This window comes from Takifugu rubripes, chromosome 13 (genome assembly GCF_901000725.2).
Source record: "Takifugu rubripes chromosome 13, fTakRub1.2, whole genome shotgun sequence".
NCBI lineage: Eukaryota > Metazoa > Chordata > Actinopteri > Tetraodontiformes > Tetraodontidae > Takifugu > Takifugu rubripes.
The window spans coordinates 3,662,647-3,786,362 of record NC_042297.1 but is presented as its reverse complement, the minus strand read 5'-3'; the positions used below and the strand labels follow the sequence as shown (position 1 = coordinate 3,786,362).

Genomic DNA, 123,716 nt, shown 5'->3' with positions numbered 1-123,716 from the left:
TTCCTAGAACCAATTTGGATTAAATAAAGACAAACTGAATTCATTATCTTTTGACCTGGAGCTGCATTAGCAAAAATAATTGTTAATTAATTTAAACAGATGCACAACACTGAAAAGCAGAGTTTACAGCTGCCCACACCACCTTTCCCATTTAGAGAAAAAGAACAAAAAAAACTTCACACTTTCGGATTTAGACCTGCTCCTCTGGAGGATAACTGCTTATTCTAAACATCTTTCCATATGCTCGATCAACATGGGAAATTAGAAAAACTCTCAGTGAAGCAGGCACCTGGAGAGAGAGAGATCCGAGTTGTCTTCCTGTAATGGAGGCTCTTCAACTATGACCAGTGCCAGTACTGTAGTATATACTGGTAAAAGGTAGTAGTAATACAAGGGTACATAAAATATAGTAGGATGCTTATGATCAAAGTCTCTTGCCTTCGAGCTTTGGAAAATCAAATGGTTTTCTGGAATTCAGAACATCACCAAAATGTAATCATCTGTTCCTTCACCCAAAATAACCTGAACATTTAATCAAATTCCAATCAAAACTTTTCATTATTTTGCTAAGACAGACAGACAAGACTAAAAAAAAAAACCCCACCGCTGAAGACAACAATTCTAAAAACTGAAATCAATTATATTAACATGATTTCCGAGCGGTCAGAGCTGCAGCTGAACCAACGTAGTCTTTGTTGTATTACAAGGTGCATGTTAGACAGGGTTGAAAAGTGCCATCTGTTAAATATGCAACATGTGGTGTAAAACAGGCCGTCTAAAGTCAGTATCAAAAGTCATCCCAGCCTCATGTTTATGGTAATCATAGCAGAGTTTCCACGGCTTCCTTTCAGATGCAGACTAGAACAGATGATGCGCTTCCCTTTGTTCCTCCACACAAGCGGAAAAAAAAAATCGTTGGTCAATTCCATTTGGTATTTTATTAATAGAAGCAAAGTACACGTGTGTTGTAATTAACAAAAACCTCTAGAATAAAAGATAGCACAGTAACATGACTAAAGTCAACACAACCATTAAGAATGTTGAATATATCTGATGATCATAGCTATTTAAAAGGCAAAGACTTGATGAACATTGCGTCTCTTTAAATGCCCATTCGGCTTCATGGGTCATCGGAACAAACAACATAAATGCACGTCTGCTGCAAAACACAATCTATTAAATGTCTCCACAAGAAACAGGCGGCCACTTCAAGTTAAGAGGGAACAAGTATAAAATGAAAATCAGAGCTCCCATCACAGGAGGCCTTCATGGAATAAAAATTGATTAAGCTGCCACACTTGCCACTTTAAAAAGTAGGTATGGTAGGATGCACAGAGAGAGTAAAACAGAGAGAGAGAAGCAAAAATCTTACCACAGTCTTCTCTAAATTAAAGTATGTTCAAGTATTCAGAGCAGTCCTTGAAGATATGCACTGAACAGATGAAATATTTAAGTATAGGTAACTACTTATATGTGCCACACTGTTGCTGCGGTGATTTATTGGTGCAATTATGTTTCCTGTGGGTGTAGCGTGATAAGAGAAATGGAAGAGAAGCACTGCTTCTGCAGCTGCTTTCGTCTGAAGTACTGCCTGTGTGAAATTCTAAAAACTTCCCTGCGTCCCTGAAACATCACGTTCTATCGTGCTGTGAAATCAAGGAAAGCCTCGACTGGTTTTAGGCATTCTGAGGAGGGGGCTGTTACACAGTGTCTTTGTGAATTTGTGGCTGTGTGGGCCATAATTGCATCCGTGACCCGTGGACCTCATTTGTCGCTTCTGACCCGTGGTCATCTGCTAAGGTCAAATGTCATCCTACAGTAAATGATGAGAGCGTGAAGATGCGAAATGATGTTGACCCAACTCAAACGCGGGGCTGCGGAAAGACAAAGGCTTGGATTACGAAGCAAATGTAGATGTGCACATTAGAAACAAGCGCACACAATAACAATAACTCGCTTGCCTCATGCAGATCGCACATTAAAGAAGACTTTTCAGCCATTTAATCAGGCTTCGGTGGTGACAGGCAAGTGAAAAACACACGATTGCTTCTGAGGATAATCCCGCAGTATAAGCTGCAGGGACTAACATTTACCATCTAAATAGAAGATGATGAGATGATGAGAAAGCCCTCCTCATCTTCCTCAGTTAAGGCCGATGCGTTTGTTCCTAACAAACAGCAGCTGAGTGGGGGACGCGGGAGACCAACGTCTATCAGCTTAAATAAGATTATTGCTTAAAATGCACACTGATCAGATGAAACTGGTTTGCGAGGGAGACCGTCGAACAGACTAAAACAGCTTGAGCTGTGAAAGAATCCCACCTTACACCTGTAGATATAAACAGCATCATTTACTTTTTCACTTAAAATAGCATAAAAGCAACCTTTTGCAAAACATTTGGGAAAAGGAATAATAGGCATAGAAATCAGGATCCCATTTCTCCGACTTTAATTGCGCTGACATATCAAATATGAACCCTGCAACCGAGCAGACGAACAAACGAGTCGAACAACCAGGGGTGAGTAATAAAGGGGAGCCTGAACATTCAGTCATCTGTGTAGTTTAGATGAAGAATAAAAATATCGGCGCTACGCAGGGACGGCTGTGCAGGCTCATGCTGTGGCACCTGCCCCCAAAAGAACAACAGCTTCCAGGCAGACTGTCGGCACAAACCTCCTCACACTGATCTTGCGCAGCAGCTTTAGTCGCTTCTTTTTGTGATCTGGACTGGTATTTTTGTTTGTAGTGGGCCTTTTTATCTTTTCCTCGGCCAAATCCTATTTACTTGCCACGGCAAATAATGAAACACCTATACAATCCCCTTATAGCCGTGTGATGTTGGCCGTGCTTTAACATTGTTCATCTGTGTGGGCTGTGTGGGAGTGAGACACAGCAGGAAAGACGGTCAGGAGCCATTGCCTGTCCTCTGACCTGAATATAATGTAGACTCTGAGGGGCGCAGATTTAGAAATTGCCACAGTGTACAGGAACATAAACACATTTGGACACATCTATGGCTACACACATACACACACACACACACACATCCACCCGCTCTAAATCTGTCACAGCTCTTAAACACTGTTACCAGTCTATAAATGTCTGACCTTAAATTCTCTAATTGTGCGTATTAAAACGGCTTTGTGGTTTGATGTTGAAGTTTATTCACATTGTTAAATGGTTAGTTCTTTTCACGCACAAGAGTGTGTGTGTGTGTGTGTGTGTGTGTGTGTGTGAGGAAACCAACAGATTAGGAGGAGAAAATGCCCCTTTCCCATCAAAATTAGCAGACAAAGGCACGCACATTTGAAGTCAGCATTTGGGGACATTCACATTGCCCGATGGGGTGCGTAGCGTGTGACGTCATGACATGTGATCTCATAAGAAGCCCCACAACAGACAGCGAACCTCAACGTTTTGTCGATATTGCATCTTAAAAAGAGGAAATGATTGCAATAGCAATGAAAGAAGCCCCTGTTGGACAAGCTGAATCCACCTGAAGTCATCTTTTCTGCTCAGTTACAGACCAGTTTGTTATTTGACCGCCATCAGGATTCCATGACGTAGAGCCAACGGCGCTCTCGTCACTGGGGAAATTAGGCGGTGCGCTGCATGCCGATCGGAGCCGATACCGTAATAGCCTAAATGCTAATTTTTTTCTCTGTTCCCATTGTCCTGAAATGCCGATAACATCCAGTTTAAACCAGGTTTTGGCCAATGTGAAAGAGGTTTATTTGTCTTAATTGCCAGTTACTTGAAGGTAAGTAGAATAAAATGACCCATAAATATTCATCCCTCAGCCTTGTCAATGCACCCAGGGAAGACAATAAACAAGACCGAAAAAGTTGATTAAACTCAAAAAGAAGCCATGTTGAGCTTCTTTATTCTTTATTATTCTTAGTATGAAAGCAAACCAGTAGGATTGACAAAGCCAAACCTGAGAAACCCGTTTCAGCCTGTTTTTTCCATAAAGAATCTTCTAGTGATGAAAGTATTCCTGCATTTGTCTCAGCGGCTCACTGATCACTGACTCCACCTGATTCCTCTCATCTAACCTCTCGTCTCCCATTTTCCTATTTGGATCAAAATTCATTGTGCTGGGAGGAGGAGGAGGAGGAGGAGGAGGGCAGGCTGGCATGACTTTTATTAGAATAGTAGCTATAAATATCTGTTTGGAAAGAAGAAAAATAAGAATTGGATGGAGAGGGAGTGAAAATAAAAATAGACTAAACTGTCAATTGTACAAATATGTGGGAAACATTTGGTCTAAAGGAAATCAAAGACAAAGTGGAGAAGAGTGACGGAAGGTTGACGGAGCTCTGCTGAATGAAGAGCAGAGGCCACATTTGATCAATTGTTTACACAAAGACAAACATATAGCATAGCTCAATAACGGCCAGATGAACTCGAACCTTGTGTGTGTACAGAGGCTAAAAGAGGTTTGCTACGACCTGCAGTGGATCCTCCAGTCTGCATTCATATTAAAGAGATTCAAGATTCAGCCTCTTCAGAAGGCACAATGTAAATTCCCCCAGTCCTCTTGAATTCCGCATGACCCGCCGATTTTATTTCAGTTCCGTTACGGTGACATTTCTGGAATTTTGATTCATAACTTCAACTCAAAACATCACAACAAACTGAAGAGCTCGGCGGTGTCACGTGCCACTGTGAAAGAATGTAACCACTGTAATAAGATGCCTCGTAAAATTTTATCCCTGCTGGATATTCTACAGCCGACGGCCACCCTGAGCACTTGGATCTTCACCCTTTTTCAGGTAACTGGTGCAGAACCCCCACTCCTGCCCTTTATTGCTCGGAACACTCTTGTGGTTTGGGGAAGGGGGCAGGTTTATAACAGTACATGCGTGTTTCTCTGAACACTTGGCCTACAGAAGCCAGAGCTGCTACCAGCTTAGGAGGAAAGATTCCCTGTCATTATTTTTTCTGTTTTGCAAAAAAGATCACTGATACAACCTTTAGGTCTTTACCAGCCACAATGATCTGAGACACGAGCCAGAAGACCAAACCACAAAGCTGGGTCAGTGACTGCTTCTATGCTTTGTTGATTCCATAGCGAGACGAGTCTGGCGGATATTGTGAGGACGTTAATTGCCTGACTGCATTGTGTCAAATTAAAAATTTGGTAGAGGGGAAAGAGGATTTCAGGGCCGGGCCCGACACCAGTCCAGCCAGTACCGCCAGTGAAAGTCTATGGTAACGCTTCGGCAAACTGAAACATTTTAGAGGGATAATATTATTCTAACTTTGGGGCTTATATGGAGAGATCTGACACACAAGGCCAAAGGGCTGTAAGAATCATGGTTTCATGAGTTCAACTGGTGACTGGCGTGCACCGGGAGATTGAAGCCTGTCCAAGGGACACAGAAACACTCAAAAATCTTGTGGGAAGCCTTCTAGGAAGAGCGGAAGGCACGATAGCAACAGTATAAAAAAGACGCCAATTTGAATCCATGTCATGAGAGCCTGTTGATATGATGGTTTTACATCCAAAAATGTTTGTCCATATAATTTAAAATACATTCTGTCAGCAGTCACCATGTTTTTGGTGTTGCATGTTATAAATGTAAACGTTTTATTCATTAATAGAATTAAAAAACTAGACTAGAGGCTTAAAAATGCTCTTTTAGCATTTTCATTGTGAGAAAAAAACCTTAATTTTATTACCTGAATGCTAAAAACACAAAGACATTAGAAGAGTGTCAAATATGAGAGAACGTTTTAAATGTGAGGTGTTTTGCTCTTGGTCGATCAACTGGTATGTTTACAGGGGTAGGATCAAAACCAACAGTTAAAGTCTCGTCTAACTGTTCAACCCACTTGTCACCATTGGTCATTTGTGGTCTTAAATATGACTGCTGGCCTTCAGATGGGAGTACACTGCTGGTTTATACTGGGAAAAAAAACATGAAGAGGTTTTTGAAGGGGAGAAACTAAAGACTGTATGAGAACTGGTCAATAAATGTCATGTTTTTGAGACAAAACAGGAGATTTCACATGTGTTCTGGGTGACATTTGGAACTATAACCCTATTTCCAACAATAGAATACAATTTCTAAGAAACAATAACACACCACACACCACACGCACACACGCCACACACCACACACACACACACACACGCACACACACACACACACCACACACACACACCAATCAGTATGCACAGGAAATCTCTGCCCTGACCCCTTCAGCTATCTTATCTTCATCTCTGAGGCCAGATAATCCACATTGGTCCTTCAGGCAAACCACACACACACACACACACACACACACTTATGTTATGTTATTTTAAATGGATTGCTTATCAATCACCATGGCTGTGAGCAGGAAAACACTCCTACCTTAGCTGTCGCCTGGAAAATAATCTCCCCATTGAGCATTTTCAAACTAGATCTCGCTGAATGAAGCCAGTTAGGAATGTTATTTTCATGCATGTGAAAACGCCTACAATCATATTAAATTAAGAGCTTGGAAAAGAAATGAGTTATTTCTGCCTTTTATATACCGTACGTCTTATTAAGTTGATACTTAAAAAACAACAAATAAAATGTCACAGACTGAAATACATCGTTTTACATCATTACACTCAGAGACAGCCTCGAGCATTTCACTGCAAGTACAGTCATTTCATAGCCAGTTAAGGAGCAAATCCACTCCTTGTGTGTGCTCTAGTAAAAACTTTGGAGTCCTCATAGAATCCTCATAAACGACAGTAAATTGTTTCAAAAGCATGTCAACCTTGACTAACACCGTTTGGTTTAAAGACACATCTTAATAGCTGCGGCTTCATTAACCAGGCAGAAGACTTAACAGTATGTGGTGGAGGAGGGAGAAGTGCGTGATAATGGCCCTACCTGCCACTCGTGTTGCGCAAGACTGCCAGGGCATCTGGGAAGCCGTCCAGGTTGTAGTCTCCGAAGTGCAATGCCAGGGGCTGGCTGGGTTTTCCAGGGATAAAGCTCCAAATTTCATGCCTGCTCTGAAAGTCCGAGAGCACTGGTACCCACTGCAATAAGTAGCATATGTTGCATCAACAACTACAAAACTGCAATATATACAGTATACTGTATATAGATACAGATATATACACACACAGACTGTTATTTCAGGGATTTCTCACACATGGGAGAGATACTAAGACTGATGAAATCACTCAAGGTAAGAGACAATAATCTGCACATCGGTGTGGTGACACTGTGAGAAATCATACTAAAATAGAAACACGACATCAAAACACGTTGGAAACGACCCAAAAAGAAACCGATATGGATTGTAGTAGCAGTTTTATGTGGTGTGACACACACCTCTGCGTTTAATTCCATTCTTCTGACACATCAGAGACAGGCTACACATAAAGAAAACTCTCCATTCTCCAGCCTACTGTGAAATTCTGATTTCAAGGTAATAGTTCCCATCAGGAGCACGTGCTCTAAAAATACAACTCATAAAGAAACCATCAAACAACACTTATCTAGCGGACTGCATGTAAACATCTTACCTCTGGAAACTATCTTTGCATAATTCCGTATCAGTTACGTAGCACAGTAGCAATGTTTTATATCTGCATGGTTTAACAACTGCCTTCCCACAAATTGTTGACCAATGAAAGACAGAAAATGACTTTTTCACAAGAAATAATTAGCACATGCGTCGGCATACTGACAGTTAATTTATTTTTTTATTCCAAGCAGGGATAGGGACGTGATCCCATCACTTTTATTCGTGTCTTCACAATTAATTGGCAGTGAATAACATACAAAGACAACAAAGGGTGTGTGGGAGAGTGATGTTACAAGGATGGGAGAAAGAGAAGTATTATCAGCCCTAATCCTCACCTCAGTGGACTTAATAGAAAGGCATGAATAGCCTGTATCTGTATTTGTTCAGTTCAATACAGTAATTGCTCTGACTAATGCGCCATAAAAAAATCAGCCACAGTCAATATTACTGAAGGTATTGTCTTTAAAACACATAGGAGCAATTCCAGGCCACATTTAAACTGTTTCAGTCTGCAATTACATCCTAAAAGTTACTCGTTTTAGAATTTGAGGTAATTTTCTAAAGACTGACTGGCTGAAGTTTATGGAGGCGAAACAGATGAAGCCACAGCAGAAATGAAAGTTTTGTTTCACAGAATTTTAATTAAAAAAAAGGAGGCAGTGGCTGCAAAAGCAGGAACGCAGCTTTGCTTTGACCTTGGACTTATTTAGCACTTTAGTGGCCACATTTCGAAGAGAATTAAAAGCATTTCCTGGCCAAGAGGATATCTTACTGCTCTCCTTTTTATACAATTACTAGGACTGAATGTTCCCCTTTAAATTGACCTGATGGCAAATTCCAAATGCAGATGTGAATGCAGATAAACTGCATAGATTCTAGAGATAAATCCAATGTTTAAAGCGGGAGGGTGACTTTGTGAAACTGCACTTGAAAAACAGGAAAAAACAAAGCAGAAAGGTGCTGTGTTATCAGAGAGAGCCCAAGTCCATCTTTCATCGTCTCAAAAATTGGTTAACACTCTTTTCTTCAACACCAGTTCATCATTTCTAATGGGACTTTGATATTTTGGAAATAATCAGATCGATACTCTGACCTTTACGGTAATTCCAGATTCCATGGTTGCTTTGTCTTCTCTCTGTCCATATCACCCAGCTTTTTCAGTATGCACGTACACACCTTCGCTCATCTATTCAAACTCTTCGATTGAGCCAGAATAAGTCAACCACAAAACACGCTCAGTTGTTAAGACGCTTGTACATTTAGATGTAAAGTGGATAGAATCTCTATTCCTGCTCAACGCACTACAATATATGTTCGACCCCAAAGCTGAACATCATGACTATTTATGCGGACTTTGACCTATTGATCTTATAATGAGGAGTAAAGTGTCCTCTCACTCTAAAAGTAATGAGGGACAACAGGGGAGTGGGAAAACAGCTTCAATGGTATTGGGCAATGGTATAGTGAGAACTGGACCTGGTGATGATATTGTTAAGAACTGGAAAAAAGTTCACATCATCATATAAAACCATAAAAAAGACAAAGGAAATTGAAAATACGCTTATGGTCGCTTTCTCTCAGAGGACGTCAGGCCTTATCAGGAGAGCACGAAGCTGCTGTTGGAATGGCAATCAGCGGACGCTCTGTTGTTTCTTGACTACTGCTGATTGGAAGAGGTGTGAGGAATTACCCAGAGAATACCGAGAGAATCTAATCCTTTCTTCAGCACGCTGACACAAAAATTGAGCTCAACAGATTCGGCGTTAACCTTTTTAAGGCCAGATAATGTTGACGGATAAACCCTGAGATGGCTTTTCACGTACTCTTTTTATTGCTTGGAGATTGATGAAAAAGTAAAAATATTCTCCAGAGGAATATGCATGGAGATGAGAGCATGACAATTCAAACATGTATGCTTAGGTGCACTTAATCAGTCACAGCAGAGTGAAGTTCAATCAAGAAAAAAGATTAAGCTCACCATCATCATCATCGCATTAATTAAATACCGGTTCTAATAAACTTAAAAGATGTATCAACAAGCTTTGGCTGCTGTCATTTTGTACATATTGTTCCCTGACAAATAGCCTGATTTCAGCCCTCCAACATTACCGCAAGACACTGATATGTGATGAGGGTCTTGTGAGAACATATGGCAGAGCAGAAGCCGATGAATGAAACAAGAGAGTAATGGTGCCAAATTAGCAGGTAACATTCACAATCCCTAACAGCTGAAGTGGAAGTCATAAGATCAGTGCAATTTGCATTTTCAACATGCCATGATGAGGTATTTTTCCCCTCATGAGTCTATTGTTCAGCTGTAATATGTGATTAATGTGGGCGATATCATAGGAACCCCAGCTGTGATATTTCTAATCTCCTCTTTATTAGGACAAGCCAGAATGAATGGAAATTAAGGGCAGGACCTAAAAAGGAAGCAGTTTGCTTCGCCTTTGCTGAAGTGGTTTTTACATTTTACCTCTAAAAATAAAGATTGTACAGTCAAACGTGCTTATTTGTAATATAATGTGTAGACTAACGATTTTCGCAGTCAAAGGAATGAATACTTATTCCCTGGCATAATTTTTTACACCAAACTGAGTGTGTTTGTGGGTGTGTTCACACCTGAGACCCAATGACCTAAATAAGAAGGATGGGGTTTGCCCCTGTGAGGTAATATGACACCTTTAAGGGAGGGAAATGAAGGGAAGGATCATTAGAAATAGCTTTACATTAAAAAAGCCAACCCTGCAATATACTTTGCATTCAAACATGCACTTGAAGCATGTAAGCATGTAAATATAAACATAAAAACCGGCACAAAAACAGACAGAGAGATGAGCAAAGTCACCCTTGTGGCTTTGCTGATGATTAAAGTTAATTGCAGAGTCCCATTGATTCTACTTGGCAGAGAGGAGAGAGCTCACGCTTCATTAGGCCAAGAAATTAAAATCTGGGCGGCCTGTAGTGGAGATGCAGCAATGGGGTTTATGTCAGGAGGGGCTTCGATGTGGCCAGACAAGGAGTGTCCACAGCAATTATATAAAAAAGCAATAAGAAAACAAAACAGGGTGTAATGAAGCAATGGCTTTCATGACCCCCGTGGAAAAAGGAAGTGACGTAATGTTGTGCTCAAACAGAGGTTGAAGGTAGATCTTGGGTTGCGGCAGGAAAAACAAGGAAGTAAAAAGCAGCAATGTTGACGTTGGCCGTAGATTCTTTCAATCCTGCTCTGGTGAATGAATAAAATCTATTTCCACTACCACTCAGTTTCAAACCTCAGGACTTTTGTTAAATGTTTTTTTACTTTTTAGACTAATTATGTTGTTGGTGATCACGGCGTCACGTTACCTCCAAGACAAACAACGGTAAACGGGCCTCAGTGAGCCGGAAACAACACATTTGTAAAAGTCCAAGACATAAACTGTGCCTGAAATATTGGCAGTGCAGTGAGGACAGGGTTCCTCCCTGACGGTCGGTCAGAGCCAGAGATGGAGCGAGGCCATATGTCCCCGTGTCAGCTCAGCCCAGCGGAGACGCTGCTACCTGCTGCCAGTGTCATCGTTTGGACCACTGACCAACCAGCTGACTTGGAAGAGGCCGTCAAACTCACTCTGGCTGCCCTCGGACTGTCTGGTCAACAACAGCAGGCAGCTGGCTCGGGTACGTGTGTGTTCCTCTTTCATGTGTCCGTGTGTCAAAATCAAAGAAATGTCGAAATGTTCATGCATGAATATGAGGTGCACCGTGTCAACGGTCCAACGGTCTTGTAGCCCTCGCTGCATCTGCGTCCACTCACTGTCCACGTTCAAAAATCCAGGCTTCTCTCTCTTTTAATTCACAACATCATTATATACACCTTCAACAAAAAAGACAGAAAACTTAGCATAATCCTCTTACGGTCTTACTACCGCTGTGTGTTGCAGACATTCATCATGACATTATGTATTAAACAAGCATAAATTGCCTCTCATTTGCATTCATTATAGATATTATCAGTATCACTAAGATTCACCATTAAGGGTGCATAGGGGTACTTTTTTTCACTGTATTGGTGAAGGAGAGATATGGTTACTTTTCCTTACCAGCTTCCATAAAGGCCATAATAATAATTTAGGATTGATTAAAAATATTCAGTAAAATGCTCGGAAATTAGCAATATACGCAAGCCTGTTGCATATATTGCAGTAAAAAAAATCCCTCCCAAACATCCCCTCTCTCTCATCTGTCCCTCTTTCCTCAAGAACATGATTTAATCCTGATAGAATGACTCCCACACAGACCGAGACCCGTTCGTCCATGTCCTGGTGTTCAGCTCGCCAGTGCAATCTTACTTTAACATGCACCAAATGTTGACTTGGCCAGTCCCAGCGTTTGTGCTCTTTCATATATAGATGTAGTTTTTGTAGCATCTCTGAGGACTTTAGATTGATACTGTGGTTTCAGGTAAACAGCTGCCCCGTGTCAACGGTCCAACCAATTAGCTCTGGTCTTTTTATTATCTTAGTCTGTCTGTAAACAAGGAGGAAACATCTGGTAGCCGAACTTGGTTGTCAGTCAGTTTAAATGTTTCACCTCCTTAAAGAGACAGACTGAATCATTTTACTCTAATTCAGTCTAACAAACCTTAGTCTACCCTAACTCGCTACAAAATAACTGCTGTTTAGTCAACAGAGTGGATTTTAAAAGCACTTTAGAAATCAAAATTGACCCGACTAATTGTAAGGTACTTGACTGGTAAACAATAGAAGAACAACGGCACCAGTGTTGTTTTTGGCAGCCATTTTAGTCTCACTCCTTTGGACTAAAATGCTAGTTTTAGTCCCAATTTAGTTGTTTTGTTGTGACAGTTTTAGTCAGTTCTAGTCAATGAAAACTCAAAAAGGTTTTAGTTTTAATCAGTTATAGTAAAAAAAACAACCCATAGTACCGGTAACAGTATTGGAGACTGCTGTTTGGCAGAAACCTTTGACCTCCATATTTCAACCTGAGCTTTCATGAATTGATGCACTACTTCATCAGACAAGAGGGTCTCACCTGAGTCGATTTACAAGTTCCACTCTTGGCAACACATTGTGAGCCTATAGATTGGCTATTTTCACTAATAATAAAGTAGTGGTTTTAGGCATACGAGGTTTCACCCAAGACCAAATACTCAAATACAATTATGCTTTCCACTTTCCACTTATGCTTTTAAGTGGTGGAATCGATGCTTAAAACTCCCCAAAAAAAAAAAATTCTTACTTTGGCAATTGTGGCTCTATTTCTGAACATTTTCTTAAGGGCAATGGACAAACCCTTGCCCAATATATGACCAATGGTTGAGGAACACGTATTTGGTAACCGGTCTGAAAACTTTACATTTTCCTCCATGTTTAAGTCATTCATGCAAAACATGGGTTATCCCAGGCATGGGCAAACTAAGGCCCGGGGGCCACACGCGGCCCGTTAAACGTTTTAATCCGGCCCGCCAAACTTGAAAAATTAAATGAATAAACCTTGTTAATGTAAAATTTTCACTGCAATTCTGGTGTTTTCCCACTAGAAAAAAGACAGTCAGGAGGAGAGTGATGGTGATATTCTGAAGGATAACAGAACTTTCAGTTCTTTAAAATAGAAATGGTTATTAATTTTTTTTTTAAAAGGCACATTTTATTCATTTGATTTTAAGTGTTTTAAGACTCATTCCAAAGTCAGATATTTTGTTGTAATGCTTCTCTTCATTTTCATTTGAAATTAAAGCACATGTTTTCTCCATATCCCAAGATGTGTATTTTTTCTCCAATGAGGTGAGGTTACCAAAGCACTCCATCCATCCATCTGCTCCTGGTCCGGCCCCTTTGTCAAATGTTAGAACCCATTGTGGCCCACGAATCAAAATGTTTGCCCACCCCTGGGTTATCCTCAGTGCATGGCAAAAAATACCTGCACGCTCCATGAATTCAGTAACACACACATAGTCAAGTGACGTTCACTTACCAAGCTAACTTTAGCCTGAAGTAATTTGCACCAGGTTTATGTGGAAAACTTACTATAGCTTAGGATGAAATGTATCACGAGTCGATTGTCAAGCAACATTGTATGTATGTGATATTGGGGAAGGATTGCATTTATGATTGTATGTATATGACAACAGATCTTGCAATTTATCTTTTAAAAATATCAGCGTGTCGAGTCAAGCGGTGGGCGTGGCCAAACAGGTATAGGACTTAGCAGCCTTTCAGGTAAAAAGCAGAAAATCCAATCTCACACACCTCATTAAAGAGCCAAATTAGCTGGTCACCGTCTCGTTATCGGGATGAAACAAAAGGGGTGTTAACAAAATAATTTATTTATCATTGAAAGCAACACTGAACTGCACGACTGCCAGCATTAATGTTCGGGTGGCTCAGAATATGCCACAAAAGAAGGAGGTCCAACGAGCCTGAAACATAATGAGTGTGATCAGGGGGAGTGCAGAGAAGGAAACAGACAGTCAGCCGTTTGCCCCCCCGTGGTCTCTCCAATATGGTGCAGTAAAGGCCTGGAGCTTTTGCTGAAACAGTAGGAAAGACTGAATTGATGTTTGGAGACAAAGTATAGACAGTGTAGTTTCTTCTCAGTGGGACTTCCATGCACACCCTAGGGCATCTCATCTCGCTCTGTTGTGTGTACGTAGCACTTTTCCGCTTCTCCCAGATTCATTTCCTTCCCCGGGATGTTTCGCTCAAACAACAGCAACACATTTCTTCCGACACATTTCTGTTCTTTTGCAAGCTGTTGCCACCTGTCTGCTGCGACAAACTCGGGTGTTAACTTCGTTAATATCCCTATCTGCCCTGATTCACACTGCAAATACTGGGGACAAAAGTTGCACTGCACAATTAACGTGATTCAGATACGCCGAACATGAAATTTAATCATGATTAGCAAGTTATCACCGACAGCCCTACATTGAGATAATGCATTTAATAGCGGTACGGCAACACCCCAGACATCTCAAATAGATTTGGAAAAGCACTGCTCATCAAACATAATTACATAATTGAAAGAGATTGACAATTTAACAGCTGAAGGAATTGTTCTATCCCTCTAGCAGCTCCTGCTTCCTCCTCTTGGATCTTCCTTTATATTGCTTTCATGTTTAAAAGGCAGGGTAGATCTCTTTGCTGCGGTTTTAACAGAACAGTGACGATAAACATAGCTATGCTTTATATGATCCTAGCATACCACGACCAGCCCAAGTATTATGGTTGAGTGAATTATGATTTCGTCATTACATTTTTGTGTATTTTTAGTAAGTACCATCTCTGTTTCTGATGTTTCTGTGCTGCGACCTGAGGCTCCTCTTGACCAGACTATTGAACAACTGGGGCGGTAAGTACCGTAGTTATCTCCTATAGCCACCATCTATGAACTTTAAAGAAAATACTGTCTACTGTATTTGGGAGTCATATGTTAGTCATATGTACCAGAATTATAGCTGTTGATGAATGTTATAAATCTGTAACCACATAAAAAGCAGACCTCTAAAAGCCAAACTCTGTGTGCACAGAAGCTAATTGCATCTTCATGAGTGGGTACAGCTCTACCAAAATAAATGAAACACGTCCTTGACCGAAGCAAAACAACACCAACGCAAACCCACGTGACTGATGTCCTGCATCCATAAATGCAATTAGAGCTAAACTACACCGAGAAAGTGACATTTGTGGAGTCACTCCAAAGTGAGTTGCAATTTCAGACAGTCAGGCTTCAAAAGTTAGGTTTAAATCAATATACATCATTAATTACATGGGTATTATCATTACATACACACCAGACTTTACTGAATGATCTGGAAATTACTCCATAAATACAAAATATCCCAGATTCCACAATACCAATACTCAATCATCCTTCATGTAAGAGTTATTATATTGAAAATTGAAATAATTGCCAATAAATGATCTGACTGGTATTGGGGAGACTGCAGTAACCAGAAAGACAGGCAGAACTCCACAGCCGTGACAACGACGGTTTATTTCAGACATGAAATATTTGGTAGGACATAAAAAAAAGAACTATCCTGAACATCTAAAAAAAAAAAATACAGAAATACTCTTCCTGGGTAGAGCGATATGATGTGTTTGTGTAGAGCTGTTCTCTAGAGAACTTAGCAACCGCTGTGTCTACCTGCAGGACACACACACATGCACACGCCCAGTCAGTCAGTTACACAGATTAAAGCGCACACACATATGATCTTTATGGCTGTTGCTTTGCTGGGGCTTATTTCACGAGATCAACACAGCAATGCAGCTAGTAACACACAAACACAGCACATCATCACCACTGAGTGAGCACATAAAAGCTTAGAAAGCATGTAGGTTCTAATCGAGCCCACATTTCACTTGTTCTGACAGTGATGAACACAATGCGGAGTGTGTGTGTGTGTGTGTGGAGTGGTACACATTTCCCTGCTTCCTAACCCAATGATTCAACAGTCCTCTGTTTACCCAATATACGAGTTTGTCACAGTCAGGCGAACAACAGAACGCGTGTCCAAGGGGAATGTGGATCTGGTGTTGTGCATGTGTGCATGTGCATTCCTTGTGTGTGCGTGTGTGGGGGCGGTCATGGAAATAAGCTTGTAACATTTCTATTTTGGACAACAAAAAAAGTGCAATTGAGATCTCTGACAGGAGAGGATAGAAGGAACCAGAGTGGTGCTTCTTGCTAGAAGGTAGAAAGAGACTGAGAAATGACGGCGTGATGGTGTGTAGGTGGTGCTGGGGTACGTCTTTATGTCACGTCTGTTTACATACATTCTTTTCCGTGTGTATACCGTCACTGAATGCTGTGGGGCTGATAAATGGCCACTACAGGCTCAGGTGCAGAGCGAGACGTGCAAAATCTCTCTTTATTTCAAACAACCACTGCTGCTCGATGTGCCACAAACCTCACATGACTTCAGCAGTGTGAGGATGAGGAGGAAGCTGCATTTTCTACATAGGATCATGTGACAACAAGTCCTATGAAGAAGGCGTTAGAGTAGTCCAGAAGTGTAGGACACTTTTCCCTTATTGTGGGACAGAAACATTCTGATTATGTGATTTACTCACTCAAAGATCACAAAATTCTTCACAGCAGGGCCAATGACAACCATGTAAACCTGAAGGTGTATGCAGACCAGTGGAAATGTGCTATAAAATGCCTGACTGAAGAACAAAACTGGAAGCACTGAGCAGTGCTTACATGAAAAATCGATGAAACAATGAACGCCACCTTTACAGCTGCATTTGTTTCAACGGTCTGATAATATTCTGAACAGAAACGTCAACTTCACTGTTTGAATAAAGTAAAGTCATCTGATTAAAAGCTGCATTTGCGTGCATCATTTAGAATAAATTCATTTTCTGTCGTCATTCATCCTCTGATTGAAATGGATATACATTGTTTGCTGCGAATGTGACATTTGTTTCTGGGTTTTCCCTTTAATTACGCTGCTGACACAGCAGTTTAGGCTTCTCCTCTGAGGGGGGGGGGGTCTCACATAACTGGACCCTCAACAGTAAATTTTGTGTTTCCTTTACCACCCCTCTGAATTAATTAATAATTTACCTGGATCTTGATTGGTCAGACATTTATTTCCTAATGAGTTTGTTCCGATTAAAGTTTTCCAGATCAACATGTTTATATGATGCAGTTTTAGACAGATCGGAATTCATTTCTGCTTCATTGTGACCGTGTCGATGTCAACTACTGAGTCAAAGTCGGTTACTGTAACACAATTAGTTATAAATCCCGATAATAAAATCTCTGAACACCCCCCCAGAGACATTTTCTCTCAGCTTAACCAAATGTTCTTATACCGCTAATCTAATATGCTGAAACAAAATTAAATCTCACATGCACTCTACGTAAGCACTTCCCCTTGCTGAGAAAGGATTTCTAAGAATGACTGATAAAAAAAAAAAGAAAGTTACACAACAGCCTGTCAGATTTCTCAGCCTCTCTGACAGGTTTATGAGAATATATAAGTGGTGATATTGCATTTTACTGGATGCTTCACGAGTCCACTTATTAGACTGTTTATTCATAAAACCATCCTGGCATATAATTAACTATATATGCTTGGAAATCTGATTTATGCGCTAACTGGCCATGTAATAACATTGTGCTGAGATGTGGAGACAGAAATCGGAAAAAGATAATGGTAAATAACAGCTTGTTGGTGTCACATTTGAAAGGAGAGTAAAAGAGGAGGAGACACACGGAAAACAAGACGTAACATGTCACCAAATTCATAATGCACACATCAAGTACCTCTGCTGAGCCTGACTTGGAAAGATAGATGGCACTGCGTTGACAGGCATCATCTTCGCACACAGGGAGGAGGTGCTCCTGGACGCCATCGCCATCTGCCAGAGTAACACCGAAGACACAGAGGATTAGACGGAACGCTGGAAGTAAAGCAGCGGGGCGCGCGGTCTCTTTTTTTTTTAAGTGTGCCACTTTATTGGCTTGACTCCATCAAACTGCCGCTGATTTCTGGATCACTTTTAGCGCTGCACAAAAAAAATGATCGCTCTTCTTTGTTTTGAGCTGATCAGCTGAACCAGGAAACAGCTGCATATACATTCATATTTTACAATCTCTAATCTATTAATGATTAGAGTCATCGCCACGCGTAGGGCTGAAGACAAACTAAGGTAGAAGGCCGTCTGGTCCCTAAATAAAACGGCGTCCAAACTCTTGAGGCAGGAACAAAGGAACCCAACAAGGACTGACATGAAACAGTCCTAGAAACAAGCAAGGAGGAAAAGAAGCAAGCATAACAACAATAATAATAAATATAATATAATCCACTGTGGTCTGGGCTGCAGCAGTGTGTGAATTTTGTTAAAACCAGTCTATACTTCAATATAAACCATATACGTGTCGAAAGAGACTGAAAACTGTGCACAGCTGATGAGATTGAAAATGACAGTGGACACTCTGTTGTTGGCACACACATGATGAACTGACAACAGAAGTAAAGAGGTGAAACTGCTCCCAGTCTTTTCATTTGGTTGAATCCCTTTAACAGGACATGTGCAACACTTCCAAACAGATGTTGCAGCATGTGGAAGGAGAGCGCTGAATGACACTGATGATGAATGACTGCAAATCAGGGGAGGAGGAGGAGAAACTAAACGCTGCCATCAGGGGCAACAGAGCAAGAACCACAAAGGGGGAAGAAAATGGGAATCTGATTTGGAGCTAAGCTGGGAAATCTCAAAAGTAAAATCAGTAACAGAAGAACGTGACAAGGAAACCCAGAGATAAAATCCTACTGTAGCTATTTAAATATCAAAGGTTACTATTGTGTGTTTTGTTTTCCAGCCAGACATTTTATAAGAAATACTGTAGAATTTAGTTCAGTAGCGAGTCATTCAATAAAAATATAATTATTATGACAACAGTGTTCTCAGATATTTTAATTTATGCCTGTGGCAAAATGCGTTTCAATACGATGTATCTAAGTGGTGCATAACCATTATTGTTAAGACATTATATGCACTCCATCCCATAGACTAGTCAGTTTAACAGGGAGAAAATACAACATAAATATCACTGCAGAACAATGTAACATAAAACAGATGACGTTACTAAATTAAATGCTGCATTTAAGTGCTGTCAGACATTTCATCAACAGGAAAATGTGAAAATCAATTTGGAAGACGGCTGGCTAATGTGAGAAGAATTATTGTTGTTGTGATTGTTACAATTATCGTTTAAATGCTATGATGAGTAGATTTAGAGTGTTTAAGGAATGTTGTTGGAAGAGAGGAACATGTGAATGTTTGACAAAAGTGTTGCTTACAACCGAAACCAGCACTCGGATGTAACCTGTTCCTGAAAGATAAGAGGAGTTGTAAGGATAAAGGAAGTTGTAAAGATGGGAGAAGTAGATAGAAGACAAGGAACCGTGAGGTGCACCAAATAATCTTGTGTGCACCAAAATAAAGAGGCGAGCGAGCAGCAGACGAGCAGAGTTGACAGAGGAAGCCTGAACTGCTGCTCAGCTCTCCCTTGCAAGGACTCCAGTTGTTTGCGTGGCTTGTCTGAGTCTTAACATAAGAACAGCACGGGTGACAAACTTCACCCTCACACTAAATTGATATCCTATCTATCACGAGTTGGACAATCTAAAATAGCAAAATAACTGCAGACAAATCATCAGTAAAAAATATGCAGCAGCCCTTTCTTGCTTTTCCAACAACAATGGGAGGATGACATCAGGAACAGATGATCTACAGTGATCTCTCTGATACAGTCCAAAACATGTTTGTAGTTATTGTCCTAGATGATGGGATGTAGCCCACAGGACTAATCAAGGCTTTCATAGAAACAGGCTGCTCAGAAACCTGCAAACATGCAAGATAGCAGAATATTAAAGTGCAATATATGATGTTGGGAAAGTCTTAAATTGAGAATCTTTTTATCAGCAGACTCTCTCACAAGATCATGGGCCTCAGAGTTTGACTGGGATGTTCTGTCTGTCTGGGCTTTGGCATCAAGTATCCATTGGTACATAATGCAAACAAGAATATTCTAAGAACAAATATTTAATGAGATTACCATGTAGTCAAAAGAAAACGCTTAAAAATCTAGGCAAATGCATCGTTAAGACACAAGATATATTCCAAGTGCCGCTTCACCACTAAGAGCCATCAACAGGGATTAAAGATAAGATTTTAATTCTTAAAAAAAGTGAGATGAAATCAAAAAAAGTGAGGTTTTGTGAAATGGCAGAGAAAATCTTCACATTGTGGCCAAACAGATGGCTGTCTGCCATGCAGGCCATGAAAATAAAACAATAATTATCTTTTTGAATTGAAATAAATGCAGGCTTATCCAGAGCTGCGTCGCGGCAGTCTCTGAAGTCTGGATCAGCTTTGTTGCTCTCAGGGTTTGGTTTGTACTCTGATATGCATCATTGGCTGGGGGACCTCGTGCGGGCAGCTGTGTGTTTCCAAATCACATCCAATCAACTGAATTAACCACAAATGGACTCCAATTAAAGATGTCTCAAAGATGATTAAGAGAAAGGTCAAAGGATCTGAATACTTATGCCAAAGCAATAATTAAGTCTTTCAATTTACAAGTCTGTAAATTCTACAGTCTGTGACATAAATGGCCCGTTTTAGCCTAATAAGCAATTTTGTTGCCTTAATGTCAAATGTTACACAATCAAAAAACATTCCACTGTGCACTTTGTGTGTGTATGCCCAAATACACACTTATGCCACCTGTCCTTTCCTCCATGAAAAGCTTTCATCTTCCTCTTCGTCTCCTTCTCTTTTATCTTCTTCTCTCACCTCCTATCTCACCCTCAGCCCCTCCCTTCCTGCTCACTTCTCCATCAGTCACACTTCCCCTCCTCCGCATTAATGCCTGTTTCTGTCCTCCTTCCCTCCCACTAAAGAAGCATGGTGTGATGGAGATTGCCTGAGTTTCACACAGGGAGAAGTGGTTTGTGCCAAACTGGCTGGAGATTTGGCAGGTGGAGAGACCGTAAATGACCAATGAAATAGATGCAAGGAAGACAAAATAAAAGCGTTTCCAATGATGTGTCACACTGGAGAATAAATGCCTTGGTAACACTGTATGTGCATGATGGGATGCTGCCAACCTTGTGACCATCTGTTATCACTGTCGCCACAGTAAATAGACAAAAACTTTACATGACGACAGAATTATTTTGGAGTGTTATATATAAAGCACATCTATGAATCTCATATATGCATATGTAATTCAAATGTTAGCAATGATTTATTATTAATAAAAAATCTAAGCAATGGATCAGCATGAAGGAATAACAAGAACGACTGTGAGCCGCAGAGTTGCTGTATGTTCCTGTTAATAACGCTGTGGGGGGGTGTGGTAAAGGTACAAACAGACTGGGAGTGTGAGAGCGTGAACACGCATCATTTGATGTTCAAACATTCAATTTTAGAACAGAAATGCATGGTGCATTTAAATAGAAATTCCCAGACTTTCAGACTTAAGGAGAAACCAACACTAATTTGAAAAATAAAATGGTAACTAATGTGCAATGTACATGGTATTGGGTGTGTCCTTAATGATAAAGCTATTACTGTGCAGCAGGCGGTGTAAATTAGAAAAAAGAGAAAAGATTTGCCTCCTCTACCTTTTATGAAGGACATTTATTTCAGATGTACTTTCTGTAATCTGCATCACATTGCATATTCAAATGTGCAAATTACTTTCTGAAGTTAGAAACTTAAACCCAGGAGACTGGAACATTTGCATATCAACTGGAATATTTGTGAATGCCAGTGATACTGGAAAATGACGGCTGAACTGATTTTATGATGTTCCTCTGGCTGCATTTTTGGTTAGTTATAAAACAAATGGTGAGGTAATATCTCCCATGCTAATGGAGAAAAATGTGAGGCTGCTGGTCTGATGCTGATGTCAGGATGCCAGTGTTTAACAGCTACACACCAGTCTGAGACAACAAGAAGAAGAAGAAGAGACACAAAATCACCAGTGAGAGGAAAAAGGTGGTGATGGTGGGGAAGGGAGGGAGGGTCTAACACATCACAAGAAGAGAGAGAACACTGGTGCAGGGAGAAGAAGAAAAAGTCGAAGGTTGTTCTATTAACTTGCTGAATAACCTGCAGGCACGCGCTAATTTCAATATCAATTCCAAACACACCCTCATCTTGCTGCCTTCAAAATATCCATATCCTCGTGTCCCGCTGGTCTCAGAGCAACCACCTCAACCTTTTTATGCTACCTGCAGAGCAGCCCACTGACACACTTGGCTGCGGGACTTCGATGCGCTTTATCTAATAATGAATTATGCATCCGCTGCTGTCACTTTGAAAAATGCAATTACCTCAGTGATAAGGCAGATGGGCCGGTTTTGTCTGGCATATGCTGTGCATCCATTAAGTCCAGTGTGAGGTGAAAAACACTTAGTTACACACACAAGCAGGGCATGTGGAAATGTCTCTGTATCAACAGTCAGGAAGAGGCAGAATCCCTGAGGTCATTATAAATAGCGCCCATTTGCCGTCAAGATCGGCTGATTTTGACTGTGTACGGATTGCGTAATGTAAATCAGTGTAAGTCAGTGGCAGAAGGAGCAAACAATAGCTAATCAAGTGGGGAGAGAGAGAATTAAAGTCACAGTTGCCAGCGCGATGTGTGATTAAAGTTATTCAAACTCCAGATCATGGCTGTTCTTCACTCTCCCAACCCTCCATCATTCTTTTCACTCCCATTTTCTTTACATCAGCCACCTCGGCATATCCTTATGATCTCCCCTCTACTCCATCTTGCGTCATATCAACTATGGAATGATCCACTACAGCCTTTCAATTATTCTTCTCCTCCTCTCTCCTCTCCTTAATTTGGCCTCTCTGTGGTCATTCACTCAAGGATTTTCTGCAGAGCAAAGAGCTTTCGATGGGCTTATTTGGCCATTTGCACAAAAACAGAGAGAGAATAAGAGAAAAGAAGAAAAAGTGTGGAGGTGGACAGACACATAAATATAGCACAGTATCATTAGCAGGGGACACACACAATGTCGGACGAGATAAATACTATTAAACTGTCACTTCTGGAGCGGCTCAATGAGAAAGAGCCATTAAAACCTAAAATTTAAAAGCTGATTTTTAATGGAATATTGTTAGCTTTTGGTTGCAATTGGGGGAAAAAAGGACCAAGGAAGTCTGATGAAAACTAATGCTATCAACAAACCCAAAGTAATCAGTGCAATGTAAGGGAAAAAACACCAATAACCTTGAATTCTTCAGGCAATTCTGACAGAACCGTTTTAGAGGGGATTCTTCAGGAGTTACCAGTAAATAGGATTTTAGACAGATCCACAGGGAATGGAGTGCCCTGGACTTACGGAATCAAACCAAAGCAAAATCATCATCTGCTGCGGGGATGTGTCAGGACCCATGGCAGAGTTAACGTCTCTGAAGACACAATCAAGGCTGAAAAGAAGCAATAAGCTGTGTCACACATACCCACCCTCATCTCTGGAATGTGGGTAGCTATTCAATCAAGGACAGCCACATTCAGCATGCAGGTGATGGACTCATCTGTCTGCAGTCCACAATAATTCTGACTAAACAATACCCAGGTTGCTGAGCCCTCTAAGTTATAACCAAAGCACTGACTAAATAAGAAATACCTCAAGGTTTCATATGTATTTCAGTGCATTCGAGTCTTCCTCTAGAAACTGTAATGACAAAGACACCAAAAATGTCTTCACAATAAAGTGAGCCATAGAGAGCAGAAAGTGATTAGATCAAGAGAAATCAAGACGGGCAGGGACAGCTGAAGAGGGACCGACTGGGAGAAGCAAAATGGAACCACAATTGGAGACATTACATCCTGCGAGGCAATTTGTCTCACAGCAAATGTTATGACCCTCCAAAACTTCAATCTCAGGCTAAGGAGGGCAACACCTTGAAGCTATGTTTCCAAATAATGGGGCAAATGAAACAGCTTAAAGAAATGAAAGAAATGTGTTGAGATAAGCTCAAGATTTAAAGAAAAAAAAGGCTTCTGCCTGGAGATGATGAATTATAGACACATACAGACTCTCAGGCAAAGTATAAAAGTATATCAACACACGCACGCGCGTGCACAGGCGCAAGTGTAGCTTGAGAGAGAGACAGAGAGACATAGGTCATTTCCCCTCTGGCTCAAACATTATTGCCAATTTGGAAAGGGGAAGTTTGTTAACTAAATATTTGATGGACACACCCAGCTGCATGAGATTAACAGATTAATCTTGCCAATAAGGAAGTCTTATCTGTTTAAAGCACTGTGCACGAGTATGGCGGGAGTCCTGGAGTTAATTAAAAGCAGAGAGAATTTTTGTAAATAAATAAAAAAATGGATTAATTATAAACTGTAAGTATTAAAACCCTACAGGTACCCAAGCTATCTTCTTTAGCGCTTGTTTTATTTGGTCATTTGTCATATTCAAACTAGAAATTAAAAGCTAAATTCATGACATAAAACCCTTTTGGCCTGTTGAAACCAAATGTTTCCAACAGTGTTAATGATCAAGTCAAAATCATAAGAATCTCCAGTAAACTAAATCCTTAAAGAGGTGACCAAATGATCAGTGCAGTCACATTAGCGCTTTACTGCCTTTACTGCAGCCATTAAACCTCCACACAGTATGTGACAGAAGCATAAATAACTATCTCCTACTGATTGGAGATGGACTTTTCTATGTTTGGCCCTGTTCCCTTCATTTTAAACAAAAATACCTTCAAAAAGGGCAGCTCTTGCAGATGCTGACTGAGGGTAGATTTTCAATGAATATGTTAAACAAAATGTAATTTTTTTTTCTTTCTATTTTTTTCCCCCTACAGACCAGTCAAGAGACACCCACAAATCTGTCCCTCTTCCGGCTTAGGTGGAAGCTCCAACAACAGTGACCAGAGGCCACTTTGTGGTGCACAGGCTGCAGCCGGGAGATTAGACAGCTGCCAGAGATTTGCAGGGGATAAACATAAAGCTGAGCGGAACAATAAATACTAGCGGCCAAGATTGTTTAAGGGGACAAGCTCTTCAGGAAAATCTGTCTCTGTGCTGTATTGAAAGTGTGCAACAATGTTGTGCTGCATGGAAGCATGCAAGGATGTGTCCAAGTGTGATATTAGCCTGTCTGGGAAGGAGTGAGCATTCCTGGTGTGTGTGTGTGTGTGTGTGTAAGACTAAGCAAGTTACATGATGGCATAAGAGAGGATTTCACCTCAGCTTTAAACAGTAAATAGCAGGTTTTAAAGCCCATTTTCTGTCTTTCAGTCCACAAAATACAGAATTCTCACCAAAGTCCACAAAAGAAGACTGTCCTATTATCTTGACCGATGGTGGGTCTGCAGGCATGACTTCAGCTCGGGTGAAGTTTCCATCCTGAAAGAGGACCAGAACAACAGTGAGAACATGATAACAATTTCAGCAATGCTCACATATACTGTAATGGGTGTAGATTGGGTAATTCTCTTCTCTCAGAGCCAGAAAAAAAGTCAATTATTGTTTGAATAAATGCCTCAGAGCCATTAGAATCGGTGTGCAACACACCTACACACAGAAAACCCAAAACAAAGCACACATATGGAAAAAGAAGAGGTGTAGGATGTGACAAACAACAACAACTCAGAAAAACAGCAAAAGCAATCAAAAGAGAGATCCTATCGCTTGTAGAATTTAAAGGCACAGATGTGTGTTTAGCATGTCTGACACCAAAATCAAAACTGCTAAAAAGGCCACCAAAGACCACAAATAAGAGACAAATAAGAGAAGGGCACAGGAGCAGGAGTTGGCATCCTCTGCACATTTAAATCAGCTTGCTACAACAGAGAAGGATTGAGATGGGAAACTGAGGAAGTGTCACGTAGTGCCAGGCTTTTCTATCACATCTAAAACATTGGCGAAGCTGTGGGTCAGCTGCTCCTTTCCAAAAGAACTATTTAGAACTCATTTCCCTCACATCCGCAGGGATACCGGGAAACTGAGGACTTCATGCAGAGGCAATATCATTTTTGAATGACATTCTGACGAATACTAATGCTTTGATAATCCATGACACGAGTTCCCTTTTATTCAGATATATCCGCCTAAAACCATTTGGTTTGGGGGAGGGCTCCCATTGAAGCTTCACGAATATAAATAACATAGGCTACATCACAATAGCTACATGTAGGCAAATGGGATTATAGCATTGTTTCACGTTTGAGCATATTTTAACAGCCAAGGCCTCCCTTCTAAAAGCATGTGCAGTTTGCAAGATCATTCTTGATATGCCACCTTTGACCTCCATACTTTCACCATCCATGCTACACACCTTACAATGGAACCATGATAAGTGTAAGCACTAAAGTTAAAGCTTTACCAAGTTACAGGATATGTATTAATCTCAGTGGCATTATCAACTGCATTAAAATGAAATATGAAGAGATAAATGATGGTGCTGATAGATCACAACATAAAATTACAGCTATGAGTGTTTTGAAACAGCCTGGATGCCACCAGTGACTGATGCCCTTTGCAGAGGTCAATGAAAAAGGCAGAGGAGGGTAGTTGATGTAATTCTGTGCAGTGGGAAACGGCTGCATGCTGATATCAACATTAGTGATTTATGAGAAGGAGAGGGAGACACAATGACGGAGCCAGAGAGAACAACAGATGCATGATGGATATACTATACTGCACATGGCTGTGTGGTCCACTGTATTATTCAACTTTGCCATATGGATTTATCATATTCGCTGTAAGTGATTACTTTTTTGTGAGAAGTGGGTGAACAAACACACCCCCAGACAAGTATTTCCCCTGTACACTGCACACTGGTTGAAGTTATTACACCTTTATCAACATTCTTATTAGAATAAAAATCTAAAAAAAAATACCTTGAGCCAAAGCATAGGAAGTGAAAATGAAGAAGTGGAGCTCAAACAAAGAGGAAAGATTTCAAATGGGCAAATAAGTTGATTGATAGTTACCTATTGACTCCATGCTAATTATATGATAACTGACTGTAGATTAGCTTTGTACATTCCCACAGCACAGAAGCATCAGGAAACATGACAACTTGTCATGCGATACAGAAAACTGTGACATAACTGACAACCCCCTGTTGGTGAGTCTAAAATAGGCCACCCACACCATTAACAGGCAGGAGAGCTGCCTCTTCAACCCACACATGTGGGAGGCTTTAGAGCTCTACAGAGCTGCAGGTAGAAAGGTTCAACAGCCAGTCATGAGTTACCATGAAAAAAAGCTGGAAAAATGATCAATGTTTTCTACACCTGTGTAAAAAGCCTTTTAACAACCAGTTCATCAAATGTCTCAGTCTTCTTTCAATTTTCTTTCAATCACTTCGATGCTGTTAGATTTCTGTTGATTCAATAGTGGGCGGCTTTTTAAATTTCTTCTACAACAGGGCAGGGTTGTGCTGCAAAAGTGATTTTAAAATTTAGCTTTGTCCTTGCAGATACTGAAAATAAAATGAAGCTAAGTGGGACCCAGCCCTCGGGAACTGTGGGAGATCCGTGGTTTTTTCTGCTGCAACATGTACAATTCTAAAGTTAAACTTTTCAAACTCTCTGGAGGAGTTGCAATTCTAATTCATATGCACATATTGTCCCGTTGGTCATTTTAATGGCTATGGCATACCCATAAGAATACCCATAATCCCCCACTACACCCTGAGACATAAAGATCGGGAGACTGATTATCAGTGCTCCAGAAGATTTATGATGGTGAGGCCTGGAGTTCTCTTTAGTTCAGCTCATTTGACAATATTGTGACATCCGCGCCAGGCTCAAGCGTAAATCCTCAGTTGTGTCACAAGATTCTAAAAGTCACAAGTTGTTTTATTGGTGTGGAAAACCTCTGTAGAACATCTAGACAAAGGTCCCTGGAAGAGATACTGTTGGTTCTTACTGAAGGGATTTTTCACAGTGCAAAGCAATAGAATATTCTTTTTACTGAGGGGATCAGTCGCCTACACGTAGCCACAACAGAGCTGTAAAGGCCTCACAAAGTATCTGTTAAGGTCAATTGACAACTGCCACTATGCCCTAAATGTGTGTCTTTGGAATGTGGAGAAAGCTGGAGGACCCCTGAACTCAATATGTCCTGTAAACACTTCTAATATCAGCTGAAACCAGAGGAATAATTAGTGTAAGGCGCACACACACATTATCCCGAAGGCTTACTGTCCAATACACTCCAATCCGTTTTCTCGACGCATGTACGTTCAACTGACCTACACAACGCACTCTGAAGCCGCTCTCTTCAAAATGAGAGTCAACACATGTCAATAACATGTGCACACACAGCAGGCGGGTGTTAACTCTGTGTGCATTGAAGATGAGATCTCCACCGTGCGCGGCCTGCTGGTCGCCTGATTTCAAGTTGACACGATTAAAAGTGTGTGTGCCAGTTTGAGAGCAGTTGATTGATGTGTGAAGATGAAAGGATTACAACTCTTATTATCCTTCCTCCCTCTGTTCAAATCATTCTTAATAAACATGAACCCACACACACGTTTTCATACAGTGTAGTGGAAATACAAATGTACATGTGGTAAATTATACAGAACTATATAATAACACGACCGACTGCTGACCGAGGGCAGACAACGGCAAGATGTAATTCGTGACATTTGTATGAAGCCAAAGCAACATTCTTTCCCCCCCCCAAAAAAAAAAAACAAGAAGTAAAAAACAGTAGAATCAATTTCTAAGTACTTACAGATGATTCAGCTGCTTTTTAGATATTCAACTTGGATTAGGTTATATTGTCCATGATTATGGAACATAATGTATTACTGCGCAGGTGACTGCGTCATGCAACATTTATCGTACTGGTTTTACTTCCTCATCTATGAATAAAATCAATTAAAAAAAACACATGTTCAAGGACAAACAAGTAACAGAGATAGTGTCATGAATTTAAATGACAGTGCTGAGAAGCACTGGAACGTGAGGATTCGCTGGCTGTCAGTTTTAAACATCTTCAATGTGATGTGCTGATGTACCATATATGACATGCAAAATAACCTAAAATCTAGAAAATGACAGCAGGCAATGTGAAGCAAATTTCCTATTTAGCACCTCTACTAAAAAAGACACATTCAATATATTGACGTCAAAGATAATTTTCCCCTTTGTGCCCTTTAAACTGTCGGCTGTAATAAAGCAAAACCTCACAGGACGATGGGGACTCTTAATGACACGAGAAGGACTGCGTTGGTTCTATCGGCGTGATCCTTTCATGGAAAGTTACTGATTTGTTAGCCATTAAGATAATTAACCTGTCCGGCCTGTATGCTGATTATCTCAACATGTGTGTACCCTAAAAGGCAGAGGATAATAAATGGTTGCATGCAGGATCTGAAAAGACAAAGGACACTGATTGATTTGTTTGTGTTAGCGTACATTTTTGTCATCGGTGCTGCATTTCATTTTGGGATTTGGACAGTCAACAACAATAAAATAATAGAAATTAGAACAGAAAGTACAGTACAAGGAAGATATCGTCTGTTTTCCACATATTCCAAAACAAACTGCTATCATATAGTGTCTAATAAGAATTTTTGTTTCTGTAGACCATTTGACATCTCTAATGCCAAGACTTCAGTGCAGATTATGTTGTCTTTGTTCATAAAAATATGCGGAATGAACTAAAAATAAAGCGTCCAGAAGACAGCGGCTAAAACGCATAATTCTAATTAATACATATCGTATGACATCGGGTATTTCAAAGCTTTCTACTAATTCAATGAATTAATTCAAATCAAGTACCTGAGATAATTATCAGTCACACAATAATACCCTTACCTACTTGGTAAGACCTGCCATGCAATAAGAGCAGCACCTCTGTAACCCCCGCCTTTTTTTGTGTTTTCTCTTGTGCAACAAGAAAATAAAGGAATGAGGATGGAGGGGGGGGGGGCAGAGAAAAGTAATTAAAATGGAGTGCTGCAGAAAGAGGAGTGTGTTGCCTTGTGACCACGAGATGCAGCTGCACTGAACCAGTGACGGCCATGGGATTAACAGGGGTTTAATGCTCCGAAGATGTTGGGAAAAACTGGTCTTCTGCGTGTGTGCGTGTGTGTGTGTGTGTGTGTGGCATCTCTCAGAGAGACTGCAGATAACAGTCTGAGTAAACGGTCTTATCACATCATAACTCTGCTCACATTCAGTGTTGTAATTTTTCCAAATTATTGGCCATCTCACTCGTGATGTCCTCCAAACAGAGCGCACAACAGTTACCACAAGGAGTGAACCGGCAGATTTTAGGAGAATCTACAGAAAAAGGTCTGCTTTGGTTCCTTGGCTATTGGCTGAAAACAAGTTTTTTGTCACAGACTTGTGTCTATAGGATTAACGCAGCAGATTTACAAAAACACATTTTAAATTAACATTAACAGACTGATTTTTTCCCTCCACCAATTGATTTTCATAGTTGGATTGCAAGTGACATTACTACTACTAATACTACTACTACTGCTACTACCGCTACTACAACTAATACTACTACTACTGCTACTACCACTACTACTGCTACTACTGCTACTACCACTACTACTGCTACTACAACTAATACTACTACTACTGCTACTACCACTACTACTGCTACTACTGCTACTACCACTACTACTGCTACTACAACTAATACTACTACTACTGCTACTACCACTACTACTGCTACTACCACTGCTGTTACTACTACTGCGACTACTACTACTGCTGCTGCTACTACTACTGCTGCTGCTGTTACTACTACTGCCGCTACTACTGATACTACCACTACTACTACTACTACTACTGCTGCTGCTACTACTGCTACTACCACCACTACTACTACTGCTACTACTACTACTACTGCTGCTGCTGTTACTACTACCACTACTACTACTACTACTGCTACTACTACTGCTGCTGCTGTTGTTACTACTACTACTACTACTACTACTACTACTGCTGCTGCTACTACTGCTACTACCACTACTACTACTGCTACTACTACTACTACTGCTGCTGCTGCTGCTGTTACTACTACTGCTACTACTGCTGCTACTACTGCTGCTACTGCTACTACTGCTGCTACTACTGCTGCTGCTACTACTGCTGCTGCTACTACTGCTACTACTACTACTACTACTACTGCTACTACTACTACTGCTGCTACTGCTACTACTGCTGCTGCTGCTACTGCTGCTACTACTGCTGCTGCCACTACTGCTACTACTGCTGCTGCTACTACTACTGCTGCTGCTACTACTGCTGCTACCACTACTACTACTACTACTACTACTACTAATACTGTGGCAATATTAAAAATCAATAAGTGTGCTAAAAATATTTGAATTCTCACATTTGTGTGTGATTCTTTTGTGTGTATTTTGGGCAGAACACTTTATTTCTTCTGTGTTTTGCTCACATACCTTCCGTTATTTGCCAATTCCTTGAATCTCTTACATTTCTCACTTCTTCCCTAACACACTCTCCTCCTGTGATAACAGACTACTGTTCGTCTGGTGCCTCAACCTGCTGAATTTCAAACAGGCCTCTTCGACAAGACCCAAAGCCACGGTCTCCCTCTATCTCCCTTCACCCTGAATATTAACTAATCTTGCAGCAGTGCCATCAATTGTGCATCCTCCCCACCAACCACAGCCTGGAGGATTTCTTTTGGAAAATGAATAGAGGTGTGCTTATTCTCCCCATAGTAAGAAAATACCTTGGAATTGTTCTAAACAGGCAGAAACATGTTTAGAAAAATTAGGAACTACTCACATGAATACACAACTATTACAACAAGACTGCATTAAACAAAGGAAATGCATCATTTGAAAGAAATGTGCTATTATTTAAGGATAGCAAATAATAATATCTTGACTCTAAAGATTGTAATGAGGTTAGTTTTCTAAACATGAAGAGTTTAATGTAGTTTTCAGTCACATTAGACACTATAATCCTTACAATGTGTTAATGGGATAAATCTAACAATGTATGATTAAAGATATATATAATATACATATATGTATAAAGAACATAAATGCAAGCTGAACCTCATCCATCTATCCTTCCTTCCATGCATCATGAGATCAGAGGCAGAACCAACGATTGTGGCTTAGGACAGTGTTTGACCTCTGTGCCCGAATGTACTCCCTACAACATATGGGCATAGTCCTGATGAGACGGCAGATGGCCTCCTATAAGGGATTCCCTCTTAGACCTGGATTAGAGCATCAGTCAACTCCAGGCCAGTCGATGTTACGACTTGGTGGCCGTGAATGCAATGACGTATAATGTTCCAGAGGTGCTCATTTGGAGGAATACAGCTGCAAACGGACCATATTACCAGAATGATCCAAGGGCCCACGGCAGCAGCATATGGTCTGACAATAGATCTGAGGACTCTGGTGCCTAACAGCCGTCAGGATACCGCTGTGCGGCCATTCGGAATTATGCGCTTCCTTAATCACAGACATACCACCAAACCAATCAGAAGGATCTTCCAGGCAACAGAAAGTTCTCCACAGCAAGTCCAGACTCTCATATCCGTTTCGTGCTCAGTGTGAACCCGCTCTCATACCACGGACGGCGGTCATGCTGCTGGTATGTTGCCCTCCTGTGGCCACCTCCACCTTCCCTAGTGTACCAGCCAGTCTCTTGGTATCTCCTACATGCTCTTCAGAGCCAGAGTAAGCACTCGCCCCATGGTGTGCCACTTTGGAGGAGCTGCTCTGCCTGAGTAACTTTTGTTGGATGTAGCTGCGTGGTGCTACTACTAGTGTGAGAGTCGAGTGAAACAAACTACAAAACTGGACAAAAATCATTCCAAAATGATGAGATGGAGGGAAATGGCCTGAAGCCACCACAGCATTTCATAATAAGGGTTATCTTGATCAATGCCTCTTCGCTTGCCTCTTCCATTTGCACAACAGCAGGTAAAATTGATTCACAATCTTTTTTTTTTTAGTCCTTCAAGGGCTTTTTGTGATTGGTGCAGACAAAATGCTTGGGGTTGAGAATTTTGAAACTATAGCTTTAAATCAGCACGCACACAAAGAAACAGAAGGTAAGTTATGCAACCCTTGTTTAGAGAAGGAATTAGCCAAAGCCAAAAGGCTTTCCTAATTCTATCTGCATGGCGTCATCATTTTGAGGTGAGTGACTCAATTTTGGTGTGTAACCACAACGGAAGCTTGGTCATGTTCTTACAACTGTGCACAACTGCTCCTGAACAGACACGAGCGCAGGCTTTATTACCTTGCTGATCCAGGTCTCAAATTTAGGCCCTTCAGTGGTCAAGAACAAATCTGCAGAAGAAAGAACAAGAAAGAAGTCAGGCACGTCTGAGGTCGTGAAGTGATCCACTGGCTCATCAGGCAACCCCACAATCAAACATCGATCTATAGAGCATAAAATGTGGTAAATTAGTGGGGAAGACGGCATAAAAAAATGATCACCGTGCTCCAGCTATATAACCTTTTCACCTTCACAGATAAAGCAACAACAGATCAATGTCAGTAATTACTCTGATTGGTTATGTTAACTGATTTACAACAGAGCAGTAATCTATATTACAAATGAAAATAGCATTGACTCTCGACAGCAAACAGTTGTGATGGAAGCTAAAGCATAAAATTGAATATGTATTTGGCACTGCGATGACTGAAAACATTGATTTTCAATTTAAAGGGACAGTGTAGGTAATGATGGGCAGCGATAAACGGAGGGATTAAACACACGCACGCACACACACACACACACAGAGCAACACACAAGCATGTCAAGCAGGGGAAAAAAGACTGCAGATATGTATCAACTGGGTTTCCATCAGCTTTTAGGAGGATTCACCCTCTGGTGCTGCCTGTAGCCCTCTCTGTTGGAAACCTATATAACCTGTGCGTGCCGTCATTTCCCTTGCTCATGACGCTTATCCTGCAGGCTGCACCTCTAATACGGTTTCTGTATGCCCATTTCTGAGGGGACGTTTACTTTCAAAGCTGCTGCATCGGGCTGCCTCCATGTCCCAGTAACTGGACATGAAATAAATATTGGCATTGATCTGCCTTAAGGCTATGTTTCTCTGCCTTTCTGTGCTCTGCATGGTAAAATCTGAGTTATAATGCAGGAGGTGAATCAAGACGAGACAAGCAAAGAGGCAGAAAGGAAGACACAACAGTCAGAAATGATTCAAGTTATCTGCTGTTGTGGACACTCAGCTTTGAAGAGCAAGTCAGCGAAATATGTTCAAGAAGCCTTTGTTTGGTTGGGTCATCCCTACAATCCTGGGTTCAACCTGTTCCGACCTGAAGGGCATTCGGATCATGATGTTTGTCTAACGTCTGGACAGGACAAGTGTAGAGAAAAACTGCTCTGTCCTGTCACATCTTGGATTGATATTTATTTACTATAGAGGACATGACCAGCTGTGCCATTCAAAGATGCTATGTTGCTGTAATGTGAAAAAAAATGAACTGAAATCACATTTCAAAGAGATAAAAACAGGATGAGGTCAAATAAATAAAGACTGTCATCAGAAAGAGTTAAAGCATTGGCAATGTACAACATGGACATTGTACAGCAAGTATTGTGTGTGCATGTCAGTTGATGGTTTCACAGGTTGGTGGGGGCCCTCAGGAAACAGCTGTCTCGCAGCCCGTTTCTTCTGGTGCTAACGGCTTACCAGAGAGTGATACTTCAGACGGGCAGGGACCGTGGCGTGTAAAGTGCCCAACTGTTCTATCTGATCTCTGTATTTGTCAAGTTTTGATAGCAAGTAATATCTATTAAGCCCTTTTTTAAAGGACAAAAGCTATGTTCTCTGCAATTTAGCACCTTAAAAATGTCTTTAATGGACAGACTGTGAACCTGGCCTCCATTTGTCTTTGTGCTCAGCTGCTATTATATAAATCAAATGTAGGTATTAGTCAAAAATACATGAATTTGGAGTCTGGAGATTAATCAGCCTTTTTAATATACTGTACACACAGGTGAGACTCTTGATTTTAGGTCATAATTTATATTACAGAATAAGATTGTAGCTATTTGACCAGTCGTCCCAAAGATTGTACTTTCCTTCACTGTATCTTTTAAGAACATAACCAAAATGTATTCAGACCAACGATTGAATACCAAAGTTTCATAAACAACATTAACCAATGAGAGCTGGAACCTCTGAAGAAATGTTTGCAGCACCCAGAACTAATTCAAAAAGTAAATGTATGTGTATATTATGAACACACACCCACACTGTATAGGATTTGCTCAATAACTGTGTATGTGCTCGCCCTTGTCTGTGCTGTCACACTGGGTGGTGTGCTGATGAGCATGGCTAATTAGTCAATCAGGCCTCTCAGACACAATCCAGCCCTGATTGGCTGATTAGGTGTGATGTGATGACTGGCAAGGGGTAGATGGAGGTGTAGAGAGAATCGTGAAGAATCTTCATCTTGTCACTCTTGTAGGGGTATTTCAGTGCTTTACACATCATCTTGCATATTTTGGCTTATTTATAATATCGACTTCCCAAATGTCAAACACTTTCCTCCACCGATGCTCCTTCTCTCTCTTTGGTGGCTAAATGCCAACCCAAATAAATGCTAATGTGACTCAGGTGTCACAGAAAATATGAAGAAATGCTGGAATTTCCATTGAGTATACTCGACAATCAGGTAATTTTAATGAAAGCTTTCTGACAGAAGTCCAGTATAATGCGAGTGTATAATCCTTTACTCTTCCTCTCCATTGGTGGGCTGGCAGACAACTATATCTTCCGATATATTGCATACTCTGCTAACTACAAATAACTTTATACATTATTGGGGACAGATCTGATATTGGACAGAAATATTGGCTCCATCCGTGCATTTTTGAGCATGCTTCTCTTACGGGGCCACAGGGGAGCTGGAGCCTATCCCAGAGGTAGGACACATCCCGGACAATTTGCCAGCTATCTGCAGGGCAACATACACAGACAGACAACATTCACACTCACATTCACCTGAGGTCAGTTTAAAGTCACCAATCGACCTAAACCCAAGTGCTTGAGTTTAGACAGTGAGAGGAAGCCAGAATACCTGAAGACCGTCAAAAGTACACGGAGGGGATTCATGCACACACACAAATGGCAACACAACTAATGTGGCACTATAATCCATGAGTGCATGCATACATTCATAGCATAATCTAATAAAGCTCTCAAATGCCACCACTCTGGAAAGATGCATACATAATTGAAGCTTGTAAATGTGCTCATGTGTGGGCGGGTGGCACTGAATAAAAGCAACAGCGATTCAGAGCTCTAAGTGTTCTAGCATGTTGGTGGATCATTAAAAACATATTAACTGCAAATACAAGCACAATGGATAAGCATGGCATAACCGTACACCCAGCAAAACCCCACAGAAAGATGGGCTATAGAGGCTGATACCAGCTAATAAGAACATCCTCTTGTCAAGGTCCTTCTCAATAAAAAGCACAAGCAAACAAAAGCATGTCAATCTTTTAATTAGAGGCCAAGCAATCCATATTCACTTGATTAATTTGCCCGGGTGCCTCTGCTCCTGCAGGTTCTCCCACTCAAAGGCCTTTGTTTTATTCTGTTAAACAGTCTCTTCCCAATAAATGACACTTCAGAAAGAACACTGTGTGAGGAACGCTGTGTTAACATGACGAAGCCCCGCTAAACATCCAGGCACCTGCCTACACAGGGCACAGGGGACGTTAGTACATTATTTAAATAGATGTGTTTGCCTGTATGTGACTCTTATCACTGTCGGTTTGTGAAGAGGTAATCATTCCCAATAATCACGGTTTTGTACTTTAATACAATGATTGCCAGTATCTTGCTATGTATGGTTATTCGTCTTACAGAGCTGACATGAAGCCTCACTTAAATGCGAAGCGTCACTACTTTCAGATCCTGCTTTTCCATCTGGATACTACATTTCTGGATTCATTCCTGGAAACAAGCAGCGTCTGACGGATCCCAATAGCTGTGATTGGTCTGCTTGTTCAGTGGAATTTTCATGACTGACTTTTCGACGCGGCTACCTGTTGACTGGTGTGACAGAAAGAGCTGTACACACACGCTGACAGCAGGAATGCTGCCACGGCCCACAACCACGGTCGTAGAATAGCTGTACGTGGGGGAGTGAAGGCACTTAACACTGTTCTACAATGTGCAAATCAGAGGGGAAAAAAGAGATTACAAAAGAGAGTTAAAGTTCATTTTTGTACTAAAGTAGTTATTATTTATAATTGCTCCAGTTAAAATTGAAGCCTTAGAGCTGTTCTGCTGCCGAGACTATAAAAAGAAAAAGAAAAAATCTTCAGACTTTTAAAGTTCAGATTTTTTTAAAACTTCAGTAATTGATATTAAGATTTTTTTATCCTTTGAGGTTGCCGAGGCGGCAAGTTGGAGATGTGTTGTTGCCACAGCAGACTAAAAATGGATGTGTATTCTGGTAAATCAGTGCTGTCAACAATTCTAACACATTTTACACTTTACAGAAGGGGCGTTTTCACAGGTGCAGGGACAAAACCACCGGCCAAGAAGTATATTTTAGACAATATTTCAAACATTACCGGCAGTTTCGATTCAGTGGCCAGATTAATCATTGTGGTGATTAAGAAGAGAAGAGAAGAGAAGAGAAGAGAAGAGAAGAGAAGAGAAGAGAAGAGAAGAGAAGCGAAGAGAAGCGAAGAGAAGAGAAGAGAAGCGAAGCGTGGGGAGATCAGCGGTCCTTGAGTTATTCATAGCCTCTCCATCAGATTTGTTAAGGGGATTGGAAGCAATTTAAAGGCCTCTGCTGACTGTTTGACTTGAGCAGCATTATGTCTCTCTATTCCATTATGTTGAGCTGCAGTGCAGGGATAAAGACCGGGCTTCCTATTAGCCTCTGTATAAACAGATCGGGTGATGCGAGGCGGGCTCGAGGTCGCATCAGAGAGGGAGAACCGTGACAGTGAGGAAAACAGAGAGCAGCAGGCTTCGTTATCGCCCTGCTCTGTTTCACCATCACCTATCATTTATCTGTTTCTCCTTGCACACACGCGCCACCTTATCGACAGCGCCCTGTTTTAAAGGATATTACATATCTGGAAGATGGTGATCTGAGGGCGTCAACGCTCTATAACAACTAATACGTGCATGACAAACACACACACACACACACACACACACACACACACACACACACACACACACACACACAACATAAATACTTACTTGCAAAACTACTTTTTATATTTCGGAGTAATTACAAGTGTCAGCCAACCTATCTGCGTGTGTGGGGGGTCCCTTATAGGTTTTAGAAAATGAACCATTTATTTAGAATGAACATGTCATTTTCACAGCCCATTTTCATTTTGCAAAATGAAGAATAGGAAAGAAAAATATATTCTGGAGGAAAATCTGATTAAAGATAAAGAGCAGGGACCAACGGGGGAGAGAATTGATGTGTAGAAATGTAGCTAATTACTCTGTACACAGCAGGCCATTGCTCATGACAATATAGCACTTGCACGCAGTTTTCTCCTGCCAAACTCAACTTTTATGCTGCCAATTAGCATCTAATTAAAGGCACTGGTGTATCTCAAAGGACCTGGATTATTTAGGCATCATTCCTGCTTACAAGGACAGATGTGTCATCGAGCTGCATATTCCATACTACAGTGAATACGACAACATTACACACCTGAATAAAGCATGTTAGACGGGGAGAACATGACACGTAGTGGAGCGAGCTACGTTTATTGATTCCACACGGTGCCTGGAACAGTGATATCATAAGTGAACTCTCTCTATCTTCACTCTGCTATGGTGTCTGACTGCGGTAAGGGCAGCAGGTGGTCATTGCTGCTGGTTCTGTTGCTCATGGAGTAAACTTCTCTGGATGGATAAAGTGACAGATTCACAAAGTTTACACCTACATATTTTCCATGCTTCATTTTTCTCTGTTGCAGTTTGGAGCTATCCTGTGTATTCACAGGAACCCAGCGGTGACTAAAATTGCTCTCCGCGTTTCCCGCAGATTTGGAAGATTTAAGCAGCAATATTTATGTCAGGGGTAAAAAAACATTTTTCCTGCTTTTTCAAAATAATGGAAAATTGTAACATTCATTATTTAGTTTCAGGATGAAAACAACTCCAGTTGCCTTGTTATGAACTTCCACTCACTCCTTCTGTCCTTATTCCCCCAGAAAGATTTTATCTTGGAGCTACATCACAGTCCAATATCCACTCTCTGTCAGCTTTTGTTAGTGGGGAAGGGCCATGTGAGGCCAACAACAACAGTAACAGCAGCCAGATCAGGCATACCATGCCGCCTTGTACCTGTAAAAGGCCTTGCAGCTGAAGCAGCGGCGGTTTAGTCGGACTGCAGGGCTGAGTGGAACTGACAGCCGGCAGTGCGGATGCTGCATTAGTGTCTGATATGCTGTGTGTTTGTGCGTGTGTACTGTCACCTTGCTCAACATCACCCTGACATGAGCCTCTGCAGTGAATTTGTATTTGTTGTGCATGTGAACATTTGTGATGATGCCAGTCTGCCCCTGAACGACAGCTCTGTCTGTAATGTTGCCGAGCAGGTTACCCAGAGGCCACGATTTTGGATTCCTAATTTTAAAACATCTTTCCATTGGAGTGGGTCACTCGCCAAACACTGTGGAACACACATGACTAACATGACCTTGCAAGTCAGCATGGCTGAATGTATCTCTAAATGAATAATCACGCCAGATCCATCACTAATTTAAAAATGGCCTTGAGTATGCTTTAAGATAATGGGCTGCACAAGCAGAAAAAAATGCATATAAATGCACATTTGGAATCTTCACCTTACTGGTAATGTCTGAGGCCCTGAATCATCTTTTGTTCTTTTTCTTTTTTTAAAACTATATCCCAAAATGTAATTTATTATTGTGGCATCAGAAAGAGAAATACTGCAGTAAGGCATGCAATAAATTTAGACCTAGTTAGCTGATAGTGTTAGCTCACAAAAAACAGTCATGTTGGTCACGAATTAGTCAACATTCCCAGTGTAAATGCTGTGAATGTTGACAGTCAGTTTTACCCCCAAGAACTCTTCTGAGAGGGGCTGTTGAGAGGATTCAAGTGAAAGAGAAAGTGACTTTCAAACATTCCTACCAGAGGCTACAACAAGGCATGCTGGGTAACTTGTCAATGAAGTGAATGAGTGTTGTCTTGCCCGTCATTATGGTAAAGTTAGTACCACAAGCACACACAGCTCCTCATAGTCCCACACTCAGCTCAGACGTATGCATATAAGCTGTTGCTGTCCATGTACACACGCACACGCACAAATGCAGAATCCAGGCCAGGAACAAAGTGAAAAGCTGCAAAATAAATCCGTCTCTAAGCCAATATGTAGCCCTACTCCACGCTGTGTGACTTCCACCCCGATCTATCAAAACGGCTCATTCACAAACATGGCAAAACACACCCGCACAGAATGGAGCAATGCTATTCCCAGAGGAAATAATCTCCTAAAACCATTACAAGGAACAACAAGGTACGGTAGCTATGGGGAGGATTATGACCAAACCCTATCTCACTTTGTCTCTCTCTATCTGCCCCCCCTCCCTCTCTCACATGCACGCGCATACACACAATCACTCCCAAACCTGACCAAACCTAAAACATGACATACGCACTGCACAAGCAATCAGTGAGATGGAATTTAACATATAAAATCCATATATTCCATGGTAACATACAGAGAAGAGAATAGAAACACACAGAATGAATCCAGATTCCTTATTTGAATAACTATATTTATTTTTGATACTACGGAAAACATATACCAGCACAAAGAAAACTATGTTCTAACCCTGTCCTTGGGGAGTGCAGTCCAGAGACTCCTGCATCAATGCTTATGTGCAAGGTCAAGAACGCGGGTTAAATTTAGCTTCAATGACGTAAAGAAAACATCAGAAACATATTGGATCTCCTCAGGAGACTTCTTGTATGAATTGTTCCCTCCTTGATTCCCAAGGCCTCTATTCCGACTGAATAGTGATTGTATGTGAATGAACTGGTGACACTGAACTTCCATTTCTCATGGGGACACTCGTTATCATTGAAAATTACAGCTATGTTTTCAGCGTGCACTGCCACCAACGGCACCACACTGAATTTTCCTGCCCAAAATCCATAATCTACAATACCAACTACTCAGCGTCTCAAATACCCACGTTCCTTTACATCCATTTAAAACTGACTAGGAAACGCTCATCTACGCTTCTGAAAATTATTCATTTATCTACAAAAACACCTGCGTTTACCAAAATAAACACAAGAGCTCTTTTGCCCATCTGATGCTGCGCCAGCTTTCCTGGAGGCGGAGATGCCGCAAATGACCGTATCTCAAAGAGATGGCGCACTGCACCAGGTGCTCTTAACGTGCCTGTGAACGCGTTCCAAATCTCCAAAAAAGTGGAGAAACTATAAACCAAATGACAACAGTGACCGTAACTAATAGAGTAGTTTGGGACTCCCCATGCTACATGACCTGACATCTTCTTCCAGGTTAACCTAAAATGCCCGTGTGGCTTAATCTCCGTCGATGGGGGACTTTTCAAAAACGCTGGCTCCGAACACAACAGATTTCTTCGCAATTCAGATACAAATACACATCTATAAAATGAACATGTAAGTGAATATGCAAAAACAAGAACATGACAATTACTCACATCAATGTAGAAATGATTTGTTTGCACAGCTCATAAATAAAGTAGTTGACCCTACTGTGCATCGGGGGGTCATACAAATAAAAATCCTGAAATGTGTGACATAATGAGCAGAGCTGTTATGAATGCGTCACTTTAGACACACTGGCTGCAGGAGGATGATAGCAACAAAAGAGATTATGAGCCCTATTCAGCATGTTAGCACCAGGATGGCTGGAAAGTCCAATAAACGACCTAAATGAGGCCTTGACACCAGCCAGAAACAATTTCAGACCTTTTTTTGGTTGCTGGCGGAGCAGATTTAGTGAGGTCAGCCAGTACACTACCGTGAGACTGTTTACAGCTATGACACTGCGCTGAGATTGGAGTCGTGACATGACGCTGAAACACCATTCATCCTCCCAGGACTGCGTTAACCAGAGCCCAGTGCATTAAAGCACTGCCGCAGAGGGGAGGACACCGAACATTTCAATGCAGCATTAATAATGTTTTTCATCAAGTAGATTACGTTTCCAGGAATTCAAGAGAAAAAAACTTTAGCAACAGATCAACAATTTTCCAGTTATTTCAACACATTGGGTGTATGAAACAAATTACCAACATTCTTAAAAAAGACCTATATGACAACATCCAAAATATATGCAAATCATCAATATTTAATATTTGTGATGATAAATAACACCAGGATTTCATTAAACATGTTTACCGAGCTTAAGAAAAGCTGCGTTTAGAAAAGCTTTTGTTCATAGCAGAGACGTCGCAGCACTCATCCGCTGTGTCCTTCTTTCTTCTTTTATTTCACCCCACATAGTTTCTCCGAAGCAATCGGCTGATCTTCCATCCCCTCCTGCTCTGCCATCTTCTGATAAAATAACTATCATTTGTTTGGAATGCATTTTTCTATTGTATCTTATTTTGAATCTGGGGTACTTAAAAAAATGTAAATATGGACATCAGCAGAAGAGCAGTCCTGCAGTCCCCCCCCCCCCCCCCCCGCTCTCTCTCCCCTATGGAGACAAATTGACCTGCTCTTAATGATCTAACTCTCTACCAAGTAGCTCAAAGTATTTGGCATTAAGGTCATTCTTATAACCCTTAAACATACCAAATATACATTTGAATTTGCTTTGGTTGGACCCTAACAGTGGACAAACAGCAGAGACACCTGTAATGAGTACAGCAAAGCTTAATTCTCTGTAATTAGCCTCAAAATGAGGATTGCTTTCCACAGGGGAACAAAAATCCTCCCTAAGTCTAAATGACAGCGTTGCACTCCAAAACCGGAGAGCAACGTTGTAAATCAAGACAGAGGTGATTTCTCCATTCACTGGTGAAGAAAATGGCTATTTCATTCTCTTTTAGTCAACTTGAAAATTGCTGCTTCCACGTCTCCTTCCTCCTGAGAAAACACTGCGATGCATTCAAAAAGCAAAGCGTGGTTGAATCCAAAAGCACAACATTAATTATTTTCCAAATGCTATATTTTTTGTACAGTACAGCACTGACCCCGAAAAATGTATCCAGCAGGAACCAAGTAGGATGTGATCATAATTGCTTGGATAACACCCATGAATTAACAATTTAATGTTTTAAAACAGAATATTCTTGGTTTCACAATTCTGAAGGTTCTGATAGGTTCTGGTGAAAGAAGAGTAGATTTGCCCAGAAAAATAACATTATTATATTAGTAATAGACCCTTTTTTATGCTTTTAAAGGTGGTTTGTTGTAAATTTGTTTGATAAAAATTTTAAATATAATGAAGGAAGAACAAAAATAACATGAAATTTTCTGGTGTAGCAAATCCATCATAATGCTTCAGGTTTGAAAGACAAGACCCAAAACACGGAGCTCAGATTTGCTGCACCCAGTTAAAAAAAAAAACAACACACACCCATGTTTCACCCAAATTCTGCAAAAATATTGTTGACTCACCAGCAGTAAAGTCCTTGTTGAGGTCAATGAAAGCATTGGAATGAGGAATACGCATCTTGACAGAGGAACTCAGCGCGTTCTGACATTTCTGAATCCTAAAGACAAACAACCAGAGAGGCAAAACTGGAGTTTAATGAATCAAAATAGGAGCACGTAACCAAACAAACACAAGAAGAATGAATAACTCACCTGTCAGTGAGGTAACACACTCTGGTCATAGGGGAAGTGGTGACTCCAAAGATGTCTGGGATCATGTCTCCATTGAAACTGTTAATACATTTTATACTATATTATCGCAGTTCATGAGATACGTGTTGACACGATAAAATAAATATAACAGTCAATTGAACTAATAAGCGCTTTCCTTTATGGCCAATGTCATGGGACGAGCAATACAGCATTAATGCTTCGGCGGCAATACAGTTGCTAATGATGTGAATAGATTAAAGGAGAGTAATTATTGGGACCAAAAATAAAGCATTCAGCTACTTACTCCATAACAAGAGGCTGATCTGTAAAGGTCTCGTTCAGTAAAAGCCACCCACTCAGATCTGCGGGAAACAACAAGCCGGTACAAGGTCATGCTAAGCAAAGTGAACAGACATGAATTAACAGTGACAACAGCTACGATGGCTGTATGCTAATTATGCTAGAACATATAGCTTACAGAATAAAAAGCTGAATAACAGATGAACGTGTAGACGTGCGATCCCCTCCAACAGAGGACAGGCAGCTAAAACAGCTTTACTGAAATAACATTTACAAATATTTAACTTAGGTGTCTTAATAAGCCTTGGCATTTTGACAGCAAGGCAGCATGAGTGGTACCAAACTCAAACATGTGAAAGAAATTAAGCCTTGGGCATATCACAATTCCCCTATTTGACATTTTTTTGCTCCTTTCTTTGAAACAGAAGTTGACACTTAGTCCCAAAGCCTTTATTTGTGTCCAAAAATAGTATTTCTGAGGAGGGATAATACACAAGAGCAGTCTCTAATGTTCGCTTACTGGCTAATTAAAATACGGAGCTGCAGCTGATCGGAATGATCTGTCAGTTTGTACTTTAAAAAGTCATTTATGTTGGTTTCTGTGAAACATGTAACAACACTGTCTTGATTCTTCCTGTGGTGTTAAGGTTTCAAGCATTGATGAAATGCTAGATGCACTTTATAAGCTTTCCTCCACATGGTTTTTGAAATCAATTATATATATAAATTAGAATTGATTGTATGATGTTGCTGCCATCATGAATAGCTCCCTCAATCTCAATCTGTTGCCGTTTTAACAAATATAGCTATTATAAATGAAAGGACTCACCAAATCCAACAACTTAATGAGGAGAATTGTGGCAACACATGGTGTGTTTGTTCATGAGATAACGGAGCAAATAAGTTTAGACTAGATTGAGACTGAAGGATTGATTTTTTTTTTTTTGATCCCTTCAGTTCACTAATGCAAGTATAAAAACATGGAAAGATCAGACGCCCCTTCAGTGCTACTATCCATGTGCCGCTCTCCACTATAAGAAACTGGCATTTAAGTCTACCCTGTTGTCAGACAATGGATTTATAGACTGGCAAACCTGTAAGGTATATCTGAGAGGTCAGATTATCTCTAGTGCAAACATGAAAAGGAAAACCTCTAAAGTGAGAACAGAATTGACCAAATAAATCAAAGACGTTGATCTATAATATGCTTAAGTCAGTGACCTGGCCCTTTACAAAAAAGGAATGGAAATGCAAACTAGGTATGATGTTCTATCCAGATACCAGAATTGAACAAGAGCAGATTATATATACATGGCAACATCTTAATTGGTTGGGCAATTAAGAGAAACCAAAGCCACTTGACGTACTGCAGGATTAGAAGATGGCAGAACAACCCAAGATTTCCCCAAAATCAATGACCACATGGCACAATTGTAGAGCCCATAACAAAAAATGAAAGAACAACAGCTATCTCCTGCATTGAGGAAAGTCCTCTAGATGCTTCCTGCTACGTTTGCTTAAAATCATTTTCCTCATTATTTTCACCTCAACTATGTCTTTACTTTTCTTTCTTCATGATGGTTTTATAATTATTGCATGTTATGTTTGACTGTACTAAACAACATGCTTGACAATTCAATAAAAAGATTAAAATGAGATTTAGAAGGACTGGCAAGCTGATTGACTGCATCAGAGCATCATATTAAAGGAAAAAAATGTACAGCGAAGAAAAAGAACAAACAATAATATATCACATTAGGGAATAGAAAACAATATTGCATCTCTATGCAGTTAGAGACCATGATGTAGATATATAACAAGTGTTGAGTATAGTTTTTGTCTTGCAAAAGGACAGAAACAACTGGCTAAACTTAAAATCTGTCACAAAATGACAAGTTTCTTTCTGAAAATAACCCACACATATGGTGCATAGGCTAGCTGTGGTCTGCAAAGACAAAAGCTAAATTGATAATAAAATAAAATCCTTCAACTGTCCTCTATTCAGGTGTACCTAATGTCTGGTTGTGGCCCCAGAAGATGAAAATGCTTATTCTGGAGTTACTCTGAGCAGTCAGCAGAACATCCATCTGAGAATCTCCATCATAATCTCCAGGAACCACACTGGTGATGACGGTGCCCCTAAACAGAGCAAGTATAAAGTATTGAGCTCAAGTTTCAATCAGCATCCATTACAGAAATTAAACGTCTGAGAGCTGATGACAAATCTGAAGATACTGTCAATAAAGTGGTTTGAATGGCATACTTACTTTGGTAGAATGTCTTTAGTGATGTTAACCTTGGGTTTGAAGTACGGTTTGACTGAATCAGCCAGGAATATCACCACTTCAGAGTCTACAACAGTTAAAACAGTATTATTAAACGACCTTCTAACTTATTCTCAAAGTAATACATAGTCTGTACGTACGTCCATATGTTCTACAAAGCATTTCGAAGTAATTGTGAAATCGGATAAAACAAAATTACAGATGAGTCAAATTCGTGTGATAAAACCCCCCAATTATTTAAAATACGCTTGCAAACGTCAACAAGAAGCAATAAGAATAGGAAGAATTGCCTGGAATTAGCTTACTTTCTCTGATGATGAATATGTCTGACTGTTTATCGGCATCAAAATCTCCAAACGCTGCCATCGTTCCATAATTTTCAGAACCGAATAGGTCGACAGTTACATCCTGGAGGGCAAAAGTGTTGTACTGCCCACCAAAAAGACATAAAAAAGCCACAACATTAAACATAAATATCCGCATCCTTGTTTAAGTGCAGGCACTGGCCACAACACGAACTGTAATACGGCAGACAGGTGTACGGCACAATATAATTGCAGGTTATTTAAAGTAAATGGCACACAATCAGAATATTTCACTGTAAAAGTCCCAGATTTGGTTAAATATTTAACTTTTATCATAACAATGTTGAGCTAACGCGCAAAATGAGCGGAATTCGTTTTGCTAGAAGAGCCCAAGCATTTACGCCACTGTCGTGCTTTCTGTTTTTGACAGCTGATCCAAATTCAAGTTGTGCAGCGTTAGCCAAAGCTAAATCGGAAGTAGCGACAGCTTGCCGTCAAAATAAATGTACAGTATTCATTATGGTAAATATATCAAATAAGGATGCATTGTGGCATCCAACATATCGTTGTTATTAATATTTTTTCTTCATTCAAGCAGTGTTGGTCTATATTTACTTTTATAGTGGTGTTTATCGGTCGGTGGCGCTCGTGCTACTATTTAAGTTGAAGGGTGATACCGGATATACCTATAAGAAACTTGGAAATATTATCAGTGGAAACATGGCGACTCTAGCAGACGTTGGCTGGAAACTCCTGGAATTCAAAGCTCGATCAAAAAGATCAGGTATTCCATTGCTACGGATGATCTGCGTACGGACTCCGTTTTTTAGGTTGTGCTTGCGTGTGTACGAGCCTGTCTTTTTGTGAAAACCACCTAACTCGGCCGAATTTGACATGTTCTGTCCATTAAAAGTGTGTACACGAGCATGAAAGGTCAGAGGTGTAACTCTGCAGAACTCCTGGGTTATTTTAAGAGCTCCCCATCGCATCTCCTTTTGCTGTTCCATATCACTTCTCTTAATTGTAAACAGTGTTTGTTCTGCAGTCTGAGAGAACAGGGCCCATGCAAGGTGATAGTCCGTACTTACACCTGTTGTAGGTCTGCTGTTCAAGGGAAAGTTATCCTACTTTAAAAAAAAAAAGGTCGCAGTGACATCACACTGCACATCTATAGTTTTTGTCCACCGGTAATTACACAAAAACGGAGGAAAAAGAAAATTTCCAAAAGTCACTTTCTTTTAGATATCACCGACGGTCTGATAATGCATGTGAGAGTCATTGTGGCTATTTTGCCTGTGGCTCAAGTCTCCAGTGATAATTTGATAGTGTTGTTTGTAGATTTGATTATCATCCACAATCTGGGGGTCATAATAACAATTTAAATGTCTTAACATCGAATGATATCTTGCAAAGATGGTGGAAATAATTAACATCAGAAATATGTTAAGATATCAGGTCATTCATTACTCCATTAGTTGTCATTTGACATCAGTATTAATCTATCTGAATCATTCATTCAAATCAGTTAAGTTCATTCTCTTAATTTAGATTTGTAGTGCTTTTGAGGTTATATGTATCAAGTGTCTGCATCGTCCATAGGTTACGTGTTGCACTCATTGTAATTTGACGCATGTTATCCATGATCATTTCCACACTGGTGTACTTCATTGTTGATTCATGCATGTTAAAAATCTAACTCTCTGCTACTAACTCCTTCCTGTGAGCCGCTGTAGATTTGTGATTTAGCTGGGAGAGAACCAATCTGCCTTAATTTCACCTCTTGAGAATGGCCGGTTCAATGGCTGCGAAGGCCGGACGTCGCCCGAAAGTTGACAGACTCGGTAAGTGAAGTGGCAGCAGCTGACGCAAGGAAAACCCTGCAGTCAGCCAGAGAAGACACGGGTAGGAGGACAAGTTCACAAGGAACAGTGGACAATCAAAGGAAAAGTACTTAATAATCATAGGAAATTTTGGCTTCATGTAATAACAAGAAAATCAGAAATATGCTATCTATATCTAATACCTCACCTTTATTATTTTGGATCAGGAAATTATAAATCTGAGGATATTCATGTTTATTCACAACAAGACAGACAAAAATGAGACACATTATTAGTGATGTGATGCATCTCTAATGGAAATTGGACACCTTCACTGCTCACACCATTTATAATATTTGAACAATGAGTACCTCATTCATGATTTTGTTGACATTTAAATCTCAGATATTGGATATTATCTATGCCCCTTTTAAAGTATTATTATTAAACAGAAGCAAACTGGCTTGTTTGCAACATTTAACATGAAGGTAATGCTAATTTCTGCCACAATGTGAGTTTTTTAGCTGTGTTGCTGACCCTGGGTCAAACCTATTAAAATGCAAATCTCTCCAAAGTTAAAAAGCTTGAAAACAGAAAGCACCTAACAGAGGATTTTTTTGCTTCTTAACCTGTCTCCCAGCTCGAAAGGAAGGTGTTTGAGTGTATTTGTTGGCAAAGTGCACTACTATTTGAATGTTTCCAAGTATGCTTTATTTTTTTGTTGCTAGGCATTTTGCTGTTGTGAAAATAGACTGATTGCATGTGTCCTTTAAGAAACCCTGTATTCTCTCATATTCAGTTCGAATTATCTTTATTTATATAGCAACAAAATTGTCTCAAGGCGCTTTACAAATCCCAGGCCCTGACTCCCAACAAGCAAGAGTTTCAAGAAACAGGAGGAAACATTGAGCAGGACGGGCTCATATGGGGAGAACCTCCTGCTGATGGCTGGTTGGGTAGAGAGAGAGGAGAAGGGGGGAGGACAGATAAAAGAGAGAATAGACATAAATTATTTAAATACATTAATTACAACAAGCTATCAGCTAAATGTTAATAAAATCATTACTGGCCGGAGAGGAGAGGAGAGGAGAGGAGAGGAGAGGAGAGGAGAGGAGAGGAGAGGAGAGGAGAGGAGAGGAGAGGAGGAAGGAGGAGGAGGAGGAGAGGAGAGGAGAGGAGAGGAGGAGGAGGAGGGGGCGAGGGGAGAGGAGAGGAGGAGGAGAGGAGAGGGGAGATGAGGAGAGGAGAGGGGGGGAGGGGAGGGAGAAGGAGAAAGAGAAGGAGAAGGACAACAATAAATGTAACTACAGAATTACTGATGATCAGCTTTTTCAAAGAGGAAGGTTTTAGGTCTTAGAGAGGAATTCAGCCTCCTGTATCTGGACAGGGAGCTGGTTTCATAGCAGGGGGGTCTGATGGCTCTCTACTTTTAAAGATTCTGGGGCCCACAATTAAACTACCATTCTGAGAACAGATGGATGTAAACACTTTGTTAACAAAAAAGAAAATCCCAAACATTTGTTTTTATCCTATTATTTCTGAGGATGTGAAACTAATTAAAAGAGTGAGGTTGTTACTTCAACCTTGAACAAATGTGTTCTTCTTCAGGTTCCATCTATGAGCCTCTAAAACTGTCTATACTCCAGAGGGATGATGAGCCCCTTTGGGAAAAGCTGGACCGCTACTACAGAGCCGGTAAGTTCACATATTGATTATATGTATATGTAGATATATGTATATGTAAATGCACCAGTGGCTGAAAACTGACAAGGCTGAGAGTGCTGCACTCCCCCAGTACATGCTGCAATGATTATAATCCAAATTGTTTTAAATTTTGTTTCCTTTTAAACCAGAATGAATAGAAATTTAATAATAAAAAGAATTCAACCAGCACGTGGCGGTAAATAACACAGTGTTATGGGCCAGTCATGGTAATGGTTGTGTGTATAACAAGTAATAAACGCACATTGGCCCTAATTACTAAATGACCTGTAGCTGTTTCTGCTGGACCAGTTTTTGCAGTATCAGTGCAAACGCTCAGCACACACAATAAAATGTAAAACAACGGTGTTTTTTTCAACGTAAATCTTCAGACCCTACTGCTAATCAAGACGTGATTGTTTCATGGTAATGTAATCAATCGTAGCTTTGGTAAAATGTTCTACTCAATCATTTCTATAGAATCCCCTGTGGGAGAGTAGTAGCGCTCTGGTTGTGTATTGGAACACACTGCAACTGCTATTAACCTCATTAGATGCTTCTAACATTTAATAGGAAGATGTCGATGTAAAGACACAAATACAGCAATAAAAATAGGACTTAAAGGAAAAACTCTGGCTTTTCTCACTGGTAGAATCATTGTGACAGACGCTGACACTGCAGATAGAAGGCAGGTTCATGTCTCGCCACTGGCGGCTACATTGTGCTGATGCGGCCTCTTTTCAGTTACCCTGATTAAAGTAACGGTTCCAGACCTGAATAACCTGCGTGGATCAAATCTCCTTTTCTGCCATCTATTCGTCCAATAGAAGCACAAGTACTGTTTAAAGAGAGGACTTATTTTCAGCTTGGAGAAAACTAAAATGTCTTTGATCATGTGTTGATACCAAACTGAGTGAGGATTTGACTCAGGTAGTGCATTTAATTGAACCTTTTATTTGCTAAATGCAACAATATTGATTATATTTTGCTGAGTTTATTGTTCTGCACTACCAAAACAGTCTGGGAGGCTGATGTGTGAAACTGTCCCCCATAAAAACACTTCTGGCACACAGCTCATTGGTCTGCCCTGGTGAAGATAGGTGTGTGTTTATTGTTGCGTGCATGTGCCTGCATGTATGGAAACCAGAACACAATAGACAGCGTGCAGCATGCAACAGGTTTCCCGCTCAGTTGGAACTGATCTGCTGCTATCAGCGACGCAGCATATAGCCTTCGGCATTAGCGGCGTTGTAAGCACACAGTTTGGGAAAGAAAAGCTTCCGCCAGATTGTAGCGTGCCGAAATTGGGCATGTTTAATTGTTGCGTCCGAGGTAGCGGCTGGCTGTGCCAATCCAATTCGAGCAGAGGAACAAAGCCAGCATTGTTATCACCGGCACCCAGGCTGGCCTGCCAATATTACCTGCTTTCTTTCAGTCTCAGGGAGAAAAAGCATTAAAGAGGCGTAAGCTCGGGGTGACAGTGGCCAATCGAACTTATTACATTTTACCTCCTGTCCTTCTTTCCTGTTTTGTGGCACAGATGCCCCCAGCAGTCTTGGGTTTTTAATTCTTACATTGTAAGAGGGGGGCTGTTTATCAGTGACAGAATAGCAGGAAGCTGCAATCCCTCAACGTCCATCACCCCATCGCTCTCTTTCTCTGTTTATTTCTCTTGTTTCCTCTCTGATCTCACCTCATTAATGGATTATGGATTGAGTTTCTCCATAATACCAGAAGCAGAAGCATCTCTGTATGTTCTGGTTTTCAGCAGTTGGTCAGATGGAGAATTGTCTATAATTCAGCATTTAAAATGAAAAGTCAGTATTAAGAACTCAGACCTTTAAAGTTAAACATCGGGATTTGGGTATATTCAGATATTCTTCTGTGCAGATGCTCTGAAGATCTATCAGGTTGAAAGGAGAACAAGCAAACATTTTCCTGTCTCTACAGGGACGCTTGATTAGATTCAAGTCAGGGCTCTTGCTGGACCATTCAAGGACATGTCTGCTTATAACTCCTCCCCCCCCCCCCACACACACACACACTCACAGTGCGCATGGTGGGGATGGTATTGGATAGGTGATGAGCAGAACCTGGGGTTTCTTCCAAACATGACAGGTTCAGTCTTGTTTCCATCAGACCAGACAATCTTCTTTCTCACACTCTGAGATTACTTTACATGCTTTTTACAAACTCCCACCGGGCTTCAACGTGTGTATTGCTGAGAGTCGGAGAGTCTTCCATCTGGCCGCTCTGCCGTGAAGCTGAAACGCTTGACCTTTAGGAACTTTCTGACATCTGCACACAGGATCTCTGGAGCTCAGCCTTTAGCAGACTAAAGTTACCATTGGGCCAGGTCTCCCACCCAGAACCTTTTATCCAGAGTTCTGGTTTGCTTGGAAAGCCAGCTTTAAGTAGAGTCTAGCGTGTTCTTAAAGTCTTCCTTTTCACAGTGCTGGAGACCAGTGTTGGGAACCTTTAGTGCAGCAGACTGCTGTGTCTCTTTCAGGTTTTTCTGGTCTAATTTAACTGTTATTACAATGGATCTGAATAATTATGTCGCTGCAGTGTTTGTTTTCCCTTTTAATAAATTTACAGACATTTCCAAACTTCTGTTTTCACTTTGTCATTTTGAGGCATCGAGCAATATTTATTTTTTTTGTATCTAATAACAACCTTTTTACAAAGATCACACAAGCTTAGTGAAGGTGCTGTACATGATGGACAATGTGAGCTAAAAATGTTTGTAATATTGTAAAAATAACTGCATTGGTTTTCAACTTGAAAAAGAAATCAAACACCCAAGCAAAACTTTCTCTCTCAGCATTTTGCTGATAACTCTAACCTCTTATGGAATGAACCACAGTCAGCATATTTCCCAAATGATGAACTACCACCAACTGTTTCTGTCAGGATTTCTGTGGATTGAAGGGAAAAGGACATTTGTTTGCCATTTATTAGCAACTTGTATTTGCACAAAAGTTTATGACGGCATCAGCAGGATTGAACAGCCAAGTCATTTTCAAGATTGATCATTTTTCCATTTTGCTATTGTGTTCTCTGCACAATGATGCAGATATCATCGACTCTTGTTTTTCTGTCGTTCTGTTTCTTGTTTTTTTTTTCTTGTATTCTCTTATTTTCTCCATCATACTGGTGCAGTGAAATGGCCCATTGTGAAAGAGCAGACTGTGTGTGTCTGAGACATTAGTGGCTGATTTAGTGGGACATTAGCTTGACAGATAGCTCGGCAGAAAATTCTCAACAACAATTGATTTGCAACCTGCAGCCTGAGACTGAGCAGCTCATCTTTTATGTTCCTCTAATGATCCCTCCTGTGAGCTTCACTATGAATTACCGCATCTAACTAACTGCAGTTACAGTGGATAAAATGAGAAAACTCAAAGGAGTTTTTGACTGTGCACCTGACTCTGGCCCAGTCTGTGAGTCATGTGCATGTGCATGTGCATGTGCTTGTCACTCCCTATGCAGGGAAACAAAAAAGTTGATAAATTCATACTGTTATTATTTGTTATAGTTGTATTAGTAGTAGCATTGGGTTTGTTTTCTATGTCTCTCACTTTTTCCTTTGAATAAAAACATCCGCTGGAGGACTAAATGTAAATGTTGGACGTCATAACCATTCACTGTAAATTAAACCTTGTTCTACTGGCATTCCAGAAGCTGCTGCCCCATTAACGGGTGGTGCATATCTCTGAATGTGTGGGTCTGCATGTCTCAGCATTGGCACTGATTAAATTTACTGTATCCTCGTCCCATTGTCCCTCGTCCCTCGTCCGCTCAAGCACACACGGAAAAGAATAAATGAGCATTATTGTTTGTCTTTGTTTGTGGGCTGTTTGATATCTCATATCTTCTGAGAATTCATGGTCCGGGGCAGCGGAGTGTAACCTTCTCCTCATTGTCCCCTACACCCAGTGTCAGTGCCAGCCCGTGGACTCTTTCTTTTTTCAGACACATCTTCTTTATCTCTTTTCCAATCTTCTCCATCCCCATCTGCTTCTCTCTTCCCCTCTGTCCCCTTTTTTTTCCCGCTGGAACAAACTCTGCAAAATGGATGTCCCCTTCATTTGCACCCACATAATGTTCAGATGAAAAATTAAGTGATCCCTCTAGACAGATTAGTCATCAGTGAGGGGACGACTGCAGGAGCGCTGCGTGTGTGAGCACGTGTGTGTGTGTGTGTATGTGTATATGAAGCTGATGAATTACTTTCCCAGAGGGCTTGTGTATGTATTTTAGTATGTAATATTTCAGTATATTATCTGAGGGCTTGGATCTGTTCGTATTAAGAGCTTACATCCGTCGTTCTGTCCTTAGTCACTAATCCTGAGTGTGAACTTCGGTGAACTTGAGCCATTTTATTTTATCTTGGCTCACACAGTTCTTGTTGCCTGACTTACACAGTCACATACCTCAAGTGCATGTACTTTTGTAACGCAGTCCCTTTTTTTTTTAGTATTTTTGTGGGTCCAGCACATTATAAAACGGCGAAGGAGAAGTGCCGGGTGGCTAAAAGTGTTGTGGAAGTGAAGTAAAGTGGAAAGCTGAGTTTGCTGAGGCGTTACAATAGCATGCAAAGCAAATGCACATGTGGGTGTGCAACAGACAATACTGCAAAGGTTTGGGGCAGATGTGTAAAGGCTATGAGCACAGCAACAAGACACGAGGTAGTTGGACTCCGCCAGCAAGGCCTCTCCCAGACGAATATTTCAAAGCAGACTGGTGTTTGAAGATGCTCTTTTAAAAAAGTTGGCAGCTTTGGTTTGTCTGTGGCCTCGCTTCTGTGTTGGAGGTTTGGCATTTTGGCTGCAACTCTTCCACGAAGACCAGTTCATCTTCTGATTTTGAAGGGAAATAAGCTTGATGTGTTTTTCATCTGCTGCACTAAGTGTTCTTGGCCGACCGCTGCGTCCACTCTCTTCATTGTTGCTTGTTTCTTTGTGCTTTTTCAAAAGAGCTTGGCTTCCTGTAAACAGACAAAGGTTTGCAGTGTTTTTTTCTGCTGAGGCTTTGACAATGTAGACATCACCTAAATGACAGAGTGAGCAGGTCCTTTTTGGACAAATGCATCATTAATGACTGACATTTGTCACGTATAAACCCACAAAAGATGTTAGACACAGAAAATAACTGCAACATGTAGAAGACCATGAAAATGGTGTTAATCTACGGTAAATTCACTGTTAATAGGCTGTATCCACTGGAGAACGTGTGCATCAATTTTACACTGCAGCGCAACATTTATGAAGCAATATGTCGTGGTGGAGGTTATGGTGTAAGACAACACATGAGGAAATTGGGTATTGTAATATACTCCCATGCTGTTGTGGAAGAAATGAACTGTGCAGCTCAAACGATGCGCCGTCAGAGCCAGTGAGCTCATCCTCTGTGAAATATGCTAAACCTCCTGATCTCACATTAATGGCAGGGTGAGCCACTGGCTGTTAGCACAGTGTGTAGGTTTAAGCCCAACTTGGGGCCTTTCTGTGTGGTCTGCATGCTCTCCGTGTGTGTGTGTGTGTGTGTGTGTGTGCGTGTGTGTGTGTGGAGTGGGGGGGGTTATTTCCATGTGATGTGTGTTTGCTCATCACACAGTACACATGAGCCTCATGTACCATATAGACTCTTCGGTGTCCATTAAAGGTGCTGTGGTAGTAGGGGAAGGTGCCAGTACACCTTCAGAGCACTGCCAGGGTACCCTTGAGCAAGGTTCCGAACCCACAAGTGCTCATATAGGGGTGAACTGGTGACTCATCCAGGGGCGGACCTGCCTTCACCCTTTGTGCACTTTCCCCGTCACCCCGAAAGGGATAAAGCGGTTAAGAAGATGGGACAAGAAGACAAGTGTCCATTAAAGCATCTGCTCAGGTTTCTTCTATTACTAATCACTTCTCTGTCAGCACTCAGACCCGGTGCGACTTAAATAACATGCATGACGCCCTTGCTGTGTCTGCATAAAAATGTGTAAGTGCCCTCCTCCAAAAGCCTTTATTTCATTAGCTTTTTGCTTTCATCAGAGAGGACATGCCTGCCAATTTCCCAGCCCATTACAAAATTGAATTGTGCATAATTTAATATGATTTTTTCCTAATTTATTGGATGTTCAGAGTGCGCACACGGAATCCAGATGAATGGAAAGGAGTTGGTAGCTCTGAAGGTTAGGGTGACAAGAAGATCTGCCAGAGCCAGACATATTTTACATTTCACTGTGTTGGATGTGCATCCAGGTGTGGAGAGAATAACACAGTAATGGCTCATTAGCTACTGACTGTAGAATGATATGCATCTTCCCTGCTCTACAGGTGCAAAGAAATCAACCAAATGTGTTCACCAGAGTGTCTAAGTGCAACTTCATAACTGACATAAGGTGTGATGACAGTGGTGTTGCATAACGATGACTGTAGTTAGTGCCTAAAAGGCTAGCAGTGCAGTGGGAACCCAATTACCGGTAATTAAGTGTGTAATCTCCTCTGAGCTTTAATTGATTTGACCGTGATTAGATTTTGTCACGTGACAGGATGTTGAAAATAAATGCTTCCTCACCTTTGCTCTTCCTGTCTGTCTTTATTTAGTCAAGACCACGATTCTGAACTACCAGAGTCCAACCACCGGCCTCTTCCCTGTCAAAACATGTTCTACCTGCAAGGAAGCCAAAGTCCGAGACTCCCTGTACTGTGCTGCCAGTGCCTGGGCCCTGGCCCTGGCCTACCGGTTCGTATAAAATACATAAATGAAGTATGCATGAAGTGTTTCTTTGTTACCATGGCACTTAAGCTATAATTGTGATGATTCTGACCCAGGCCAGGGTCAGCTCATCAAGTATGTGGCAGCGAGATGCAGAAATTATTATCTTTTGACTTCACCGGCCATTACTGGGACCAAACCTTTTAGAAAACTCCACCAACTGAAAGCTCAGGACAAGCTGGAGGCTCCTAATATACATATAATACTTGGACCTATAACATCTATACCTATAACACATGCTATAATCATTAAATATGCTTATATAAGTATAATACATATGTTTATAGAACACACAAATTTACAGTATTTAAAGAATCTGGCCACATTTATGAAAGGTTAACCTGCTAAATTAGGCTATTCTCCCTCAAGGGCTGGATTATTTCTCCAATGTAAAATCTGCTTTGGCACCATTTTTTTTAAAATTCTGTGACTAGGGTGGACCTCACTTTTGAGTTGTCGTGCTGTATTTATTTCTTTATAGCAAACACATCAAACACTGTGTTCTAGATGTATTGATCCAACTGGAAGCCCTTGAAAATTATGTGAACTTCAAAGGTCAGCAGGTTTAGTTATATGATACCTTAAAGTGTCAGTGTATTCAATATAATTGGGATTTTGTTTTGGCCCGTAGTTGAAAGGGTATCACTGTTTAGCGCTCTTCTATGTGACCATTAGTGTAATGCACAACTCTCCACTGCTTTCATCCTTTCTGGCTACAATTGCTGTTGTGCTTTTTTAAACAGATTGTGAATATTAATTCTAGGGCAACATTTTAAAGTTACACTGAGAACCATCTGAGCCCAAAAGTCATTTATCAGCTCTTGACACTGTCATTCCCCAGTGATTACTTTCCACATAAAAAGATAACTTCCCCCCAAAAATGAGCCTGTAATGGGACGGAGGGAGCAACCCGGAGAGAAGGAGAGCGGTTAGGAGCAGAGAAAGGGAGATTTGGCAGGAGTGGATGAGAGAGACATGATGAACCACAAAATTGAAATGAAGATGGAGTGAAAAAATGAGATGGAAAGGAGAGACAGCAGGGTAAAAATAGAGCACTGCAGTGACGTGACCAGCGGCACATCCCAGTCATCAGTCATGGCTGCCTCCTATTAGAATTGTCACTGGGATTTAATTAAGACAATTCTCATCTGAGAGGCTTGGCCAGTACCATTACTTACCTCACAGGCAGCTGCTGTTTCTGTCAGGAATTCAACTACCAGTCAGTTCAGTGAGCCTCTCTGAGCTGGCACAAACTTGTTTCCAGAATTTAGCCTGCTTCTGTGAGTAGATTTGGGATTATCTGGGTCATTCTTGTGATTGTGGTTCATCATTATGTTGAATTCAACAATGACCTGATCAGAGTTTGGAAGTCATCAGTCACGTTGCCCAGGTCGCTGCGGCCTAATTTTATTACCTGACTGGTGAGCATGATAAAAAATGCCAGGTGATCATTTTAGCTATCGTTCTTTAATGTCTGTACATCTGCTGTCACAGAACTGCTTGCAGCGTTCCCCACGATCACCTTAAGGGAGAGATCCCACCGTGGTGTCAGCGTCTGAAGGCGCGTCGTTCAACAGCTGGTCACGTACAATGAAACACTGGTACCTCCCCAGGCTCCGAGGCGCTGGCGTCCTTCCCTGTACCTTTGAAATGCTGCCGTCTCTGTCACACCTGAGTCAAACAAGAGGCTCATTATCCCCCCAGATAATGAAGCCATGCAGGAGCCTGATAACCATCAGCTCATTTCAGTCAGGGCGGACATGCATGGACAACCAGTCAACCAAGTCCGGAACAGCAGGCACACAAATAGATCTCAAGTTTCTTATCAACAAAAACTGTCAATAAATATAGTGTATCGAAACATCTTCATCAAATAGAGAGTGCAGGAAACGATTCATTCTCCGAACGTCTGTTGCAAATGTTAATGTCGACATTAATTAGACAATTAATCACTGGGATTTATCAATCACTGTTTAAGACATGGAGGACAGACAAGGGTCATGTATTGTTGCATGTATGGCAACAAGGACTTAAGGGATAATCCATTTATAAGGGACTGTGTGAGTAAAGGTGCCGAATGAAACTGCTCATCTATGACATTATAAATACGGCTCTTGTTATAAAAAGACTTGTTATTAACACATTGTTTAACCCATTGGCTTTTTCTAATAGAAAGCATGTAGCTTTTAATTAATTAAAATAAAAGAGCTGGGTATGTCACTGTGACCCTTGATCATTGCCAGATCATTGCCAGATCACCTCATGCATATTACACTGTGGAATACACGCTGCCCGTTAATGAGTTTCCACTGAAGTACTTTAAAACAGGACATGGGTTGATGAGAAGTGCCTGCTATATTTTCTGCGGGCGATGAGCTCTGACGTGAGGGTCACTTTTAAAAGACTACGTGATTAATGTGTCGCCTCCTTGCGAAATTCAAACAAAGACCATCTTTTCCCCGGAGATGTCATCACTGGTCGTAATTAATGTACAGTAGCCTTCGCAGTGTGCATCCGCCGAAGTTATTTCAGCCATGACTGATTGATATGTGGATGAAACCAGTTTATTCTACTGTAACGTCCTAAATCCATAACATTACAGTCGAATAAAGAGCTTTTAAGAGCCGATATTGTTCTGTCCGGTTCTATACGCTCATCAGTGCTGTTGTCTGGCTGCATCATCCTGTGGTGTTTTCACTGTTCGGCAGGCGCATTGATGATGATATGGGCCGGACTCATGAGCTGGAGCATTCTGCAGTCAAGTGCATGAGAGGAATCCTCTACTGCTACATGAGGCAGGCTGATAAGGTGAGTTTCAGCCGCCCTTCAATCAGCTTCTGTTTTCAGAGTGCGCACAGGCCCCCTGCAGCGCAGGACTGTTGTTCGGATCGAAAGTGAATTCTGAGCTTCCCTTCGTCGAAGGCAGAGAGCTGAAGCACTACGCGTGACTATTTTTTCTTTCCTGTCCAAAGAAATGAAGATGCGGAACTATTTATGTGGTCCTCAGGGCACAACAGCCTCTAATTGCCAAAGACTTATGTCTTTACTTCATTAAATCATAGCAATTGAGAAAATGGTGGACAGAGGCTACAGAGGATGATTACATAACAGCAAAACATACAAGATCCATAAAATCACACTTGAATCACCAATATCCTCCTCAGACATGTGTGCTCGTGCTATTCTGTTTCACATGCCTCTTTGACCTTGACAGCCTAATTTAGGGGAAAGATTTGCTGTGCGTTAATTGCAAAGCTGCATCTACACAGCTGATTACTCAGAGTAGCTTTCCTTATGGCCCTGTCTTCCACACTTACAGAGAACATGACAGTTTTATGGAGACATGACACAAGGGCAAATGCCGGCCAAATACCACTCAGCAAGTGTAGCAGCTGGGGCCCACTGTCTTTATAACTTATTGACCTTTTTTCTTTTGCCATTAATTGACTTTAAATAAATCCAGATGTGGTTGATATGCAAAGGAATGGAGCTGATAAAATCTGCAGTTGATTTAAGGTGTTGAATGACTAATTGTATCAGTCTGCTGTTGGTTGGAATTATATTTATCATAATAAATTGATATCTGTTAAGCTAAATTAAAGCTATCACAGGTCAGATTTGGTTTTCATGGTCTGCTTCACACATTTAGTGTCTGGAGGATGCTAACTTAGGGTGTATTGTGCTGTTTCCTGGTGATATAAGTTCAAATAACATTAACAGATTCTTCTATTATTGGTACAATTATTTTTGGTTAATTCAGTCCACTGACAGAAAAAACGGTATAGACCTGAAAAGGTCACCTCCGAGTTTCTGATTCAGTTGTTTCATTCTAAAAATGGGTGTTTTGACTATTCCAGAGGAAATAAACACCCGACACTGCAGAATCCTTTATCTTTTCTGTCATTGTTTGATACCCCAAAACACCCAAAACTTGAGCAGTCACTGAACTGTAATTAAGCAATACATCACGACAGGTCCTGCTATATGCTCATTATACCACGGCTAAGGGGCATCTTAAAAAGTGTTGAAGCAAGAACTTTGGCTAGTCGGAAATTTCCATTTTCTTGACATTAGTTTTGGCTTCCGTGGATTGTTTATCCACTGTAAACTGTCAGTGTTTCTGAGGAGGCACCGGGAGTAGCTGTGGTGGACAGGACCATCCCTAGGAGCGCCATTGAAGTGCTGATTAGACATCGTCTTAACATCCATCGAAACACTGTTATCCTTATTTCCCTTTTCTGTCTTGTAAAGACCATCAGTTAGCTTAGCAACGCTTATGCTAGGAGTTTGTTTTCAGAGTAATATCAGGCACAACGGCACAACTATGACATACATTCATAAATCACTGACTGTAATCTATAACCAGTAGTTGTATCTCAAAAAATGATTTAACATCACACAGGTAGTAAACTTAATGCTGAACTGGTGTTAGACTACAGCCATTGAATTCTCGTTTTGTTGGGTTAAACTGGGATCGGGACACTGCGGCAGTTCTACACAAGCCCTCGGGGTCTCTCACAATGTCTGAGGAATAGAGCTACTTGACACTGTCGCTTGGTTGGACCGACAATCAAAAAAATTGCGCTTCGAATATTTGAGAATAGAATGATTTTATATCTTTGATCTTTTTATGTTGAATATATACACTCATTTGGAATAATTCTACTTTAATAATGTTGATTGAAGTGAGAGGGGGAGATGCTCAAATCAAATTAACCAGATGAGTTACTGAAAACACAAGTATAATTCAAGTCAATCTTTATTTATATAGCGTCTTATACAATCAAAATTGTTTCAAGGTGCGTTCCAGAATCCCAGGGCCTGACCCCAGACAAGCAACAGTGGCAAGGAAAAACTCCCCTTTAACAGGCAGAAACCTTGAGCAGGACCAGGCTCATGTAGGGGGACCCTCCTGCTGATGGGGGGGGGTAGAGTGGAGAGGAGAGGAGAGGAGAGGAGAGGAGAGGAGAGGAGAGGAGAGGAGAGGAGAGAGGAAACCATGACCCAGTGGGGTGACAGAGGCCTGTCAGGTGATCATGTTTCTGGACCCCGGCAGCCTTGGCCTATAACAGCATAACTAAGATGTGACCTAATGATTCGACGACCCCCTAAGTATGATAATTTCTCTATCTAGGATAGTAACTGGAACTACAGAATTAACAACAATAAGCTGATTAAAAGTGACGAGGCAGCTGAAACAAAATTCAGTTGGCAAAAATGGTGTACTGGAATGCAAGTGGAACTTTTTGAGATCAAATATAAAAGGAAGTCAAATAAAAGTGGATGAAGTATTAACCGAGCAGCAATGGGGGTGATATGATTTAAAAGACATCAGAGTGCGTTTATACAGGACAGTCAGTTATGTCCAAGGCTGCTGCGGAACCTCTGGGGAGGAAATGAATTCTACCCTTGACCTTGCTCTCTCTTCATTGCCTTTATTGCTTGTCTCTGTGCAGGTGGAGCAGTTTAAACAGGACCCCAGCCCCACCAAGTGTCTGCACTCAGTGTTCAACGTGGACACTGGGGATGAGGTCCACCCCTACAGGGACTACCACCACCTGCAGGTCTGGCACTGTGCTGAGCAAACAAATCGGCTCTCAACAGACTGTACACAATCAATAACATAAAGTCCTGATTAAAGTCTTGGGACCAGTGAAAAACTGCAAGGATTAAACCTTTACACTGTTGGAGTCTGAAGGGTTTAAATAGAGTCTCAAAATACCAAAAGAAGAAATGGAAGCGAGGTAGAAAGAAATGAAGCACTTTATTATAAACAGTTGTTAAGAACTGAAAGGGGCTGTTCATCAGCTGATGAAACATTTAAGACCATATCAAAATTATGACCCCCCCAGACTCAAAACTAAAATAATCTCAAGCACTCACTAATGAGTAACTCCAACATTCTTGCTGATTATTTCAAAAATTCGCTGTCCATTTGTGTAAATTTTCATTCCCCAAATGTGCGTGGTGCCAAAAGTGTGACATCAGGAAGAAGTCCTTGGTCAGGCGGCCATTTTGAAAGGCAGCATTGTCCTGTTGGAAATGCCCAGTCCTGACCACACAGAGGAGGGCCCTCAGTCACGAGGGAGCCTCCCACAGCATCTCATCCAGCCACCTGTCGTTTGGCACCATTGCACCTCAGGTTTTATCGGTCCGTCCAAGAAAAGAGCCCCCTGCAGCGCGATGGTGCCCTTTTCCTGTTCAGCACATCACGAGCTGGATCTCCTTGTCATGTCAATAACATTGGAAGTCATCGGGACCATTAAATAAAATGTAATTTTTCTTTTTTGCCCTCATTTCAATGTCCACATTTGGTGCTCTCTTGCGGTCCAAATGGCACAGAGATGTGGCCTTTGAAGATGTTTTTTTCCCTTTTTAAGCTCTTCTGTCAATGCTGCCTGATGGTTATTGGGCTGCACTCAGCACCAGTAATGGTCTTAATTTGGGTCGTGGATCGTCCCCTATCTTGACGGACAGCCCATCGGGTCCTCTGGCTCAGTGCTGCTGCAGTTTTTGATTCTACCAGTTGACTTTTTTTGTTCCACCCGGGTTCTCTGAAGAAAATGCCTGTTTGGCTGCGTCTGACCTCAGCAGCGATGGCACGCTGCGCGACGCCTTGCTTATCTCAACAATCCAACCACTTCAAACACAGGAAGCTTCTTTGCCTTTGCCATCAGGAGGTGGGACAGACAGAAAATGACACGGAATTCAAATATTTGGCCAGATTTTGGCTTTTGTTTCTTGTCTCGCTTCCATCTCTTGTTTTTGCAAACTCGACTTGGAACTTTCTTTAGATCCAAGAGTGCAAAATGCAAATCTATAATTTTTCTGCTGGTCTAAAGATTTTGATCAGGAGTGTCTCCGCAATGTATTCACAAAGCTGTATATTGCTTGAAGCGTTAGCAGTGTTACATTTAAAACTAATTGGTTTCAGTAAATAGTAAATGTAGGCCAACATTAAAAGCCTGAGACTTTCTGAGTTCAGATCCATACGTTCACACACTTTTAAACAAAGTAGAAAAGGGTTCAAAGCTGTTCCTTGTAAAGCTCCACTGCACTGATTCCATTACTGATCGCTTATACTGGTCTAGGGAATCCTGACCATTGGCTGCCTGTGGGGAAAATAAATCTTAGTGAAGATAAATGGCCAAAGTAAAAGCATTGATCTCTCCTCCTGGCACTTATTTATTGCAATGGTAATTTATAGGATAATGCTCATATATGTAAACCCGTGTTCATTTCTGCATGTGTGAATGGAGAGATGGATGTCTCTTTGACACACCAACAGTTTATCCCCTTGTCAGTGGTATCGACAGTTGCCTGTTTGTGTAATTCTTAAAAAGACGTTGGATCATTTGTTCAGAAAGGTTTCCAATACCTCAATCAGGCTTGATAGGAAATCAACCAAAACTGCTTCTTGCATCAGAAAGTCTCAGCTAATCCAATATGTTCTGATGTCAGACAGTAAATTAGAGCATTTTATCCCTCTGATATTACAAGCTAATACATCATAGTAAATTATCATAACAAGTGTCACTCGTATTAAAGGTTTAATAGCTAATAAGTGTCGCTGTAAGGGGAAATTAAAGAGGGCAGTATTGTAAACTGTAGAAATGCCTCGCAGGGCACAGAGGTCTTAAATTTAACAGGGTTGTGTCTCACTTTCTGTCGTTGCTGCAGATTGATGCTGTTTCGCTGTTCCTGCTGTACCTGGTGGAGATGATCTGCTCTGGTCTGCAGATCATTACAACACCGACGAGGTAAACCAGACGCTGCAGCGGCTCTCAGTGGGATCAATTTAAGGGATTCGGGCGCTGCTTCGCTTGATAATCCACCCACAGCCGGTATCCACCGTCCTCATGAACAGTTTTTTCCTCATCTTCAGCTCACTCTGTCATTTAACCCCACAGAAATATTCACTGAGGTTATCACCGACCTCATCAGTGGGTTGTTAAGAAAAGCACATAAAGAGGCACTTCACTATTTCTTAATGATAATTACCTGCAGATGCTGGATGCCATAATGTTCTATTCAACAGGAAGTTGGTTTAACACTCATGTAGCATAATCATTTAGTGGTTGTGATGGAGCCACTCGTTAAGCATATATGTGAGCTGTTTGTGTGTGTGTGTGTGTGTGTGTGTGTGTGTGTGTGTGTGTGTGTGTGTGTGTGTGTGTGTGTGTGTGTGTGTGTGTGTGTTTAAATGAATCTTGACTGAACCTAAGTGACATGCCTGAGGAATTCTACATTGTGTCTGCTATGAAGCTACAACTTTCTCAGAAAGGCCAAGTCAAACTTTTCTACTGTGTGTGTGTGTGTGTGTGTGTGTGTGTGTGTGCGGAGACTTGATTTAAAATGTAGGGCGACACCCTAAACAGCTCTTTGAGCACCGATGCTGCACCTGACCTTGTAACAATCCCACAGTGAAAGTTTAGGCCGTGTTTGGGTCAATTAATTTCAATCCCTTTGGAGTCTGACAGGTTTCTTTTTTGGATGTCTGATTTTGTTTAAGCAGTTTCCTGAGTAATGAGAGTCACCACAAAAGGTCATATGCAGAGATTCGTTTGTTCATGCGTTAAATATAGTGCCGCCAAAACAAGTCTTATTTCAGATAGTAACAATAAAACACAGCAAATATCTTCCGAAGTTAGCATGCTATAATCATGCAGCCAACTTGCGTTAATGTCGATGACATCACAACAACATTAGATTATTGTCTGTGTTGATTGTCAAAAACACCAAAGTCAATTTCCTGATATGAGCACATACTTGACATAGTAAATCTGATTCTGATTGTGTTCCACCAGAGGCAGCTGTATGTAGTTGGTCCTTTTATCAAATGTGACTTGGAAAATTGTTATTATCTGTTAGTTAACCTGGATTATCTTTTTCAAAGAACCTAATGAAAACCCTGTGCTGATGTGATGCTACCACCTGACGCCCCAATATGAGGCCCAAAATGAGACTAGAGGGTTTCTAAACCAGTTATTTATTCTATAAATCCTCCACAGATGCATTAGGCTGGCACAAATGCACGATCAGGGGACCCTCTGTCACTTTTTAAAGCTGAGCTCACATTTATATTTGTTTGTGGAGCCCCTTGTCTTTAGACCAGGGAAACATAAAGATGATTTTGCCATTGAAGCTTAAACATCCTGCTGGGAACTGAACAGCAACTCCTCATTCAGCAGCACATCGATCCCCACTGTTACTGCTTCGGCCGGCCTTTACTGGCTTTGTTCTTTGTGCCTTTTAAAACAACCGGGCCGCTTGGCTACGCTTGCCCCCCTCCTCTGTGGCATGTGCGCCCCAGAGGAGCTTCAAACTTCATTAATTCTGTTAGTTTTTGCTCATTCAAGCTTTAATCACTGACAAACAAGGGTGTGTAATTCTTCCCCTGGTTTAAAAACTAAAGGTTTCACCAAAATACTTTTATGTGCACAGTCCTGTTTGATTTGCACCTTCTTTTTTTTTTTTAATTTGCCAGTTTAAATGCTTCTCATTGGGCTGCTTACATAATTCAAGATGAAGCAGCAACAGGGAGCCCGTAAGAGTGTGTGTAATGTGTGTATTTACCTGAAAATATTTAAAAGTTGCTCTATTTAGATTACATTAAGATGGCTGTCTGCATTACTATTTAGGAAGCATGGTGGCATTTACCGTACTGAGCCAGGAGCTGCTTTGCGTTATTTGTTTCTTGATTTTTCATTCTAGAGGTGATATCGGAAGGTTACAGCGACTCCTCGGGGAAGCGGCTTTATCGACCCCCCACTCTGGCGCCATTTTCAGTTTCAGGCTGCATGAAATGGAGTGTCTCATTAGTGCGTCATTAACGCACGCTGTATTTTGCCGCTGTGGTTTTGTCAGACACGTTTTGTCACGTTCCAGGAAAGTAAAGGGAATTTTTCTCCTCGAAGAAAAACTGAGGTGAAGAGTCCAACACAGACAAAACATCATTAGACATCATAGAGTCACGTTTCTCTTTGTTTTTGGGAATTATTTGTCATAACTCTCCCCAAATGCTTTATTCAAGTATGCCCAGTCCCCTCAGGGATAAAGGTGGATTTTGCCTTTCTGAATCCACACTGATGTGGCCTTGCTCTGTTGTTTTGGCTGTCACTCGGGGTCATATCCTGGCCCCACTAGAGTCTATGTTGTGCTCTCGAGGGTGTTCTGACTGGGTGCCCCCTTGTTGGTGGAGTCCCAAAGTGTCCCCACTGGTAGATCATTGGCCAACTGCAGACTGGTGGATTCCTGAAGTCTTTGAAGTCACTTTGGAATCCTCTGGAGCTTTTTGTAAAGTAACACTTGTTGAAGTTAGATGCTGTGAAGTCTCTTTTAAAAAAGCATGGATGAAGCATGGATCACGTACGTTAAGCATCTTCGTCTCCAGAAACTCATTTTCTTAACCAGACTGGAGGAAAGCAAACACCAGGCACACTTACAAATAATGCCTTTACAATAAGGGCCTCATCGGGATGAAGCCTCTTTTATTTGCAGCATGCAACTGTGCACATGTATGCAAATGAAGAAGATGGAAACAGAAATGGAAGGCACAGTCGTCTGTCCAGCAGAGAGAGAGAGAGAGGGGCCCAGTTTGGCTGGTGGGCACTAAAATTCATTAAGATACTATTAAGATACTAAAAGTTCCCCTCGTTAATCATTCAACTTGTGAAACCCCAAATGAGGAAAGAAAAGGCACCTCCACACACAGACACAGACACTCCCCCCTCCATCCTTCACATATTGGCCTATTTAAGTCCTACACGGGTTGTATCTCCATCTCTCAATCTTTGTTCTCGCTCTCTACCACTCCCTCCATTCACTTTGTCATTTCAGATTAGATCTTCCATCTCTCTCTCTCTCTCTCTCTCTCTTTCTAACACACACACACACACCCACACACACACACAGATTGCTACTCTCTGATTTTAAATAATTTAATGACTTTAAGCCATCGCACATTTTCTGGCCCTGCCTTCATATTTACTTACTTACATATTTACGTAATGTGTTGATAGCCTTTAATGACTCTATACTTTCACTTTCTACCTCGTCTTGCTTTGCTGATTCTGCCTGGAACAGACCAGGCCGTCATTTTGTTTTGGTGGCTAAGGAAATCAAGGACGCCGCTATTACTTCACCTAAGATGATAAAATAATTGGATGTTTTATTTTGAGTCATTTCAATGTCAGCTCTCGCAGATCTTTGTGGCTGTTTTGTATTAAGTTTTGATCCAGCCGACTTTCATCTTAATGACAAAGAGAGTAAATGTGCCCTTGAACATGTTAATTATATTCCCTCAGCATGTTAATGTCCAGTCTCTCACTCTGCTGTTTCTTTGTGTAGGTGTCTTTCATCCAGAACTTGGTGTTCTGTGTGGAACGAGCCTACAGAGTGCCCGACTACGGCATGTGGGAGAGAGGCAGCAAATACAACAACGGCAGCACCGAGCTGCATTCCAGGTCTGTCAGAATCTCCGCAACATATACAGTAAATGGTGTGGTTTTAGATTAGCTTTTTTCGCCCTTATAGAAATCTCCCGGGTTGCATCTCTATCATTGCTGCCAACTGAGTCATTTCCCAGACTACAATGAGACTTTTTTTTTCAGAGGGGTTTGATTTTTGTCCGCAGGACACCACGTTTTGCTTTTTCCCTGCACATCTAAACATCCACACAAAGATCACAGCTCGCTATAAGTCAGTGAAACAAAAGTGTGGTGTTGAATTCTGATGCTCCTGCTTCTGCAGAGTGCACCTGGGTTTATGGGTGGTTTAAAACTTTCTTCAAAGATAAAGTTTAGGTATCAACCAACAGTAGGAGACCAGTGGATTACTGACTATCTCTGACCCATGATCATGGACACCTTTTCTATTTTAGACAATTTTAACTATTGACAGTTTCACACTATAATTTACCACATGATGACGATTTAAAATGTCTCATTAGGCCATTTTAGAATTATTAAAACCATTAAAAAAAGGCTGTAATCAAGCTAAACCAGTGGAGAACCATCCTGGAATCTTAAATATGTATGTAATAAATCAGCTGTTCCTTTTTTCTGCGTGACAAAGAACCTGTGCAAGCACGACCATTTTATTAATTTTTAAACATATATTTATTACCATATTATGTCCACCCTTTTTAAACAAATCAAACACAGTGATGCCTGCAAACCTTTTTCTTGTTGTTGGTTAAATAAGGAGAAAAGTGCAAGAAACCAGGCCCAATACATCGAGCTTAGACTAAAATAGTTAAACTCTCCATTCTATGTTATTTAGATGGAGATATAAACTCACCATTTCTGCATGTTTGGCTGTAAAAGATAGTAAGAAAGCAAAGTTTTGGACCACTATCATAGCCACTGAATTCAGATTTCATTTTTTAAATTTATTTCTCCTAACTTTTTTGTTAATTTTTCATGCAAAGTTGATCTGGCCTTCCTCCGCGTCCTTAGTGTGCTGATAAAAATCCCAGTTTCTGCCACAGCTTATCACTGTAAAGCATTCTTCTGCCTGACAATACGAGGTTATTGGCAGCAGCTTAGCGAGCCGTCCTCAAGAAATGATAACGACTATGATCTGAAGACGTGAAGGAGCCCCCCCAAGGTCATGCTTTGGATTTCCACTTTTAGCGAATAGGCTTATGCACACGGTAACCAATTAACATGCTGTACAGAAACAGGAAGTAGGGCTGGAGCCGTGTAAATCAAGCTGAACAGATCAACTCTGTGTGCCTGTGGGCAGAAATGTTTCTGTGGGGATCAGCAGGAACAGATCTATTCATTTTTACCCAGTTATTTATGGATCCAAATTAAATCACACAATTCATTATAGTAGCCTCTGTTGACAACAGACATTTTATTTACTGTATCAAATTCTCTATCTAGAAGACACCAGGGTGTAAAAATAAATGTTGTTTGAAGGGAAAATCATCTGTCACTAGAGAAGCAAATACCTTTTTTTTATATTTAAGAGGTTTTATTATATTTTTGCTGGTGGGAAATAGCAGGAATTAAATTAAAATAGGTCTTGGTAAATAACTGACAATTATCCAGACAGTACCAGAGCGGTACCGCTGATTTAATGGCTTCATCCAATTATGGATGTGCCTACACATCGTACATCTATATTTAAACGGTAAATAACACAACAAAGGTCAAGCATTGAGGTTGTATCTTCCCTCCCAACAAATGTGTCTCTGCTGTCGCTTCCTGTATCTGTATCTTCTTCGTGTGATGTAAAGAGATGTGGCCTCACCGGTTAGTTTTGCATTATATAAACTGCTTTAAACTGAAAGCTTCTTTAAATCGTTTAGCCAGCCGTCCATTAAATTTGAAGCATTGTTCAGGCTTTACTAATGGAATTAAATGCTTTTAGACCTGTCAGCAGAGCAGCTGCCAGCCATCGCTCCACTTCTCTCAATTTATTCTAGCCCGTATTTCTTGAAACAGTGTAAAGAGAAACAACGTGACATTGGAGTTGTTTTAAGCTTAGTCTGCTGCGCATTCATGGTGGCTGCCCAATGAGAATGTTTCTTTCATTCTTATTCATTTGATTCACAAGCTGCACTGAAACAGTGTTGAGAGCCTTCAAGCTTCAATCCTTGAATCCTGATGGATATTATTATGTGTGAATGCCTCTTTGTCCACGTCAGGTCAGAGGTCAATTGTGTCTTAACCACCTTTTCATGGAAAAACATTGTGTGATGTGGAAATGTTCTTATCTTCATAGCTCGGTGGGTCTCGCTAAAGCTGCTCTGGAAGCTATCAATGGATTCAACCTCTTTGGAAACCAGGTATTCACATTCACTTGTTTATCTTCCTCTAATTTTCTAATATCCGAGGAGTGTATAGACCGTGGGCTGTAGTGATGGGACGATGATACCTCAAGGAGTGTATTGACACACTACACAAACTGTGTCGGCACTGTATTGATACTGTGTTGGTCACCCGATAGTGACCCCTGCAGTAGTTATAAAATGATTGCAGGTAAAGGAATTCCTTGTTTGCTAAACTGAGTTGGTATGTAAAATATAGCAAATTTGAGTTACAATTCAGAGTTACAATTTTTTACTTATGTACACACATTCTTTGTTAACTTAGCTGTTAAATCATATGAAATAATACAAAAAAGTGATTAGTTTATGAATTTTTATTGAGGAACAAAAGTTTTTGGAGGCGATTTCTCCTCTTAGACACCAGCTCCCCAGCCTTAGAAAATACTCTTTCACACGGTGCAGATGACGATGGTGAGCAGAGAGTTTTAAGTGCAAGTTGATGCAGATGTGGATATGTTTTCTGGTTCTGTCACGAGTATCTTCCAATTCTTCATTGCCATGCCGAGCTCTATAATGCCTCAGCATTGATGAAGTGCTCTTATTGATGTAAGATAGCTCTGTGGAGCAGAGCCGACACTTCACCTACAATAACATAAAAGGTGAATTTATCTGAAAACAATTCAAACCTCTTACTAGAACAGAGTAAAAACTAAGGTGGCGCATTGCATTCACTTGTTAAAAAAATAGACACCCTATAAAATGAATAAAGCAACTGTAAGGCTCTTGACTTGACTATCATATGTATCACAGGTCATTCACTTGATAAACTGATAAAGCGCCACCGTTAAAAATAGTATATAACAGTAAACAATGCTCAAAGGAGAAAAAGATTTCCCTTGTTTGGAGTGACAAGATCAAAATTATTCGACCCTGGGGAAAACTTCTTAGAACGATCCATAATTGCGCAACTGCAAAACTCCATCCAACAAACCCACGACATGTCGATACAGTTTGTTTCCTTATAAACACACTTTGGCGCGGCTCATCCAAACGATACAATTCCTGTATCGGTCACGTGATTCTTTCTTAAAGCGATACACGCACCGATACGGGGTTTCACTCTTGAGCTGTCGGCACAGTGTTGACGCGCCAGTGTCGCTCGTCCCATCACTAGTGGGCTGTAGGTTTTCTCTATAGAAGCTCCCTCATCACGGTGCTGAAATGGACGCTAAAATAAAGGCCAATGATGCCACTCCATAGTCCAAGTGCAAGTCGATCCATCAAGAGATCGCGTGTGTTTACGGTGATCGGTCAATACAGTTGATGTTTACTTTGAATTTTTTGGTAAATATCTCTTAACTAGGGTTTTATTCTGAAGATAAAGGGCATACGCAGCACTGCTAACGCGTTAGCAAATGAGTCTTCTTTATATTCTCCTAACATATGATCCCCCCCTTCACTATTTCTTTTTTTCAACACTCCCCGACCTGCAACACTTGTGATCAGAGCTGTGATGATGAGCATCTATTAAAGTCACAGTTTGCTTTTCTGATCAGATGCATAATGGGTGGTATAATCGCTCCTGCAGAATGGATTTTCTCATTCAGCTCGCCTGTTGAAAGAATCCATTTATGGGGATGGCTGCTTTATGATCCATGGCGTGTGATGTCTCTGTAAGTGGGTGTGTGTGTGTTTGTGAACCATTCTGTCTTGTGCCCCTGTGGGAATGAAACTTCTACAGACCAGCCAGTTACTTATTAATGATCCCTATCAATCTTGATTTCCCAGCTGACTCTCAGCCCTGCAATGCACCCCCATCGCTTTGATTGTAGCCAGGCTGCAGATAGTGTGTCACAGTTAGCCTTTTCGTGAGGTAAAAGAACTCTGTCTTGGTCTTTTTTTTTTGGTCATTTCACCTGAGCGTTGTGAAGTAAATTGATCACAAACCACAAGGATGCTTCAGGTCACTGAGGGTTGTTCACATAACTGGATCCCAGGTGGTTTCACTTATTATCTGGCCATTTTCCCACAGTGCACAGCCGGTTTAGTGAGGTTAGACACTACTGCTGCTCCACTATGGAAAAAATCAGTATTTTGAAATCACAATTATTGATTTGAGAATTTGCTTTTTGTTGAACTTTAACGACTGATGTTTGATCAGAGTTAAACTGCCAAAAAAAATGAATAAACTGCGGCGGCATACTGATGGTGGCGGGAGACAAGGGAACGGTAACTTTCTGTGGCTTTTTCTGCTCCTTTGTCGCAACTTTATGAAAAGCTTTCCAATGATTTGGGTGTTGAGGCGACCAGCATGTAGCAACCCTTACAAAACATCTCATCTTTCAAAGCCGAAGGCATTTTTCTTCCCTTTCTTCTTCACCAAAGGCTGCCTTCCTTCTACCATTCTTCCCAGGTTTATCACCTGCTCCTTCCTCGCCCTCAAAACGGGCTAAAATCAAAACTCCTGTTTTTGTTCGGGGGGGCGGTGGGGTGCAGCAAGGTAGCGTGTGCTGCTACATTTACATCACAGGACAGAATGAGAGCAACGCGTGAGCATATGGCACAGTGGTCTTGTTAAGTCAACAATCATGATTGTGGGAAGCCAAATCAAATCTAGATTTATTGCCCAGCCCCAGCAGACACTGTGTAAAATGCTCTTTCCTTCAAGGACATAAATGAATGAATTTAACTCCGATAAATGCCCAGAAAGTTTGAAGACTTGGGTCGCCCCAAAGGTCAGCTCGCTGAGAGTGAGAATAGAGTGTTTTTGGTGAAGTTTGTTTTTTGTGAGTTTTGACAGCCACGACCCTTTTGTCTTTCTTTGTCTGCGTTAATTCCTGATTCCACCATCTTGTTTGAAGTTATCATAGCTAATCAACTCCAGGCTGTAATTAACCTTTTGCCTGACGATTGCTGTAATTACTGTTTATTTGAGCTGTTTGGATCAGCGCCATTTATTCTTCGTGAAATAGGATCAGGAAAAAAACATAGAAAATACAAAGATTAAACCTTGGTCATGTATTTAATCTTGATCTTGCGCCTTCAAAAACAGAAAACTGTCCTTTCTCTGACTTAACATGTTGCCGTGATGATGTTGGCCAGGATCTACTAGACTATGCAGATTGCTACAGGACAGCTTGCTGATTTGACTAAAAGCATTGGCCGGACTTGTATTTGGAAAGTGGGAAAATACACTCTTCCATTGTTCATCCATAATGCATCGGACTTGCATTTGAAATGGCTTTGCAGGTTGCAGAAGTGACTGGGCCAGTTTTATGTAGCTACAGCTGATGGATGGGTGAAGCAGAGTGGAACAACTTTTCAGGACCAGAAAGCTCTGATCACTCCCACAACTAAGAAAGAGCATAAGTGGCCCCCACCTCACCTGCCTAGAGGTGTTTAAGGGTGCGGACCGTGTTGTAGTAGCCTCATTGTAAATGTTTGATGAGCAGCAGGAGGGCTCCTACCTGACTGTTGTGGAGACCCGCGTAGAATTCCAAATATCTCTGATTTGACAGTAGTGTTGTGGAGGGCCTTTTCAAGTGCAGCCGTTTGGCCGTCAGGGGCTCCTTTCCTCTGATAAATGCAGGACGGCTGCTTCGTCTTAACCAGAATCTTGTCTCTGACTGTGTTTCTGCTCTGCAGGGCTGTTCCTGGTCCGTCATATTTGTGGATCTGGATGCCCACAACAGGAACAGACAAACTCTGTCCTCCCTTCTGCCCAGAGAGTCGCGCTCACACGTGAGTCCTTCACATTTATTAGTGAACTCTGTGTAATTATTTTTATTAATGCATCACATGTGGTAATTATATTTTGTAATTATAGAGTATTATGTATTCATATAATATACACCATACATGGTATATAACCTAATGGGTTAGTTAGATGCGTGACGCGAAGGTGAGTCAACCCAAGTGAATCAACAAAGCTTTTAAATGGTTATTTTGTCCTGTGCTGTGGATGGTGCAGTGCTCACATGACATTGAAAATGAAAGGGTGACTGCAGAAGTGGAGGTGAAGGAAGCTGCAGGAGTACAATAATCCAGAATTGTAACGCTCTATTTTTACCCACTGCAATTAAAACAGCCAGAATTAATTTGTCTTAATGGGATTTTTATGTTTAATCGGCTCTAATGTTGAGAAACCAGAGACTGTTTAAGGTCGCGATAACAAACGTCTCAGTGTAATATCTCATTCACTCAGAATTCCACACGCATTCACTTCCTGGGCAATTGAATTCCCAGAGAAGATATTTCCTCTCTATCAGCTCAAGGGTGCCATCATGCAGATTGGAACAGTAAGGAGGTAATATTGGTAGCAGCCCTGTGCACATAAAGGCTCACATCTGGACTCCAGTCGACTTGGCCGCTGATGTTTAGAGATAAAACTGATCCCTTGAAAGAGAGGTGGCTGCACAGTCGAGACCTGTCATTCCTCAACTGTTCTTCCAATTCAGATGGGAAGACCCTCAAATTCCAACCTAGAATCTGCTCACAGGAGCTTAAATCTGTTTTGGTAAATGGCTGAAGTAATATTTCAGGTTCTAACATTGTTAAAACAGCTTGTTGTTTGGCTAATGTGAACGTTTGGTCCCCGGCAGAACACAGACGCAGCCTTGCTTCCCACCATCAGCTACCCAGCCTTTGCTGTGGACGATGACGCTCTCTACAGTCAGACGCTCGACAAGATCGTGCGAAAGTTGCGGGGAAAGTACGGCTTTAAGCGCTTCCTGCGCGACGGCTACCGCACTGCTAATGAGGACAAAAATCGCCGCTACTACAAGCCTGCTGAGATGAAGGTGAGTGCTGTAAAAATGAAAGGAGCAGAATTTCCTTCCTTTTCCTGATTGCCTGTTTTGCCAATTGCCTGTTTTGAATGTGCCAAATTTCTCCGAGCGATTAAAAACAAGCAATAGATCGGCACATCGGTGACTTGGCGGTCGGCTATGAGCAGGAAAATTGATCGAAATGGAAAAAGCAGAGGAACAGAACCAAGTAAAAAGGTTTCTGAGGCAAATGTGACAGTTACATCTCAAAGGGAAGAATTTTTTAAAAGAAAACCCTAAAAAACTGAAAAACCACATAATGCAGATGAAAACGGAGTAGGCCTGAAATGTAAATCCACACTGCCTACAATAAATGTGGAATCGCCATAAATGTCCACACATCCGTTGTCTTGTTTGAATCCTGCGTGATCCCGGCGGAAATGACATGCATGGAGGCACCATCGGTGATGTGGTGGTGAGAGGTTGGGAGCAGACCATACAGCATTAATGAGGTGTGGGAGTCTGATGGAGCAACGGCTCGAGATCTGAAGCACGTGACGGGGAGCTGGAGGTGATGTTTGTCATTCATGAGGTCTCATCAGCCACAATCCTCCGGCCTTACGGGTCACCTCGTACTCTGACTCCGAGGAGCAGACGGTTCATTTGTGAGGGAGGTTAGTCTTTTATTGAAGAAAAGTTGGGATTTTCACAATGGGAAAAGATTTCATTCTGTTTCCTGACATTTCCTGCAGTTAAAAATAATTTACACTAAGGAAATATGTATGGAAGACGTCCGCACCAGCAGGTGCATTAGCATCGCGGGACCCTACCGACCCTGACCACGCGGTTTCTCGCCCTCAGGCAGGAGGCTATACAGCATTAAGCCAATGTATATTAATATTTTCAGTAATTGGGGGTTTGAGTATATTTATTACTGTGTTTTATTAAACTTGTTAGTTATTTATTGAGCAGATCTGTTAATTCTACTTGTAGGGTTGTCATGATGCTTCTGGCATCTTTTATTTCCTTTTAAGTTTGCATTCTTATTTACATGAGATGACATTAACGAACCCTTGAGATGTATTTGTTTCTGTAATGCTTGTCTACATTCGACAATGTTTGTTGGACCATTTCAGTGGCTCAGGGCTGGAAGTGTTTATGAGGAGATTTGCATAGCTCAGCAGCCACGGCCATGTGGGATGTGCATAAAAAATAGTCATTTGATATTCATTTTATTCGTCCTATTAATTAAAACAATCAAGTTTTATTCATCATTGCATTAGCCTTGTAACACTGCAGCCACTCGTGCCTCCACCTTTTAGAAAACTAAAAATATGTTGCGCCTCCATACAGCTGGAGGGAGAAGGGTTGCCGTGGGATTTTATTAGCTTTATGTTTGCTAATTCACAGGATAATGAATAAATAGAGTATATGCCAGCAATCTTCCAAGTAAAATATGAAGTTATTTATACACAGTGAGAGTAAGACCGCAGAAGTTAATAAATGGAAGCATATTTTAATTTCAGCCACTGCATCTTAAAGTACAGGCATGCTAATGTTTGAAATGCTGTAAAGGCTTCTAACACACAACACTTTGATCATATTAGCAGAGCGGAATAAACCAAACCAACAGTAGCAAGCTGAAAGAATGCCCCATATTTAGATTAGATTTAAGTCTTTAGGATATTGTATTTTTGTCACTATGTCCCAAACAGCGACCAGTTGTTCCCATTATTTTCATAAATTTATGATACATCTTTTGACAAACTCTGTTAGCATCGTGATGAGATTCTAAGCTTAAAAACCTGTCTGTCTATTTTATTTCTAAAAGAGCTCAGTCCACCTGGCAGAACAAAGGTAAACTTGACCTTTGTTTTGCCAATAATAGTTTTAAACCTTTCCTGATTAAATGGGATTTTTTTTCCAATAGAAGGAAATGAATAAGAACCAAAAACAATCATTTGAAAACTCATTCAGACTAACTCACAGAGGATAGAATCGCTTCCTTGCAGTGGTATTAAATTAAATGTCATTTCCTTGAGGGAACAAACACAAAGCCACCAAATAACAAGCAGGGTGGGACTAAGCGTGGGCCGCTGTCTGATCACAGGACGCTGAGACAAGCTGTTGGGGTTGCCGGAGAGATTCCCCAGCAGGGAGGACATCTATGGTCCATGATTGGGCACCGCGGACAGAGAGCAGTGGTCTGTGTGATCGACAGCTTCAACAATCAGTCCAGCTGCTCGAGCGCAAACCACCAGGGAAACGAACCTGTTTAGTCACAGCACGACAGGACGCATGACCACGGGGGGAGCCGGGCCGAGCCGGCCGCCGTCTGGCTTCTGCCTTTCATGCACAGAGCTCTGCGTCTCCACCTTCCGTCGGATACGGGCTAAGCTAATTACAGCTTCTGACATTTAGTCTGCACACGAGTCACGTGCTCATGTGCTGTCTCACATGCTGGATTGATTGGGTCTCCCAAAGAATAAAATATGCTGCCTATTTCGAAGCTTAATGAAATTCCACTGACAAAAGCGGTTTATAGAGGGAGAAAAAGGTGTTTATCATTTTGCTGTTTGCCTCCGTTGATCCTCCTTAAGCAAGCGTAAACAAGATGGGATAGAATTACTGGATTTATTAAGGCTGGCGTTTACTCGACTATCTTTCTGCCCGTTTCATAAGAGGGGTTTGTGTCTATTTATGCGTGTGACTGCATTCCCGTGGCATCTATCTGGGTTTAATAGGATTTATGGCAGAGTAATACGTTTAGAGAGTCAAAATAGTCATGGTACACATCCTGGAAAATGCGCCGTAGTATATATTTTTTTTCTTTCTGTTGACTAAAAACATCCAGACGCTCAGAGAAACACAAGACCAGCAACATACTGATGTAATAACCAGCTACACGCTACAGAAGAAGAAATTATGTGGTCAGCTGTTCAGTGTTTTCATCAAACTATTTGACTGTTTGTACAATGTTTACACCCATTTTGATTTGGGGATGGTGTCCTTGTAAATAGGATGGTGGCCATTGGTTGGTCCCTGGGTTGCGACCATCGTTTGCCAGGGTTGTATATTTTCTTACACCCTTTCAGCCACTAAATCGCAAGCCTAGATTTCATTGTCGACTTTATTATCTATTTCTCCACGTGTGCAGTTTAAACTGGGATTGAAATGCCATTTCTTAAATTGCCCTACTAAAAAAATATATACATATTTATAGAATCTTAATAGACGCAACCTCGCTGACCGTTGTTTGCTCGGTTTGATGAAGATTCGTGGCTGCCTCACGGAACTGAAGAGCCAGAACACTGTTTCCTGTCAGCTCATCAGTGCTGGGCAGTGACCCGTGGTGCCTGCTGCCATTTGATTTTACGCTCAAACATAGCAAATATTCTGATCGTTAGTCTATGTATGTAGATTCAAGTCGGAAGATTCCGGTCAGACGAACGGGGAGCTCTTAACGCTCAGTGGAAATCACAGCGGACAGAGCCAAGAGCACATCTGTGGAGCATCGCAGCAATCAGCGTCCTGTTAAATTAAACGGCGGCTCCGCTCAGCCCGCTCTCCCGAGCACCTCTCTCCTCTCTCTCTCTCTCTCTCTCTCTCTCTCTCCCTCTCTCTCTCTCTCTCTCCTCCTCTCTCTCTCCTCATCTCTCTCCTCTCTCTCTCTCTCTCTCTCAGAGAGGGAGACAGAGAGACACAGAGAGAGAGTCACTGTCAACAGGTAACAGCTGTGCCGAGTTCTCCCTCGGCACCGACTGTGTGAGCAGCCCCTCTCTCCTTCCCTCAATAACAGTATCTAAAAATCGCACACAACCTCCTTGTTTCAAAACCTCTTCAGTTTCCTCTGTGGAGCCAAATTGCAGTAATGAGAATGGATGATATGGACAGAATCAATCAGCCATTTATTGGTGTCAGTGAGGATCTCCACTCACTGGCCACTTTATTGGGGTTCAGTCTGCAAGAGAGGTTTGGACCCACTTTTTCCTTCAGAAATCACCCTAATTCTTCATGACATCCAGGTGTTGGAAACATTCTTTAGAGATTTTGCTCCATGTTGACACGAGAGCATCACACAGTTGCTGCAGGTGTGTCAGCTGCACATCTACAATGATGTGAAACTCCCTGGTGACTCTGGTGCATCATCCTGCAGGAAGTAGCCATCAGAAGATGGTCCACTGTGGTCAATAAAGGGACAAACATGGTCAGCACAACACTCAGGGAGGCTGTGGTGCTTAAATGATGCTCAGTTGGTACTAAGAGGCCCAAACTGGGCCAATAAAATACTCCCCACACCTGAACCATTGAGACCAGGCAGGATGGATCCATGCTTCCTTGCTGTTGACAACAAATTCTGACCCGACCAGAATGTTGCAGCTGAAATCCAGACTCATCAGACCAGGAAACATTTTCTAATCTGCTATTGTCCAGTTTTGTTGAGCCTGTGAGAATTGTAGCCTCACTTTCCTGTTCTGAGCTGACAGGAGGGGGAACCACTGTGGTCTCCTGCTGTAGCCCACCTTCTTCAAGGTTCCACATGTCCAGAGAGGGCGTTCTGAAATCTTTGGTTATAACCAAGGAATAACCTTTCTATCATCTTGAACCGGTCTGCTCATGCTCCTCTGACCTCTCACATTAAGAAGATGTTTAGGTCCACACAACAGCTGCTCACTGGTTATTTGCTCTTTTTTGGACCATTCTATGGAAACGCAGTAGATCACAAACTGTTCAACCTCCCCTTCCTTCCCCTTTCTGACCACAACTACATGCCCAAATGCCTGAGGTTGTGGCCATATGATTAGCTGAGTAGCTAATTCTGTTAACAATGCATTAAACAGGTGACCTAATAAAGTGGCCAGTGAGTGTAGTTTGCCCAAAAAACTCACTAGAACTCAAATGGTGCTTTTTTTAAAATCCATTTTTAGGTTTGTGCCTGTGGACGTCGAAATGCCTGCTCTCAACCCAGTATTGCTTTGCTCGCCATCATGAGAAAATCCAGTAAAAACATTATGGTCGTAACATCGAGTATCACTATAGTTATTTTCAGACATTATTGCAACATGAGTTTTGAGACTTGAGTGTTTTTGCATACTGAAAATGAGGAGAACACACTCCTTTCATAGCTTAGAAGAACCTTTCTCTCTCTCATTTGTCAGTCTGTTTTCTTCGGTCTAAACCTGCAGACATCCTCAAAACAACGAATACCACTTGAATTGGGGAAAATGGAAGAGAAGGTGTATTTTCCTCCCCACTGTCCAGCTGCTGTTCCATCCTGAGAGCCACTCATTCCACCCCTCTGTTACTTTCATATCAACGAATGATGAACACTAACTTTCGCTCTCGTTCTCTCTGTCTTTCTCCAGCTTTTTGATGGCATCGAGTGTGAGTTTCCCATATTTTTCATCTTCATGATGATTGATGGTAAGCTTTATTCTACTCTACTCCTCTTTATTACGGTTCCTCAAGTGGGCCATTGGAAAAATAGAAGACAGTACTGCAGCATTTGATGAGAAATCCTTTTTTTAAGAAACTCTTTAATAGCCTGGGACAAAAGTAGGACTGCAGTTGCAAAAAACTAAATGTGAGCCTACATTGATTAATACTGACTTTATCAACTAGTTGTAACAATGAATAAAATATGCACACATATGCAGCTCAACTTAGCTTGGTTAGTACTTTTCTGGCTTAATCTTAGTTAAACTGATCATGTAGCGTCCTGCCAAAGCAGAGGTCGATTTCTGCAGGACATAAACACTGTACAGTTACCTGCCCACCACCAACTGCCTGAACAAATTAGGACCCACCCGGTGTACATAATGGTGCATGTCATGACGCAAAGCCACAGATGGTTCCCTGGGGAACTGATGCAGAACAACACAGCGCCAAAGGGAAAGAGGAGACCGGACAGATGGACCTTCATAAATGACCCTCTCTCTGAATTTAGTTAAATTTACTGTAGGTGCCGGTTTGCTTGTAGGTTTGTTGTCTTGACTAAATAAAAGTGTGACTGTAAAAAATAGCAAAAAATAAATATGCAAATAGCCATTATAAACACTTTCATGTAGCGATTGGTACAGAAATACAGAAATCTAAATACATTTTCTCTAAAAGGATTGTATAGAAAATGTAATATATGAAAAACGTGTGTGTGTGTGTGTGTGTGTGTGTGTGTGTGTGTTTTTCACAGGTGTGTTCAGAGGAAATAAAGCTCAGGTCAAAGAATACCAGGACCTCCTTGAGCCAATCATCTTCCAGTCTTACGAGGGTAAGTATTCACAACACACACACACACACACACACACACTTGGTCTAGTAAGAATAGAGCATTCTTTTAAGTAATTTATTTTAAAGTGTACAAAGATTTAAGAAAATAGAGAGAAAAAAGCCACAGAAGGGTGAAAGGAGAAACTATGGATGTGGGGGGGGGGAGTTTAATGGCAATGTGTATATATTATAGAGATAGAACCTGATCCAGGATTTAGGGGCGTCTCACGCTTTATCCTACTTGGCCATAGAATTTTTTGCACATCAAGCTGAGACAAAAGCCCCCTCACAGTAGCGAGCGCTTGATTAGGACATGGGGGGCATCTTACTCAAATAAATACCATTTTTAAAAGAAAGAAAACACAACAACGTTAGTTCCATGAGTAATACTGCCTAACATCCTGTTGTGAGGAGGGTCCCTCTGTTTGAGATGAGCTGCCCATTTCTTCTAGTGAATAGGGAGCGTGTCCATGCACAGGTCGATGGAAAAGGTCAATTTTTCCACATCATTTTTTTCTTTTTTTCAACATTTGCAATCCACTCCTCCTTTGACGGAGACTCTTTTGACAACCATCTTCTTGTAGGAGCTTTTTTTTTTACTGGCTTCTAACATTTGAATAAAATAGTGATGGGAAACAGTGATTGTGTCGGGGGTAGAAATCGTCACGACTCTCAAAGCCTTCTATTGATTTAATTTCCTCCACAGAATCAGCATTTCAATATGTTTCGATTCAGAGCTTCTTAATTTGATCTCTCTTCTCTCTTCCCCTCTGGCAATGTAAAACTTTGACTTATTAAATCCTGTCATCCATATTCAATCCTTCACACACTGTGGCTAAAGCTCAAGCAAGAATGATATTAATGTGAGCTCAGCTCGTCCTGATGAGTAAACTCAAACTTCTATTTTTACCTGCCTGCACTTCTCTGACAGGGAAAAGTTGTCTTTGGAGCTTTGGGCTCCTTTTGGCCTGTTCCCAGTCCAATACTAATAACTGCATTTCAATTCTGTACCTTTGTCTTGCCCTCCACAGCTCTTATGATGGAGGTCTGTATAGATAAATGCAGCTTCTACACTCGAGCGTCATGCCTTCCTCTAATTTGCTGTTATTTTATCGTGGAAGTGCAGTAAAAGGGACCGCGGCATTGTATATTTTTCAGTGCCATTTGATGTCTCTGCACTGATCAAAGGGATCATTATAAATATATTGAAAATAACAGTCAGGTATTTGCTGTTATTTGATCTCTGTTGAAAGAGAAGGGGTTTCGTTTTTGTTGGTTTTGATCCTAAATGGAAGCTCTTTAGTCATTATTACCTTTCTTTTAGCAGTGTTGCCTTTATATTGCTGACCTCATCTACCGAGTGACCACTAACGTATATAACTTAATACATTTATCAGTCTCTGCTGCTGTCTGATATTGTTTTGTGATAAAATATAATGTAGAACTCAAAATTAAAATTATTAACAGAATCTTTGGTGCATGTAGAAGGTTTCTTCTCTGTCTGCCAGCAAGTGTAAACCTAGAAAAATAAACTCAACCCTGACAGAATTTTCTCCTCAACTTGCGTGTATCTAGTTAGCCTCAACCTAATTAGTGTTTACCTCTTTAGTTCTATATTTTTCAACGGAATGCACTATTCACCTTTTTCCATGTTGTGCTGTGACTGGATGTGGAGAAAATAAGTGTTTTTATTATTAGTTAATTACAATACTTTTATGTTAGCATTTAACTGGCCCATGAAGCAAAGCAGTCAAGTATTATTAAGTGCTACGTTCCATCGTGTTGATTCAAAGGTTTGACCATTACCTGACTTTATTATAGTGTATTTTTTTAGTTGTTAGTCATTATTTTTAATTTGAGGTGCTGTATTTCTTGAATGGTGCTGCAGCAACCGTGTATTATGCCGGATCCATTAATGATGGGGTTGCTGAGATGGCTAAGGGGGAATATCAATCTTTTATTAGCTGCCACTGAAAATATAATAATCTCTGGAATATACTGTAGAATATGGTTGGTAGACTTTGCTATAGTTGGGGATTTGTATTATAGTAATTAATACAAATTATAGTATTATAATTAGAAAAGAGGTATTGAATGATATGTCATGTTTAAATCTGGAGGGTTTGAGAAAAAAATGAAATTTAAAGAAAAGCTATGTACAAGTTGAGAACTGACTCAACCTTTTTTTCTTTTTCTTTTTTTTTAAAAAAGAAAATTCCATGTGTCTTAGGAAATGTAGGTAAAAACTAGGGCAAACTACCTAATGACTGCCTATTTAGGTCATGATTCATCTTGTGTATATAAAAACACCGCGCGGACCAATGCAGGGAGTCAAAAAAAGATTATACTTTATCTTGCACTACCCAAGAGACTTTTACTGAACCTGATGCTTATTCTAAACTGTGCGCTCACAATAATAAAAGTAAGGAATGCGACAGTGGCAAGAAAAAACTCCATTTTGGCGAATGGAGCAAAGCTCAGAGGGACCCTGGCTCTTGGTGGGCAGCTGTCTGACCTAAATATTGAGGATAGTCATGCAGGTGCCACGCAGTCACAATGGTCCTTTTTTCTAATTTCAGGGCACGCCATTATCCCCAAATACTACTACGTACCAGCTGATTTTGTCGAGGCGGAGCAGAGCAAACATGGAAGCCAGAAGCGTTTCCCTAGCAACGCTGGTCGTGATGGAAAGATCTTCCTTTGGGGTCAAGCTCTTTACAACCTTGCAAAGCTGCTGGGTATGACCTGTTTATGCCCTGTATATGGTCTGTTCATGCTCCGTATAGGGATGATGCACCGTTATGAAAAATAAAGCAGTCCAGTAAACACACTGTTCACTCTTTAATGCTACAAAAGGTCATATTTGATGACATTTTGTTTTGGTATGCTGTAACATTAGATAATTCTAGAGATCGTTATAATACATCATCCATTAAAACATAAAATGATTAGTATTTAGTTGTCTTTTGTACTTCTGACTTGCTTTGTAACTTCATAAAATTGTGTGGCTGTTTGTTTGTTTTTAACCTGTTTGTGTTGCCTCACACCTTCTAGTGGATGAGTTGATCAGCCCGAAGGATATTGATCCCATTCACCGGTACGTGCCGCGCCAGGACCAGCGTAATGTCAGCATGCGGTACTCTAATCAGGTAGGCTGTGACATGAGAGGTCATCATCGCACAATCACTACGGCCTTTCACAGGTGGGCTTTGGTGTCCTGTGGTGTTGCAGCACTCAGGTGCGAACAGTTTGCTCACTTTTCATCCCATCCTTGCGTAACAGGTCAAATTAGCTCAATTTGTTCCTCTGATGCCCACATAGAGGAGGGTAATACACTCAGGATTACCACCTTCTTCACAGCTGCCATTTTCCCTCTCAGAGCAGCTCGACAATCACAAGTTATGCATTTCACATCAGATTTGGACCGAAAATGAAAAGCTCTCAACACAGTAATACACGAGGGTGTTGGCTAGTGTAGGAATGGCTGGATTCTCATCTTTGAAAGATTCTGTTAAACTGACGTGTCCACTGAGCGCTCACAGAAAAAAAGTCGCACATTTACTTTTCCAGGAGCTGTTTGGTTGGCTGTCGAGGCGCGGCGTTCATGTAAAGGACATCAGGACAGGGGAGAGGATGCTCAGAGCAACTAATCTAATCTATGCAGAGTTGTAACTCACAGTAGAAAACAAATCCTTCATTAAAATAATATTGTAAAGTCTTTCGAGCAAACTTAAGCGTTTTGAGTCAGTCAGAGAACCTGAACGAGTAAGAAAATACATTTATACATGTATAGTTTTGAATAGGGCGGCTGGTGTGTCACAATAGACTCTACATCTGGTGAGTTCTTTGTAAAATTTTGCAATTTCCCACAACAGAAATTATTGGCTTCTGAAAAGGTTTTGACGTGTCCAAAGGGGGGACAGGGGCATGCTGTCCAGGATGGAACAGGAAGGCCAGTAATGAGATGTGTGGATGTAGTTGGAGGACAGGAAGTTCCCCAAAAGGGAAAAGCCAGAAGAAGACATGATGTTATGAACATGTCACATATGACATTGATACCAATTGAACAAAAGCACCGGTGGAAAATGATAAAGACGAGATAGACCTGAGGACTTAGAGGCTTCAACTGATTTCTTTGGAACAATCTGGAAATATTCCTCATCACGTTTGTCAAACCATCCATCCTGCCGGTCTTTGAGAGCATCTTCCTTGGTTCTGCGCTATCCTTCTGCACACTAAAGATTTCTGGGTTTGGGTTAATTGGATACCTTCATTTACCTGTAGCTATGAATGTACTTGTGCCAGACCTGTACATGTTTTGGAGGCCACGTATCTGTCTGGTTGGGGTGGACAGACTGACAAATTCTCCACACCATGTTATCTCTACTACCAGTCGCTTTGCGATGACTTCTTGAAGGGAAGCAGGAAGAATCCGTGCAGTTGGGACTGTTGCCTTTGTGAATTCAGCCTCAAAGCCTGGCTGGGTAGCATAACTCTGCTTCCCCTCAGGTAACCTGCAGATTTTGTAGCAATGACTTTTATTACAATAACAATTTGTTGGAAGTGGTTGTGTAGGCAATGAATCGGCACGCTGTGAACCACAGCCTCTGATGGGAACAACCACTGCTTGGTGTGAAACCCCCTCAGCACGAGCATATCACATTTAGTTTGATGTTTTCACCCACATGTGGTTCAAATATATAAAGTTTTTTTTTAACTTTGCCTTCCAAATTGAAACTCCTGTTGGTTGATCTTACACAGACATTACAAGATCATTTAAAATATCATTTGGAGTTTCCAAAACACATTAGCGAAGCCATTAAAGAACTGAAAAATTGTTATATTGATGTAAGCTGTCAAGGTTAACAGAGTGTGCTCGGTTTTTAAGTGTGCGGCATGTGTGGGTGGTGAATTCACATATTAGCCACTCAAGTCAGGCTAACTCGCATAAATATGTAACTCTAGATTTATTCTGTAGGTTAGGTATCCTGACATGATTAATGTAAAATTCTTCATGCTTTAATTTGAGCAGAAATTCCCTCAGCATTCTAATATCAGATGTTTGCTAACATGCTTAAATTTACACTTCATGTGTGTTAAATTCCTCTCAGTAGTTCAGTAAGATGCTGGAAGTGTAACATATTTAGGCAGTTTTGATCAGAAATCAGGAGAAATTAGTAGGAATTAGGGGTGAGAGTGAGACAATACACTCAGATCAGGATACAATAATGATTAATTACAAGATGGACAGGACGCCATATTTAAAAAAGGATTACAAAAAATAACAAGACAATTATAAACTGGAAAAATATCCTTGATTTTCTAAGAATTCATCAGCAATGTTGAATGATTTGCTTTCAAATTTCAAACAAATTCTGAACTGTAAAAGCTGAGCGAGTTTCATACAGAATATTAAAAAATAAACAATAAGAATACATACAATACAAGTGCAAAAATCTAAGTGCCACCCTGCAAATAGAGACTGACAATTCATTCCAGACTGAAACTAGAACAACACAGCTAACAGCTGGTGTTTCCCCCCGTCTGTCATTCTGTCAATAATGTCCACTCAAAAGCTAAAACGCCGGCACATCTAAGATTGATACTTGGCGGGGGCCTCTTCGACCATCCTTGACCCTTCAGATTCCACTGTCCTGACTCTCTCATACCCTCGCGTGTTGTTTTTCTTCTTCCAGTAGAGTAGATGCAGCGAAGGCGTTTTGCTGCCCCCGCAGGTCAACAGCGGAAGTGCACGTGGACAGTCAATGGTGTGGATCTTTTTCTTTTTTATGACCCCGGGAGACAACGAGACAGCTCGGACCCTCGAGATCTCTTGTGATGTTTTAAAACCGCGCTAATATCGTGCAATATCATGTCCCACCCTTACCAGGAGTGTTTTACTGGTTTTTGAAAAAGGTCAAGGGGAAGTCAGCCTCCTTGAGGGTCTATAGACCCAATTATAGTAATCAAGTAGCTGCCCATGCAGCACTGCCTCAGATGATGTACCCCCATTGCTTAAATAGATGAGGAAGCGGGACACTTTCACTAGTAAGCCCGGTTTTCATAAACAACGGAGTTCAATTTGGCTAGTGGCTGATAAACACGCGTGTGTCTGTGTGTGCCGAGAAAAGCGCGCTTTACTGGCGTAGTTCTGTCTTTGTGCTTTCTGTGTTTGTCTACACCAAACAAAGCCAATTACCAGTGTTAAAATGCACCGGCATTGCTGGACAGGCCTCCGCTTGCTGCCACACTTCCAGTGCCACTGGACGTGCGCAGCTCTTTCTTTACCAACAGTAAATGGGAATTTTGGCCTCTGAAGGGAAGGTAGGAATTCAAACGCAAGTGTCTCTCTTCTAGAATCTAAGCTGCAAGGATTTCTGGGCTTTTCCAAGTTCCTGAAAGCTCAAGTCAAGAATATTTTCATTTTTCCAAAAGACAGAAACGCAGCAAATCCTGCCCTAAGCCACAAAAGAAATTACACATGTTTGATTATTCATGCTGCCGCTGCAGAGCTGCATGCCTCGCAGGGTCAAACGCTACACAAGTGTGGATTTTATTCTTTATTCCCTCCATCCTCGTGTTCCTCTCACCTCTCCTTTTTACTCATGTTGCTTCACGCTGGTTCCCCCTGACACTGAATCGTTGATGAACAGATTCAGCTGAGCCCCGCACGTCATTATGACCAGAGGCAAAGTGTTTTTGAGGTTGCCCAGACCTTCATCTCTTTATTGTGATAATGAATACCACAGAAATACACTGATGGAAATTTAGACTGAAGGAACCATAGTTCTGGAACCCAAGGGCAGCTCATATTTGAAATTTGGGCAGATGTCGAACCGTTGCTTTTAACTGATGCCGTTTAGTTAATATAGATCTGTGCTGCTGCCTCCGGCATGTTCTAAAGCTTTGCTATTCTTCATGCAACATCTCTGCAGCTACGTGTCAAAGGTGTGTGTGTGTGTGTGTGTGTGTTGCAGCTATCGTGATACCTCTGCAACGTAGATATCAAGTGTTTTTTCTGCAGGCAGGACGTAGGTACACCTTTTTCGTGATTTGTTACGTATCACCTTGATATAGAAAAATGTATAGTTATACTGTATATTTGTGGATGAGAGATTAATCTAGGTGCATGTGTGAATACCGAGGTCTTATATGCATTTCATATTTCCGATATGTTTGAAATATTGTGCCCCGACGTCTTCATATTGCATGGATTTATTCTGCAGCTGCAGGAAATAAGATTTTCCCACCATGTTAAATCAACGACCTGCTAACCTGCTGTGTGGTTTGGTCCACGTGAGCTCTGACATTAAATCCAACTCCAGGTTACAGAGTCAGCGTGCACTGCAGTTGTGGCTCCAGTTGAGCTCAATTTAGGCGCCATTTTAAAGAAGAAATCTGTAAAATATGGCTTGAAATTGAGGGTAAATCTAGTAATATAGTGACCTCTGTCACCCTGGCCTATGTCCTGGGATGAAGCAGTAGACTTAAGATCATCATCATACCATTGTTTTGTTTTTTTTAATCAAATACCCACTGTAATTACCATTAAAAAAAAAAACAACAACAAAAAAACATCCCATGACAACCTTTTTGCCGTTCATTATATGCATAGCTGTCCTAATGGATAATTTGTAATCTGCTCATCGATTCATTAATTCCTTGACAGAGAAATATTGGGGTAAGCGATGGTTCTTCCTCATAAATGTCACTATAAAAAGCCATTTTCTTGGATTTATTTATTTATTTGTTTGTTCCTCACATCTGTGTTTCTGGGCACGGTCTAAAAGGAGAAACAGTGATACCGGAAACATTAGCTTTGTGTTAAAGGATTGTGTAAAATACATTAAATAACCCAGATCAACACACACAAGCCTCTTATCCACTGAAGCGCAGATGGCGTCATTCAGCCTGGTATTTATTTTTAGAAGCATTGCGAGCTTGAACTGCAGTGTGATAAAAGCTCTTCTGAAGTCCATTAGTGCTTAATTTTGAGGGACTTTTACAGTCTCCCTGAGGGTAGCTGTGTGTGTCCAGGGACGGTTGTGTGCGTCGTGGCTTTTTTTGGGGCCTTTTCTGTGGCAGTGGGTGAGATGTCAGAGTGATTTGTAGATGCAGTGAAAGAGGACATGAAGTTGGGAGGTGTGAAGAAGAGGATGTTGAGGATCAGGGTTAGATGAGACCATCGATTTGCTGCTGAGACCCCTGAAGGGAAGAGCCAAAAGCAGGAGTAGAAGGAGGGAGCGATGGGAGAGGACGGCCAGTGATCTTCTCTGAACTGTTTATGACCCTCTGAGGTGCTTCTGAAGAACCGCACAGAGGCAGGAGGTCAGAAAGCTGTGGCTGGTGGAGCTGTAGGACACGGGGTATTTCTGAGGGACATTACTCCTCTGAGACTCATCAGAAAGTTAGCTTCCTAACTGCCACTGTGGTGTTCATGCCCCAGGTCAGATCCTCCTTCATGTGGTCTTCCAAAGGAGAAAAGCTGGATAATCGGCTAAAGTGCATCATTATATAGATTATTTTCTTTAAAGGTCGTGCAATGATGTTTTCTGTTTTTTTTTGCTGTGTGTCTTCATTGCTGTGTAGCCGTTGACAGTGTAGCTTTTTATTTTTTAAGTTGCTTTTTTCTTCTTCTGCATGAGGGACAGTAACATGCTCCCAGGGCTGCGTGGGTGAGTCAGATCAAACGCACCCCAGGGAGCATGCCGCGACATCCCACTGACAAACACGCAATAATACACAGCAGGCATCGCAACCAGCTGCATCAGAGCAGCGGTGAAAGGCTGTTAAAGTGCATTAGTCGGATAAGTCACACGATTTCTTTTAATGTCATACCCTTAATCTACTTAGCTATTCAGCCATGATCGCAGTGTCTAATTTTGTCTCTCCTAGCACATTTTGTTTTCAGTCTGTCTCTTTGAATCTTATTTTGCTTAATGGTGAATCCAGAGGTTGCCCCACACTGAAACTAACGTGCATTTCAGACTAAGCGGCACACCACTTAACTCAGCCATTGTTGAACCCTGTAGGAACCTTTGACTTCCATGAGATATGTGCACGCAGGCAAGAATGCACTCTTTTAGAACAAGGTTAATGGAAATTGTGCGGTTTTTCTAGACCAAGGTAGCCGTCCGTCTTTAATCGGAGATAAGGCTCATGTCTCCCTGTAGGGTGAGGATGGAAAGGTCAGTGAGGAGGGAAGGATTCATGCTGAACTGATCGTTGTGTTCCGGGACAAGGATGCAGGTCCAGCTGAACAGCCAATGGAAATGGAAGCGTAGCTTAGCTCCGCATGTACAGGCGCTGCCTAGCGTATAACGTCCCCGCACAGCTCGGGGCGCTTTAAATAGTCAGAGTGTGTGATTATCAGTGATTTTGCAATTAATTAACATCAGAACCTTAATCCAGTGACCTTTGACCCAGCTTCAACGACAATGAAACAAAGTAATCAGGAGCGCATCGCTGATGTTCCTGCCTGACTCCAGGGATAGGACAGAAAATTCCGTTCCTGTGCAGTAATAATTCATTGCCCAATAGTGGCATTAGTGATGTGCATGAATAATTTTAAAACACCTGGGGGTGCACGGAGCTCCATTTCTTCTGGTGTCTACAATGATTTCCAGTCCATTAGCTCCAGGTCCATTTAAAGTGTTTTATTGACTAGTACGTTCCGACAGTTACACAATTAGAGTGTGAGAAGTGTTTCAAATACGAGGTGTTTTTTTTCCTGCATCAGTAAATCAACAGTCTGATATATGGTGACAGAAGTCATTGTGGTAGCCGTGTTGCTAAATTGGGCTGTGGAGCTACTTGTAAAATGATGAATTACCATCCGTGCGGCAGAACACAGATTAAAGCTTCTATAAATCATTGAAAAGCAAAATGACCCCGAGCATCATGATAGAGACAGATATTAGGACTTGAATTGTTTGAGCATTATTGCATACCGGGGTTATCAAATGTAGCGTGTACTATGGGGGGAGGGGGTCACTTTATGAGTAATACATATCCACATGACTCATACAGCAAAGTTCTTTTAAATGTATATTAGTGGGTATTTTTGAAATACTAGTTTGTGTTTTGTTGCACAAATTACTATAATTAACTTAACTGAGTTTAACAGTCGCGTTTTCATCGACAGTGCACGCTTTTCCACCACCACAGCTTCAGCTCATGTCAGGCCGGGTCATCCTGAAGATTGTCTCAGGTCGGGAGTTTCATAAAACAGTGTACAGAAAAAAACATTAGCAGGAGGAAACCTTGAAGAGTAAAGTGAGGGAGGGGATGTGACAGATGAAGGACAGACAGAAGAGGGCAGAAGTCAATACAGTACAAAACAAGAAAAACAATAGAAGATGTAGCAGAGCGAGAGGCACGGCACCACAGAAGAGAAGCTGGAGGAGCTGTGGACACAAGAAAGCAAAATGGAAACTCTTGAGTGGCTCGTGTCAGCAGCCTGAAGGCTGAGGCAGATGATGGATAAAGGTTAGCTGATCCTTGTCCAACCATGTGCATTAGCTCCGGAATTACTGTCTATAAGCTTTATTAAAGGGGGTTAGAGCCTAACCTTTAAAATTGAGAGGGTGTTGACACCCTGCACCTAGACAGGGAGCTGGTTCCAGCAGGGACGTGTGGGAAATATTGACCTCAGCGATGACCGTAAGTATCTAAGAGAGATGGCTCTGAGCATTACTTGCAGAGGAATAGACATGACTCACACCTTTTACAAGCATTAAGCTTTGACGTACTGGAAATGCATTGTCCCACCACACACACCTCCATTATCCTTCAGGAGTTGTGTTGTGTGTGTGTTTCTGTCCTTCCCTGTCCGGGCCATTGTATCCACGGCCCTGTAACAAGCTTCTCTCTATGCTAGGGGGCCCATTAGGAATGTCTGACTCCTTCCTGATTCTTTTATATCTCCCTGTCAGCTGTGGCTAACGATATTGCATTGCTCAGATCTATCACAATAAAAGCTAGCTGCCAGGGCGCACGAGTGCAGCTGAGGGTGGCAGAACAACGGAAGAGAGGTGAAGTATTTGACCATGACACACTCAGTTCACCCAAACCTTCACTCATTTGATATGCTGTCACGTGCCTTCGGTGCTGGACAGGATCTGTGTTTGGAACCAGCTACGTTGAGATGCCGGGACAGCTGCTGCTAACTGTTGACCATGGAAATGACAAAGGTTAAAAGCTAAAGATCAAGGTTGAAAAGTTGGGCCTGGCGTATATGCTGTCGGCTGTGAGGGAACGAGGAGCAGGTGAATAGATCGGAGGATGCGGAAAGGTCAAAGCCAACGTTGCATCATTGTCTGGATTCCATCCTCAGGGTGGAGCCTGTAGTGGGTTTATTCATCTGAAAAGGTTCAAATGGACTAAACTGATTAGAATTTCCTCCTGTAATGTAACCGGTCCAAAAGAAAAACTCTTCATTCATTTTTCCGCTTTCCCTTTTAACAAAATGCACGCAGAAGAGAATCAAAATCAATCACCATTAGTGGCTTCCAGACCCAGGAATATGTGGGAAATATTTCGTATTGTGGTGCAACATAAAGCAGAAGAGAGGCTTAAATGCTGCAGTTGAGTTGTGCAGTTAAGAATAATTGGATTTCACTCCTGATATTTGGCTAGCAGCTACCGCTGCAACATCTAGTGTATATTGACTTTAAAATACTCTCAATATAATAGGAATCTCATACACAGACCTGCATCCTAAGGATATTACACAGCCTGGGGTCTTTCAGAGAAAAGCAACTTTATTTGATTGAAAAGTGTTCTCGTTTTTGGCGGCAGATAATTTCCTTATTTTCCCCAACTTTACAAAAGACAGAAGCTTCTTTCCAAGCGTTGCCACATCATAAACATCCTAACAGGTGCAAATTTAAATGCCTGATGCATCCTGTTTCAGTATCTCAGCCAGCTGTCGCTCTAGTCGCTCTCATTACAGGTTAAAATTCATTTAGTTCCCTTCTGATGAAGAAAAGTGAGGATTAAGTTACTCCTTGGAGCTGTGTGAGCTGCTTATTTTCCCTCAGAGTTTGTGCCTCATCTGTGACCGTCCTCGCCGTCGACCCGTCACGGGGGTTACACTGCAACACAAGGTAGCAATATGGTGGCAAATTAAATATCGGATCCTTCATGTGCCCTAGAGTTTCATACAGGTCAGAAATTTGCAAGATTGTTGGTTTTTTCACAGTTTTTTAAAGCTGAAACTTGGATCAAGGGTCACAACCAGGTTGTTTTTGATTTAATTCCACCTTTTTTCCATGAACACACGTGTCATTAAGGCTCTGCGGTTAAATCACCTTGTAAAATCTGCTGCGACAGTCGTGTAAATGTTTAAAGCCAGGCAGGATTCAGGAGCGACTCACGTGCATCAGATTTTCTCTGCGAACACATGAAGCTTTGGGAGAACAGACGAATCACAGGGACCTCAGAGAGCTGCTGCTGATAAGGAAGTGGGACCGTGCTGATCTCAGGAAAGGATTATTTAAACGGGGTTCTGGCTCTAATGCCGCCCTGGGATGAGCAATCACACATTTTGCCACATGGGACCAATCATGAGTGCGTCAACAGTATTTTGGATCATTTAAAAATTGTGAAATGAATTTCGGTGCAGTGCGAATATGAAGCTGCGGCCATCGAAGTGAACGTATGGATCATGGATTCGTTAGCGTTTAGCGAGAGGCATCATAAATTAAGACTGACAGCACATTAGAACCATAATGTCCATCTGTTCCCAAGTATACAATCATGTTTGCTATATGGGTGCCTCATCTGTGTAGAGACAGGATCTGTGTTGTGCTTATCAGGCTGTCGAGCTGCAGTTCAAACACCTGCCTACTCAACCGTGAGCAGGCTGCTGCTGTCAATCATGCTCTTTTCCTCTGTGATTATCAAATATGCGATTAAACCTGAGCTGAAATGCACACTGGAGTCAGTATTCACACAGTATAGTGCTCACACAGTGAAGGGGCTAAAGATGAATAATGGATATGATTTAAAGCGACGGGGAACGCTTGGAATGTGGAATAAAAACGTGAAACCTTTTTAGCTATCAGATCGGCAGATGTTTGCGCCATGTTCTTGCGTTTAATTATTCATGCTCGCGCCAGCTCTCCGGCTGCCCACGTACATCAGGGCTGCTGGGGCTCACGCCAACATCTCACCTTCTTCGCCTTTTTTATTTTATTTTGACTTTCTCTCAAAGACGCGCCCTGCAAACGATTTCTAAGATGACTCTGGAAAATAATGTCTCACTGCCTCGGTCCAAGCACCTTCAGGATTGCACCAGCCTCTGGCGTGCACGCCGATTCTTCACTTTGTTCTCTGTTGCGGTGGTTTTGCCCTCCTTCCCGTCTTGTTTTCAAGTTGGGAACACTTTCCTAAATCAAAACTCTTGCCTCATCCCCTCGCTCGCCTCCTCCAGCCGCCTTCAAGCTGTGACAGATTCTTTTCTCCATCTTGTCGTTATTACCACTGCGTGACCTTTTGAGAAGATTCGACTTTAAAAATATACACAAAATACATTTTTCCTCTTGCGGGCGCCGGATTTAAAATGACTTAGCATTTCTTTCATGTTTACCCCTCCACCCACACGATTCACCCGATGCTTTCAAATACCCTCGTCAAAATCTGCCTCTCGTAGCCGCACACAGGCCAGCGTGCGAAGGGCACATAGCCCGGAGTCACTCATCTGTTCAGGAGCATGAATAGAAGGGATTATATGTCACTGAAAGGGTTAAATTCCACAATTTTTACTCCTTTGCTTCGTTAAAGACTGAATGTTTGGCTCGTTTTGAAGCCGCCGTGCCAGCAAACACACGGAGAAGTATCTGACCTCGGAACGTGACATTTTTAATTAAACAGTTGAATATGGAGTTTGGCTCTAAATCAACCGACATCCTTTTCACAGTCACCAATTTCCAGTTTGCTAATGTGTCGTCTATTTACGTTAGTCATTTAAAGGAGTCCTAAAATATAATAAAGCAACTAAAACAAGCGATTGCTAATGCTGGAATTGACCCAGTCTCTGTAATATTGTGTGAGGAGAAGTCATTTACCGGCTGATTTTTCTTGTGTGTTTTACTGACTGGTGGCTCAGTGATTAAACAGACCTCATCATCATCATGAGCCATCTGAATATCCATCCAGAGCCAGCTTTATCGCAGGATAAATCTTTAAAGACACTTATTTCAGTGGTTCATAGCCAGCAAATAAGCTGCCACATCCTCTCTTTGGCATTTTGCTTTGTTTCACACACTTGGCCAGAAACCAACCATGGTGGATAAAGCTAATACAGTGATCAAAAGTATGAACTGAAATGATTCTGGTAATTGCCTGCTCCGGGTGGCTGATGCAAACGATTGCGAGTGTTTTATCCGCTGTGGGCGGGATGAAAAACAGCCGTGCTGGTGATGCCGCGTTGATGCGCTTTCAGGGGGACGTCATTGATACTGCGTGGGGGGCAGCGGTGTCGTTTCTAATGGAGGAACTGGAACTCTCAGCTGGTAACAGCGATAACGCTGATGTCTGATCCGCTCTTATGCCTGGGACCTGTTCCGATGTAGATCCGTGTGCTTCCCGGATTAATCAGGGCCCCCACTGTCGTCAATGAAGTTGCAGTAAAAGGATGTGTTTGGGCTCCAGTGGTCATGTTCACGCAGTATCTTTTATGTCTGCCTGGATCAAAGGATTCCCAGCATGCCGCTGCCACAACATGATCATTGTTCATCTCAGCTCTCAGCGGCGTCGCTGCTCTGACTCCGGACGGCCGTCGAGCCCGTTCTTGAAGACCCTCTTCACTTTGCAAGATTAATCAGAGCTTGATGCTTCGTCAGCTCCTGATTTGCTGCTGTGTCCATAAATAAACTGCTGCTTGGACTCTTATCTGTCCTCCATCGGAGTGAGTCTGAGTTTGACTGATTTCGCTGGCATAGTTGTTGTGACAGAACCGTCTGGGAGCCGTCGTGGTGAAAAACGGTGCGCTTGGGGATGATTTACGTCTGACCTCTGAAAACACACATTCGTCTGTAATTGAGAGAAGAAACGCAGGTAGCGAGAGAGAGTCAGAGATAAAGAAAGTGAGAAAACAAACAAGAAAACGAGGGGAGTTGCTGCATAACTTTGGAAAAACAGATTTAAATAAGATTGACTAAATAAAAGAGCTGCAAAAATGATTAAATCTCCCTCTAGTGGTGGACTGCAGTACAGGCAGCAGGGGTCTTCTTTTCTAGTTTATAGAATAAATGAAAGGATGGGACACCTCTAATCCAGACTTTTAAGGAAGGTTTTAATCTTTGGGTGGACAATATTATAAGCAAAAGCAACAATATAGGCCTTCACCTACGTCCAACTCCATATTTTGTCTTGTTTTTCAAGCTCTCTCTCCCAGAGTTCCTCCTGTTTGTGCCTCCTGTGTGTGTGTAAAACAAAACTAGGCTGAGGTGACAGGCGGGTCACAAATGTACAGCTGGCCCGAGGCTGCACGGCGGGCGCGAGGCACCGTGTCCTAGTGGCCAGGTTTCAGTGCCGTGGGAAGGACAGATGGCAGCTGAATTCCTGCAAAGAATGGCAGAAAACGAAAGCATAATTCAGACAGGTTCTACCGTAGACGGCTTCCACTCCAGTCTTCTTCAGTGACGTCCAGACTGGTGATGTCCAGCATATAACAAATCTGTTCTTGTTATAAAAAAATATGAATGCTTATGTTCTGAACTCTGTAATAGGTTCTAGTTTGTTTCCATGTCAACGTATTAGTTGATACTGTTGTTTCCATACAGTGACTGATGTAATGGACATGGATATATTCATGCATATATACAAAAATAACCTGATGCTCCGAGAGTTCTAATACTTCACAGCTTAATAGCTAATCACTGAAATCATCATTGTGTTACAGTGGGAAGTATTTAGAAAATGTGAGTGTTTCCTTTCTACTGGCTCATATTTTGGTCAGAGCAGTGTCATGTACCTCCTCACACACTCTACAAAGAGGCACAATTTATCCAGCAGTCCAATAGGTACAATCATATGGAGCTTCAGTTAGATACACAACTGTATTTGCTAACCATAAATGATATGTAGTTAAATATTATAGAATTTATTTACAAATCCAGCCTGGGGTTTCAGCTTGAATGACCTAATTATGCATTATTTCATGCTGAAATGGAGGAAAAATAATGTGCACGGCGCATTTCACTTAGAAACTGGCTGGATTACTTTTCAATTTAATTTAATACAGCTACTAATGACATATTGCTCTTCCTTCCATCCTTTCAACAAAAATGTAAATAAGCCACCACTAACAGTTGTGATTTTAAAAAAAATAATAGTTGTTATTACTATTATTATTATTATTATTATTATTCCTATCTGTAGTAGTCCCTAACAACCTAGCTTTTCAGCCTGTATATTTGGATTCGTCAGATTGTATTGGATTATTTTACATAATCATATCGTTGGCTCTGTCCAACATCACTCCCTATTGTCTGTGTAGTGCACTAACTAGGGTGCACACCAATTTGTATGGGTATCTGAATGGCAAGTGTTGACACTGCACCCTATTTAGCGCACTCAATGTATCCGAAAATGTGCACCTTGGCACACGGGTACGACCGATGGTCCCTAACCAAGAAATCCCATCATCCTTTGCAGTCACATGTAAGAAGATAGTGCTAAGTTAAATATTTATAGCATTAGTAGTACATCAACAGAAAAATGACCACTGAGTGAATATGTATTAAAAATTAAATACAATTAGTCAACCAACGCTGACAATGGTGTTTATAGCACACTTGCTCATCAATGAGTGCACTAAGTAGTCCACTGAAGCTTGCTGCCTATATAGGGAGTAGGGAATAGTGAATGAGTGAGCGATTTTGGATGCAGCTACTATGTTACGGGTCTGTTCAAGTGCGGCTCGTTTGTTCTTGCAGCATCTCTGAAAACCTAAAGGGTTTCTAAAGGAGAAAAGGTCTTTGAACTCTTCTAAAAATCGTCATCCTGTTTTTAGCTTTAGCACTGGTAAGTTGATGTTTTAGGGTATTAGCGAGAAGCGTCTTTGAGGAAGTTTCCTCTCGCTGTCCTCGTTTAAATTTACCCAGTGGTGCTGCTCAAGTTCAGATGGAGTGCAAAGAGAAACTGGAAGGGAATACATTTCTCCATAATGCATTTCCATATCTTGTCCTTTGCCAAATGAGTCCTTTGTCCGCTCATGGAGCATCACTAATGAGAGAGTTTCATTGCAGCATTTTAGAAGCCGTTGCTCTCTATTCATCAGGAGACATTTGTGTTCAGACGTCTGTTTCTCTTACTCAGTGACTCCCGCCCCCCCCCCCCCCCCCCCCCCCCCTGATTTATGGTAATGAGGTAGTTGGCTAAAACCAGCACTTATCTACTGAACAGAACGTCTGTGCCCTCTCTCCCTCCTTCTCTCTCTCTCTCTCTCTACCTCTTCCCTCTCTCTCTTTGTATCTCTCTATATCTCTATCATTTGGTTTCAAGTAATGTTTACACACACACACACACACACACATACATACATACATACATAGACAGATGTGTTATTTTATATAACTGATATGTAGAGAACTGACACCCTGAAACTGCTTTAGTTTTGTTTTCTTAAATAAATATTATTTGTATTTGTCTAACGAAGCTTTTGAAATGCAAAAAGACTTTGGTGCATGTGTGTAAAAGTGTGTGTGTGCTCAGAAGCATGATGTTGCCACACAGGCGCTATATGATTAGGATCATATCATCGTAGACCATCATCGGTGTTTGTGAGAGTAGGTTCTATTTATGTCTGTGTGTGTGTGTGTGTGTGTGCGCGCGTGTGTGTGTGTGTCCTGTGACTCACCAGCTCCTTCCTGCTTTCTAATGACTCTGAATAGCCTGTCACTGGCCCTAAAGATCATTGTCCGTGTTCACGATTTACTCACCCACACACACGTGCAGCCACACAAATGGTGTGTGAAGAGAGAGGAGGAAAATGTAACTGAGTATAATGGTTCAGGGTTAAAACTTGTCACAGAGCAGCATCTTAGAGGCTGAAATCTAAAGAGGGAAAGCTCCAAATGCATCGGTGCAGAGCAAATTTAGGGAATCAGTCAGTGCTGTTTAGGGTTGCAGTCCATCCCAAATGAGTCTTAAAAAACCACCCAAATGTTTATTTTATTTCATTCATTCCATGTCAGACATTTAAACACTCATTTGCTTGATTCTTTAAACTAAATATGCACATTTTGTGCCTCTTGTGCTCATTTTCCCCTCCTTTTGGGTTACTGGTTGTATGCGCAGCTTATTATTTTATTGACTTAAATATTTTATATTGGATTATGGCTTTAGTCTGTAGGACAAGAATGCCCAGAGCTGACCCAAATGTAGAGGTAAAACAAGATCATTTTAAGATTTTTGGTGGCATCATCAGCAGTTCATTAACTTAATGCATAATGTAATATGTATACACAAGTTTCCCTGTTTGTTTCTGGTGCTTCCGGAGGAGTTGTGGTGGGAGATTAAGCCTGTTGTCGTCATGACCACCCTGACCGGGTGTTAATCTCTGTCCTGTCTGTCCTGCAGGGGCCCATAGAGAACGATGTGATGGTTCAAGTGGCTCTGATAGCCGAGAGTCAGAGGTAACGTGTGTGTTTCTTTGGTTGACTGGGTTGTGTTTTGTTTGCTTGTCTCCTCAGCACCTCGCCTGTTTTATCATGTTCGTTAGTGTAAACGAGGATTTAAACTCTTACTTCCCTGTTTGCACATCAGGGTCAGATGTTCCTATGGAGCCCGTTAAGCCGTGGGCTTAATTACTCGTGCGCAGGTCTCAGTTTGATCTGTCAGCATCATTTACTGATGCACCCCACCCAATAGTCGTGAGCTATGGATTAAAAGTAAAGTTAACTTCAAACGCCTTATTGACAGAACACATGACTTTAGTGTTACTTAAGAACAAGTAAAGATGGGGTGTGAACTTTTACACCGAGAGCTCCGAATCCTACGCTTAGCGGAGTTTAATGCAGATGCTTTGTTGCTGCTGGATATAGAGACACGGCGCGATGGCATCTACACATTCTGAAGGAAAAGCTAAAGTGGAGGAGCTTTTTCAACTGGGAAAGCACAAGATCGAGATGCCTGTTTTGTTAAGTGTGTTCACAGAGCTGGTCTGAAGCTCCTGGGTGGTTATTAAAGGACTGTGGTTGAGATGACACCAAAGGACAATTAGCAAATCAATACTGGATTTATGTCTCAGCCCAGCAGCTTTTTCAAGTTTTTTTTTTTTTTTTGCACAAGATTGTATAATCATTTGGGTTTTTAAGAGCATTTTAGATTTTCAATGACAAAATGGACTCTGTTACTTACTTTCTCTCTCTTGCTCCTGCTCCTCTTTTTCTCTCTCTCTAGACTGCAAGTCTTTTTGAACACCTATGGCATTCAGACCCAGACCCCCCAGCAGGTTGAGCCCATCCAGATTTGGCCTCAGAAGGAACTGGTTAAGGTAACACAACTGTCAATCACACAATCTTCTATAAGTCTCTCTGTAAGATGGCTGGAGGGCTGCAGCCTGGCCCAGCTGCCTCCAGGTGAGACCCGGGGTGCATTGATGGAAAGCACAGTAGAACATAGTCATGCTAGTTAGCGAGCATCTTTACCTGAATTTTAAAACGTCCTCAGATACTTTATGAATATAGAGACTCTTTTCAACAGAAGGTGTTGGAAACTCTTTAATCCTTTGGAATCTTTTTGGTCAGTGGTTTAAAAGTCACATCACAGTCCAGCCTGTGATGCTACAAAGTGCTGTACAGCAGACGGTGCCAAATAAATCAATACAAACACTGGAAGGACACGACGGATAAGCGCACGCCGCGTTGGATAAATGGTCTCCAATGTGTATGAGGCAAAAGTCCCGCTGATTCAAACATGGCAAAGCTCAGTTTATTAGGTCCATCAGCATGTCTGTCCCTGACCTTCTACTTCTTTTGAATAATTCCCTTTTTAACTCTCTGGGCTCCGTTTGCCAGAGAGCGAAGCTTTAATTGAAGCTTCCCTGATCACCTTTCTGCAGGTGCTGCAGCCGACAGCGACGGCGGCCCAGCGGTAATCGGTTCAGCGGGTCTGGCCACTTGTCAGTCCATGCTTTTCTGCTTCCAACATTTTCTAATTGATTTTCCCATCAGGCCCGGCAGAGCCCAGATCGTCTGATTGAGGGAAGAGTGGTTATTCACAGCCATTGATTGGCGAAGCAGTAGAACTGTGGTCGTGGCTCTTTTACAAACGGGAGATGTGTGTAGGCGAGGGGCTGCCAAATGTACTTTGGGAAGGTTACGTTAAATAAATATTAGAACGAGCTCTTTCGCTCCTTCCTGACGACTCCTCTCCCGCATTAGAATATTTGGAGGTCAAAACAAGTGGACGATGTGCTCGGAGCGATCCGCTTCTGAGCGGAATATAAAAGAGCCGAACGCTGCAGCGGCATAAACATTTAGAGAAACATTTTCCCGAGACCTTTACGGTCCCGTATGTGAAATGTTCCACCGGTGACCAAATGTTAATGTTATGGTAATCGACCACGTGAGGGCAGGATTCGCCGTGGTCGGAGTTTGCAGCGTTTCAGTGCAAATCACCAGCTGCGCTGCCTGGTTTTTTTGGGTTTTTTTTGTCATTGGCCAAATGGGTTTTGGGCTCCAGACACTGAGTTCAGTTCTCTGGTTTGAATTTTGAAACGCCAGAATCGCTCCGTTCTAACCTGAGCCCCCGTTGCCGGGAGAATCCCTCTGCACATTCCAGCAGCAGCTGATGTTGAACGGGGGATCGTGTCCAGTCTTCTCTCATCTCCTACGGCACCGTTTGTACTCGTGTCTGCGAGGGCCGCTAACACCCGCTGTGCCACTCCAGTTTCACTCTTAGTGCGTCTGTCGGTCCAACGGCGCCCCCCCCCCCCCCCCCCCCCCCCCCCCCCCCCCCCCCCGGGTACGGTCTCATCTACACGTGGACCTTTTGAAGTCCCTCCTCTGTCATTCAAACCGCGGTCTCCTCCCCGGTCGCTGTTCTTCATCTGTCATATTTGTCGTGTGGCGTCTATTCTCCACGCCACCTTGAATAAACAAACAATCCGTCCTATCGTGCCATCTCCACGGGCTCTGTTCTCCACTTCCATCCTTTCAGCCATCTGTCATCTCCTGCTAAATCCGTCACACCCCTTCTCTCACCTCATTATCCCCTCCAGGCTCCCACCCTGCCTCCGTCCCCGTTACACCAAACAGCCCCCCCCCCCCCCCCCCCAGCCCGCCGTCTGCCTTTGAACTGTCATACCTGGAAGGATTCCTTCTCTCTCCTCTGCCTCTTTGGACTGCGTGGCGCGCCGTCTCACGGATGGATGTGCGGTTGGAGTCAGAGTGTGCTCTGCAGAGAATATTAAATCTGAAGCCGAGCCAGACAGAATCTGTTTATCTCAGAGTCGCCACCTTCCCCGGTGCTGCGGGCTGCGTTGGCTCACCTCACCTTGTCCCCTGCAACCGTTTGATTATGTTTACAACAGCTGCCTTATGGTGGGAGAGCACCAATTAGATTTAGATGTGTGTCAGTCTCGCCCCAAACTGCTGAAACTGCTCCCTGAAACAGCGTAGCGTAGCTTCGTACCAACTTTAGCTGCCTTATGGTCACTGTTGGTGTCATTTCCTCTATGTAATTGTTGCAGCCAGCACCTATTATGATCCTAAAGGATCGATGCACCGACATCTTACGTCTTAAAGCCAGTGAAAGGAAGCCAATGATCAGTAATTCTGCCGCTAATTTGGAATTGATGGGGAATGCACGAGTCTAGCGCGGCTGTTTGCTAGCTCTCACGCCCCAACGTCGGGCCCGTCCACACGGTGGAAGGGAACCGAACGGGCTAGGCTCGAATTTAAATCAATTTAGCTGTGATTAAACTACAGAGAAAATGTGTCCTGAGCTTGAAATACACAAGCAGACATGAATCAGAATGACTTTATTCTGCATTTTCTGCCTTGTCTTAACAAATTTAGCTTGATGGGTTTTGTAACCACGTTTAGGTAACAGCTACAGACATCAATACGCTTGGAAGATTGGCACAAGGGTGCGATTAGAGGTTCAGTCATGCTGACATTATATTAAAAACCATGAATACCTAAAAAAAACCAACCCTCTCTTAGTAAGACTATCCTCCTAGCTGCTATAAATGGAAGTCATCTGGGCCTAAACAGACATTTATCTCGAAAGATGAGTCCACACGATACCGAGTCACATCCCCAAGTGACTTTGTTGGGTAAATGGCACCTTCTCACACCTCATTAACACCGTAGAAGTGTAAAATATAGCTCTGAAATACAGTTTTTCAGTCTCTCTGCCACCTGTCAGGCTTGGTGTTTATGCTGCGGTGAGCGGAATGAAAGGAGTCTTTGATAGGCTGTGTGTGTGTCGCTCTTCTTCATTGGTATTCTGCACGCAGGAAGTCGTGGGTGCAGAGGTTCTTCCAGCATCTCTTGGCTTTTCTCCTGCCGTCTCTTCCTCACCTGGTAGGCCAGTGCTTCGCAGGGCTATTTCTTCCTTCAGTAACAATGGCCTTTGTATTTACACGTCCTTTACCTCTTTTGTGTTGTTGCCTTTTGGCCGACAACATCCTCCCGTTGTCTCCCGATGAATAACGTTGAGGAAGCACTTTGGAGTCGCAGAGCACCACCTTGTGGCTGCGAGGTGGATTGCAGGTGGTTTGAGACATTAAAATGCAGCAGAAGGTTTGGAAAGCACGTATTTCCTCTAGAGTGTAGGTGTTCAGTGCTGTTTCATGGTAGAACACATCTGGAGGCACCCTGGTGGCTAAATGCATAGCCTGTATGACCTGGGGATTTATTGCTGCGGTGTAACAGTCTGGCACATCCAAAATGCAATTCACACTCTGACAACATGTAGCGCAAGAGGTCGATAAGCTGTTTTCTCAAATTATCTTTGCATCAGCGCATTGGTGAGCGCAGGAGTTGGAAGCTTTTGCCTGAACACACCAAATTGCCTCATTACTGCCATTTTGAAACGAACTGATATAGCCGGTTGATGGCGCGGGGGCTCGGTCGGTGCGGCACTTGTGTCAACAGCCAAAGCTTTTCACACCTGAGCAGTTGTAATGATGCATAAACCAGAGATTCAGAGAGTTCAGCTCAGGCTAAGTCAAGAGAAATCCAAAATGTGACGCCCAGCTTGTTGAAAATATAAACAAACTGATAATAAAGATGCCATATTCACCCAGTAGAGAAAATATATCCCCCTGTAGAAAGACTTTAAATAGTTATTTTTTTTAAAACACGACTCGGCAACATCTCACTTTCTCTTTTAGTGGCCGTTCGGATCCCAGTGGCCCCGCTGTACCGCTCCGGTGCCTGCGGGTACGCTTGGCTTCACTAAGCACGCCGTTAACGGCAGCACGGGGACCTTTCATTATCGCCGTGCCTCATAACTTTACCGAGAGCTAATACCAGTAGGTGGTTCCGTCATATGGTGGTAATTTCACTTTATGACTTGCAACATCAGAAATGTCTCTGCGGGACCGTCCAGTGATGGACTTTCATCAGGTTCCGAATGCCACTGGGCTGCGTCACATTTCGAACCACTTGGGAGATTTAATATATTAATATCATGTCGCTGCTGATGTGATGGGGAGGAAATGTTGAGCGGTGATGTGTTGCCTGTCTGCTCACACTCGACTTGTCCGCAGGCGTACCGATTCTTGGCCGTCAATAAGAAACTCGGGTTGACTGGGCGTCCGGAGAGACCAGTGGGCTGCATTGGGACCTGCAAGGTATATAAAGAGTAACCACACAAACACTTCCACACAGCGACTGGTACATGCACACACACACGCTATATCTGCACAAGCCGTGTGTGTGTGTGTGTGTGTGTGTGTGTGTGTGTGTGTGTGTCTCACAATGAAAAAGGAATCAGAATTGCACCAAGCCAATATTATAATGGAACATATATGGGGAGAAAAGCAGTCTGTAAGAGGACATCATCATCATCATCATCATCATCATCATTATTATCATCATCAGTGCATGTTTTAGTGTGTGTGTGTGTGTGTGTGTGTGAAAGCTGTGCATGTCCCTGCTATCACAGATTGATGGGTTCTTTTATAAACTACCCAGAATAAAGTATATGTGGCAACCTGGGAGCCATTTATCTTCTGATTCAGTGCGACGTGTGTGTGTGTGTGTGTGTGTGTGTGTGTCTTTCCAGATTTATCGTATCCTGGGAAAAACGGTGGTGTGCTACCCAATAGTGTTTGATCTGAGTGACTTCTACTTGTCCCAGGATGTTATGCTCCTGATTGATGACATTAAGGTAAGTCACATTTATGGCGCTCATCAGTGCCGCAGATTCACGACTTTTTCTATATTCCTGTAAAGCTTTAAATAGTGCCTGACACCCGTTGAGTGTGCGCCTGTCTAAGGTAATCATTCCCGGGATCTGTTTTGGGACACGTCTACAAGTGAGCCCGTTTGATTTTAGAACTTAATCATTTTATGCAGGTAAATATTATATTATCCTTGATGCTCTTTCAAATTGGTCAAATAGGCAACTTCTTTTATATTCTTAAAAACATTCCAACTCTCAGCAGAAAGCTTTTCTTCTGTTCTGAACTCAATCCGAGGTAAATTATTGCAGGAATAGAAAAGATGTCCATTTACCTTGGACTTAAAGCACCACCTGGGTAATTACAGTTTTCTCTGCTTGTCTGTCTGCTGCCTAATAGAAATGCTGTCTCCATACTAGTCTTAAAGCCTGCCTTGTGTTGCATTCACACAGTTTTGGTCTCCAGTGGTGGACAAAGATTCAAAATTTGAGGCTTAATCTAACCAAACTTGCCCCTCTTGGGCGTCGCGTTTGCCGAAAATAAAGGAAAAGTTTGCGTTTTTCAGTATTTTGTCACTTATTAGCATCAAAAACTGTTTAGATATTGGTTGTTTCTGTGTGGAGACATATGCTAGCATAACATTTTCTGTGTGTGTGTGTGTTTAGAACGCCTTACAGTTCATCAAACAGTGCTGGAAGATGCAGGGACGTCCACTCTTCCTGGTTCTCATCCGTGAGGATAACATCAAGTAATATACACCTCCAGTCTTTCTTTCTGATAACACTGTCACATCGCTTATCCTTCTCCTATCTCTCCATGCGTCATTCCATCTCCTTTTGGCGGCGTGCGTCTGCTCAAACACATAATAGCTGCCCTTTTTTTCTCCGTTGTCATCTGCACTCTGAGTTAGAATTGACTGAATTATTTCGCCTTTTGTCTCCAGAGGGAGCCGCTTCAACCCGGTGTTGGACATGCTCGCCTCCTTCAAGAAAGGCAACATCGGAGGGGTCAAAGTTCACGTCGACAGACTTCAGGTTTGTGAAAATCCCGCGTTTGCATCTACGCGCTCGCCTACGCATCAGGCGATTGTCCCAAGGGATTATTGCATCCGTCAATCGATAGTTAGCAATAACATTATCTTTAAGTGTTGCAAGCTCAGCGAGGTTCGTATGGAATGATGAGAAAAGAATGCCGATCTTTCTCCTCTAAAGACATCGTTTCCTGCTTAAACATGTGCTCAGAATCAAGACTGGCAGGATTTGACCCCATCCCAGTGCCAAATGGTGGCTCTGATGGTTCAAACTGATTGATTGATTGATTGATTGATTGAGTACTTTATTGATCCCTTTAGGGGGTGTCCATCAGGGAAATTAGCATCTCCAAAAAAACGTACAGCACTGTACAAAATTACCCACCACCATTACACACCATTAAACATATTAAAGATAATAAAAATAGAATAAAATAAGAAATAAAATAGAATAAATTAAAAATAGAATATAAATATAAAATATAAAACTATAAAAATGTAAATAAATGAATAGATGGATGAATGAACTGAATGAATGGATGTCCCAGTATTATGTTATTCTAGTGTTGTTCCAGTTAATTGGTTAATTGGTTCTGGTTAATGCTCATGCCAATGGCTAGATGGCTAGATGATGGTTAGATGACAAAATATAAAAAATAAAGCGACGCTGGGATTTTTTTGGTAATTGGTAGCTTTAACCCAGTGTTGTCGAAGTCATGATAGAGCTTCACAGTGGGATTCAACAGAGCCTTCTGCGGATAATCCCATTTCCCTTTAAAGTTCTTCTTTGCCTGGTTGTGATGCACTTCACAGCCAACTCCTACAGCTTTGAAATTCTTTGCCTCTTCCTCGTTTCATTATTATGGGAAGCTGCACTGCTCCCTTCCTACACTGCTAACTTTTGTTTTACAGCTAAACTTCCATTGGGGATGTTAATCCCTGTTAGCCCACAGCAGCAACTGTAGTGGAACTGCAATCTTCCTATATACCTTTAAAAACATTTATAATCTACATTTATAATCTATGTTCTAACTCAATGGACAGTATTCAGATCCAAATGTAGCTACAGATATGAAATGAACCGTGATATATATTATATTTCTATCTTTTTCTGTTTTAGACCTTGATATCCGGAGCGGTCGTGGAGCAGCTGGACTTCCTGCGGGTCAACGAGGCCGAGTAAGAATTACGTTTGGATTCTATTTGGTGCACAAGTTCCCCCATAAAACACCAAACTGGTCAAGGCAACAGGAATAAAGCAGAACATTGCACAACATGTTAAACACTGCTGAAGACGGCATTAAACGCGTGTATGTGGGTGGGTGTGTGTTCGAGAGGATGGAGCTTTGGGATGGATTATGGATTATTTAGCAATCGTATATGGACCAGAGAAATAGGAGACATTGTGTAATGTGCGTTTTAAGGATCCCGGAGTTCAAGAGCTTTGAGGAGTTGGAGCTGCCGAAACACTCCAAAGTGAAGAGACAGACGAGCACGCCCAACGTCTCAGACCTGGAGCAGCAGCCGGAGATCAGTGAGGAGGAGTGGCTCCACAAACCCACCCACGAGATCATCCAAAAGTTCCACGTGAGTCCAGAGGCCCCGGGGAGCAAAAAGGCTTAGAAGCAGTTGGGAAAAACCCATCCGCTCCCATTAAAATGCTCATTTGCACTTTCAGTCACCAGGTCCAGGTATGACGGCGCACGACGGTCACCTTTGAGTTTGTTCCGCCATTATATGTATGTGTTGAGTCAAAATAAGAGTTTAAAAGCCGCTGTAGTCGTCCGTGGTGTTGCTAGCCACCATCAGCTCACACTTAGCAACTCTCTCCTTGAAATTCTTCCCCGTCATGTCAAGAGTTTAAGCAAAGCGTCTCCAGAAAATTCCCTCTGAAGTGGTGTCGATTGTCTCAGACGAGCGAAATCTCAGTAAAATCCATCCGCAGTTTTTCAGTGAAATCCAGGCTTGAAAAAACCGCAACAACAAAAGAACAGCCTCCGCTTTGTTTGGTGGACGACGTTGTGCCTGAAGTTTTCATGAATTTGCCCGTTTGCTTTTGTTCTTTATTCTTAAGCTGCCTCAAAACTCTGAAGTCTGACATTGACGGTCACAGGCGCAGTCAAACATGTGCTTTTAAACACCTGGACAGGCCAGAACCCCCCCAAAAAAGAACATTTAAGCCGCATATGCTTATAGAGACATCTGGCATTTCTTTAATTAACTGAAAAATGTGTCCGATGTACAATTAACACAATAAATACGGCGAGAAATGTCTTAATTTGTATATTTTGCTCTTGAATTCTCTATTAGAATATGGTTGCATCTATAGGAAATACTGTGTATTAATGTGTGTGTGTGTGTGTGTGTGTGTGTGTCCAGGACTGCGCCTGCTTGGCCAGTCAGGCTCAGCTTGCCGGGATCCTCCTGAGAAGAGAAGGTCCACAGTTTCTCTCCAAAGATGGTAGAAAAAGCTCCCTTTGGCTGCTTTAAGTGTGAGATTTCTGGATTCATTTTCATTTTCCGCCATCTGCGATTTCAGAACCCATGAAGGACGAACTGGAGAGAATCTACAGACGAGCCGGCAGCCGAAAACTTTGGTCTGAAATTCCCACGTATTCACACAAACACAGATTTTAATGTCTATATAAGGAGCAGTTTTATCCTGAGAACATCCAGATATGTGGTGGATCACAACGATCACGGCTCTAACTTATATATGCTTATATTAAATGTAAAGATGCCCTCAGCATCTATTACAGCCTCTTCTTTGGGTGTAATAGCCAAATAAAGTGGACTTGAATTGAATTGATGCCCTCTAACATGGCGACGTTCAGTCCCTGAAGTTCTGTGATCATCGTTAACAGCTTTTTTGGTTTGTTAATGATGCGATGGGATGTTTAGACGACGGTGGGATTTTAATGAGACCTCGTAACGTTTGTGCTGACTGACGCGTATTTGAATAACTGTAGGCTGGCTGTGCGCCAAGCTGCTGTCATTCTCAAGAAGTTTCCCAGCTCTATAGCCCCTCACATCACCACCATACTGGTGCACGGGAAACAGGTAATATTCCCGCAGAGCTGGAGCCAAGACGCTGCATGTTTACCACCACTCAGCCTGCTAGTTAGCTGGTTGTGTTAGTGAATAACTGTGTGGGGCTCAGCCAGCCTTGTGTTTGGTTTTCCACATAACCAGGTCATTAATTAGGCTTCTAAAAGACCACAGGAGCAGCAATAACGCTAAGGTTGAAGCACAAAAATACATTTGAGGGCTAAACAATCAAAATAATACTGTTCTTTCATGGTCATTTCTATAAAATCCCTTGTACGTTTTGCCATATTCTGTTCTACTGTGTTACATGACACAAAGGAACCCGTAATCTTCAGTGTAGCTGCAGCTCCTGGATACTAACCTGTCCAGGAAGGACGCGGCGTGACTGTCAACCAGTTTACCGGCTGTTGTGCAAATGGTGGAATGGAGAAGCAATCGCAGGACAACGGCTCTTTAGAAATGGCTGCGTGGCCACAGAGCGATCTTTCTGACTGATTCTCACCTCCAGCTGTAGCTTCAGTCACAACCCCATTAGCGTTAGCCAGAGAACACCAGACTGGGCCGATTCTCCGCAGGTGCCCTGTTCTCCTGGGCCTGGCAGCAGACCTCAGCATCACGGCCAGATGTCGTTGGGACACGGAGGCCATAGCTCTTCCTCATAGATTGGAGGATGAATCCCTCGTTAATGGTTTAATGGTTCGGTTGTGTAATGTGTCTTTGTGTTGGAGCACTTTGAAATTTCTCCTCCCTTGCGGATCCCTCAAAGATCTGCCGGACAGAAAGAGTTCTGTGGCATTGATTCAGGTCTGTTTTAATGTCCCGTTGTCGTAGCTGTAGCGTCGCCAGCCTCTGCAGCGCGTTCTAAAGAGTTCCGTTTGGATCTGGTTAACACGATGGCTAACGCTCACGCAGTAACTAGCCGAGCCAGGCTAGCATGCATTCATTGTGTGTCCCTCCATTCCTTCCTTCATCATCCACAACGGCTGGACGTATACTTTAACTGAAATAGAATTTCACACATACACACTTCACTTTTTTTTAAGGGTGACGGTGCCAGATCGTTACTCTCGGCTCCGCTGTGTTAAAGTTAGAGAAACAAACCTGTGTAACCTGATTAATTATAATAATTTAATAAGTTTCCTCCCTCTGCACAGTAGCGTTCTTCCCTTCTGATCAAATCTGGGAGCTTTAATCACTCAGGCCTGAGTAGCAGCTCAATATTGCCACATACGACGTGTCTTTTTATTTGCTGTCAGAGCTGCTAAAGTTCTGTTTGGCTCGTTAGCGTAGCGCTGGCCCGACTCGCCACGCATTCACCAAAGGCTGCAGCTCATCGCGTCTGCCTGCGCTCTTCTTTAGCAGCTTCCATTATCTGATGACCTGGTTCCTTTAACATTTGCTCTTTTAATATTTGAGTCTAACGCAGAAGAATTTGCTTTTGCCTGGATTTTAAAGAAGAAAATACTAATAAAATCAGCCCTAATAACAAAGCCTGCTGGGAAACCTGCGGGGGGGAAGCGGCATCGATCCTCAGTTCAATTTACTTTCTCATTTACCTAACACGAGCCAGGAAGTGGAGCTTGAAATAGGTTCCCCTACAGAGCGTCGCTACACTGACACCATATCTCACCTAAACATTGGAGCTTTGTGCTGGAAATGTTTAAACGCCGGAAGTGTGCGGGCACAGCAGTGTTGCCGGACTGAGAGGGACACATTCATGATCAAACTGTTGTGATTGAGCTCTTTCCTTTGAGGATGGTGTCAGCTTCTGGCAGCAGAACTACCACAACGGTAGTCACTGTAGAGAATACTGGAAATGAGTGAACATTAAAATCAGCTTCTCAGAGGCCGCCTTTGGCCTCCAGGGGACTAAACCAGCTTCAACCTGCTTGGACTCTTCTGTCAAGTGTAAAATTGAGCATCAGTAGGCTAAAAAACCAGTTTGGGGGGTTAGTTTTTGATTGTAACGTTAAACTGGTTTGGAAATGTTGATGTGGGGCTGATGAAAATGAAGATTTTGGCCCTTTTATGATGGAGGGAGTCTGATTTAGTCCAATAATGCATTTGAAAATCCTGAAGAAATTGTCCCCTGATTGTAACCAGGGAGTGGCGACACCCTTTTTTTAAAGCAATGTTGGACTCAGGGTAAAGTAGGACAGAATGACGCTGGGCATCGGTGCCCCATATTTAAGTAAAAAAAACCCACAAAGAGGAAGTGATTCATGTTGAACAGTGAAAAATTCGGATTCTTCTGTGTACATTTTACACACCAACTCTAATTTTAAGTAAAGCGCTGTATATTCTCTACATAATCTGAAATGGACTTAATTGGATCCCAGGAGCATCTTATTTTCAATAGGCCCTATTGCGAAATTTGCAGTAAATTGAAGAATTGGACTTGATTACAAGACTGTTCTTGTGTCTTTTCACCCACTAGGTCTGTTGTCCGCCTTGCTGCCAGTCTCTTAACTAAGCTAGTGGACAGCCTTGCCCCCAGTATTACTAGTGTTTTAGTACATGGCAAGCAGGTAAGTGGACACAGAGACGGCGGGCTGTGGGGGCTGTTGAGGGAAACGGCATGTCAGGACCATCATTTTAATGTTCACTAATTTAAAGGAACCCCATCAGACGCCTCATTAGAAGCTCCTCACGCTGCTATCCTCATGCACGTTGTCTCACCTCTCATCCTTTCAGCGTGTGCTTGAAGCTGTGGTGTCACGAGGCTGCCAGTGTGCCCATATCCAGCTCCCAGTTTAGACCCCTTTATGCACCCTGTTGAATTATGACCCAGCTCCTCACACACACACACACACACACACACACACATGTTCACGGGATCATTTTCCGTCTAGTGTTATTCAGAGATTAGCCCGCTCTTGAGATTGTCAGTTATCTCGCCTCATTTTCCTCCTCTGAACAGTTTTAGGCATTTCATTATGCTGAAGTAGCTCAAGGTGGGAATCTGCATATAGATTGCTCACCGGAGGGAACGCTCGCCCCGGCCCGATCGGAAGAGCTGATTTGGGATGTGAGGCGGCGGCGCTCCTCCACTCGTGATAACGGCTCAGTCGGAACACGGGGCCCGTCCTGCTTCTGCTCTAGCTTGGATTATATTTCTTGTCTGAGATGAAGTGCAGACGCCCCCCCCTCCCCTTGTCTTCAGTTGTTTCCACCTTCAGTGCGAATCAGTTCAGGTGTCGGGCCGGAGACGCCGGGCGGCGTCGCTCCGCGGCGAGGATAGAAGTGGTCTGTCACCATGGAGATTGGTGCGGCAGAACTTTTATGAGACGGCTTTTAGAAAGACCGCCCCCCCTCCCCGCCCCCCCCCCGAAAAGATTCATCTGAGACCTGTCATTTGATGCCAATTTCAGAGAGATGGGAGAAAAACAATAATTGGATCTAGAAACGTCTAATACACACGCGCCCCCACCAAGGTGCGCGCTCTCGTGCACACTGGCAGCTTAGCGTCGACACAATACAGTTTTAACTGCATGTTTATTGGGGGGGGGGGGGGGGGGGGGTGCTGAGCTGTGTGGCGACGTGCTAATGCGTGTCTTTGCCAGGTGACTCTCGGCCTGTTTGGGCAGGAAGAGGAAGTGATCTCCAACCCGCTGTCGCCGGGGGTGATCCAGGGCATCATCTACAGCAAGTGCTCCGCTCCCGGCGCCGAGCGGGAGGCCGTTCTCCAGCAGGAGCTGGTCATCCACATCGGATGGATCATCTCCAATAACCCGGAGCTCTTCAGCGGCATGCTGAAGATCAGAGTCGGGTGAGACGCGTTCGGGGCTCTGAAGGAAAACCAGATAAGTTCAGAGTCGTTGTCCCCTGTAGATAAAAGACGCGCTGCCTGTGTGTGTGTGTGTGTGTGTGTGTGTGTGTGTGTGTGTGTGTGTGTGTGTGTTCTCGGGTGGTTCCAGGTGGATCGTCCAGGCTATGAAACACGAGCTGAAAATCCGAGCTGGGGACATGCCCGCGCAGGACATCCACCAACTGTCTCCCAGCGACATCAAGCAGCTGCTGCTGGACGTCCTGCAGCCCCAACACACTGCCAGGTACCCCCCCCCCCCCCCCCCCCCACACACACACACACACACGTGATCGACGCTGCTTTCTGAGCCCTTTCCGAGCGCTCGTCTTTCAACACGCTGGGCTTTATCTCCATGTCTTCCCTGCATTCAGCATCCTTTTTTATCTTTAATTGTTTTATCTGCCGCCTTTGTTTATATCGGATCATATTATCTGCTTCTGCATCAGCCCATTTCCCCACTGAAATGATTAAAGCTTATCTAATCTCATCTGATCTAATAAGCATCGACTTAGACAATTCCCCGGAGCCCAGAAGCTGTCCACACATGATTTCCTCTCCTTAAAACGGAGTCCAATATTTTCCCTTTTTTAATGTTTCACCTCAGGTCTTGGCTGAACAGGAGGAAGATTGACGGCTCTCTGAACAGAACCCCGCTGGGATTCTACGACCGGGTGTGGCAGATCCTGGAAAGGACCCCCAACGGTATTGTGGTGGCTGAGACGCACCTCCCACAGGTAATTAGATCCTCCAGTCATGCTGCTCTCAGCACTGTCGGCTCGATTGAAGAGTTTGTTAAGGCAAATTGGGTCACGGCAGCCAACTTTTGGGCCCAGCCAGCCTCCCGTCTCCCAGAAGACTTTGATCTGAGTCCTGGTTTGAGGGCCACGGCCCCCGTGTTGTCATGTGGGTAGGTGTGTGTGTTTTGGCTGCTGAAAGCCACAGATAAATAACAGCGTGGAAGGATAACTGTCCAATCTCCTTGAGTTTTACTCACTGCTCTTTTAATATTTCGATTAAACAATTCAAATAATTTCACGTTTTGTTTTTATTAAGTTAGATTTTTTTCAATAGCGGTGAGAACATGTAGATGGGACAAGTCTGTAGAGATATAACATTTATCTACTTGATTAAAGCATTGATCTCATGAGAAACACCAGAAACTGGTTAAAGGTTTTATCATAAACCGGCTGCTAATCAGGTCAAAGTAAACCACCTCTACTTCCTGTAGCAACCGACGCTCTCTGACATGACCATGTATGAGATGAACTTCTCTCTGCTGGTGGAGGACACGCTGAAGAACATCGTCCTGCCCGAGTACAGACAGATCATAGTGGAGGTAAGAAGCCCCTCAACAGCACCAGGGGGCCACATTTCTGTTTAAAACTGTGTAGTTTGTCCAGAATTAAGACGTTAGGAAGCTACCTGCAGCATTTCACTGGATGTCTTGGTACAATTCACTTCCTGGATGTAATGACATCACTTCCTGAACACCTTTTCTCTCTTCCTGCGGTTTTTTCAGTTACTGATGGTGGTGTCCATCGTGCTGGAGAGGAACCCAGAGCTGGAGTTCAGCGACAAGGTGGATCTGGATGGTCTGGTGAAGGAAGCCTGTAATGACTTCCAGAGGGACGGTGTCCGCTTGGAGAAGCAGGTAGCGCGACTGCGTGCTGCTGGCGTAACTGATGCTTCCACTGACATTTGTTCTGTGGCTTTGCTAGGACAACATGGAGGCGTTCTACAACACACCACCTACGGGCAAAAGAGGCACTTCCAGCTACCTCACCAAGGCAGTAATGATCCAGTTGCTGCAAGGCGATGTCAAGCCCTGCAAGGATGACCCATGCTCTGTTAGCTAGCTCTGCACCTCCCTGACATCATCCTGCTGCAGAGCGTCCATTCGAAGGTTCACCTGTTCACCGAGAGCTGCATCCTGGACCAGCCTCTTAGCAGCAGCAGCATGTTAGCACGTGTGCTGTCTTATTCACTTTCTTTGGAAACGGTATTTCTTTGAATAGTCCAGCTTATTTATTGCACCTGTGGCCACATTATTCGCTTATTTCGTCTGGAGTTGTCTTTGGCTTGTGTTACTTACTGACTTGGGGAGAGCAGATGTACTGTACGTGCACCGTCGTCAGAATTCAGTCCACTTTCACACACATGTATAACAGGTGTCGATGTTGTCGACTAATTCTTCTTGACAAATCCGAGGACATCCCAGTCGTGATCACGCGACCCCGATGTTGCTCACAAATGCGATTCGAACAAAGTATTACATTTTTTATGAAGTCTGTCGACGACAAACTGGCCAGCTGTTGCCTAAAAAGAGCTGAGAAATAACTGACTGAAGGAGCATCAGCTTCTACATTATCAACCCAAACATGTGAATCAGGCTCCAGCTCTGCTGCACGTCGTCCTCCGTGCACGTCCTCCGGTGCCTGTGCACGAACCTCCGTTGAGCGATGGTAAAGTCTGCCTGATGAGGCCTTTGTGATGATTTTTGGGTGTTTTAACGTGTGCTAACGTGTACTGTAGAGCTCTGCATGCCTGGTCTGCTGTTCAAAACGTTGCCATGGGAACCAGAACAAAAAAAAATCTCTTGTCAACTTTAGGTAATGACAGAAATCTCGGTTTGGCTGCTCCACGTCACCATATGTGCGTTGTTTTTAACTTAAAATGAAAATCTGTACTTTAGGAAAACATTAAACTTGACAGCATGAAAACATGTGTTTGTTTTCCTTTTGGTGAGCAGGTAAATGAGTAAAGATTCTGTGGAAGTGAGCAGAAGCTGAGCAGACGTGTGTTTGGCGTCCTAGTTACACCCACTTATGTTGCCTGATCTGCTTATCAGGCTGCATCTGGCCAGCAAGGCTGAGTTCTGCGTCGCTGACGCGCTGACTGGCGGGGGTGGGGGGGGGGGGGGGCAGCTCCGCTTCGCTTCATATATTCAATTTCACACACACACACGTATACACACACACACACACACACAGGTGGAACACCTTGCTGCCGGTCACTTCACATTAAACTGCCCATTCATATTGCAAGTTTCATACTTTTGTAGATCATGACATGTTATAATGGTCAAAAGGTTTCATTAGTTTTTTGTTGTTTTTTTTGGAAAGTGTGGACAAATATGCAAATCCTTCCTTACAATGATAGTTTTGTGTTTAAATTTAAATAATTGGTTAGTTTACGAGTCAGTAGAAATCATTTTGAGGCCGTATTAATTCACTTTAGCGACCCTTAAGAGGACGCATGGGGGCTCCTTTTACGCTTGCACTTCATCGACTTGTCCATTAGGGTGCAGCAGAGCGCAGAAAATCAAATTGATGTGGGTCGTTTCTTATTTCTTTCCCTTAAAATGAATTTCTGGGAGTTAACCCACAAATGGAAGCCAACAAAGGTCTGAGAGCACTTTTCCCCTCCCAGCTCTGACCATGAACGGTTGTGGGAGGGTGGGGAGAGGAGGAGTGGGCCCGTCGGATTGGCAACGAACACAGGGCGGAGGCCGCAGGAGGTCCCGCTGTTTGGATGAACAAAGACAGGTATTGACACACAGCAAGCAGGCCGAAGATCGGAGACCTTGATTTCATTCTGGAGCTGCAGACGTCCTGCTGCATGACTCCGTCAATGTCACAGTGTTGCTGAAAATCAGAAGTGCACCACAGCAGGAAACCATCGGGGTTTATTGTTCAAAAGGGAAAGTTAATGGATTTATTTGGAATAAACATCCAGTCAGTCAGGTCGTGCACATCTGCACTTCAGTCTGTTTGGATGGTGTCAGGTTTTACTTTCCATGTAAATGTCATGCATATAATTCATATATCGGCACCAGATTCCATTGTGGATTTCCTCCGCTGCCAAGGCTCCCGTTCGGTTGAAGGTTAACCCTTTCAACACCCTCATACAGGAAGATGGGGGAGGCGAAGAAAGACGGCCGAGGAAAACGGGGAAGGAGATGTAGGATATGAACGGGGAGGCTGCACACATATGGGCGAACAGGAGGATTCGTCTGACCCCCCGCGGCGTCTCCATCTCAGCAGCAGCAGTGGGTCCAGACTACAGACGCTGGGCGATCTACAAAGGCTCCTGAGGGGTGTAGCTCAGCCTCTGAGGCTGTCAGACAGAGACCCCTCACAGCTGGAGCTTCGACAGAGAGGAAGAGGGCTGACGGGGACACGGAGGCACCTCTGCCTGGCTGCTTTCCGAGGTAGTGGACTCACACCACAATGAGGCAGTCTGACAAGTATGTAACTAAAACTAGACGCCATGTTCATTTAGTGAACATCATTTAGGAGGACCACAACGACAGAAACAACGGCCTACATATCGGTTCTAATAATAACGATAAACGTAAAGTAAAATGTAAAGTGTAACGTAAAGTAAAACGTAAAGTGTAATGTAAAGTGTCTTCCTGGCTGAGGAGATGGACAAGGGGGCCTCCTCCAGAGGTAGCCCAGCTGATCCTTCCTTCTGGCTCCATGAAGCCACGCTGACCTCGCCAACGGGCGAACTGTGCACGTCTCTACAGAAACGGCCACATCAGGTCGAGGTTCAGGCCCCGCACGCTTGCCTTAGACGGAGCACATCTTTTATTCAGCAGCCTAAATTGATTGTCCCAAAGGAAGCGAGAGGTTGGAACAGATGTGCATAATCCTCTCACACATTTGTGTAAATGGTGAGTGAGGAACGTCCTGCAGGCAGAGTCCTGCTCAAGAGGCCCTCGGCAGGAGTGGTGCATCGTGGGTAACTGCCTTTGGACAGCAGTGCAGTCTCCAGGGCAGGACAGGAAGTATCTATCTATCCATCCATCCATGTATATATATCCTGCTTGTCATTGTACTTGACCTGTTTCCATAGAAAAGGGATCTTTTCCTTGTTCACACTGGTCACTGATCTATTACATCCAGCAAAAATCGAGTTTTAGTCGCGTCGCTCTGTCATTTCTCGACAGGCCAGCAGGTGGAAACAGACAACCAATAATTCCACTCATGGACAGACCTCATGGACAGCGAGGACAGCTTCACGTTCCAACCCGGTGGGGTTGTCACGTGACTGTTGAAGCTCACGTAATCACGTGGCCGTCAGCGCCACAAACGTATGCTTTGTCAATACACTGTATTTTAGCATTTTTGTACATCTTGGCTCTTGTCAATTTTGATCATTGTATTTGTAAAAACACATATAGTTGTTATTAATTATTATCTAATACTATAAAATTAGAACAATCGTAATATAATTCGATTTTGCATCACTGTTAAAAGGCAATTCAATGAGTTCTGAAGGGGCCAAAAGATTTATTAATGCTTTGCTCAGTTTCTGTCCTTAGAATAGATTTGTTCTACATACTGTATATTTAAAAGTCTACGTGCACTTTTTAAAACATAGATGACACATCAAATGTTTGAATTGATTGTGAGCTACTTACTTGAATGTAATGGGGAGAACTTAGATCTCATTACATGGTCACCAAGGACACATAATCACAGCAAAGTTCAGAAATGAGCTGCACAGTAAAAGCAAAGTCATGTTTTTTTCAAAGATTTTGTGCTAAAAGTCTAATAAGCTTTAACTTCCCTCTGTAGAGAATAGAGCGCCTGAGAAAAGAAGCCACATTTGCATGTCTTGCTCGCTTGAATGTTTTAAGTGCTTTAATTTCCCGGTCCTGTGCACCATGAGAATTGTGCGCTGCTAATTGCTTCTTTAATGTGTATCGAGAGCGTAGCTGCTGTGTGCACACTCTAATAATGGCTTCATTATGCTCCGCGTCTTCGCCAGTGCATTTGTTGGTTTACAAAGCGATGTTTGCCAATATTGGTGGCCTCAAGGCAGCACAAACGCTATGAATAACTGATTAAAGAGGCATGTTTATATTCAGCTGCACCAGCCCCATGCAGCATTTCAATGAAACACAAGTACAACAGTTATGACACCATAAAGTGGAGAGGATTTTTCCCACTTTGGTTGATTTCAATTGATTTTGGCATAATAAAATGTTTCTATTTTACAGCGGTGCTGGTGCTGGCTCGGTCTTTAGGGGATGTTAGGCGGAGGGTTCTTGGTTCAAATAGCACGCGGGTACGGAGACAGTTGCAGGGACACCTTCTAAACACTGCCTAGGTACCCTTGAGCAAGGCATCGAACGCTGAAAGGGTGACTGTCTCGGGCAGCCTACTTGTTCTTTGTCCCCTCTCCCATAAAAAGCACGTGCATGTATGTTCATTTGTATGTTCAGGAAGCTGCATGTCCTTGTATCTGTTCTTAAAAAAACAGGAATTTCTCCCCAAAAAAGGGAATCCAACAAATTTTAAACACTGATTAATTTTAGTCTCTTTTTCCTCCATCCATCTCTTTTTTGAAAGGTGGAATTCAAACAGCACAGCTGATTCCATCAGCAACAGTAAGTGGTCATACACATATTAAAGCTTGAAGGTTTATCCTTTAGTCGTGACTGAACAGCATTCTTCAGTGAAAAGATGCACACCTTCTAAGTGCAAAAGACAATAAATAATCAAAATGTTTGGAATAGAACCAATTACAGCCAAGTATCTCCCTTAAAATGAGCCAGCCAGCTGCTTCGACTCCTCAACGCCAAGGAAATATGTTAACATGACCCTCAACGACTTTAAAGGTGAATCTTGTTGTAACAGCTGCTGGAAGTCTGATTCCGATGACGTTTGGTCGTCCGATTTTCCACTTGCTGCAGCAATGTGGATCTTTACAAGACTTTTGTGCGGCTGCCATGTCTGTGGTCATCATGACCCATCCCAAACCTCCCAGTTTGGGGCAGTTGAGCATGACAGAAGAAGACTGAGGCCACGTTTACACGACAACGTTTTCAGGTGAAAACCCCCAAACTGAGCATTTTCAGCGATTTTGGGCATGAGCACTACAACTGCAGCCAAGTGAGCCTGCGTGAGTAGTCGCACATCTGCAAGTTTACACGTTGTTTTGAAAGTTTCCCCTATTGAGATCACCTGCTTCTTTATGTGCACACGTATGTTAAGTTCATTACTGACCCCTACTGGCCTGGAATGGACATTACAGCATATTGTCTGCTTGCTTGGAGAGTTATGGATGGATGGATGGATGGATGGATGGATGGATGGATGGATGGATGGATGGATGGATGGATGGACGGACGTATGGATGGATGAATGGACGGACGGACGGACGGATGGACGGACGGATGGACGGACAGACGGATGGATCTGCTTCTGCTTCTACGATAGCCTGACGGGCAACTTGATTTAATTTAATTTTATTGACAGAAGCGATGACACAGTGTTTTAATCATCATGTCGTGAATCATCATGTCAAGCCTCCACTGCCGTGTGCTGAGGACCAGCAGTTCGTCCATCAATCAAACTTCAGGAATCTCAGCAGGTCTTAAATAATTTCTAGATAAAGTGAGGACGTGTGTTCCCAAAGAAAGTGTTTTGTTCCACAAGCTGCTGTTCTGAGAGGAGAACAGAACCCAGCGCAGCCAGCGGGTACTGTAAGGGTAACTGCAGCTCATTCCAGGTGTCATGAACTGTCCTGTCAGAGGACCTTTGCTGCATCATGAATGTCATACAAAAAGCAGCACAGCTTCAAGCGACAACAGTTAAACGCAGTCTTCCTCCATCACTCTCTAAAGTAAAGTAAAGTAAAAGTACGATGATGCTGCGGCGATATTTAGATTTTTTTTGGAAGAGTATTGCCCATAGGGTAGAGTTGTGTGTTCAGCTTGTGTAGTAAAGAAGGGTAAATGTCAGACATAAGATGTGCCTGCGTATGAGTGTTTTTGTGTTAAAGATGATGAAAAATGCATGTTGAGGTGCTTGGCGCTGGTGTGTGGGAGGACGCGAGAGGCAAAGCTTGCCAGAGCACCCTCAGTCCATGTGACCTCTCACTGCTGGCACTCCAACTTTAGCTGCACTTTTACAGAGCGTATTTATCTGATCGCAACGTTCTGGAGCCAAGGACTTTGCAAGGGCTCATAATCGTATCCGTTCTCTAACTGAGGAGAATTAGCAAAGACCTGAGGCGAAGGATACAAGTCTGGGCATCCACACTCCCGCTGAACAGATTGATTGTTAAAAAAAACAAAAAAAACACTGTAAAACACAGTGTAAACAGACATTACCTCCAGCAAACATGGTTGGACGTTTTGCAGGGATTTAAAGAGGCATTTGGTGAAGAAATATCTGTTTTTAAAAAGTAAACTCATACCCACAGACACGCCCACGTGCACGAACGGACACAAAAAGTTTTCTATCAAGACCTAACGTGTCTTGATTCATGCAGCCATTTAATCAGTTTTGCTGCTGGCAACGGCTTAGTTGAAAGGGAGAAGATTTGTAAAGAAGCGTCTCACTGAGTGACACGTTCTTAAATTACACCGATGGCTTCTGCATGATCAGGAAGAGGCAGGCAGAGCACAGCGAACGCACCGAAGTCCTGACACAGAAGAGGATTATGGAAGTCCAAGAGTGTGAACTCGTCCGCTAGGAACTGTCAACCAAAAATGGAATATTTTATCTGTTATCTGTCAGGAAAATGTGTATCTTTGGCCTGTAAACAAGCAACTGTGATGATGTCACATTACAGGCTGTGTCACTGTTAACTCTCAGCGGAGTGATGGAGAGTTTCAGCTGAGCAACAGAACGGCACTCATTCACACCAATCAGGGCGGAAAATTGAGAGACAAGAGACTCCGTTCCCCGCTGGACACACACACGCGCGCGCGCGCACACACACAAACACACTTTCAAAAGCAAACTTGCACAGTGGTGGGCTTCCTGTGGTGTTGGCAGCAGTTGAAAGTGGACGTGGGATCAGATGAAACGAGCTGGGCCATCGTTGTGACAGATGACCACCACTCTGAAGCTCCCCGCCACTCCATTGTAGCGTGGGTGGGGCCTGGCGAAAGGATGAGCTCATGTGTGTGGCGGTTCCTCTTGTTGTCATTTTACTGTTGATAATGTTCGGTTCTGCTGACAAGCAGCTTGTTGATGGACAGGGGAGGGGGTGAGGATTTTTCTGTGATGAAATAACTCTGTAATTATGAGTTACTGGTCATTTTAACAGAGGGCATCTTAGAATACTGTTTAAATAAAGATCTGTTGTATTGAAATAGATGCTAATAACCTTATAGAATACTGAGACATCAGGTTAGTGATGCATCATTTGGGTTATCAAGTGGTGGCCCACCTTATTGGGTGTTCTGCTGATAGGCCCATGACACCTCTAGAGGGTTCACCAGTGAAGCCCAGCATCCCGGGTTCACCCCTAGATGCCTTTAACTCACTGGAAGGCCCAGGTGGAGTCCTTCCCCTTCACCACTGCCACTGACTCCCCTTTTCAGCACCTTTGTTGGCAGCAAGCTCCATGTACATCAGCTTTTTGTGCTTGCAGGCCTCCTCTACTGAGGTGTCCCAGGACACTGTAGGCTCAATGAGGATCAAAGCTGACCATAGCACCAGGTCCGTTCACAGGTGGGTGGATGCAGTCTTAGTTGGGAAGCAGAGCTTTTGATTTAAGTCTGCTACTATGTTCCAAATCACCTATCCGGCTCCAATGCCCAACATCTGGACTTATAG

At 42.3% G+C, this 123,716-nt stretch overlaps 2 protein-coding genes across 3 annotated transcripts; one reads left to right on the top strand and one right to left on the bottom strand.

Annotated features, from left to right (window-relative positions):
• Window positions 1-6,861: 6,861 nt before the first annotated feature.
• Window positions 6,862-47,187, bottom strand: LOC115251982 (T-cell immunomodulatory protein-like). 2 transcript variants are annotated; one of them, XM_029846066.1, is made up of 10 exons: window positions 46,778-47,181; window positions 46,455-46,539; window positions 46,199-46,326; window positions 44,192-44,249; window positions 43,888-43,965; window positions 43,699-43,793; window positions 33,315-33,364; window positions 25,356-25,440; window positions 17,806-17,900; window positions 6,862-7,027 (listed from the first exon to the last, which is right to left on the bottom strand). In XM_029846066.1, the coding sequence occupies exons 1-10, from the start codon at window positions 46,953-46,955 to the stop codon at window positions 6,872-6,874; spliced, it is 1,008 nt and encodes a 335-aa protein (XP_029701926.1). In that variant the 5' UTR covers window positions 46,956-47,181; the 3' UTR covers window positions 6,862-6,871. The 2 variants fall into 2 exon arrangements, with proteins under 2 accessions (XP_029701926.1, XP_029701927.1); XM_029846067.1 differs by lacking the exon at window positions 6,862-7,027 and adding an exon at window positions 15,456-15,672 and having other exon boundaries at window positions 46,778-47,187.
• A 301-nt stretch (window positions 47,188-47,488) lies between these two features.
• On the top strand, window positions 47,489-116,852 carry LOC101078319 (phosphorylase b kinase regulatory subunit beta). The gene is given in 32 exon segments (XM_029846060.1): window positions 47,489-47,561; window positions 50,206-50,292; window positions 56,895-57,033; window positions 59,775-59,874; window positions 62,523-62,630; window positions 64,747-64,807; window positions 64,810-64,826; window positions 68,416-68,531; window positions 70,801-70,864; window positions 74,492-74,587; window positions 75,448-75,645; window positions 80,979-81,036; window positions 81,803-81,880; window positions 84,459-84,617; window positions 84,934-85,028; window positions 100,468-100,523; window positions 101,290-101,383; window positions 105,611-105,694; window positions 106,129-106,233; window positions 106,912-106,994; window positions 107,190-107,280; window positions 108,397-108,455; window positions 108,701-108,863; window positions 109,656-109,737; window positions 109,816-109,873; window positions 112,762-112,852; window positions 113,888-114,093; window positions 114,242-114,376; window positions 114,737-114,866; window positions 115,361-115,468; window positions 115,652-115,783; window positions 115,851-116,852. Coding segments are annotated over 32 exon segments (3,255 nt in total). The 5' UTR covers window positions 47,489-47,497; the 3' UTR covers window positions 115,989-116,852.
• Window positions 116,853-123,716: the final 6,864 nt, after the last annotated feature.

Bases quoted from the DNA above. Each gene is read 5' to 3' on its own strand.
- LOC115251982 (XM_029846066.1), bottom strand. From the start codon at position 46,955: ATGCGGATATTTATGTTTAATGTTGTGGCTTTTTTATGTCTTTTTGGT. The intron at 43,794-43,887 runs GTGAGTTATTCA...GTTTGTCTTTAG, and splicing joins GTGTGTTACCTCACTGACAG to GATTCAGAAATGTCAGAACG. The intron at 7,028-17,805 runs GTACTTGATGTG...TACTTATTGCAG, and splicing joins CCAAGTCAGGCTCAGCAGAG to TGGGTACCAGTGCTCTCGGA.